This window comes from Pygocentrus nattereri, chromosome 13 (genome assembly GCF_015220715.1).
Source record: "Pygocentrus nattereri isolate fPygNat1 chromosome 13, fPygNat1.pri, whole genome shotgun sequence".
Taxonomy (NCBI): Eukaryota; Metazoa; Chordata; class Actinopteri; order Characiformes; family Serrasalmidae; genus Pygocentrus; species Pygocentrus nattereri.
In genome coordinates, this window is record NC_051223.1 from 25,062,419 (window position 1) to 25,202,988 (window position 140,570).

The 140,570-nt window shown below is 41.4% G+C and overlaps 1 protein-coding gene and 1 non-coding gene across 2 annotated transcripts; both read right to left on the minus strand.

Moving 5' to 3' along the window:
- Positions 1–4,724: 4,724 nt before the first annotated feature.
- Positions 4,725–4,796, minus strand: trnae-cuc. The gene has a single exon. It is a non-coding gene; the product is annotated as a tRNA-Glu (tRNA).
- Positions 4,797–43,657: 38,861 nt separating this feature from the next.
- On the minus strand, positions 43,658–111,833 carry znf438 (zinc finger protein 438). Its single transcript, XM_037544378.1, has 4 exons — positions 111,663–111,833; positions 51,668–51,730; positions 46,602–48,216; positions 43,658–45,347 (listed from the first exon to the last, which is right to left on the minus strand). The coding sequence occupies exons 2-4, from the start codon at positions 51,723–51,725 to the stop codon at positions 44,762–44,764; spliced, it is 2,259 nt and encodes a 752-aa protein (XP_037400275.1). The 5' UTR covers positions 51,726–51,730; positions 111,663–111,833; the 3' UTR covers positions 43,658–44,761.
- Positions 111,834–140,570: the final 28,737 nt, after the last annotated feature.

Here is a 140,570-nt window from a genome sequence, read left to right on the forward strand (position 1 = left end):
TGCTGACCCAGCACCAATCCGCCTGTCAATCTCCCGCTCCCTTGTACCATCACTCGTGAACAAGACCCCGAGATACTTAAACTCCTCCACTTGAGGCAAGAGCTCATCCCCGACCCAGAGAGGGCTCTCCACCCTTTCCCGCGTGAGAACCATGGCCTCGGATTTTGAGGTACTGATCCTCATCAAAGTGAAAACACGTTAATGTATTCTTCACAGAGAATACAATACTGCACATTGTAGTGCACAACTGCTTTTTATTTGTAGAATTTAACATATTGGGGAAAAACATCAAATGAGTTCAATGGAAAAGTTATAGCACATTGTTTTATTATTTGTAAGATGTTAAACACAGTAAGTAAAGAGAAACTGCACCAAAATGTGCACATAAATGGTTGGTTGTTCTCTGTAGAGAATGTGTTAACTTTTTCACTTAGAAAATCAACAAAATGTGTGACCACATATCGAATTTTGCATAAAACTCTATATAACTCTAAATAATATCAAACTCTTGTGTTTCACAAAAACAAAGTGATGCAAATTTCCAAGGGCTTTTAATAAGTTTAAATGAGGTGTGAGTGGAAATCACCTTTGAAAAGTTTAAAGAAGCTCCCAACAAGAGTTGTATACCAATTAAAGAAACACATGATTTGAAGTCTGTCTTTATAGGGACTTGATTAGAATATGCATAAGATTAGATAGATTAGGTTGACTGACTGACTGACTGACTTCCTGCCTTCTCGCCTGCCTTCCTGCCTTCCTTCCTGCCTTCCTGCCTTCTTGCCTGCCTGCCTTTCTTCCTTCCTGCCTTCTTTTTTTCTTTCCTTCCTGCCTTCCAGAGTGAAAGTCTCCTGTTGTCCTATTGCAGCACTACAGAGTACAGCCAAGTGTAAATATATATATAACAGAGTATTCTATATAATATTGCTGATGCCAGAGGAAAACATTGCATCTCCATCTACTTTTAATCTAAGTCAACAGAAACATTTATTTCAAAGTCATTTTGGGCCATTTCCTTTGGTCCATTCTTCATGAAATTCACACACAATGTAAAGAGCAACAGACAGAAACAGAGATCCAGCAGTGATATACTAAAACAACAACAAAAATAGACTGTGCAGTATGAAAATAAGAAGTAAAATCACATAGGGTTAGGGTAGGGTTAGTGTACTATGCAGTTAGGGTTAGGGTTAGGGTTAGGGTTACTATGTGTACTATGCAGTTAACAATGCAGTCGTGCATATCGCCTCCAGTGAATGAACGAGTGACTATGTATTGTAAACGGTAACCTTTGTTAAGTGGTCCAACATGTATAGATGTATAAACAAGCATTGAATAGCCAAGTTATAAAATAAAATTTCAATGTTTGTAAACAGCTTATGTACAGTAATCCAAGATGACACAAGATGTTTTAAGAACTACATAATAGTGTACTGAGCCAAGAGGCCTTAAATTTCATTTCCAACAGTTACACAGGATCTTTCACAAGATTTCAATGTCTTTGAGCTGTAGTTTTCCAACATATTTCCCCATGAATATAAATATGCATATTCACATACAAAGCATCTGCATTTGAGTAAAAGAAGTTCTCCATCTGTATTAGTACATATCAAAGTACTTATTTATTTTTGTTAGTAATTTATATTTATTTATTTATTTATTTGACAAATAATTTCTATGTCCTATGTAGCTGCAGACATGAAAAAGGGAGTTAGTTATTGCGGCCGCTCGGGTACGATGGAAATTATGACTCCCTGTATCAATGTGACGCATGATGCTCATACTAGGCTGCTACTGAGGTTCCGTTACTTAGAAAAGATGCTTCCTACCAGTGTTCTAAACAAAAACAACCGTCGGTACACTGTAGTTGAAGGCTCCTTGTGTGAACACAGTGCCATTTACTTCTTCAAACATCTTTCATCATTGTGCAATTACTGCAGAGTTTATAAATATTTAAGAATTGCTTTATAAACATGCTATTCACTGCTATTCACTAGTCTTATGAAGTTTCTATGTACGTAGCCTTCAAGTAAAGTAAAGCCCAGAACCACTTAGAAACTTTACCTTTAAGACTATGAGTATAAATTTTACCCATTAGAAGTCTAAGTAATTTGAAAGCCATCTGCAGACACTGTAACTTAGTTTTTTAAATTTTTTTATCATTGTTATGGAAGTGTTTAATTGGTGTTAGACTCATATGATCATGCAGTGCCACTGTAAAATCACTAAAGTGTTTTGAACAGTGTCAAACTGTGTGTTGTGTGAGTGCATGTTTCTTTGTGTATTTTCTCCCTACTTCATCTCTCATTTAACCCACCCCTCTGTCTCAGGCCCGCCTGGCATCATTAGCAAGCTCTGATTAACTAATCAACTGCAGTAAACACAGTGCCTGGCTTGCCACTCATTTGTTCTCCCCCCAGGTTCATCTGTCTCTGTTTGTCTTTCACACTTCCACTGATGTTCTCTTTCTCTCTTGACTCACTTATCAATTCTTAACCCCTTAAATGAAGCTCCTTATTGAATCTCTTGCTACCCTTTGACTCATGCACTCACACAGCCATATGCAAATGTTTGAACATTGAAGTGTAAAGAAATGAACACATCCTCTACAGTGATCACTCAAAATTGCATTTTTCTGCCATCGTTGTGCACAATTTCTATTTATTTATTGAGATTAAAGTGGAATTTCACAAATTTAACAAAACATCTGGATAATTAAGTAGTTAAAAAGTAAACAAAGCAGTTCGGAGTACTTTGATGAAAAATCCTTTGTTGTGGCGAAACTTGCCGAGTCACTGTTCACAATAGTGGTCATTGAATCAGATGTCCTTAATGTCTCTAAAAGCTCCCTCATAGAACGCTATTGCATGAAATGGTAATGACGAAGCTGCCTGATGTCTGAAACATTGTTTTATGATAGTTTTAGAGAAAGTTTTGAATGTTTCATTTTTTTAAAAAATCATATAGGGTGCTGTGTGACAAAATATTCCCCCCAAGAATATATAAAATATTCTCCAATTGACCACTATTTAACTATTAACATTACAAACTCAGTAGACATGTGTATGATCACTGGTGGTTTAGGATAAATAAAATGGCTACATTTGCGTAGACATCAGAAGTTTTGGTTCACCACTACTGTAAAGGAGTCAGTAGGTTTTTATACATATTCTATATGAGCCATTTCACATCAAACCACTCGAAATGAGTTTGCTTACATCTCAATGACTCAATTATGTAGAAATTTTTGGGGAAAAAAAAGAATTCCCTTTTGACATAGTGGAAAAAAGCAAAATATAAAATGTGCCATAATGTTTGCATAAGCTGACTTTTTTACCAATATGTTAAATTCAGAAAATTAACAATAATTTAGCATTAGAATGTGCAGACGTGTACTCTCTGTAGAAGTGTTAACTTATTGCCACTTAGAAAATCAACAAACATGACCAGTGTTGCTTTTGACTTTTGCATATGACTGTGGACCTGCAAATCACTAGCTACTCATGTTTCCATGGCCGGTCTGTGTTATTTGAAATTGAGAGGAAAACAAGCCAGCAAGCAATCATTTACTGTTAGAGTGATTTTGACAGTGCCAGCTTTGTGTGTGCGTGCGTGTGTGTGTTTGCATGTGCATGTTTGTGTGTGTGTGTGTGTTTTTTGTGCATGTGCGTGTGTGTGTAAGAGAGAGAGAGAGAGAGAGAGAGAGTGATTGTAGGCCTGCATGGCGGGAAGGGGTCAGGTGAAGCTGTTTAGATGAACGAGCGAAGCGGGAGACAAACAGAACACAATGCTTCCGTAACCAGGCGGAGGCACTGACTCAGATGTGATCAATTCCATATAAGCTCTCCACGGAGTGACCAAAGCCAAGGAAACACAAACAATACTGAAAACTCAGGCTTACAGTTTAGAGACCTGGCTGCTTCATATTCAGCCTCTAAAATCAAGCCTTTCAAAAATGCTCAGAGTAGACTTAAAACAAAAACTCGAATGAGGGTGAAAGAGAAGGACAGAGATTCCCTCCTATTGGCTACATTATTGACTATTTTGATAGATTAGCTACAGATGCTTTAGAGGTACTGTTGCTATCAAACTTTCACTTCAGGCTAAATGGCATCATCTGTAGTGCTTGAGCTAACAGCCAGCAAATGTCTGTAATACGTACATTTTAGAAGCACACAGAGGAGTTTAGACATCTTTAGTCAAAAATAAACTGACTTTACAAGGTGATCAGTGCAGACATACATGCTCAGTTTAAAGCTAAAAAAAAACTGTGGAGATCACCCTTACATTACTCAGACTCATTACAGTCCAGATAACCCTAAAGCTGACCCTTAAGCTAAGAAAACTGATCTTAACATTGTTCTGTAAAGTTACACTGTTTAAAAAAGGTGTTCCTTCAGGGGTTCTTTAATAATAATAATATTATTATTATTAAGAGACCCTTATTAGTCCCACAACGGGGAAATTTCACCTCCGCATTTAACCCACCCGTGAAGTGAAACACCACATACACACTAGTGAGCACACACACACTAGGGGGCAGTGAACACACTTGCCCGGAGCGGTGGGCAGCCCAATCCGCAGCGCCCGGGGAGCAGTTGGGGGTTAGGTGTCTTGCTCAAGGATACCTCAGTCATGTGCTGTCGGCTCTGGGGATCGAACTGGCGACCTTCTGGTCACGAGGCTTTATCCCTAACCTCCAGCCAACGACTGCCCCAACAGATGACTTCCCTGACCGGGAATCGAACCCGGGCCATGGCAGTGAGAGTGCCGAATCCTAGCCACTAGACCACCAGGGAAAAAGTTCTTTAGTAAACACAGTGGTTCTATATAGAACCATGAACACCCACAACATTTGCAGGCATAAATGATTCTGGTGAAATTGTTCTTCAGAGTGATGGAGAATGTGTGGTTTATGAAAAGGGTTCTTCTGTTGTTACAAGCTTGACATCAACACGTTCTCCAACAGTCTGAAGAACCATTTCAGCATGCATCCTACATAGAGCCATTGTCTTTACTAAAGAACTCTTGAACAACCACCTTTTTTAAGCATGTTTTTTGCATTAGACATTACATTACAATGAGTGTTAACAAATAGTTGCTATCAAAACCAAGCATCTCCAAAAATTGTAACTTGCAGGAAAAGGCAAATTGCAATTATTTTTTTGATGTATGTTAATGTAACATGATGTTTACCATTTTGAGGCATTTATGTTTGTCCATTTATCTGGACAATTGGACAGCTAATGAGTGGCTGCTGGAATTTAATTATGTAAGGATAAATAAATTAACAAATAAATAAATGAAAATGATAGTTCTGATGACAGAAAAATACAGTCACAGAGAAAAGGTTTGGGCTACCTAAGAGCTTGATAACAGGTTTGTTATCGAGCTAGGAGTGTGGTCTTTTACATAGATTAATGCAAAACTTTTTTCCTTTATCTGAAGAGAAAAAGTCATAAAAAAAAACTTTAAATAAATTGATTGGCTGAGAGAAGTTGATCATTAGTTTGTCAACAGTCAACTGTTAACAAACTAGGTTTAGGTCTTTATTGACTCGATTACATTTAGCTTGAAGGTCATTTTAATTGAATAGTAGATAAAGACAAGTAGAGCATTCACAGAGCATCTATAATGAACTAATGAAAGTGTTACCGATTTGTCTTTAGTCTAAACTAATACCAAAGTAAAATTTATCAAGTCATCTGTCTGCACCTACATGCCAAATTCAATCTTACCAACAAATTAATAAAGCTTAGGAGACATTCAAAGCTTACAAGAAATGTATAGCAGTGTATATATATATATATATATATATATATATATATATATATATATATATATATATACACATATTATATACACATACACATATTTTATATATATGTGTGTATACATGTGTGTATATATATGTATGTGTATGTATGTATGTATGTATGTATGTATACGTGTGTGCGTGTATATATATGTATGTATACATGTATATATATGTATGTATACATGTGTGTGTATATATATGTATGTATACATACATATATATATATATATATATATATATATATATATGTGTGTGTGTGTGTGTGTGTGTGTGTGTGTGTGTATATGTATATGTATATGTATATATATATATATGTGTGTGTATATACAGTGGGTTGCAAAAGTATTCAGCCCCCTTGAACTTTTCAACCTTTTGCCACATTTCAGGCTTCAAACATAAAGATATGAAATTGTAATTTTTTGTGAAGAATCAACAACAAGTGGGACACAATTGTGAAGTGGAACGAAATTTATTGGATATTTTAAACTTTTTTTAGAAATAAAAAACTGAAAAGTGGGGCGTGCAATATTATTCGGCCCCTTTACTTTCAGTGCAGCAAACTCACTCCAGAAGTTCAGTGAGGATCTCTGAATGATCCAATGTTGACCTAAATGACTGATGATGATAAATAGAATCCACCTGTGTGTAATCAAGTCTCCGTATAAATGCACCTGCTCTGTGATAGTCTCAGAGTTCTGTTTAAAGCGCAGAGAGCATCATGAAGACCAAGGAACACACCAGGCAGGTCCGAGATACTGTTGTGGAGAGGTTTAAAGCCGGATTTGGATAGAAAAAGATTTCCCAAGCTTTAAACATCTCAAGGAGCACTGTGCAAGCGATCATATTGAAATGGAAGGAGCATCAGACCACTGCAAATCTACCAAGACCAGGCCGTCCCTCTAAACTTTCAGCTCAAACAAGGAGAAGACTGATCATAGATGCAGCCAAGAGGCCCATGATCACTCTGGATGAACTGCAGAGATCTACAGCTGAGGTGGGAGACTTTGTCCATAGGACAACGATCAGTGGTACACTGCACAAATCTGGGCTTTATGGAAGAGTGGCAAGAAAAAGCCATTTCTCAAAGATATCCATAAAAAGTCTCATTTAATGTTTGCCACAAGCCACCTGGGAGACACACCAAACATGTGGAAGAAGGTGCTCTGGTCAGATGAAACCAAAATCGAACTTATGTTTGGCGTAAAAGCAATACAGCTCATCACCCTGAACACACCATCCCCACTGTCAAACATGGTGGTGGCAGCATCATGGTTTGGGCCTGCTTTTCTTCAGCAGGGACAGGGAAGATGGTTAATATTGATGGGAAGATGGATGGAGCCAAATACAGGACCATTCTGGAAGAAAACCTGTTGGAGTCTGCAAAAGACCTGAGACTGGGACGGAGATTTATCTTCCAACAAGACAATGATCCAAAACATAAAGCAACATCTACAATGGAATGGTTCACAAATAACGTATCCAGGTGTTAGAATGGCCAAGTCAAAGTCCAGACCTGAATCCAATCGAGAATCTGTGGAAAGAGCTGAAAACTGCTGTTCACAAACGCTCTCCATCCAACTTCACTGAGCTCGAGCTGTTTTGCAAGGAAGAATGGGCAAAAATTTCAGTCTCTCGATGTGCAAGACTGACAGAGACGTACCCCAAGCCACTTGCAGCTGTAATCACAGCAAAAGGTGGCGCTACAAAGTATTAAAGCAAGGGGGCTGAATAATATTGCACGCCCCACTTTTCAGTTTTTTATTTCTAAAAAAAGTTTAAAATATCCAACAAATTTCGTTCCACTTCACGATTGTGTCCCACTTGTTGTTGACTCTTCACAAAAAATGTCAATTTCATATCTTTATGTTTGAAGTCTGAAATGTGGCAAAAGGTTGAAAAGTTCAAGGGGGCTGAATACTTTTGCAACCCACTGTATATGTATGTATATGTGTGTGTATATATGTATATGTATGTATGTATGTATGTATGTATGTATATATATAATTCATCATTAGAAAAATGCTTCCTTTCCCTTTTTCTGAATGCCAGAGAGTGAGGGTAGAATATGCTAACATCTGGCCCTTGTCTGCTGCCCTAATTAGTGTTTAATAAATGAGGCTAATGAGGTCTTATCTTCATCCTAAACTAACGAAGTCAAATTACCTATTAATGAGTGAGGCTGCCAAAGCACTCGACCGCACCCACATGCTTAATGTAGTACTTCTAACAAATTTGTACAGACTGGGAGATGATTTAAAGCTTATGGTGGATTTATAACCGAAATTGTCATATAGGCTAACTTTAGCACAGTCTTTTGTTCTTAATCAGAGTTTATGTTTAACCTCACACTCTCCACTCCCCTCCTCAGCGATTTACCCCTCTACTTGGCCTCTAGTATATAAAAAATACATAAAAAAAAAACTCCCACCATCCATAAAAATGATTAAAGTGCCTATTTTGGTTAAATCAGCGCCTGCCCACAACTGTGTTTGATTTTCCACCTAAACCAGAACCATGTGATGTTCCACATGGGCTTGCAGGTACACACACATACACACACCCTTCTCCTGGGGGCAGGAAATGAAATCCAGAGTGGGAGAAGGAATAAAACTGTATTTTGGATATCACCTAGGGTGGATTTTTTTTTTTTTTTTTTCCTCTCCGCATTCACAGTGATATCTGGCTTACACCCAAGCTCTAAATTTTCACTCGAGTGATTTGCTATTAAATGTTATGTGGCAACAAGTTGGATTTGTGAGGGATATTTTTCTTTCAGCAAAGCCTTTCAGTATATCTTTGTGTTTTCAGTGGATACTGATATGTATGGTACTGTGTATGTGTGAGCTTTTCTGAGAGAATGCTCAGCTGAAACATCTTGTACACTATATTGCCAAAGGTATTCACTTGTCTGCCTTCACATTCATATGAACCTGAATGTCATCCCATTCTTAATCCATATGGTTTAATATGATTTCTGCCCACTCTTTGCAGCTATAACAGCTTCAACTCTTCTGGGCTTTTCACAAGGTTTAGGAGTGTGTTTATGGGAATTTTTGACCATTCTTCCAGAAGGGCATTTGTGAGGTCAGACAATGATGTTGGATGAGAAGGCCTGGCTCGCAGTCTCCACTCTAATTCATCCGAAAGGTGTTCTATCGGGTTGAGGTCTGGACTCTGTGCAGGCCAGTCAAGTTTTTACACACCAAACTCACTCATCCATGTCTTTATGGACCTTACTTTGTGCACTGGTGCACAGTCATGTTGGAACAGGAAGGGGCCGTCCCCAAACTGTTCCCACAAAGTTGGGAGCACAAAATTGTCCAGAATATCTTGGTCTGCTGAATCATTGAGTTTCTTTCTTACAGGAACTTGGGGGCTGAGACCAAGTCCTGAAAAACAACCCCACACCATAACCCCCCTTCCACCAAACTTTACTTGGCACAATGCAGTCAGACAAATACCGTTCTCATGGCAACCACTAAACCCAGACTAGTCCATCATATTGCTGGATGGAGAAGCGTGATTCATCACTCCAGAGAAGACGTCTCCACTGCTTTAGAGTTCAGTGGTGGCACCAGAGAGCGACCCACTCTTTCACAAATGTTTGTGGAAGCAGTCTGCATGCCTAGGTGCTTGGTGTTTTATACACCTGTGGCCATGGAAGTGATTTGTAATACTTGAATTCAATTATTTGGATGGGTGAGCAAATACTTTTGACAATGTAGTGTATCTTTCACAACTTCTGCTATGTGATTTGTGCATTACTCAAATAAGCAAATTAAGAGTAATTATTACCTCAGATTTACATGATGTAGCCCTTCTTCACATTTGGTCTTCTCTGAATCTGCCACTTTATTTCTGCAGAACTGGTAACACAATATTAATATCGCTTACTAGAATCCCTACTACAGTTGGGTCCTACAGTCTGAGACCACACAAAAAATCTGAATTTTTCCCATTTAAATTGGGAAAGTAAAAAATGTAAATCATTGAAAAGTTATGACAAATAACAGTGTTTTTTAAGATACTGACCCATTTCTGGGTCAGATATTCAGTATTCAAATTTAAGAGTGCACACTGTCATTAAAGCAAAGGATGCACGCACCAAATGCTAAGAAATTCTGAAATTTTAAATATTAAAATGTCAAACATTCTACTTTCAAATTGTGCTGATATCATTTGTAATGAAAAACTTTGTAATAAATTAGGAAGGAATCCAAAGTACAAACATTTTCACTACTGCTCTCAGACTTTTGAACCTCATATCATGATGTCTCAAATCTGTAATGATGCAATGTTCATAATTTCATTGAGCTCATGTAAAGTTTATGTTAAGCTTTTATACTCTGAACTATGGTCAGAATATTTTTATAATATTATTTTTTCAATTATTTCAAATAGGTTTCCCAAAGGCCATAGAGGAGAAAGCTACTAAAGCCCTGTTTCTATTCAGTATTAATGCTGTCCTTTCAACCTAATAACACTTTCAGTTCTACAGCCAGAAACTGTGTTGCTCATATTGACACTCACATACAGGGAGTGTGCAAAATAACTGGGACATAAACTGGTCATTGTCCATTTTATGTGGTACATGTACCATATTTTACCATTACTGACTAAAGGTTTACAATTACTGACTGTGCCTTGTTGCACAATTTATGTGCCCCTCTCTACCCCATCAACAGGAAAATGCCACTACAAGACCACTGGCCAGATATTGAGTAGTGGACCACTCTCTATACAGCAGTGTGTGTGGTTCCGGTATGAGTGTATCAGGCACAGTGGTGCAGCTGGGGTTTTCACACACCTCAATGTCAACAGTGGGTTGAGAAAAGTACTCCAATCAAAAATATTCAGCCAACAGTGGTCCTGTGCTCAGAAACCAACCACTGCAGAAGGCCTGAAGGATGACCAACAAATTGTACATGGAAAAATATGAGCTACAGTCTCTCTAAATGTACACCTACAATTGTACAAAGTGACCAGTAAGATCCTGTAGATCATTTTTAGATTTTTTTTTATTTAAAGTTGTCCTAAACCACACTGCTCAAAAAAATAAAGGGAACACTCAAATAACACATCCTAGATCTGAATGAATGAAATATTCTCATTAAATACTTTGTTCTGTACAAAACTGAATGTGCTGACAACAAAATCACACAAAAATCATCAATGGAAATCAAATTTATTAACCAGTGGAGGCCTGGATTTGGAGTCACACACACAATTAAAGTGGAAAAACACACTACAGGCTGATCCAACTTTGATGTGATGTCCTTAAAACAAGTCAAAATGAGGCTCACTATTGTGTGTGGCTTCCATGTGCCTGTATGACCTCCCTACAACGCCTGGGCATGCTCCTGATGAGGTGGCGAATGGTCTCCTGAGGGATCTCCTCCGAGACCTGGACTAAAGCATCCGCCAACTCCTGGACAGTCTGTTGGTGGATGGAGCAAGACATGATGTCCCAGATGTGCTCAAATGGATTCAGGTCTGGGGAACGGGCGGGCCAGTCCATAGCTTCAATGCCTTCATCTTGCAGGAACTGCTGACACACTCCAGCCACATGAGGTCTAGCATTGTCCTGCATTAGGATGAACCCAGGGCCAACCGCACCAGCATATGGTCTCACAAGGGGTCTGAGGATCTCATCTCGGTACCTAATGGCAGTCAGGCTACCTCTGGTGAGCACATGGAGGGCTGTGCGGCCCTCCAAAGAAATGCCACCCCACACCATTACTGACCCACTGCCAAACCGGTCATGCTGAAGGATGTTGCAGGCAGCAGATCGCTCTCCACGGCGTCTCCAGACTCTGTCACGTCTGTCACAACCTGCTTTCATCTGTGAAGAGCACAGGGCACCAGTGGCGAATTTGCCAATCCTGGTGTTCTCTGGCAAATGCCAAGCGTCCTGCACGGTGTTGGGCTGTGAGCACAACCCCCATCTGTGGACGTCGGGCCCTCATACCATCCTCATGGAGTTGGTTTCTAACTGTTTGTGCAGACACATTTGTGCACATTTATGGCCTGCTGGAGGTCATTTTGCAGGGCTCTGGCAGTGCTCCTTCTGTTCCTCCTGTTCCTCCTTGCCCTCCTATGGCCTCCTCCACGTCTCCTGGTGTACTGGCCTGTCTCCTGATTGCGCCTCCAGCCTCTGGACACTACGCTGACAGACACAGCAAACCTTCTTGCCACAGCTCACATTGATGTGCTATCCTGGATGAGCTGCAGTACCTGAGCCACTTGTGTGGGTTGTAGAGTCCGTCTCATGCTACCATGAGTGTGAAAGCACCACCAACACTTAAAAGTGACCAAAACATCAGCCAGAAAGCAGAAAGGTACTGAGAAGTGGTCTGTGGTCCCCACCTGCAGAACCACTCCTTTATTGAGTGTGTCTTGCTAATTGCCAATAATTTCCACCTGTTGTCTATTCCATTTGCACAACAGCTGTGAAATTGATTGTCAGTGTTGCTTCCTAAGTGGACAGTTTGATTTCACAGAAGTTTGATTTACTTGGAGATATAGTGTGTTGTTTAAGTGTTCCCTTTATTTTCTTGAGCAGTGTATAAAACTCAACAGAAATATTTTCATTTCAGTGTGTTTAGCCAGTTTGTGCCCACTTGTGTCTAACTGCACTTTCCAAAAGCAATGTGTCACTGTGATATCTCTTATTTTAAAAAAGACCCTATTCACCTGTAGGGTCTTGCCTTAAAAACCCCAGTAATGCTGCTGAGGGTGGCCCCCCACTCAAATAATGTCTAGTCAGTGGTGGGCCAATGGTGGTCCTGGATTGCGCAGTAACAGATGAGGTACAAAATGCACCTATTTCTGATAAATGTTGTTTCTGATAAAATGGCAATGAGCATGAGTATTACATGTAGTGAGTCTGTCATCTTGCACACCCTGTACATTCATAAGTTTTTTTTCTTTTTAAAGCATCAACACATAATATGCAAACAAGTAAAGGGCAGCAACCACTTAAAAATATTACACACATTCCAGAGGCTTAAAAAAGCACACATGAAGGTATGTTTGTGAAACATCCACTATAATTTTCAGTTCAGTTGCTAAACAAAAAAATGTTCAAATGAATAGGTGACTAATACATTTCTGGTTCAAAAGGTTTCTAATCCAGATTCATGCCACTGAATTATAAGTACAAAGAGCTGTTCTGATTACTTTTCCTTGTAGGTACATTTTTACAGTTTATATAGGAAGATTTAGTCTACGCTGCCGTGTACTTTTACACAGCCCTCACAGCTTAAGAGTGTTGGAAGCGTGCCAGCTGTCAAACTCTATCTGATTCTCTGGCTGTAAAAATGAAAGGGAGGTTGAATGGAGTAGTGCTGAAGACAAACTGTAGGTTCAGTTTTCTCTGGCGGAGAGGAGAGTCCACGGTGAAACAAAGAAAAGAGGAAAAAACACGAATATCTTCTTGTTTTCCTGGAGAGAACTTCAGGTGTAAGAGTGGGGTGGTGGGGGTGGTGGGGTGGTGTGGGGGGTGGGGGGGTGGGGGGGGGGGGGGTCATTACTCACTGCAGAATGTCAGTTCGACTCAGGCTAATGGCAGAGAGCTGGATCTATCCTCCAGTTCTCCTTTCTCTGGCCTCTGCTGGAAATGTCTGTTAAGCCAAAAACCCTCCAAGGTGAGGTGTTTGATTCAGTCCTGCTGTACAATCTGCAGTAGATGGTTATAAAAAACAGAATTAATACAGAATGCTGAAGGCATGGGAGTATGGCAGCCAGCTACACTGCTGTGCAAAAGTCATAAGTCACCAGAGAAGAATATTAGGCTAAATACAGACATTAACACGCAACATTTTAACATTACCATTTCCAAACCTCTCCCTAAGGAATCCCAGTATTTACAGTTAGCATTCAGTAATTGGCTTGGCTAATCAATCCTTCATTAAATTAAATCAGATGTTCTGGTGATGAAATGTAATAAATACATTTACATTTATGGCATTTAGCAGACGCTCTTATCCAGAGCGACTTACAAAAGTGCTTGTCATTACTTCAGAATATCTCATGTTAATAAAGGTCGACATAATTTTAAAGAGCTTTGCTCTAAATTGCTACCTGAAGTTATCTATGCATTGAGACCTAAACAAATACAACAAGTAGAAAAATACCTACAACTCAACACAGAGTCTACACAACACTAAACCTGCTGAAAAAAAGTTTGTAATACAATGAAACAGTGAACAATAAAAGAGGTGAAGATCTTTAATAGACAGTGTTAGTGATTAGATAAGTGTAGTGTAAAGAGATAAATAAGTATAATAGCTTGAGTGCATCAAGGTGCAAGAACCTGGAGATTTCACTGTTTTAGCACAAAGGCTAGTGAAGGAAGGAGAAAGAACATGTATTTTGTATATGTGACAAATGCATATTGTAGTGATAACTTTATGTTAATGACATTGCTTTAAAATATAACACTTTCAAAGCAGTTAGTCCCTGCCTCACGGTGTGAGTGGCTGAGAGACATTCTATGAGCGCAAATACAACAAATCGGCACTGCATCCAAATCTCTAAGTATCACTACAAAGCTTCCCCAGTAACCTAGCAATGACATCCAGCCATTACAAAAATAATTGCTCCTCAAAGTCGAAACGTACGGAGGTAATAATTTTTAAATCGCAGCCAGAAATGAATATATTGAGTATACATGGCTACAAGAAACTGAACTTGTTGCCAAATTTTTTAATTCATGGCATCAATAATACATTAATTTATGGCCACATCATATTAAAAAACAATGACTAAGTCAGTTTAAGGGCTCTGTAGAAAAGAATTGTAATGGATAATGACTTGTCATAACAGTCAATAATGTAAGGGAGTGACAAAGACAAAACCAGAGCTCTGACATTTTAACAGGTGTAGCTGTGCACACGTGAAGACAAAAGAGAAAACAATCACACAAAAGAAAGATGTCTTTACACTGCAGATGCCATTAATCCACACAATGATTAAAATCAAGAAAAAAAACAGTTAGAAGTGTCAAAACATCATAAAGTAGGCCCTATGTTTTTAATTTTTTCTGCAACAAATTCCAATCATTGGCAGCAGCAGACTGGGATGACATAAGACCACAGGATATGTTAACTTTAGGGGTCTTTACTTTGATGTGGTGGGAGGACTGCATATTATACTTGGCCACAGATTCTAGCCACAGTAACAGACTTAAACATGGTAGGGAGTAACCAAAGAGAGTTTTATAAATAAGCATAAACCAGTGGATGTTATGATGAGTATGCAGAGAAGACACTTTGACCAGTGAATAAAAAATGCAGTGCTGCATTTTGAAGGAGGCATTCATAACATATCAAACAGAGGAATGATGAATTGTGTCAGGCTTTTGGAGGGTCTATAAATTGTATTCCCATAATCACACAAGTATTGACATTTGCATTTGCTAACGTTAGCATGCTAATGTCTACTGAACTGTATTGAAAGCTGCAAAATGGAAACAAATTAAAATGGAAACAAAACTTAAATCACAAATATGATGCCATGTGTGTATTTCTATTACCAATACCGCCCCTTCCAAAAAAAAAAACAACAAAACACATAAGAATTTGTAAACCTCTTTATATGAAAAGGACTTATGGAAACATTGAATTGTTATAATTGAAAAGGATTTAATTCTTCTTCTTTTTTTTTTTTAAATAATAATTTGAAAAGAAATTCCCACAGCAGACCTCCTGCAATTATACTAGCTGAAAATTCATTCAACACAATGCTCTCCTTCTTCAGTTAGGAAATGGGACTGGTTCATTGATGGGTTCATAGAGGGGGCTGGTTCCCCTGATTCCTTGGTATAGGTATGGGGGGAGTAGGGAGACAGGGCAGGGTATAGGGATGGGGTAGGGAGCTGGTTCATTGGCCTACAATCACAGAACACCAATGACAATAACTTACAGTCTGTCCCCCCTTTTGAGTCTATCATTGCATCATATAAAAACCTTTGTAATATAATTGTAAACTAAATTATCCTTACATTATCATCGCTGCCTACTTAAAAACTGTAACACTCCCCCACCGTTGAATGTTTGCCTCTCCCTGATTTACTCCTTTTGAAACTGTAAGACCAAGATCAATGTGTTGTCTGGTATAATTTCAAGAGAGCTGAAATTGTGTGGGTTATAAAATCTTGTTAAAACCATTATGAAAACAAATGAGTAAATATATATTTGTTCTTATGTGTTACTGTGTTGCATGAATTTAATAAATGTTTCAAAATGATCATGCAACTGTATTGGAATGCTAATTCATTGTTTATGAATATGCAAAGTAAACTTCGAGAAATTCCACTTATTTTTCAAAATGACCTTTTGTCATTTTGTCATTCAAAATGTACATTTTAGCAACTTAATTGTGCAAAAAATTTTGAAAAATCTGTGGAATTTCCCTTTTAATGTAAATGTAGTTATTGTAAAGATTTACCAGTCATTAAAAAAAATTATATATATATTTAAACATTCCTTCAGCCGGCCTTATGCTTTTTGCAATGTTTCTGTATGTAGTTCACAGATTAATGAACTCGTAAGATGTCATATGAATTTATGTACAGTTGGAGTGCCCACCTCTCTCACCCCCTGTGTGCACAGGTGCCAAGGTGGGTAAGGCCAAAATAACAGGATGGTTAAGCCCAGTCTGGCTGCCCGGCATGCCCAGCAGGAGGTGCTCTAGCCTGGAGTGCACTTCTGTCTCTGCTGGCCTCTCTGCAACAGAAGCACAGATGCAGACTGGCATATCCATCGTTATTGGTGGTTAAGTGTACGTGTGGGAGGTCATGCTTGAGACAAGAAAAGGAAAGCAATTTGTAGATTTGTACATTAAAAAATGAAAAGGCCTCCATCTGTGCATTTGGCTGTCTAAGTGAAATTAGCCTATTGCATGATGTAAGTCACTTTAAATATAAATTACATGAAATATAAAAAACATAACATAATAAATAAAAACATAAACAAAAAAAGACACTAACAGAAGCTTGTTTTAGGGCACCTGCACAAGCTTGTATACCTTGTCAGTCTGAGGAGTGTACATTGCTGGAGCCGGTGCAAATTGGTGAAAACTGAACTTCTTTGCATGACCTTCCATCTTTCTATAGGTAACTGTACTTCTACAGAATCCATTGTGACAAAGTTATGCATTTATGCTGAGCATATTTTTGCAAATGCGAGCAAACCTGTCCTACTTCATTCTCTGGTTCAGTTTTACCCGTCCTCTTTTTTGATTGGTTACCCTGTGAAAAGCAGAACATGGAGAGGACCTTTTCTGCTTAAGTTCAACATTTTTCAACTCTAACTGTATCTGAATAATCTGCGATTCCAATGTAGAATCTGCATTCTGCCACAGGATGTAAAGGCATTTTGGTTGGAATGGTCCACCATCTGAACATAACCTAATTATGTCAAAATAATGTCTTCTAGATCTATGTTGAGAGGTACTTGGCGCGACCCCAGCAGTGATGCAATGGTTAGCATGTATTTCAGATGGTCAGTGAGCCGTTTGTCAGCTGAATGCTGCACTCCAATTGGCTAGAGCAGAGAAATTACTACAGCGGTACTCCAGGATCAGGATGAAGAACCATGGGGCTAGTTGAATGCCTAACATCACACCAATCTACTATAACTATCAATTAGAATTAATTATAAGGACCTACTATAGGTGTTAGCCTTTGACCCTTTACAAAGAGAGAAATGTGAGAGTGTGTAATTCATATCAGTTCTACCTCGATCAGGAACACATGTTGGTGCTGGCTGAAGCTCTAGCATCCCCCTGCCAGATTCACTATCAATGAGCTGTGGTTTACACAGCCAAAGCTCTGCATGCATGTGCAGCAGTGCCAGCCCAGTGATTGATGCATGAGCTGTTCTGTACTGTGATGGACTGAAGGTTAGGGAGTTTCCTGCTGAGTTAGTCAGGGTGAATTAGGAGAGTGCACAAACTTTGCTTAGTTTTATGTCAAGATTTGTTTATACATGTTGTAGAAATGCACAAGCCGGTTTGCATGTAAGTGTGTCTGTGTGTGTGTGAGAGAGTTTTGTTTCATTGTCCCCTGCATGCTGGATTAATGGAACTGTGTTGTATTCTAATACATCAATCTGAAGCCCTAAGTACTGAACGGTATTTCCATGGAAATAAGAACAGATGCTTTTCTTCAAAGAAAACAGTTCCTTCGCTCAAGAAGACCCAGGAATTAACTGAAAAGGCGCATGTCCTATATTTTCTGTATATTTTATTTTCCTTGATGATGGTTATGTGGATCTATGTAGTGATATGTCATAATTAATCGTAGCATAGCTATTTCCCAACCTCTCTTTGTCCACTCAAATTAAACAGGCTGTTTTTTTGTTTTTTTCCAACACATCTGATCCAGCTCATCAGTTAATTAACAAGCCTCGCCCTGCAAGCAGAGAAAACACAAAAATAGACAGGGGATGTTTCTGGACTAGGGCTGGGCTCCTGTCCACTGTATGTCTAAAACTATGTGAACACCTGACCATCACATGTATATGAGCTTGTTGGACTCGCCATTCCAAAAATGTTGGCATGTTAGTATGGAGTTGTCCCCTGCTCTGTGGCTATAACAGCCTCCCCACTTTTTTGCATAGCCTTTGCAAACATTTTGAAGTGTGTCTGTGGGAGTTTGTGCCCAATCAATCAAACAAGCATTTGTGAAGTCAGGCACTGATGAGAAGGCCTGGCTCAACATTCCTATTCATCCTAAAAGTATTCTGGGAGGGTTGGTGTCTAGGCTCTGTGCTGGTCACTGTAGTTCCTCCTCACCAAGCTCACCAAACCATGTTTTTATGGAGCTCACTTTATTCACAGGAGCACAGTCATGGTGGAACAGGAAAGAGTGTTCCCCAGGCTGCTGCCATGGTGTGTGTGTGTGTGTATATGTATATATATATATATATATATATATATATATATATATATATATATATATATATATATATATATATATATATATATAAAATCACTCAAACTGAGCCCAAATCTTGAATCCAAATCTTGACAAACAGACCATTGGGACAAACAGTCCCAGACCATTATGCCTCCTCTACCAAACTTAGCCTACAGGAATTCACAAAAACAGTGTTCTCCTGGCATCCACCAAACTCAGATTTGCCATGTAATAAAGCATGATTCATAGCTTCAGAGAATGCGTTATGACTGCTCCAGCGGTGACACTCCTGTTGACACTTAGCGTTGTGCCTAGTGATCTTATGCTTGTGTACAGCTGCTCAGCCATGGAAACCCATTTCATTAAGCTCCCGATACTTAGTTACTGCTTCCAGAGGCAGTTTGGAGCTCTGTAGGGGATGATGCAACAGAGGATAGGTGATTTTTGTGTGCTATGCACTTCAGTACTTAGCAGCCCTGCCCAGTGAGTTTGCATTGTTTTTTTTTTTTTGTTGTTTTTTTTATATAGAAGATTTAGAACCAGTTTTGCCAACTGTATTTTTCACACTGTAGAATTAGACCTCCACATTTAACTCATCCGTGCAGTGAAACACCAACATGCATGCACACTAGTGAACACACACACTAGGGGCAGTGAGCACACTTGCCCTGAGTGGTGGGCAGCCCTATCCACGGGACCTGGGGAGTACCTGGATGTTGGGTGCCTTGCTCAAGGGTACTTCAGTCATGGACTGTCAGCTGAGGGGATTGATCCGATGACCTTCCGTTCACAGAGCTGGTTCCCTAACCTCCAGCCCACGACTAAACCCCGTGGTTTAGCTGCTGTTGCTTGTAGACACTTCCATTTCACAGTAATAGCATGTACAGTTGACCAGGGTAGATCAAGTAGGGCAAAGTTCATGAACTGACTTGTGGCAAAGGTGGCATCCTATGACAGTATCATGTTTAATGTCACTGAACTCTTCTGCTAGCAGTGTTTGACAGTGGAGATGATGAGTATGACTGTGTTTAGATTTTATACACTTATTAGCAATGAAAAGTGAAATACCTGAACTCAATAATGATTGATCACCTTAGAAACTAGATGTCCAAATATCTTTGACCACATTTAACCATGTTTATGGAACCTTGAAATAGTATCACACATCGTGTGTGTTTGTGTGTGTGTGTGTGTGTGTGTGTGTGTGTGTGTGTGTGTGTGTATATGTATGTGTACTAGGTTTACGCTACACTGTGGGTACCAAAACCACTTACATTGTGGGGATCTTTGCTTGTGGAGAACTGGTTACCACAATGTAAATAATGAAATTTTAATGTGAAGAAATGTTTTATGGTTAGAGTAAGGCTAAGGCTAGGTTTAGGGTAAGGGTAAGGGTCAGGGTCAGGGTTAGGCTAGTAGTATTTATAGCTAAGATTTGGGTCCCTAAGAAATGAATAGAAGTCTATATTATGTCCCCACATTCTACAGAAACAAATTGTGTGTGTGTGTGTGTGTGAGAGAGAGAGAGAGAGAGAGAGAGAGAGAGAGAGAGAGTGTCTGTCTTAAACAATGTGTCGGTTTCACATGGATCAGCTGGAGGTGAATTACAGGAGAAAAAACACTACTTTAAAAGCTGTTTTGTGTAAGACAGGTCTGATTTCATACATAGCAATATCTTACACCTGCTAACAAATTACTTCTGTCATGTTAATGTGGAATATCATGGTCAAGTTTCCGGTGATGCCTTTTAGCGAGACAGATGATGGCTGGAAGAGATTTAAACCTGAATGATAAAAAGATACTTAATCTTAAAGCTTGAAAGCTGCTGTTGTGGCTGCCTCCCTCACAAAGAAAAATCAGACCTGAGGATTATTTCCATTCAAAAGAATGTGGCAAATTACAGAAATGTGCTTTCAATTTCGCTCCTTTGGAACGCTGGAGCAGATGTGTGATTTGGTTTGGGCCAGAAGGTGTGCTCCTGTACAGGAACATGAAGAAAGGCACACACAGTGCCTGCAACCTCACTGCGCTATAGTAGTATCTGTGGTCCTGTAGTGGGACGCCAGTGGGTTTCTTTCTCTCTCTTTCACACTCACTCGCATGATTCGCATCTGAAGTAATACTAATACAAAGCTAATCATGTATGTTTCTCAGACTCTTGCTGTTCTTTGCTTCATGCGTAGTCTGTTCATCTCTCCTCAAGCCTCTGATGTGCTGTGTCATTATTATTAACCAGCCTGACTCTGTCAAACAATTTTATGTCTCTGTGAACATCTGAGCCCAGCAGAAATATTAATGAATGGAAAACAGACACCAGAGCCACACCTGAGCAGCATATGATGAAACAGGAGATTAGTGAAGGAAATAATGAAAGACTTTATTGACCAAGAATGAGTTTCTATTTCTTTCTCTCTTTCTCTATTTCTTTTTTTTTTTTTACCTTTCTTGAGCTACTTCAAACTCTGTTCTCTGCCAGTTTTTTTTGTGGCCACAAATAAAATCACCAACATAATAAAAAGTAACAAAAATGTCTTCTGTTCAAAAAGTTGTAAGTAATTGGCATCTTGTAAGATGATTAGAAAGCACCCTCTTGGTTCCTCTTCTGGTTGATGCACTGCAGTCGTTTCATGGATTTGTTAAATTCTGTCACAAGCATGTTTGATTTAATGTCTCTAAAAGTGGCCTAATAGAAAGCTATCACATGAAGTGGTAACATATAGGCTGCCTGAAGCTTTAGACCTTGCTTTCTGATAGTTTGGAGGTTTTAGTTTTTAGAAATACGTTCAAGTGCGGAGAGCAGAGAAAGCATGCAGGGTACTTTAAGGCAAAATATTACCCAAAGAAAACCTATTTCTCTGAACTACCACCATAAATACAATGGTGGTGATAGAAACCAGGGGCATGATGTCTACAATGCACTGAACCTGCCATGTCAGAGGCTCCTCAGCATTTAAAGGGTTAACTTTATGAAGTCTGAATTCGTCCAGATTCTGGGTCTGCTGAGGTTAGTGTGTGTGTGTGTGTGTGTGTGTGTTGGGGAGGAGGGTTTGGGGTGTAGAGTACTTGGCTCTGTCTGACCTGTGATAGCTGAGCTGTTTTGAGTGTAGTTTTTAGTGGCCGGTTTCAGATAAACTCAGTGCATAAACTTAAATGTTGCCATCGTCATCCACAACTGAAGCCTGCCAAATCCTGCTCCAAAACACAGACATAAAATCACTTTTGAAATGAGCAAGATGGCCGGTTTGATCAGCATGAGGCTGTTTTTGTAAGAGCTAAATGAGAAATAAAGAAAAGAATGAAAAGGAAAGACAGGTGGGTGTAACAGTTGCTGCTGTCCCTTACAGTTCCTTGGCTGAAAGCACAACACCTGTCAGGGGCCCACAGGGTTTTCTTTGGGAGTGTTTGGAGTGTTGAGTAGGGTTTAATTCAATTTGCAAGAAAAAAAAAAAATCAACTGTGGGGTTTTTTTTGTCCCTTCATTACATGGAAATGTGATCGTGGGTTTGATAAACTGTTGGGGGATGATGGAGCTCTATGACTATGTACACATACATGTGAGAAAAAAAAAAAGACCTGTGTGGTGTAAAATCTGCAAAATACAAACTATCCAAATGTCGGAAAGATGGAAAGTGGGGGTTGACTGCTGTTGCAAAGGACCTTGAAATTTATAGAACTCCTCTGTGAATTTGTACACTGAAACTGTCAGTTTATATTTGTATCTTTTTATGTTTAAAGGTCTTCAAATAGGATGGGGACAAAATAAAAAAAATTGCAAGTTCTTTTGGAAAAAGCCCTTCACCATCTCTATGATTGCTAGTTCATATCTTAAAAGGTGTTTTTATTTTTTCCTTCAAATAATGGTGAAATAACACAACAGAACAGTCTTAATAATCCAAATTCTATAGTGGCTGAAAAAACCCAATAAACTGCGAGCACAGAAAAAACTACATAAAATACCCTGAACTTTTGTTTTAAAAAATGCTTAAAACACACAAGGCCTTCCTGTCAGGTGTTTTTCTGGAATCTTCAGAGTTTTGGTGATGAACACTTGAATCAGTTGTAAAAAGTCTCTGCAGGGGCCATAATATAAAATGAGTTACGAGGTCATCTTGAAAATACTTTCATAAAAAAAGTCAAACATTTGTTTGAAAAAATTTTTGAATTTTAAATTATTTTAATATGCATATTTAACTGTAACTACCTACAGTTATTTCTGCTTTACTGGGCTTCAAAACTGCATATTTTTTCACAAAAATTGCCAAAATATATAAGACTATAGTCTTACCTTCCTGTGTATTTTTGGACCAATTTTTAGTTGCGTTAATTTGTAAGAAAATGCATACATCAGTGGGGATAAGTGTCCACATTGTGTAAGAAATAAATAATCTTATTTATGTATTTATTTATTTTTAAGATTTTAATATATATGGTAAACTGTCACTACTGATTATTGGTTCATATTTTTGAACCATAAACATCTCCATGCATTTTTCACAAAATTTGCCAAAAAGACTATGAGCTTAGCTTCACATGTTTTTGAATGATTTCTGCTGAGATGAAAAACACAAATCTATAGTAACAAATAAACCATGAATTTCTCTTAGAAAAAGGCTTAAATACATCAAGCAAAACCGCGATCGATTCATATTTCATAAAATACAGCCTCAAAGTATGGGAAAATGTCATAGACATAAAACACCATAAAAATTGTCATTCATTTGTGCACAAAAATACATTCTGCTTTACTGTTGATTTGTCCAAATTTTGATAAACACAAATCTGTTGCAAAAAATCTCCACATGACATATAAAATCAACTACACAATGAATTATTTTAGGAAACTTTAGCAAACTTTAATAGGTGTAAAAACATGTTCACTACTTATGCTGGTCATGCGTTTTTGATAGTCTTTCTTTCATGTGCATTTTTTGACAGCGTGTGAATGATTTCTATTGGGACAAATCAAAAAACACATCAGCTGCAAAATGACATTTATAATATCAAATAAATGAATTTTTCTTTGTAAAGGACTAATACGTACAATACAACTGTCACTGTTTACCTTTATTTGTTCATAGCTCATAAAATACAACTTCAATTTATGGGAAAATGTCACAAAACAGTCAGCATAAGCATTATTCATCAAAATAGAGCAAAAAAAATGTCACAGTATTTTTTCTCAAACATTGACAAAATACGTAAGAGTATAGTCTGACTTTCCTGTGTATTTTTGAGTCAACTTTGAATTGTTTCAATATTGATGAAAAACACATCATAAAAGTAAAATGTCTTCTTCAAAATGGAGCATAAAAATCACTATTCTTTTCACAAAAATTTCCAAAATATGTGAGACTAAAGTCTTACCTTCACATGTATTTTTGGACCAATTTAAAACACTAATTAGTTGGGAAAGTGTCCACATGGTATATAATATGATTTGAGAAAGATTGTAAAGTTTACAATAACACTGCCATTACTTGTGGTTATATTCATATTTCTGAAAATACAGCTTTGTTGGGCTTCAAATCATGAAAACAGCCAAAGAACAGTCGCCTGAAGCCTTTTTCGTGAAACAGATGTACACATTTCCGTTTATGCACTTTGTGAGTCTGAGGTAGATAAATGACATATAAGACTGATATAGAATCTGGAATATATATAAAAGATAGATGTATGAGGTGTGCAGGTATAGATTTGTACAGTAAGATCAGAGTAAGTCTGTTAGAGGTGTAGCTACAGTGTGGATTGTCAATGGAGATCATCATGATGATGACTCAGTAATGTAGGGACGTGCCCATAGACTGATACACCAGCAACACTGGCTGTTCAGCAGAAACTGTCTCGGAACCGGCTGGTTCTGGACTTTATGCTTCTGTACCTCCTCCTGCTTGGCAGCTGTGAGAACAAACAGTAGGCTTGGGTGGATGGAGTCCTTTAGAATCCTCCTGGTCTTCCTCAGGTAATGGGTATGAAGCCAGGCGATGTGGGAGCTGGACCCCACCCTGAACCAGAATATTTTTTAGAATTTGCACAAAACTGTCCAAATACATAAAACTGTAGTCTTCCCTTCATGTGTATTTTTAGATTAATTTTGAATTGCTATCATTTCCAAGAAAAATACAGATCAGTTGGAGAAATTGTTTACATATTTATAATATCAAATAAATCATAATTGTTTGTCTGAAAAAGACTTTTGGTAACTCATCACTTATGCATACTGGTTCAAATGATAAAAATACAACTTTATTTGGCTTCAAATCATGGAAAATACATGAGAAGACAGCCCACTGAAGTCTTTTTAATCAGAATTTAAGGAATTTATTGTTTTGAATTGTGCTATATCTGTGTTATATATTCTGTATTGTGTGTGCCTGTGCTGTGACTGTACTGAGAACATTCTGCTGTCTATTCTTGTTTATCCCTATATGGTTGTGTTTGTCACACCTGCTACTTGTCCTGTATGAGCTGGGTCTAATCTTGGCATCAGTCCAGCTATATAACTGTGTCAGCCCTATGTCTTACGGGCTGGCTAGGTGTCTGGTACCTGCGCGCAAACGAATAAAGATCTCTGTACAGAACAACAGGCTGGTCCCCTGGATTTCCGAGGGTTTAAAATTCTACAGAATAGAATTTTTTCACAAATTTGCCAAAATATGTAAGGCTGTAGTTTCAACTTCACATGTTTTTAAAATGGTCAGTGTTTACCCTTATTGGTTCATGTTTCATAAAATACAACTTTGTTACTTCAAATTATGGGAAAACATAAGACATATGTAATTTTGGACCAATTTTGAATTATTTTAATTGTAATAAACACAAATCAGTTGAAAAAAGTGTCCACATGATGCACAATATTTTTGTTTTGTGAAATAGTTTAATAGGTCACGGTATAACTATCAATACTAAAGTTTGCTGGTTCATATTTTTGAAAATAACCTTTATTTGGCCTCATATCATTGGAAATGGTACAGTACACTCTACTGAAACCTTTTCAACCATAACAGACCATAAAAATCACTCAATTTCACAAGATTTGTGAAAATACATAAGACTATAGTCTTACCTACATGTGCATTGTTGGACCATTTTTTATTTATTCAAATTGTGATAAACAATTCAAATCAGTTGCATAATGACTCCACATAAGTTTAATATCAAACAAATTGTGAATTCCTCTTTGAAAAAGACTTGCATATGTATAATATAGCTTTCAGTAGCTAAATGTTATTGATCTATGTTTTACAAGATGCAACTTATTTTACTAAAATTATGGAAAAATGTCAATATAAGCATGAGCATTATTCACCAAAATAAAGCATAAAATTCACTTTTTGCATTTTTGGAAGACTACAGTTTTACTTTATGTGAATCTTTGTGTGATCATTGCTCAGTTTTCTTATCTTGTAAGAAAAAACACATTGTACAACATAGTGTACAATGTCAAATAAATCAGAAATCAAATTTAAACCAGTCAAAACAAATGACGATGTATTTTATGGAATATATGATTGATAAATTCTTCTTGGAACTGAATTTGTATTACTACACCAACACACTAAATTAGGGTCTTAAGCTTATATATCTGAAATAAAGCGTTTTTGATTTCTACGTGTTGAAATGTATTTTATTATGCTTTATTATTTAATTTTTGCAAATTCTTCTTGGAAACAACATTGTATTGCTGCACTGAAACCCTCATTACCTAAAGTTACCAACTCTTTCATGACTGCACAGCTTTATTTTCCGTAAATGCTTGGGAAAAAATATCACAAGTGTTTGCTTCAAAAAAATCATTTAAAATTTTCTGTTAAGAGAAAAAAATTACTCGCTTAACTCTGGCCTTAACTCTCCTTGGCCTTGTCTATGTGTATCTGAGTTCATATGGAGCTTCTGTTATGGGCCACAGCTGCACATGGCTGGACATACGGCTATGTGATGTCATCTTTAATGGACAGCCTTGTCCGCTGGGATATGGGAGACTGGAAGAGGGCAGTAATGTGATCTTCCTCATAGATCATAATGCCACTTGCTCTGTGCACACCTGTCTGTTAAAAGTGCTGAATGTTTCTGTTCTCTTAGTCTGTAACTCCAATTCCTCAGTTCTTCCCAGCAATCAGTGCAGAATTGACATCGCTGTTTATTGCCTTCAGCAATGAATACAAAAAAAAAAGAACCCACAAAAATCAGAACACAGCCCCTACACCCCCTCACCCAGAGTCAAAGAAATCTCCATCAGGGATGTAAGGTGAGACCGAGAGGCAGATGGAGGGGTGACAGGGTCAAGGTATGCGTATGTGTGTGTATGTGTATGTGTGTGTATGTGGGTGGGTGGGTGCGTATGTGTGCGTATGTGTGTGTATGTGGGTGGGTGGGTGCGTGCATGTGTTTTTGTGTTTGCATGCTGTGCATGTTTTTCACTTTCTTAGGACATCAACCTTTTTATCAATGACCTATTTTTTCTGATGTTGCTCTGACATCTTGAAATATTTAGAGCAGACCTGAGCCTTTATCTAAACAGAGGTGCAAGATCAAAGCTGAGCCTGTAACAGCTACAGCCTATTTATAGTGGAAATAACTGAGAGATGCTTCTTTTCCATACGATAGCACACTTTCACACTGTGAGTTACAACTGTGTAAAACCACAGCACAATGCAGCAAATTGCTCCACCTGAGATTAATACTCAATTTTGTATTGCCTTGTACAGTATTAGTTCACACTATACTTACTGTTCTGTCGCCTCTGATCTCAGAGGGCATCTTTAAAAGGATTTACAAGGAATATGGAGCCCACTGAAGTGACAGCATGTTGTATTTGAACTTAGTGTTGATGAATGTGGTATGAAGGGTCAAGGACACTATCAGGACTGAAGGCCTCCTCTCTTTCACTGGCTCTACTCCAGTTGGACTGATAGCCTCAGAGCAGGCAGGGGGAATAAAATGAAAGAATAAGAGATGCACTGCTGGTGTTTTAATTATTAACATCTACAAAGTGCTGAGGGTGTGGGCTAAAGCTGTGCTGTCAAATATAAGATCAGCTGCCTTTACTTCTCCCCTCATTTTTTTTTTTAAACACTCATCACCCTTTACTCAGGGTCCAGCTGCAAAATGCTGACATGCTGATCACTTCCTTGCTTCAAAATAGACTGCACAAAATTCTACACTCAGCAAAAAGTGTTCTATATAGTACCACAAAAATGGCCTAGGGGTTTTAACACTAGTTGAACCCTTTTTGGTGATATATAGAGAACCATAGAAGAACCATATACAACAGGCTTTCCATTATAGAGAAGAATCATTTAAAATGCAAAGAACTATTTTTATTTATAGAACTTTTTTCTTTATGTGATTGAAGTCAACATGAATAAGAAATCATAATGCAGTTTTCCATGAAATACTCCTGAGTGGAACACAGTATCAGGGAGGGTCCCTGAGCCAGTTGAGCATTTCTCCTTGATCATAGGAGGGTGTGGTGGGAGGAGGAGGTGAAACATGGCACTATTGCTTAATATTTTGTTTCTGTCTGATGGAAAAACAAGAATTCTGTGTTGATGTATGATGAATTGTGCTTAATATGGACAGGGATAAGTAAAAATTTTGATTGCATGTTGACTTTAAATATTGTGGGTGCAGCTTTTCTGAAGGAAACATGAATCTTGGGCCTTGATAAAAGCTTGTAGTTCCCATCAACAGAAATGCACACACCACGACCTGCAGCATCTCTGGGTGCCAGCATTATGACAGCAATAATACAGCCACCAAAAATCGACATTTTGTGAGAGTGGTTTTTGTAACCACATCCCATTTTCATGGCTTTTCTTAGTGATCTCATTATGCAGTTGTTTCCAAAGCTGTTAAAATATAGACCAAAACTGTTAAGAAGAGGCATTTGCTTGGCTTGCATGTGATACAGGCAGTCTTCAACTGCAATATCACAGAGTTAGATTGTCTAGTGGCTTCATGGCCTTATTACAGCTCACAGGAAATTTCACATGCCTAAATAAGTCATCGCCTAAACTTTCCAGCATTCGTAGAGATGGGTCATTACCAAACCTAAGTAGGCTCTAGAGTATGAATGAAGTTATGGCATGATGGTTTCCCCAGAGATCAAGATGGTTATCTGCAGCCTATTTACCCTATATGTATAATAAATGATAAATCATACCGTGCCTACACTGTCAGAAATAGGTCCGTTGCAGTTCCATTTTTTGTTCATCAAGTTACAAACAATGCAAATGTGACCTCAAAAGGGACAATAGTGGTTTGAAGGTCCAACTGTGCACCTTAAATAAGTTTTTCCCAGTGGAAAATGCATACATATTTGTACCTTTTCATAACCTAATGTTGCAAAACAGAACAATAAAATAAAAAGCCTAGAGACGAGATGGGGTGTGTGAAATCAATACAATTTAGAAAATATAACTTGAACAGATTAGGGTACAGTTATGTTCTCTGACTAAAACGTATTGAAATGTACCCCAGTGACAGTTCCATACAGTTTTTCTGAGAGTGTATTGATTCTCCCCATCAGTTCATTTGGGCTGAGCTACATTACAAATTTTTGATTTTTATCTTAGTCTACTGAGTTAATTATACAATTTAATGGACTGTACAAACAAACAGTTGCTCAAATATTGTTCACCACCTTGCTACTTTCTTTACTTATTATTCCATTTTCTGGCACTTCTGGTATCTCATCATTGTTCCTCTTAGCAAAGACTCTGAGAAAAGCAAAAACCTGCATGTGATGATCTCCACTACAGATAATCCACCATGCAGATGAAAGACTGTGTGCACGGTGTGTCTAAGTGTATCACAAGACTCCTGGAAGGGTGTTTGCCTCATTTAATTTCCTTCCTTTAGATGCATTTTGAAGATAATGTAACTACAGTGCTTATAGTGCTGTAATAAACTAACCTAAAATCATGATTTTGAAACCATACAAAATGTGCGTTTAGTATACATCAGAGTTGCCATGGTAACACAGAATTATTAATTATCATTGCTATTATTATTATAATAACAGCCCACCAAATCACTAGTTGTGAACCCCTCCTACATTTCCTATGTACATTTAAATGCATATTCCTGCTTCAAGCCTTACTTTATTAAAACACTGCACACTCAAAAAGACATTTCTTTATAAATAAATGCACATTTCTACTGTAAATGAGCAATGTATTTAAGGGATAAGCAGAGGCTGGATTCTTATGGTTTGTGCTCCACTTGGTGTATCTGTGGTAATCATCATGCGAGTATACTGTGTAACTGGGCCTTAACACTAACCATAGTAATGTCACTAATATTTTGCTGAAATGGTCAAATATTGTTAAGAGATTACATAATATGATGACACAAAGTATAATGAAATTACATGACAATGTGTGACATAACATGTCTTTAACATCTTAAAGGATCAATGTTGTGGCGGCACTGTGCTGTGTTTAAACTCTACGACATCATCAATTTTCAAATTCCATGTTTAATGACAAAAGCTGAGCTTTCCATATATTTACCTATGAAATCCCACAACAGGTTTACACCGAATTTGCATTGTAATCTGTTCTGACTGTCTATTAGACCAAGCGAAGTTCAGTGACCAATTGGTAGCCAATCAGAAAATAAAATACATCCAACACATTCAGTCAACACAAGAGATTTAGCTTTAGAGACCTTCCACATTTCAAAACATGAATACTGACAGAGTTAGCATGTTGCAACATGCTAGTGGATCCAGCGCAACTTCTGAAAGGTGTCTAAACATTTGACTTCAGACTTTAAAAACTACTGAAGTGCAAAAAAACTACAAATGCTGTTTGAGGGCAGAAGATGACAGAGACAATTGAAAAATGTCAGGAAAGTGATGTGGCTCTGGACAGCAGTACACATCACCAGTAAAAGCATGAACTAAGAACGCCCACTGACAGTGCTGAGGAAAATGACCACAGAACTGTACATATAGTGATTTTTAGAAGTTCATAACTCCATTTCCAGGTTTTTTTTTTTTGCCTTTGCATTTTAGTTTGTATTTAACATTTAATATTTACAGGCAAAATACCACAGATGCAATTTTTGTAGTTTTTTTTGCATTTTTTTGAGTGTTGGTAGAGAAGTACAGAGAAGGTCAGAAGGAGCTACATTGTGTCTTTGTGGATCTAGAGAAGGCATATGATAGGGTGCCAAGAGAGGAACTGTGGTACTGTATGAGGAAGTCAGGTGTAGCTGAAAAGTATGTTAGGGTGGTGCAGGACATGTATGAGGATAGTGAGACAGTGGTGAGGTGTGCAGTTGGAGTGACAAATGGTTTCAAGGTGAAGGTAGGGTTACATCAGGGATCAGCTTTGAGCCCCTTCTTGTTTGCAATGGTGATGGACAGTTTGACAGATGAGGTCAGGCAGGAGGCTCCATGGACCATGATGTTTGCAGATGACATTGTAATCTGTGGTGAGAGTATGTGGAAGAGAATCTGGAGAGGTGGAGGTTTGCACTGGAGAGGAGAAGACGGAACTTGTAGAGACAAGACGGAATACATGTGTGTGAATGAGAGGGAGGCAGGTGGAAAGGTGAAGATGCAAGGAGTAGAGGTTGTAAAGGTGGATGACTTCAAATATCTTGGGTCAACCACCCAGAGCAATGGAAAGTGTAGAAAAGAGGTGAAGAAGAGGGTGCAGGCAGGATGGAGTGGGTGGAGACAGGTGTCAGGGCTGATGTATGACAGAAGGATAGCAGCAAGAGTGAAAGGGAAGGTTTACAAGACAGTAGTGCGTCCTGCTATGGTGTATGGTTTGGAGACTGTGGCTCTGTCTAAAAGACAGGAGGCTGTGCTGGAGGTGGCGGAGATGAAGATGCTGAGATTTTCGTTGGGAGTGACAAGGATGGACAAGATTAGAAGATGAGCAAATCAGAGGGACAGTGAAGGTGGAGCAGTTTGGAGATAAAGCCAGAGAGGCCAGGGTGAGATGGTTTGGACATGTGTTGAGGAGGAATAGTGGATATATTGGTCAAAGAATGTTGGAGATGGAGCTGCCGGGTAGGAGAAGAGGTAGACCTCAGAGAAGGTTCATGGATGTAGTGGAGATGGTTGATGTAAAAGTAGAGGAGGCAGTGGATAGGGCAAGAGGGAGGCAGATGATCTGCTGTGGCGACCCCTAAAGCGGAAAGCGGAGTTTGTGCTGAATCAGATGATTTAAAACATGTAGATGCTGTACTGTACCTATTTCTAGGTTTTATCCTTAAAAGGTTAAAAAGGCACATCCAGCATTGCATTAGCTTCTTAGTTGCTGTGTACCTTACAGTTTCTTGCTGTCACTAGCAGTACTTTGTTCTCAATACATTTTCAACAGACTGATTGAACACTGAATATGCGTAGGTATGTTTTAGGAAAGCAGACGTATTTCAAATGTGCATTTCCGTCTCTCTCTGCCTCATTAGGTTCATTCTACAGGGTTTGATTAAATATTTAAAGTGTGTAGCACTTTCTCTGGCATCAGGTGTAAGCCGCTCCTGTAATCTCAGATAACACACCATAATTACACTGCAGTTGCTGGGTGTGTGCGTACACTGGCTCAGAAATATGAGCATACTAAACCCTGTAATTCATGTGAATTCTACCGTCCCACTCTCTCTTACTGCGAGACACACACACACAGGAAGAAGCTTTCTCTTTCCTAATCTTTTGCACCACTCTTCTCTCGGAGATATACTAAAATGTACTCAAGTCAAATGCTAAATAAACACTGTTGATGTCTGTTGATATTATTGATATGAGGATACTGGCTGCACTTTTAAAAAATAGTTCATTATGTTGTTTTTGACCTTTTAATTTTCCATTTAAACTCCGTATTATACTTTTTTTTTAACTTATCATTTTAAAATGGACCCCATCTTCTCATACACTCACCCCATATACTACCTACACACTATAAACGGTTTCAAAATGAAAGCAGAGAATTATTTTTCCTCCGAGGCATCAGCGGACTGCAGATTAGAAAGCCTTTGTCAATGATATACCCACAAACAAAACAAAATTAATATCATTTTGACCTATCATTTTAGTAACTAGTCTAGGACTAAACTATTCATTGTGCTCTTGGTTATTATCATGCGTTTTGGCTTTCTCTGTCAATTAAACCTGTGCCTCACTTTCCTAAAGGAGGTGTCCCATTCATGACCATGTGAAACACGGTCATGGCAAGTTTATGGTATTTTAGATCTAATTTTGCCTGTATTCTCTTTCTCAGTAAATTAACAACATGCATACTTCCCTTCAGACTTGCTAAAATATTGTGTCAAAACAAAATAGTCTTAATTTAATTCACAGATTTAGGTATCTAAGTTGTGTATAGTCTTAAATAAAACATTCCTAATTTAGGAATCCTATTTACATGGGGGTGCTTTTTTCCTTACCCAGGACCGCTTGCTCTGTGAGTTTGGTACAAGTGTGAAAGCTGTTTTTGAGCTATTTTTGGAAGAGGTTCAGAGAACTGATCTCAGGTCCTCCTGAAACCGGTGGTCTATGGTTTGTTTTTAACAAACTCTGGTATGGTCCTCTTTGCATGTGGAAACTCTCTGCTCCTGGTGCGGAAGGTGGGACTGTGTGATTGGTTCATTTTGTGACATGACAGCTTTGACTTATGTTACTTCCCGTTTCAAATTTTATGACAGAAGTGAAATGCTATATATCTACAAAGTGCTGTTTCTCATTGCTTGAGTGTATCCAAGGAAAACAATACAAAGCAACAAACAGATAAAGCTAAAAAAATAAATGACATATGGAACTGCACAATGGATCCACAGGTCAGATGGAATTTTTCCTAGGTTGGATTTTTACCCTATTTTACCCAAATTAGTCACGGCCAACTTCTACCCTCTAGCTCAGGCTGTAAAATGCTACAAAACTGGAAAGACCCTCAATTTGAATTGCACTGAATGATAGAATAAAAATAAACAAGGCCATTCTTCCCAACCAGAGAGCAGCACCTTGAACAGAGGCAGAAGACAGCATGGCCAGTTACGTTCTCTGGGACTCCTAACCGTGGACAGCTACATGACATCATCGAGATTAGAACTAGCGATCTCCTGATAATAGAGCAATACTTCCAACAGATGCATCACTCTGGGGCCTGGAGACAGAGTTTTGTCCTGACAGTGATATGTTACAGAATAGATGATTCCATAACCAGGCTGTGGTTTAATTTGCTAGCTGTTAAACTGAGGCTGCCCAGCTGAGTTTCTATTACACTGCAGAGTTCCCATCTAAACACAGGCTTCCAGGAGAGGCTCCTTATTATTAGAGCCATTGTGTTATACTGGAGCTGGAAATGAGCTCTGTAGGGCACTAGATCTCTAGCTGTGTGTCTGCGCACTCCTGAGCAACATCTGATCACTCTGCTAATAAAGACTAAAACCACTAAAAGTTGGTCAATCATGTTATGGTTCTGCATGGTCTTCAAGACTGGAAAATAAGATCATCATAATATTCATGTCCCAATAAGAGACAAACTCATGATGGAAGAAAGAAAGAGTCATGGGGGAAAAAGAGAGATGCTAGAGTTCCTAGTTAAACAGCTATGAGAATTTTTGCCCAATCCTTCAGAGCTAAATTACTGAATCCAGATCTGCCTCTAGCACATCTGCTCTTCTCTTGCGTAATTTCATATTTTCATTTTGCTTTGAAAGCAATGGAAGTACCTGAAAATGAGGAGAATAACTGAAAATGTGCTGCAAGAAGCATTCAAGTCATTGTTCAGTGATGGTGCCTGTGCTTTTAACTGGAGAACAAGAAAGAAAAAAGCTTGTTCTCCTCAGAGGCATATAGATTCTCTCTTTCCCTCTCTCTCTCTCTCTCTCTGACACACACCTGCAGTAAAACTCAATATGGCTCTTGAGATGGACGGCTGTCTTTGGCAGGCGCAGTTACTTGGCGTACCTTGTTGCCCGCAGTGATGGACCTTTTTCACCACCATGCTCAGTCCAACAAAGCTGGAGAACATTACACTGCACATTAGCTCAGTGCAATAGGTCAAATTCTCTGAGCTCTTTTCCCTCAAACACTCATACACACTTTCAGTGTGCTAAGTTCCAAGACATTAGACTTGGAGATACCACTGCTGTGTCAGGTAAAAAGAATATTTATCATTTCAATTGTTTCCTTTGGGCATTTTCAGCTCTCTCACTCAAGGTGAGTTAGAGTACAAAGGTAATCACAACTCAAGATATGCTGTACTGACTGCACAAAATAAAATTAAAATATGCCCAAGCCTCCTAATACATCTTTATGGTTATGCCTTAATATTTTAAAGTATTTAAAAACTTTATGAACTACTTGATTATTTAGAGTTACACTATATTTCCAAAAGTATTCACTCACCCATCCAAAACACTGAATTCAGGTGTTTCAATCAATTCCATGGCCACAGGTGCATAAAACCAAGCACCTAGGCCTGCACACTGCTTCTACAAACATTTATGAAAGAATGGGTCGCTCTCAGGAGCTCAGTGAATTCCAGTGTGGTACCATACACTAAACTAAACTTTACATGCACAGACAATGTGATATCATAACTGTTGTAATGCTGAGTTAGCAGCTGTAAGGTTTAATTTTACACTTATATAAACTGAAACATGTTATAATAAAAATGGGGGAAGTTGGCTTTTCAAATGCTTTCATCGCTGTTTTAAGCAAGGTCAAATGAGCAAGCAAGTGCAAAATATAGTTTTTTTCAGCTACTGCTTTGCATATTTAACCTTTAGACATTTTATTTTGCGCTGACTATCAAACAGGATTGCTTAGTGTGAGTCATCAGAAGATGGAGTTTTTGCTTGCCCTGGTTTATTGCGTGTAGGTTTTTCAGTCAGAGGACACACCAGTGGTACAAGCTTGTTGTATGTCTTTTGGTTAGTTTCGGGTGTTTAAAAATCAGTTCATATTCGTTCACTGTGACCTCCATGCTAGCCCTGCATTCATATTCACCACTGCTGAATCACATTACAGTTGACCGTATAATGCGCTATTTAGGAGTATCAAAATGAGTTAAGATAAATCTGAGGGTTGCAATTCACCTGCATCAATTATGGAATATGATAAGCAATTATTTTATATTTTAATATAAATTATACTAAATCATACTACATTAAAACATACTACACATACACAGTTTTGGAACTTGTGTAGAAGCATGTACAAAACAGTGGGGCATGCTGATTGGTAAGTGGGGCTTTCCCTCTATATCACACTCCAATGCAAGGCCTGCTAGTGCCTCATATCTAACCTCAGGATCTAGAACCTGTGACAGCTACAGTAATGCTCAACAAATAAATCTCTTATAGCCCCCATATACAACTATTACCCCCATTCTACACCTTTAACCACTCTCCATTTATTTCCTCTCCATCTGTGTAGATTTGTCAGCTTCACTGCTCACCCTCTAAAAGCAGTGCAAAGGAAGAGCATCTCTCCTAGGCTGTGACAGGAGGACTAGGGGAGCTGCCAAGCCTGAAAAAATGTGACTCATCGAAACGACAGAGAGAGAGAGAGAGAGAGAGAGAGAGAGAGAGAGAGAGAGAGAGAGAGAGAGAGAGAGAGAGAGAGAGAGAGAGAGAGGGAGAGAGAGAGAGAGAGAGAGGGAGGGAGAGAGAGAGAGAGGGAGAGAGAGAGAGAGAGAGAGAGAGAGAGAGAGAAACAAAATAGATGAATGTAATTGATTGTGACCACTGAGGTAGGATCCAGGTCTTCCCCAGGGGGGACAGTCACAGCAGGACGCCCATCCAGAGCCGGCCTGTCTGGGGGAAGGGCTCTCAGGAGAGATGTAGGGGAGGGGGAGATGTACATGAAGGTGATAACGATGGAATGGCTTTCTTAATTGCTAATTGTGAACCTTCATTCGTCTTTGAGATTGGAGGGAACAGGAAAGAATGAATGAATATTAATTGGTGCTGTGTTACTTATGTTGAAGAAGAGCAATGGAAGAAAGACTAGTAGATGAAATGAGTGGAGAAAGTGGAATCAGGAAATAAAGCATCATGCACCCATAATTTAATGCAACACAGGCCTACACTCAGTTAGGTTTAGAGAATTGACATTATATATATATATATATATATATATATATATATATACATACATATGCTTTGCCCACAAATTAATTCCCTTTCCTGGCAACGGTCACTACGCTAGATAAACTTTACAGAATGTTAGCAAAAGATCCCATTTTTAAAATTTTTGTTTGTTTATTTATTTATATTTTTACAATATGTACGGTATTAGCAATGGACTGCTAAAATGTTTGCTACCACACTGAATTATGTTGCAGCTAATTGAAAATTAGAAAGTTGTAAATGAAAATGAATTAAAGGGGATTGTGCTGCTGATTTGAAAAGCTTGACCAACCTCACAGCAGTTCCTAAAAAGGAACACATTTGTGGGTGGAGCATGGATAGGTCAGTCTCTAAGGTGTCTTTGGTGATTACCATGCTGTATGTGCAAGAGCTTGGCTGCACTTGCATTGACTAAAGTAAATATCCTGCTTCTAGGCCCCATGACAAAGGAGTTAAAATAGCTATTTGGTATATTAAAAATTAACAGATTATATAGAAAGTGAAATCTTTTCAATACCTCCTTCCTCTCTGAGATATAAAAATGTAAATTAGGGATTCAAAATGAACCTTTGCTATGCCTCAGTGAACACCATGTAAGAATGCAGTGCATATACTCTGAAGTGGAAATGCGTTATTGTGTCCTGATGTTTGCGTATGCAGGCATATAGGACTGTTGAGAATGCATAGAGCATAGACATAAAAACAGAATAGTGAAGTCTCCTAGAAGGCCTGTAGTATGTCATTAGCCTTATTTGTGAGATGAGAGAGGAGGAGGTGGGCTGGCTGAATGTAGGTTACCACTCAGGCAGACCTAATTCTCCAGGGACATGCGTTATCATGCTGCTATCCAGAACTTCCCCAGAGAGGAGGACCCTGGAGGCTCAAGGTAGAAAAGATGTGCCACATCCTTGTCCAGCTCAGTGCAAAACCACATCAGCTACTATACCTGGGGAGCAATGGAAAAGTCCTCCTCTCCAGAGTTGTACAGTAAATACAGATTACAAATAGTACAAACTGTAGTGGTTTCTTTTCATAAGATTGATTTAGTCTGCAGGACAAGCATAAGTGAAGGACTTAAAGGGGAACAGTTTATCTGAGGTGTTAGAAAGTAACCTTGGGAAAATGAACAGGGTCAGTCAGTCAGCAAGCTATGACTCCTCAATTGGATTTAGAGAAGGACGAGGCAGAGTTTGGGGTGGCCTGAGAAACTACCGAAGCACTTGCAGAGCACATTCACTCAAGAGAGCACTTTCAACTGATGATCACGTTTTTCTTGGTGACAATTATTTGCCATAATTTGCGCCCTTGCTCAAGTGTCAGGAAACTTCCTAGTTCGCCTGTATGGACACACCAGCCCAGGACAGCTTTTACAGATTGGTGAGAGGAGACCCTGTCAAGAGCTTTCCTCTGTGTTACTTTATGAACTGAAGACACAGCTACTCCACCACTATATCATACCACAAAGAAACAAGGGAAACTTGAATACATCATCAGTAGCTGAGCTATTAAACTAGATAAGAGAAGCAACAAACATATCAGGATAAGCTTTCCTAAACAACCTAGCCTAAAAGATTTTAAACGGTGACAGTAAATGATGCACCAATTTAAACATGTAAATTCATCTTATTAGAGAATTAGAGTTTTCACTTCTGTTAATAGTTTTTGAAGCTATAAATTTGAGAATAGTAGAGAGATGCTCTACAACCAACCGTTTCCGTCTGTGGTGTGTTTTAGGTCAGAGGTTGTGTGCGTGTGCGTATGTGGACGGAGGCGTACTGGGCAGATGGTTGCTGTCCCTCTGGGCGGTCTACAGAAGACCCAGTGGAGCACAGTGAGTCTATGCCATCTGGACCACCAAGCTCACGGGAAAGAGCACAGGGGGAGCAAAGGAAATGACATTGAAGGCTACAGCTACATACACGCATACGTACATACATACAGGTAAAATTATAATCATTTGCACATGTAGTGTCTATGTAGCCCTTCCTTTTTATCTGGTCACTGTTGGACATGATTAAGCATGTCCTCAAACTTCTGCCACACTAGGCAGAGATGCGTTTTCCCACTGAGAGAAATAAAAAGGTAGAACAAGGTAAAAACCTCACTAAAAATCAACTCTTGACATGCAGAAATTCTGTGAAAATGACAAAAAAGTAATTAACGGACCTTTTACAATCCATGGGGGACTTTGAATGCTTAACATTTTGAGAGAGTAATTGGTTTTTAACAGGTACTATGACAAATTGTGAAAGCTACTTAAATTGTCAAAATAAGGTTGTGTGTTGGAGTAGATCTTCCTAATCTTTACAAATGCCACAATAACTTCCCTGAATATATTTTAAAAAATGGTCATTTTTCTCTATTATCAGTGCTATTTCTCTAGTTGCAGGATTGCTGGCTATTTTAACATTTACCATGTGGCTTAATCTGTAATATCTGATCTGATTCTTACATTATTTTGTTACATACCCGTCTATGGTCTTAGTTGTTGTATTGTTTTTAATCATGCTAATAGGGACATGGATTGAGACAACTTGGCAGAAGTGGCACCAAACATCAGCTCTCATTTCGCAGTTATTGCAATGTGTTCAAAGGATGAGTTGGAACATAAATTACACATAGTTGGCCTAAATCACACTGACAATGTAAGTAGGTATTTTAAGACATTTTGTTATCAGAATCATCTCCAGGAACCTGTGGTCACCTGCATTTAAGTTAATATGGGCCACAGGTTTTCCCCTGAAAGTGAACTTTAAGTGAGCTGCATCAAAAAGTCTTTAAAGCAAAAAGAAAAAAAAAAGATTTCCATACATATAAAAGTGACATCAATAACTGTAAATTAAATTTTAGACCCTAGGTTTAAAGCTACACTACGCAATTTCAGGGGATCTGGAGACCTCTCTGGTGGAAATGTGTAATTGCATGCAACATGCAAAAGAATATTTTGTACTGTTGTTTAAGCTTTGGACCCCTTCCCCAAGTGGATGAATCTTCCAATTGTGAGTGCACTGAAAGAGAATTATAAAAAATTTGTTGGACATGTCTTCCGAACATTTAAGTGAATTATCATAGGCATGAGCAGGATGTTGTTTTCTGTATTTGAGACCTAAACACCAAGGCATTATTTTTTTAATCTTGTGTGTGATATTAACATATATAACATGAAATATACAAAGTTGTTTGAAAAGCTTCCACAAGTAACAACTTCATGCCTCTGACTTCCAAAAATGTTAGCTGAAATTACAGATTTAAATATATGCCTTAAACGTTTAGCTTAAGATAAATACCTAAGATACTTCACACAAGTGGCCACTGACTCTCCAAATTAAACGCTGCATTAAAATCCTCATACAGCGGCTCTCACCTGCATGGCAGAAGCAGGAGGATTTGTGTGGAGGAGCTCATTATCAGACGTACTCACTGGTGAACAGTCTTTCATTAGTCACCATTCATCAGTGTTCATGAAGAATTCATCAACACCATCATCATTCCTTCTTTCTTTTTCTGGGTCGTTCTGAAAAAAGATAGCTGGAGGGTGAGCAAGGCCTTTTGTGTGTATTTGTGCTGAGAGTTCCACACTTTAAAATGTTCATCTCGATCAGAACAAGTTGAGAAGTGCAGTCTTTTCTTGTCTTAGTCCACTTTCTCTCTCTCTCTCTCTCTCTGTTCATTTTTACCTGTTTGTCTCCTTATATTATTTTCAACATTACTCCGTCTCTGACCTCCCACTTGTCTCTTTGCTCCTCTGCCCCATCTCTTCTGCTCTCCTCTAAAACAGGCACTCTCCTCCTCCTTTCCCTCCATCCTCTAATCCTGTTAGAGGGGTGGGCTTTGATCTCCCACGAGTGATCATGTTTCTGGTGTGAAGAGAAAGAGCGAGCGAGAGAATGAAAGAACAAGTGTCTCCATGATTAAAGAGAAATATGCATCGGCCCTCGTGTTGGTTCCCGCATTACCTTCATCCGCTCTCTTGGGTGACTGCACTATGTGAGCAGAAAGGCTAGGAACATGCACATAGCCTTTAAAACAGAAGTTTACCTGACTCAGAGGCACTGAGAAATCCAATAAAGAATGCAGCAGGGGAGCGGCTGAATATTACAACGGTGCGGGGATAGAACAATGAGTAGTTCCATAACATTATTATGATATTATCTCCATAAAATGAAACAATATTTAAAATGAATGTTTCCATTTTTACAGCATTATTTGCTCCTTATTTTCTGCTCAAGGCAGGACTGGAACAGTCTCTCCTGACCACTGTAGAGAAATCAGAACTTTCTTTCATTGCTCTTCTCTGACATGCGGAAATGCATGCAGCATATTATGAGGTAATAAATGTATATTTAGAGAGGCACATACTTGGGTGACCTATCTTGTGATCCCACCATTCTGTGTATGTGTAACCTACATATCTGGTCTTGTGAATTTCTTCTTCCAATAATAATAATAATTCCAATAATGATTCTAGAACAAGGCTAACCTCAGAATGTGACTGTATGGTCTGCATGTGAGACTTTTACTGAAGCTAAACGGAAGATTCTCGCTTCTCATTTTTGTACTCCTCTCCAACTCCTCTCACTTAAAATGTTCATAGTTTGGTAGTGCTCCTTCATTTTCAACCTTCATCTTCAGTGCATATGCAGCTTGACACAATCCCTCTGGATGACATTTGCTTCATGGGATTTTAATTTTGATTTTTGCCGTCTTGGTCATCACATATCTTAGCAGCCATTCATATCCTTAATAAGTGATGCGTTAAATGCCAAACCCTAATAGGGTTCTTTTACATCTTTCTTGGCACTAAATACAACACTAGATTGACCACACAGATTCCAATGTAATTTTTTTTCCATTTTCAAATTTGAAACTTCGACCTTGGCACCTGATTGAGTCCTTTCCAACATCAACTTATTTAGAAATGATCTTCAATGCAACCCTTTGCTCTATTGAACAGCTCATTGAACAGGCCCTGTTCCATACTTTCAGCATTCCTTTTCCTTCACAGAATGCTACTACTGCTTCTGCTATTATTACCCAAGCCAATTTAAAATCATCTTTAAGAATGTGTAGTAGACTAAATTCTACACTAAACTCATCATGTCTGTCAGTCATTCTCAGGTGACTACTTCCAAAAGGAATACACTTCACTGACTTTCCATAACCTCAGATAAACCTGTTCAATTGCCTACAATCTCCTAAGACATCTAAATCTTGAGGCCACCTATTTCCTTAGACTCTGTAGATGTTCAGTGTACACATCATGCACATACACATCATCAAGAAGTCAAAGTTCAGTTTTTTTCCCACTTAATACAGTCTCATAATCACTCATATCAAAAGCAACTGAAGGCATTATCAGCACTGCCAATTTGAGTTGTACAATAAGAGAAATTTGAAAGAAACACCGTACCTGAACCCCTTGCTCCCTAACTGCTTTCCTATATATTCAATTGATGTCTGATCTTACATAAAACTGGAAGAATTAAAGACTACAGCAAAGAAACCATCTTAGTCACTGCTTTTTTATTTTGGCACCAATCAGCTATGTGGGTTTCTCTTCACTAGTTCAGAACAAATGCAAAGCCCAGTCAGAGCTGTGTTAGGCTAAAGCCACATACAACAGGCTTAAGCAACTTTCACAGTGGACAATAGGACATGATCTTCAGTACCAAGTAAATGATCACATGTGTTTTAAGACACATTCTTGTCACTTTTAGACACAATGAACAGCTTTTGTGTACATTCTCACAATTCTGTTAAAACATGCCTTTTAGACTCTAGAAAAAGCATGTAATTCTAATCATAATGGACTATTTATTTCATTAAACAGGTAAAACTAAGATTTCAGTTTAGCTTTTTTGGGGGTGGGGGGTGGGGGTGGGGTGTACCACAGGCAAGATCCATTATTAAATTTAAAAAAAAAAAAAAAAAAAAAAAGTGGATGAGCTCTTTAAGACATTAAAAAAAATGTATGCAGCATTACATAAGCTCAAAAATCTCAATCTAAATTCCAGATTGTCAGTCAATAAACGGTAACACTTTATTTTAAGGCTACCTACATAGGGACTTCATGACACTTAGGTAAGCAATGAATTATGCATTTAAAAGGCAATATTTCATTATTTCAATATGCCATGTGTGCGCATAAGCACCGATTTCACATAAATTGTTACTCAAACAGTCTGAAAACTGCCTGAAGGGTACCTTTGAGATCTTTGTATATTTGTAGTGTCCCTTCAAGAACAATTTCTGGTGAAAAACTGATGACCCAGACAGTTTTCTATAGTACAAAAAGCCTAGTCATGGACAACAATACACTATCAACGGGCTTTTTCAACTCACTGAAAAGCCTTTAAAGTGAAGGGCTTGACATGATCTGTGTCCAGAAAATGTGGCCCACAAGTTTAGTCAGAAGCAAAGAGGGGCTTACATTACACAAAACGGGCTGCAAGTACACTGATGACATTTCTAATGTTACACCTTTTTAAATATTTAAAATGATTCTCTATTTGAAATATAACAGCAGCATGGTGACCGTCATCTTCTATGCAAAGATATATATTCTCATTTTATCTATGTGTATATATGTAAAGAGAGAAATATAATCTATCTATTTTATATATAACATTTGGTAGGATTCTGAAACATTCAAGGTACATTCAGTTACCCTGTTAGACTTTCTTATGAATTGAAACACAAGACTATTTCAATAAATTTAAGCATTTCACTAGGAAAAATGTTTTCCAAGCCAAAACACAACAAATGTACACTTATAACACTTTTGTCTACACGTGCACACACAAAACCATGTGTTTGTGTTGCCTTAGAACTGAAATTGTACATAATTTTTTTTTTTTTTTTTTTTTTTTAATATCTCTTAGTGTGTCATCCTTAACTGAAATAAGCACCTCTGAGAATTTCACTAACCAAGTCCTCTTTACTGCAGAGGTGGCAGCACTGAATGAGTCTGGATGACGGTCAGAGAGTCTCCCTATAAACATGCATTGATCTGTGAAGTGGCAAACCAGCATTATATCAGCACCTTTTTGCAATCACTGCAATTTAGTGTGCAGAGTATTTTGAAGATACTTGATTTAAGCAGATATTTAATTTATGGATAAATTACTAGCAAATCCTGATCAAAATGGTTAAACGAATAGTCATATGCAAAAGTTTGGGCACCCCTGGTCATATTACATTTTGCTAAGGTCCTAAGAGAAAAGAAGTTACAGAACAAACTTCTGCACATTTAAATGCACAATTACTGTTTGAAAACAAAATGTGGGCTACGCAAAAGTTAGGACACTGTATATTTTGTTTTGTTTTTCTCCAACATGTTAAACTCAGCAAAAAAAGCAAAAATTGCAGAACATTGTATACTTAAAGATTGCAAATATGTTTCTGTGTCAAAATCTGAGTACACTTGCTCAAATTAGAGGTTTTGATTTTCTAAGCAAAATCATCAAAACAATTAATTTGACCAGGGGTATTCAAATCTTTTTACACAACTGTATATGGATTACAGGTATTCACTCCTCATCAGCCCTGTTAACAGTTTTGGTTATACTACTCATTTAGTGGTGAGTCTTCACTGAAAACTCAACATAGTCCAGAAAATTGGCAGGCTAAGCAATCAGTACAATGCAAAGGTTCAAAACAGCTATCCTCATATACTCATTCTGAATCCAATGTCCAATCCTATGTTCAATACAATGAGGCAAAGAAAAAAAAAAGTCCAAAATTGAGAAGTCTTAACTTATACTTTAAAAAACAGGAAACATAAATTAAAGGGAGTATATAAAAAACATCAATATCAAAATAGAACAGCGCAAAAAGCAAAAATAATATGAAAATCTATATCACTGATGATTTTTTGTTTATTTTTCTGTGCTGCCACTTAAACTCCTGGAGAACTTGCTTAAATACCTTACTTAGGATGTTACTTTGGGCTGTGAGTAGGTATCATCTCCCCTTGAGTCCAGTACTTCCCACAGCATGACTGGGTTTTCACAGTTGTGACGTCCCCTCCAGTGCTCCAGAATGTCCTGCTTCCTGTCCAAAACCTCAGTGCACAGGATGCAATTAAACCGTGATCCCGCTCTAAGGGTCACATTCTTAGCTGAGCCCCCAGAACTGTGTTCTTTACCTTCTTTCTCCTGTTCCTGCTCTTCCTTTTTGCTCTCTCTAGCCCCCTGGTGGTGGGAGTGCAGGTGACGCTTGAGCTTAGAGAACGAAAAAAACTCTTCATCACAGTTTCCACAGCGCACCAGGTTGCGCCGCTCGTTTAGCTGCCTCCAGTAGTGGGCCGCATGCTTGACCAGCTCGTCTTCAGCCTCGCGACCCCCGTGCATGGCACCCTCCTTCAGACGTACCTGCACTTCCTCGCCGTGCACATACAGAAGGTGTAACTTCATGTCGGCAAAGGTGGGAGTGATGGCCTGGCAGCGGCCACATTTGATCTGCAGTTCCACTGGGTCCACATGCTGCTCTGAAGCCTGGTCATCAGAATCTGTACACCTGAAGTCCATCAGAACAAGAAAATATCTCTGTGTAATATAAGCTGATCACTTTACCTTGTACCTACACTCACTGGTCATTTTACCAGATACACCTACCACATAGGTGCAATGTGTAAATGTTGACTAACTGAAACCCATTTGTTGGTACAGTTGTAGTCTGTTAGTGTGCTAGTTACACACTACTTCTCAGTGAGAAGAAGCTGCCTTGTTGTGGTTGTTTTTTTTAAAACATGTGAATATACAGTACTGTGCAAAAGCAGAGGGCATTCAATTTAATTTTCAGTCAAAATAGCCCTTAAAACAGGTTATTAATTTTTCATCACTCTGAAAAAAGTAGGTAACATGGACTTAATATAAAGCCGGCCGTGTGTGTGTGTGTGTGTGTGCGTATAAATTTTCCTCTTTTTTTTTATCCTTTTCTCATTAACACCTTCTTGGTAGCTACACAATCTTTCAGACCTTGTTTTCTTGTTGAGTCTTCTTGAAGTGGAAGAATGAACAGAAAAATTCTTGCTTTTTTTCATATCTAAAGTAAGAGTAGAGCTTGATTTTCTCCTATCGATCAAAAAGAACATTTTTAAGTACTGTTTATCTGATTATAGTATTGGTGGTTTGCCAGGTTTTGCATGGCTAAGAGTTCCATTTTTTTTTTTGTATCTTTAAATAATTTTTTGAAAATTTCAAAGATTTTGAAAACTCCTGTTTTTTTCCCACCAACTTTTTTTTTTTACTTTACCTTTTCTTATGCAAATGGATCATGATACACAATTATTATATAATAATCTCCTAAAAATACTTTAAGAAACTGAATTATTGAAGGATAATCTCTGAACATGAGCTTTCATCCAATCACTCAGTGATGGACTAGAATGTATATGATCTCAGAAATCTTGTAGTGTGAATAGTCATGACCCTGTGAGACTGACATAATAATTATGCATGGCAGATGGGTTAAAGTCAGTAATCATACACCTACAAAGTCTACTTACATGGTAGGTGTTCTTGAATGAGTGTGGATACAAGATAGTTATACCTAATGAACTTCAGAGCATAGGAAGCTACATATGAAACCACATTTCGGCATTAGAAAAGTAATTTACATTGTGAGGTATCTTGGCGTTTGCAGTATCATCATGTGTCTCTGAGGAATTTTGTAATATTATTATATTATGCAAAGTATCTGTCCTAAGAAAGAGGCCAGATATTTAACTTTTCTTTGGCTTGAATATATTTCTGCATATTTGTTACTTACCCCTCTATGGGCGTGTTCTCCTCATGCTGACTGATGGATGGTTCCACAGTGAGTATAACCTTGTGCACTTCTCTAAGGTGGCTGAAGTAGACACCAACATAGCCAAATGCCTTCTCACAGAATTCACAGCAGAGGCTCTTCCTAGGCCTCCCCTCAGCATGGTGCAGCTTCATGTGTGTGCTGAGGCTACCTGAGTGAGCATAGGCCTTCCTGCACACGGGACAACCATACGGTCTCAGGTTATTGTGGCTGTTTAAATGACTCTGTAGGTGATGCTTAAACTGGAAACACCTACTGCAAGTCGGACATCGGTGGAGTGCATGTGGGCGGCTGTTCATAGATCTGGTGCCACTTCCAGCTTTGGCCACAGACTGCTGGCCAGGGGTTTGAATGGACACCAAGCTTGGTCGGGCAGCAATCAAGGGTTTTCCTGACATCTGCTGCCTCAGGATGAGCTCCTGGTCTACGCTCTCAGAGGTTGAGAGAGACGGTAGAGGTACAAGTTGAGGAACAGTGGTTTCCATCACTAAAATAGGCTTTGGACGAATGCTGCGATACTTTTTTGAAATGTCCACCACCCTGGCCTGGGGGGAAGCAGACTGGGTTCCAGGTGGTGGTTTTTCTGGAACTCTCCTGCAAAAAAATGACAGAGATCTTTTCTTCCTTGCCTCAAAGGCCACAACATCCTCCGTGGTTTTCCTCTTCCTCCCCCGCCTTTTGTCTGGAGTTTTCTTGCAAAGGGAGGCATCTGAACCTTGGCTGAGACAGTTACTTCTGCTGCCATTGTCCATGGTCTTGCCTTTGATGTCTGGGGGGCATTTCAGGCTGTTTTTAAGCTGAATTGAGGAGCTCTTCTTTGGGGACTGGCTATTGGCAAGGCCAGTAGATGGCAAGAGGGAGTTCTTCACCTTAGCATAAGGCAGGATTGGGAGCTTACCCTTGGGGGGAGAGGGAATGATCTGTACAGCTTTGCTGAAGATGGTGGGGGAGAGGACCGTAATAGCACTCGCAGCAGAGACTGCACGTTCTGCCTGGGCTTTTACTGGTGAGCTCTTACTGACAGGAGCAATAAGTGTAGCTGTGGAAGCTCTAGTGGGATAGCTGAGGTTGCTGAGAGAATCCACATTTCTTTCAACAGGTTTCTCTGTCTGTGGTCCTTGGTAGAGGATGGCATTGTCTGGGAACAAGACTTTAGACTGAGCAGCAGAGTCTGTCTTAACCTGTTCAGATGACTGTTCTGGACTCTCAACTTTCACTTTCACTGTAGATGACTTTGCAGTCTGAGTCGTTCTACTGGATTTTTCTGGGGTTCTCTTACTTCTAATCGGCTGGTATCTAGGAATAGGAAGTTTTAGGTTCTTCTGGATTTGATGTTGTGGTGGTGTCTGAGGTAAGGCCACCAATGAGAAAGTACCCCCTTGTCCAGCCACCTGCATCAGGGCATATTTCTGAGCAGGTACTAGGATGGATTTAGGGCTTATGGCTGTCGAAGGCTCTGGAAGGGTAGTAGGTGGTTGACAAGACAGCACTGCAGAAGATGAACCCACTGTTGGGGCTTTAGGTGCAATGCAACGAAACTGAAGAGTCTTCATCTGTGCCATGGGACGGGGATCACCTGTCAAAAGATCATCAAATTTACTGTCACTGTCATGTAACAGGTCATATGATGACCTAAAAATGAAACAAATCAAGGAAAGAGACAAAAAGGGATGTACTGAAATTTTGGTTATCGAAAACTTTTAGCCAAAACTAGCAAAGATTTATGTGGCCAACAATAAAGTGACAAAAATTTATTTGTATAGTCATTAGGCAAGTGATTTAATAGATTCCATTCATTTCGAGTATCAAGAGAGGGTACAACACCAAAACATTTCCACTACAAGTTTGATTCCACTTGAAAATACAGCACCCTGCACTATACACAGACTGCAGCAAAACAATGGAAGCACAAAGGAAAGTCCTCGTGAGCACCATCACCACCTAAAGCATCAGTTTTTGAAATGTCAAAAATCAGTAACGACAGCCAAAGTGTAAATGACCTAATAAATGACGAGGCTGATGTTCCTATTTGGCAGCTTCTTATTCAAGTTTTCTGTTACACCTTAAACGGTGCAGCACATACATTCAAACAAGACACTTACTCTTGAACTTCATGAAAAACAAACAAATAAATAAATTAGCAATTAATAAATAAATTGAAATTAGCAAGTTTCCTTTTGTATTTTGTAACTTTATTATCAGCTTTTAGCAGTTATGGGTTTTTGGTTTTTTTTTTTGGCCAGGGTGTCTGGAATCTTTGTTTCGGTTTTGGCCAAGAATTCACATTTCATTGCACCAAAACTGTCTGCTAAACATATTTCACACTTCTGTGCCACACATACACCTACACTACCTGGGACGACACACTGGGAGCCTTTGATTTGGACTCAGTGTGCATTTCTCATTCATGCTGTTGCTCAGTAAGGGGTAAACTCTCGGTGTTCATACAAACACACTGTCATACACTTCCTCTGGGGATGAATGTCCATCAGAGCATGAAAGCTGCCCAAAGGCAGTACCTTTATAATAGGAAATGTAGTCAGTCCTATGCACCCACACAAACATATTAGAAGGCTGCCTACAGATTCTGCTATAATGGGTGACAGGGAGCAGAAACGTCTCATCCTAATTGTCTGAATACAGTAACAGATCTCATTTTCAGCACAGAAGCATGAGGCATGCAGACTCTGATACTCATTATGGATGTCAGGTTGTTTGAGCTGGAGAGGTCATGATGAAAGGCCACTTAAGATCCTTTGGATTATCTTTGTATGTGGATTCTCAATCAGTTGCCCCACGTGTCAAAGCTAGAAAATTTCTGTAAAATTAAACAATCTTGTCACTGTCAGAGAAGCAAACTGAGGAACACATTTATATAATCTGTTCAGCTTTCTTGGTTAACACCTGGAGTTAGGTTAGGCAGGCTTATTTTGACAGTGCATGCCCTTGGCGCTTTCACTCTCTTGCGCTATGGAATACTTGAAATCTATTTGGGCAGTTGATTCCAGCTCAGCTGTGACTTGGACAAACAGAGAGAAGAGGAGGTGGGGCAGTGAGCACTACCACTGAGAGGTAACCAAGAAGTTTACCTTTTGTTTAACCCCTTGAACCTTAGGCTTATTATCTAGAAATTAATCTTAACACTTGGAATACATTCAAAGTGCAAGCAAAACTAGTCAAAATCCAATAAGCAGATTTATTTTTATGTATTCAATATGTATTCAAAATGTGGCAATGTGGCCTCATCCTATGGTCTTCATCTTAATTATGTGCATGGGAATAGAAGCCTTATAGCAATGCCTGTTATTATGGTTAAGCTTTACATATTTCATTTTGGAGGCTGAGCAAGATGCATACAGTACAAATAAGCTGAGCGCTTTTTAATGAGAGAAATCTTACAGCCATTTAAAATCTGTTTTACTGAAATACTGATTTAAAAACAGAAACCAAACACAAATCAAGTGCCTTTATTCAGTATGTATCACTGCTTCGGCAGTGATTTTTTCCATAAGAGCCTGTATAGCTTCCACAATTAAAACAAGCACAGAAATTCACAACTTTTTATTTTTTAAACTTTGTTCAAAATGGTCATTTTAGTGTCTTTGTTCTTTCAATTGATCGCTCATTTTAATGTTACATAAAAGGAGTCTGTTAATCTTAAGAAAAGGTAGAAAATAGTTTTGTTTGTTGTATGGGAGTGCAAGATGGATTGTGGGTCGTTCAGGAGCATAATCTGTTCAGACTGATGTCAGTACAGGTCTGTTTGGTCATTTACATTACAAGTTTATTTGGTCATTTGCATTCGTTATTTTAATGTGAACAACCAACCAGCCGACCAATAAAATAAAAATAAAATAAATAAACAAACAGATCTGGGTAATACAATGACCTTGGCCCACGTTTAGTCAATGCTCAGACTGCAGGTAATGTTTCAGTAGCTACTATTAAGTATTTGGTAGTTATAAGTTGAAGAAGTGATTGAAGTACATGCTAATATACAGACCCTTGGGGTGTACGGAGTTAATGGCAAGTTATACCATGTGCAGAGAGGGGACGAGAGAGAGTGAGTGAGTACAAGTGAGTAAGAGAGCTGGCCTTTGGTGGGAAGATGATACAGCTTAAGTAAAAAGAAGAAACAGAATATAAAATGTACTGGTAGATTTACTCTATGATGTGCAATAATGATATGGGCAGAAGCTCAAAACAGTTCTCTGTATGTTGCACGTCAGGAAAAAGCCTTCCTAAAGTGGCATGACTTTAAAGGGGAGCATGAAAGCAGATCAGGAATACATGCAGAGAAAGACATAAGGATTTATTTTTAGCCACAGTCAGCTATGCAATGAGACAAGGCAGTTAGATGGATTAGTAGGTGAGAGATGAGGAGTTCAAAGGTGAGTGTCTGGTGTTTATGTCACTGGAGGAGTTATGGTCAGGCTGCGTGTGCGCGTAGGTGTTGGTTTTACAAAGCTGCGTGTGCGCGTCTCACCCAAGCGTAAAGAATGTGCTGAGATGGCCAGTTGTGGGTCACTGGGTCAGGAGAACTTTACCAATAAAAATAAAAAAAACCTCTAGATTTTAAAAGTAAAGGAGGTAAAACTTAAGCTCTGCTGTATATACCTGTGAAAGTCAAGTAATATCCAAAAATAACCTGCACACAACTGCAAAACTGGTTGTTTTAAGGTCACTAGAAACTTTTTAAACAATAAAACAGGCAGTCTGGGGCATCAGCAGTACATCGAACCATAATAATTTTGCTTCTTTAAGCCCACTATTCTTCTTCTACCGTGTCCCATATTTCAAGCATATTTGTGTGTTAGACTTCAGAGAAAGTAACTAACAGTTCAAAGCTATTATACTATTCATTTTATGGTGATAGCTTTGTGTTTGAAAGGGAACTCTAAACAAAAGGACAAGAATTAGCAGTCAACTCAATAAAGCTTTGAAATTGTTCAATTCAACTATTGTGAGCTATAATTTACTGCTTCAGCAGAGAGTGTATAGATGAAGGACATAATCTTCGTACTCACTTTGTATGTGTGATTTTAGGGGACTGGATCGCTGCTCCTGGGTTTTCATGGCTGCCATTCTCACTGCAATTCAAAACATAAAAAGAATTCAGTGTCTAGTATATAATTAAGGCAACACATAGCTTGAATGACAACAGTTAATAGTGTCTGTTTTTGTTCAGTGGAGTTGGTCAGTCTCTCTGTTGCTATCACTCTCTGTCACTCACTCACTCAAGACAGAAAACCAGAGGACATTCCAGATGTCATGGGGCTGAAGATTAGCATGGAGGTAGAAAAACAACAACAGGGAGAGGAAAACGAGAGGGAGGTGGCAGGGTAATTGGGAACAGTGAAACAGACACACAATGAGATGAGTGAGTAACCCTGTCTCTGGTCTGTAGGTGAGGGTCTGTATCTGTGGATGTGTGATAGCAGCTTTGGAGTGTGTGGGTATGTTTTTGCAGGACAGCATTTGGAGGTTCCAGCGGCTTCTGGGTCTGGGGAGGGAGATGAAAGGAGTGGATCTGAAGTAGATAAAGAGAGACGGACACACACAGGGAGTCTGCCCAGAGAGTCTGGATCCAGAGGTTAAGTGACCACCCCCAACCTTCTCAAGGTACTTCCAAACCCTTTAACATCCTTTATCTGACATCCTTGAAGTCAATAAAGACAGTTCACAAAAAAAAAACCCTTAATTTTATGCCACAGCTTTGACAAACCACATTTTATGATTTTTTTTGTGAAATTCTGTAAATAAACAGTAATTTTCCATTTAAATGTGTGAAAAGTGTATTCTTTGTTGAGGATGTTTCCTTATTTACACATAAAACGTGAATTTATGAGGAGGATACAACTGTATAAAACCTTATTACATGGAATGATGTTAGCAAAGAGTAACAAATGGAACAGCGGTTATGTGGTTACAGTCAATAAGTTCAATTTGTAAACCTGATTTGATGCAATTATTTTCATGTCTGATCAAACAGATTTATTAAAAGAGAAAAAGAACACAAAAAATCCTCAAGGCTCTGCATTTTTGGTGGCCAAAATGTGACATGTGGCCAGATGCACTACGCAACAGGCATTGTCTACCCTTGGCTGTAGCACTGTCGCAAAGTAAAGCAGATGCCAGGTCTTTTTCCAGTTATATACCATCTGCACAAAATACATTAATAGACAGTTGAACAATACCTAAACTCTGCATGAGTGGCAGTTCTCACTCACACACTTACATGTATGCACACATGCACACACGCAAGAACTCTGAGTCATTAGCTGTCACCTGAGCCAATCAATGTAAAAGGAAAAATCTATTCCAATTTCAACACCACAGGCTTGCCTGGGCATGCAGGATGTGAAAGCAATCAATAAGCAAATCTCCGAGCATCTGAATGGAGAGAGAAATGGAGCAAAAATATCACCACTGACTGAGCAGATTCAACCCGATTCAGTGTATTTCAGCACCAATTCAAAATATATTTGAATATTACACGTATAATGATTAGCACCACATGCTATTTTATCCATTAATATTTTTTTCCCCTCTCCATATTTCAAAATCACCAAGCTCAAGTTTGTGTAATACTGCTATTCACTACAATGTGGAAATAGAGTAAAAGAAAAAATGCAAAGTTGTGACTACAGAATAGTGGAATATTTATGGGATGCTGAAGCAGAATCTTAGAGATAAAAATGTGCAATAACTCCTCTAGGCAGTTTTTTTTTGGAAGATTCTGCAGTGAGCAGCCTCATTTCCGCAGTCCAACCCCAACAGGATGCTATAAATCTCAGCATTAAACTTTGACCTCTGGAATGCAGTTGCCAAGAGCAATGTAGCGTGTGCCACTTATGTCACGCAGCACAGGACAGGACGTGAATGCAGCAGCCCTAAGGTAATGGTCTGTTGGCGCACTATAGGGAGGCCACAAGCACTTCTGAGTCAGCAGGATGCTGAACGCTGGATGCTCCCAGACTGCTTATGGTGCAGTGCAGCCAAATCAGGAGTACTGTCATGTAAAAATAAATAAACAAATAAACAAAAATAACATCCATCTTCTTTCTCTGAACTATCACCAACATGTACCAATGCAAAATAGAAGCATTTTCACAAGTGGTCTTAGAGTTTCTGATCTTGTATGTGTATGTGTATGTGACTTGCAAAAAAAAAAAAAAAAAAAAAAAGTGCTTGAAGGTAAAGCATGCTATCTTGAAGGATGAAGATATCTGAAAACTAGGCAAAAAATTCTGTTAATTACACAAAAACATAAGTGATGGCAGTGAACTGGAGATGTGCTGCATTACAAACACTAGATTGACTCTTGAAAATAAAAAGTCTCTTTGAAGCCAGAGAAGAATCTAATTAAGTTCTCTAAAGAAGTTTTTCAATTGATCATTCTTTAAAGTACCATATTATAAAAAAGATGTGTGGCACTGAAGATAAACTTTGACAATGTGAGCCTGTGGCATTGAAGTAGAGAAAAAAAAAATTAAGAACCTTCACATAACATCAATATTGTTTAACTGTTGTCTCTAGAACAGACTGAAAGACTAATGTTCTTTATATAGAAATCGCATTTTGGGAGAACACAATCTGCAAACTTCAAGAGCTAATTTTTTTTATTTAGCCTTCATCATCCACAAGGTTGTCTTATCAACTTTAAGGTGGGGACATTTAACCTAATAAACAGGGCTTCTGAACCACCTGCAGATGAGTTAGACCACGAAAAAGCAACCAAACATCCATATTCTGTGTACAACACAACCACAACTAACTCCCAGCCTGGTACACTACATTCAGTGTTCAAACATCAAGCCAGAAAAAAGAGGCTATGCTGGTCTTTTTCAAAAAACCCAAGCCTGGACCTTGATTTACAGAAAATAATCACAACTAAAATCACAATTCCAATATTCATCAGAAATTTTTTTATTAGATATTTTCCCTTAATCACTCAGCCCTACTCCACAATAAGTTCAGCAATCCATTAGAGGCCTTTATTTTAAAGTTTTATCTCCTCTTTTGTGCTAACCTGAATGAAATATGACTAAATTTAATTTACAACTTAATAATTAAAAATTTAGAAAAACAGTTCTTGTGTTACCAGCTTGCAGATTCTGAATGTCTTTGTAAAGAGTCTCACAAGAAAGTCTCTTTGTTGCCCCTCTTACAAAATTTTAACTCCGTAAAACTCACCAAGTTCTGTTTTATGCCCTCAATCTTTTCAGTGGAAGTAAGGTTCATACTTTAGTGGTCTTAATGTAGTATCCACTTTAGTGAACATCTAACTAGAGATGTACTTATTGAAATGTATTCTCTAAAGCTAGTTAGGTTAGACTGGATCCAGTACTTCATTAATTCTTCAAAACAAATGATCACACAAAACAATTGGCAAGAACAAAAGAAAGAGGTAAAGCATGTAGGTTAAATACACATGGCCAGGGGTGAGGTGTGTGTGTGAGTCACCTTCCTGAACCTTTAAGTGACCTTTCACGGTGCTGCGTGACATTTGTATTTATTAAGTGGGTCACTCCACAGTGAGCACCAGTATGGTGCGACACCCACTCTCCTCTATCTCTAACCCTCTCTCAATCTCAAACTTTCCTCCTGAGCCTGTGTTTTCCACTGTAGCCTCACTCATGTGCCCAGGCCTAAAGCCATCTACCCCTCATTTCACCTGATTTCACTATGGACTGAGGGGAAGAAGAAAAACAAATACTAAATAAGTAACTGACCTATCCATGCTCCACTCTTAATGCATCAGGAGTATCTGTTGCAAGCTGAGACAACCATAACAGAACAAAAATGCATTGGCAAAAATTCTGTTATACTTACTATGAAAATACACACTAATGATTGCCAAAATATCATTGCCACTTTAGACTATATTTGTTCTATAAAAATAAAAAACAATCATCCCATTAATAAACACACATCCATGCCTATCGTTAAACACTGGAATCTTGCTACTTACATATTTTGACTTCTCCAATAAACCCCTTAATAAAATAAGGATAGTCTTATGTGGTACCAAAATATATCAATTTCTAAAGTATTAGCAAGTTCAAACGGTATTTACATTGCATACATGACTTATACATTGATACATTGTTGTGATGCATCAGGTGTATTTCTTTTTTCTGTAATCATGCCATTTTAGCGTCGTGTTAAATTCTGTGTTACTGCATAGTTTCAATTTGCCATAACATGGTCCAGCTGGGTAGCATATGATCTTAAACTTAATGCTATGTAACGGTCCCAAATAAATACTGTAGAAGTCCAATATGAATGTGCGCTACAATTTCTCATTGTGTTGAATGGAGTTTTGTTCTGAAACCTTGGATATGGAGTTCCATAAACCCAAAGGACTTGGGGCAAAAAAGACAGCAATACACAGGGAAAATGACAAACATACAGGCAATCCACCCATCCAAAATGCAGACACAGCAACAAAAGCCAAAAGTCCCATCACGTTTTCCTACAAAGAGGGATGAAGATGTAGTTTAAAGGACACACTGTGAAAAAGAACATTTTGAGATCTGATTTCACTTTGTTAAAACTCTGTGCCTGTATCCCTCATATAACATCAGAACAGTGAAGCATAGGAAAACAGCCTGTTCTCATATGCACATTTTTAATGCTAGAGAGAATATTAGATCCAACATCAAAGCGATGTAGATACCTCTGCCTCTGTCCTTACTTCTCAAGGTTGGGGACTTCAGGGATTTAGTGGCGAACTTCGTTTGCTTTAAAAGAAGCACTAGTGGAATTAGTATCTAGGAGTACAGTGTCTGTGCTTACATAAACTCTGAACAGTACAGTACGGCTGCAACCAGCAATTACTTCTTAAACTAGCAATTATTATTCAAGGACGCAAACATCTAACAGTTAGGTTTCTGTTTCAGTAAGAAATAAATTTAAATAAAAGGCACAAGATGCCCGAATTCTTAAAAAAAAATTGTAAAAGAAAAATCCCAAATCTGTAAAATTTTGTTTACAATATTGTTACATTTAATTCACATTCAAATTCTTCTATTATCATTATAATATGAAATCTCAAAAATGACAAACGTTGCACAGCAGTAGGTTATCTGCCGAAACAAAAGTATGATTAAACACAAGAAATCAGTGTTAAAGAGAAACTTTTCAATTAAACACACTCCAAAATTAAACAAAGGTAAATACTTCTCATCTTATTTCATCCTTTACAAGCTAATCCTTTTCAACTTTCACCTTTCCGATTTTTTTTCAAAGCTGCCCAGATGACATCCAACGGCGAAAAGTGGGTCATTCAAAGAGGTCTTTATGACGGAAATGAAAAAATTGAACATTTGTGATTTAGGGACTCTATATTTTCAGATTAGTTACTGAAGAAAAACACCATCTCAAAAGCATCCTGAAACAGATTTAAAAACATCGGTGTGCTATACATACAGGACAAATGTACAGGGATTGTTTGGAGCCTTATCATTTCATTTTGCTATAATGTACTTAACATAATATCATGGCATAATTAACCTCTATGATGCATCTTATTTTCTAGCAGATAGGCTAATGTTACATCATCTGGGTTGATATTAAGCTAGACAGTCGAAAGGGCTTTTTCCACCATCAGTATGAGCACAAAACCTGTTGGAACTCACTTTTGTTTTGTTTGTACATCAATGTTTTGTGACTGTAAATTGCTACTTTGTGCACTGGATTGATTTCTGACAGTGTCAATTTCTTGAGCTCATCCCCGTTAGCTGTCGCCATCATTTAAAGATCTGTCTGTTCCTATGAACAGAAAGTGTAACGAACATACATGTATAAAACCAATTTTCTGTAGGCAACAATTGCAGCCCTCCAGTACAGTTAGGTATCTGCTGTGTACCACATGACCTCAGCAATCTCACAGAAACAGAGCAGTAACACTGCTTCTTCTTCAATGCACAGGTCCAAAACCAACGCGTCATATGAAATCATACGTCATGGACAACTAACTATAACTGTTGGATGAGTGTTTGCTTCTAACACTCACAACTGTGCAAATTAATGAGCAAATTGAGCTGGGTGTTATTAAACTGATGGGAAGAAGGTGGGGACCTCAGTAAAATAATCCAACATCAATAGTCTCTAACCAAACACCCATTTCCCTAGTAATCTCTCAACATTTCCCCAAAGCCTTGCCTTTGAAGAGAGAGCGTCAGAGAGAGTGCGCTAGTGAGAGAGACACAGGGAGAGAGTTCTGTCTAATTTGGCAGCTGTTCTTCCATCTCTGAGGAGCTGGAGAATCTGGGAAACATTGTCTGGTGAGATCAAAGTGAAGTCACGCTTTAATTACTACAGTAACCAAGAGTATAGCTGTTAAATTAAGCAGGCTCAACCTTGGGGCTTTAATGAGGAATATCTCCCATCTTTTTCTTTTGAAGAGCTATTTACGGGACCAGTATGATCCACAGCCCAAGCTTTCAGACATAATGTATTGATTGAGAGCACTCATCATTCTCCAATGCCATCTTCATCATTCTCAAATTATCACTAAATGAACAGGCTGAGACTTTAATGTTGCCTTGTATGCTTGGTCCAACCTGCTTTACAGAAGAATACTTTATGCAAATTTTTATATTACTTATAAATGATCATTTTACAGTGGCTGTCATTTTTTTCTAATATTTTGTTAATCTTTACCTTTTAGTTAACAGGTTCCTGTACAAATGTATAAATTGACTGCCAAGTAATGTTGGTCATCTTCAACTGAGAAATTTTTGTGTTTCCTCAGTTGGGACTATATTGGGAGAGGCCGACATCAAGTGATCCCTTGAACCAATTAGACTTATAGCTGATCTTCCATCATCAACTCTCTACCACAGCTCCGCCCTCAAAAACCAATGTGTCTTTAGTTGGGCCTACTGATTACTAGTGAGCCAACATTAAAAATATGTCTGCCCTGCCAACAAAAGATCAGTTCCACAATTTTACACAAGCGATAATGTGAAACCAGGCTTTGGAGAGCAGCTTTTTGAAGAACTGTGCATATTCTCCCTCTGCTATGTCACAGTATCAACAAAGTCCAACCTCTGCCAGAAAAGAAATGGGAAAAAACAAAACAAAATCACACAGTCCTTTTCTAGCTTGTAACTCCATTTGAATTTTTTTCCCGAAGCTGTCTTAGGCTAACAATGATAAATTCACAAATCATTAGAAAAACTGATAGTTTTAATATTTGAAAATGAGTCGCAAGCAGTTTAAACGTCACCACACGAAAACTCCATGTCTAATGTAGTGTAATGACTAATGTAGCTAGCAAGTATTGGACCACACTAGTTTAGCATCACTCAGATTATGACGGTGAGTATCTTACAAGATAGTACCTGTTTAAACTCTTTTCTTTCCCCTTGTCCTTGATCTTGGTGAATCCTAGTCCATTCACACCAGGTCTTTTTTGTTGAACTGAGTGTGTATTGTCCTTTGAGACTGAAGTGCTTAAAAGAAAATCTCATTCAATTTATACATCATTTTAGACACCAAACCCACCTTGAATGACTACTGATGTAAGGAGCACATCTGGTAACTTTGATCATATGATCATGATAAATATGTTATGAAATAACTAAGAAGAGCACAACTGTACTTTGCTAGACCCAAGGCTGGGATAGCTACTGAAAAATTAGTAGTCAGCTACTTTGTAACTACTTTCTCAAAAATTGTAGCTAGCTACAATTTAGCTACTTTTCCAGAAAGAGTAGTGGCTACTTTTTGAAAAGTAGTGTATTACTTTTAGTTACTCTCAAAGCACGATTGTCAGAATGTTTGTTTGTGACCTGTCAGAATGTTTGTTTGCACCTGACACCAAACAAGCCCAACTGATGGTGTGAACAAGATACTGCATTTAATCCTGTGCCAGAAAGAAACACACAATTATAAAGCTGCAAATATACAAAAAGATCACCAAAAAGTGTAACCAACAATCAAACTTACACACCCAAAGGTGTGAGATCCAAAAAATTAAGACTAAAGGCAAAGTCAATCATTCCAGGTTTTTACTAACAAAAATCAACAAAAATAACTGAATACAAACCAGAGAATTTTGTGTTTTCTACTGTTGAAATAAAACTGGTCACAGCAGTACTGCTGTACAGTACAGACACAGAAGTACTGCTGGAGTTTTTAAACACCTCAGTGTCACTGCTGGACTGAGAGTAGCCCACCAACCAAAAATATCCAGTCAGCAGTGTCCTGTGATCACTGATGAAGGACTAGAGGATGATTAGCTCATACTGTACTGTAAGAGAGGTCATCTCTCTCTTTACATCTACAGGGTGAACTGACAACGCAGGTGCATCTAATAGAGTTGGCAGTGAGTGGACACTGTTTAAAAATGAGTGAAACGAGGTGTTCATAATGTTATGTCTGATTGGTGTATGGACAGACATGCACATTCAGAGTCTTTCTTAAACTTTAGCAAAACTTTTCCCTCAAAATTCTCATCAGTGGCTGTGGCTCTATTTGGGGTGAGAATCAGGCCTGAATAATCTCTGCAGTGCTGCAGAGCCGCTGCGGCTCCACAGCAGAACTAGATTTTTGCAGTTAACGCATAACTGCTGATTCACCAACCTTTAACGCTGAAGACTGACGTTCAGACTGTTGATCACACAGCAACACAGAGAATGAAATTAAATGATAATTTGGAGGTGAATGGACTTTACATGAATTTATATTTATAAATCACTGGTTTCCTGATATGTTTAATCTGCAGCAACTCGTGAAAATGAAGTCAGCATCTCATTCTCCGGCTTCTCGTTCGAATTCTCCCATTCCACTTTAAATGGCGCAGCAGTACAATCTGGTGCCTCAGGCACCATTTAAGGTGGAACGGACCAATTCTAATGAGAAGCTGGAGGATGAGAAACGACTTCAACCTCGTAAAAAGTCGAACATTGAGAGACATTTTACAAGAAACTCGCGGAGAAGTTTCCCAAGCAAGAAAAGCAGCTATAGCTGAACTAAGCTTAAAGCAGAGCAAAGTCTGAGTCTGCGTTTATATTTTCAGCTCATACTGAGACATACTTACAGCCAAGATGGTAAAAGGGACATAAGATGTCGTGCCTCCCAAGGTGGTTTCATTTTTGTTGAAAGGACAAAACGGCTGCTCTTAAATTTTCGGTTAGCTACACAAACAATTGTACATGCTACAGCTACTTTTCATAAAACTGTAGCGGCTACAGCTGCTAGCTACTAATATTAGCAGCTGACTACAAAAAGTAGCACGCTAATTAGCTACTCCCCCATCCCTGCCTAGACCCCACAGTTTAGCCAGAATCAGTTTAAAATTAATTACCAATTCCTAATAAAAGATGTTTATTTAAATATGGAGCTTTCTATTAGTATTTGCAGAGATTCCCATGGATGTTTGGAATATAACGTGACAGTGAGGCTAAAGTGTGGTGTGATATGAGAGAGGACAAAACAGTAACTGAAACAGCTGTCTATTTTTATAATGAGGTCAATGGCAGGAGAGGGAGTTCACATTTCTCCTGAGAGCCTGATGCTGCGGAGGGATGTATCACTCTCTCAGTCTCCCAGCGACAGTAAACAGAGGAAAAATACAGCTGGATCCTGCACTCACTGCTCCACAATACATATTGAACACACAGTAACCAGTATTCAATCAACCTCAAGATTACTAATGACGCACTCTCCTTTCACTGGTCAATGCCATTTCAATGGCACACAACAGGTGGTTTAATACAGTCTTCCTTATTCCACCAGGTTTCATTTATGTGGTCAGTTTAATGTGACACAGAGCTGATCATTTCCACGAAGTCTAAACAGCAATGACTACATGTTTTCAGATCTACTATAGACCATATTCAAGCACAAATGCAAGCATTTCAGCAAGCTGTGATACTGATACCATACTTATATGATTATGATAAGCTTATGAAACCATATCATCGGTAATACTGAATCAAAGATTCAAAGGTTTTCATTAGTCTTGTGGGACCTTACACAATGTAGTAACAATACAGATACGGAGATAACTTCTTAAGGCTTTTGGTACTGGATCACAATGAAATCTGTCACTAACAGCACTAACCAATGACATGCCCCCTGCACTCACCTCAAATTTCTCTATTTTATCTAGAAGAAAACTTTTTTCTTCTTCTTTTCTTCAGAGGTGTGCTTGGTGCACACAATTGCTTTCAAGAAAATACTTTTAAACACTCCAGTATCTGATATCTCATAAAAGTCAAGTCTGGTTTAATAGAACTGTTGCTGTATGTAAGGTGTTCTCGACAGAGGCAAAACAGATTGACATGCTTAATTGGAGTTTTTCAGCCATATTAACTTGTATTACATATAAGGGTCATATCCATTAGGCAATGGTGACACATGCACCATCACATCCTACTTTACACTCTGCCTTCAGAAGATGCCACATTTAGAAATTTCACACTGTTTGTTCAAACCCTTATATATCTACATATATATCTACATTCCCATCAACATTTAGCCTAAATATTCTCATGGTTGTACAAAGACATTTTTAGTAAGAGATCACATGAGGCCTTGCAAGACTAGACTTTCATAAGCGGTCATGATCACTTGATTAAAAACATGATTATGTGATGAAAAGAAAATCATATCAAAACCATTTTAATGTATCTGCAGTGATTAGTTGGTGATCTGCATAATGGCAATTCATTATGTAAAGTCTTCTACTGGTCTCAGTCACAGTAAGAAACAGTTTGATGGAGTTGTACAGTATTTTACAATCTTTAAAAACTACATGTGGCTCAGTTAAATGTACTTCTATTCTTTAGCTTTTTTATTTATATAAAAACTCTTTATTCTTCAAAAATTATCTGTAGATAACTCAACTACGAATACAATCGATAGTGACCGCTGTCTATTTGATGGAACATGATTTACAACAGTCTCACCCTGACCACATGACAGTGAGGATGTCCTCTGTTTAGCAGAGTTTAGTCTGTTAAGCACATCTGACATTCAGATAAGTGAAGCATTATGTGGAGTTTATATAAAGGCCAAAGCCAAGGGCTAGGCCTACTTCATGTGTCTTTGGGTGAATTATTCATTTGACATGGCTGATCCACACACCACACAGACCACCTCTGTTAGAGCTTTCAGAGAGAGAGAGAGAGAGAGAGAGAGAGAGAGAGAGAGAGAGAGAGAGAGAGAGAGAGAGAGAGAGAGAGAGAGGAGAGAGAGAGAGGGAGAGAGAGGGAGGGAGAGGAGGAGAGAGAGAGAGAGAGAGAGGGAGAGAGAGGGAGAGAGAGGGAGAGAGAGGGAGAGAGAGGGAGAGGCGTTTGCGTTTGTTCTCCAGCTCACTCAGCAGAACTAAAGCTACATCTTCAGCCCCTGTGAGCATCAACTCAGACAGCAGGGATAATGCAGTCAGACACCTCTATTCATTCACTCAGAACAAGGCAGAACACCACACATGCACACACACATATAGTAACACTCTGACATTTGTTCACAAACACCTACAGGGACATCTGAGCACTCTGCATGCAAAGCCATGCTGCCTCTGGAAGCGCACACATGCACTCTGGACAAGCTTCCATTGTCCAAATACAGTATTATCTCTGTTGGTCTCCAATGAATGATGCTTTGGTAAAAAAAAATGGTTTAAAGAAGGCTTTCTGTATTTACCTGCTGTGGTGCACACTTGGGCCCTATCGCCGTGTGTGTGTTGGTGGCTACACAAAAAGCAGATTCTCTTAGAATTTATTGCTTAAAGCCAATACACACTGACAGAACATTCCCCAAGAAACTCCACATGACCCACACTTGGGTGCTGCTCACACCGTTGGCTTGATATTTTTGGTTGGTGGACTATTCTCAGTCCAGCAGTGACACTGAGGTGTTTAAAAACTCCAGCAGCACTGCTGTGTCTGATCCACTCAGACCAGTGAAACACACACTAACACAGCACCACTACATCAGTGCTGAGAATGACTACCCAAACAGTACCTGCTCTGAGAGGGTCCATGGTGGTCCTGACCACTGATGAACAAGGTAAAAGGGTGGCTAATGATGTATGCAGAGAAACAGATGGACTACAGTCTGTAATTGTAGAACTACAACAAGCACCTATATAGTAAGTGGAGCTGATAAAATGGACAATGCGTGTAGAAACAAGCAGTTGGTCATAATATTATGTGTATATCACTGATCAGGCATAATATATATTAGTGCCCTAAAACACAAATAGGCATCAACTGCTCTCACCTCCTACATTCTTACACTGGCAGCTGGTTTTACAGAATAAGATCTGACAACCCAAATGAACCAAATGAATGGGGAGAACATTCACAAACAGTGCAAATGGGGAAAGAACAGGGTAGAACATCCAGGACAGAATGATTTAGATGATTCTAAAACAGTACGAATGAAAGAAAACATTCTGGAACATGAATGGGGACATTATAGAACAGTATGAATGGAGAGTATATTTTTCAGTACTTGCCAATGCAGAGTAACCTAATTAAGTACAATTAAGTAGTTGTTAGTGTAAATGATTGCAACGTACCTTAAAAGCACAGTGACAGGAGGAATCATATCCCGAGGGTAATGCACCTGAGGAGCTCACTTGGAGTTTTATGTCGTGTTGGAGTCTTGTTTGGCTGGTTGAGCCATAGTTAGATGTCCTCTAAAGCCAAGCATACATTGTGCTATTTTAGAAGCTATTTTTAGAAGGTGTTTAGTGATTCACACGTTTGAACAGACCATTGATGGTGTAGGATGACGCAGTACAATGGCAGGTATTTTGTGGGGAAAAATATACTAACAAGAGCCCCTTACCTGAATCGCTAAGTAATGCTTCTTTCATCTGCTTACAGTCTGACTTAATGTTGGACCAAGGAAAAACATTCAAAAACAGGGTGAATGAGGTGGATCGTTCTAGAACAGTGCAAACAAAACATTCTAGAACAGTGTGAATATGAGAACATTCTAGGACAGTGGAAATGGGGATAGTACATACAGGAGAAAATGCTACAAGAGCATGAAGGGGAGAACATTCTAGAACAACGTTAAAGGGACAGAACATTCTAGAGTCTCTAATCAATCACACAAGTATGAATGCTGGGTCCATGTTCTCTGGCCTTTAGACAGCTAACCTAATCAGTAGTTAGTATGAACTACAGCAGTAGTCCTCACAGAGCCAGAGACCCAGAGAGAACCAGAGGAGGAATTAGCCCTTTCAAAAAATATATGCCTATTACCAAGACCTGCTTATAGATTATTCATAAAGCATTGCTGAGTGGTTCTCCGTCTATGAATAATGTATAAGAAACTCAAACACACCATATTAAAATGAATAAACATTTAGCTTTTGAATCAGTGCTTTTACTGGGCATGTTTTAGAATCTTACCAGCAATTTAACTAATTGCCCTTGTAATGCATGTGAACTGAACTATTTAGTAAACAACATGGTGACTAACTGTAACTAATTAGTTAATGGTTTAGCTATTGTAATGATGACTTGTAGATACTACTGAAATTGACCATATGCCAAAACCTGCTTTATCAGGTTTAACTGCAATAACTGCAATATTGCAGACTAACTAAGGAAAAAAAAGTGTTAGTGAACATGATGGGCTTGGATTATCCCTGCATGCCACATCTTTTCACCCAGAACATGCAACCTGCAAATCAGCACTACATTTCCCAGTCATTCAAGTTCTCTCTCAAGACACATGGAATTATTACATTTATTTTCACACCTCAACTGTGCTAAGCTGTACATCCTGAAGGCCTCTTTCAATCAAACCATAGTCAAGAGCAGGACGAAAACCTGTCTCTGTAAATGCTGATCAAGTTCATCTTCTCTTTGTCACACAGACCGATCAATAGTCAACACAACTGCCTTAAATGGGGTTTTCATAACTTCTAAAATCATGGGTTCAGTTGACCTTAAAGAAACAGCACTGAGACTGTGAAAACAGTTATTTGATTCATGCCTGATGTTTGTCAAACAACCGCTCACATACCAGTGCAGAGACACTAAGGAAATGTAGCCCTGTTGAAATCTTGACAAAAATAACCACCAGGTGTCTTTGTTGTCTTTTTCAAAAGCTCGTTTAGTGACAGACGCAAACAAAGCTGATGGGGCTTGGTTAAAATCACACACAGCTGTGCCTTGGCTTAAATTAGCCCCAAGCAGCTCGGCGTCAGGGGAGGAGAGCGAAATTACACCCTTCAGCTTTACACTCTGGCATTAAACCTCAATTAGAGAGCCACACTGATGTCATCATTATGAGACACATGACCCAGAAGAACCTAAAGGCCCAATATTCTGAGGCAAGTTTCTCTCACAAAACAGCCTGATCCCACAAACTGCTGCCAAATTACACCTAAAAACCAATGCCTAATCTACCAGAAATGAGGACAACCAACTGAACTGACTGATGTATTGTGTCTAATATGTAATGCAGGGGTTGCAAGGCAGGTGAAAGTTTACAGCTGAAATAACGAATGCTTTACGGCATTAGCAAGCCAAACACAAAGAAGAGACAGCTATGCACATGTAAACAGGTGACTGTCTGAGCTTTGTACAGGTGAGATTCAAAATTATTAGCATTCCTTTTAAGGATCAGCTGTTTTCACTAAACAATGAGAAGATGCATTTCACTCTTACCTACAGTGCAAAGCTACATTTAGTGAGGTGTGTTTGGGACATGCTGTTAACTACAATTTTATACTGAACTGCCAACTTTAGCAAATGCCTCTCTCCTGGCTGCACAGGCCTAGCATTCTGATCTAAATTTACACAGTTTCACTTATTTTCAGCTCTATAATTTCCAAAAAAACTCTGCCAAAACTAGCTGAGCTAGACCTTTTTGGTAGTTTACAAGACAGCCCGGTCTGAACCATTACTGAAGTACTACGCTGACGTCTTAGGCCACCAGAAAATTGCGATGAGAAGGACCAATATCATGCAAAAAAGAAAAAAAAGGTCACTGTAGGCCTATTGACCAAGTATGTCATTGACCAAGTACTAGTGGTAGCCTCACCAATGCATTTCATTCAGTTGTTAGAGATGGTAAACAGAGGCTGCTCTATTTGAGAACTCTTTACTGAACGTCTGTAGAGTAAAATATACATTGATGTATCTGTTACAAGCTTTACATAAAAACATGCACGTGTTTTATAAACTTCAAATGTTTAATCGAGAATGGCCGAAAAAAAATAAAAATAAAAATAAATGAAATTACATGAATCGCTGTTAGCTCAGTGCTAATACACTCCTAGAATCCAACAGAGATGCTAGTACAAATTAGCATCATCATAGAGGCATGTTGCACTTATTTGTACATTTTTGGCTTGAACTGAATACCTAGCTCTAATTGTCTGTAATAGAACACAAATCATGTAACAAAATACTAATAACTCTTTTTTTGAAAACAAACACTTATGTTTCATTGCATTAATGTTTATTTGACATTATTTTAACAATTATGATACCATATGATGCCAAATTCCCATCTGATCTTGTATTGCATCTTTATCTACTCTGTGACTCACTCAGTCAGATGCTTTTGGCCTGCAGAGTCCAATAGAAATTCTCTGGGGAGGGGAAAAAAAACTTCTTCTAAATTTATCCTTAAGTCTGTTTCTTCTGGCTCTTATTTTTATTTCCACGGTCAGCATTGACCTTAATAAGGTCTGGTTCTGTAAAAGTGAGATAACAGAAGCTTCGCTTAAAGTGTGTACATTTTCAGTATTATTTGAAATACTGTGAAAGGCTAGAGGTAGCTGAGCAACTGCAGTAGCTTGTGCCAAAGACGCCATATCTGTCGTTGGGACACATTTTGGCTTCAGTGAAGAAAATATTGAACAAAAAGAAGAAGTCAAATGTTAACACTGTGGAAAAACAGTTTCAGCAACCAAAGTTAATACCGCCAATCTTGATCCACTGAGAAACACTTGTATGCGTTTTGTACACGTGTAACAAAAAACGAGAAAGACTGACAAGCACACAGCAGCAAGTGCCTCCACAGAGCAGCTGTCAATCAAGAAGATGGAAAGAAATAACCGATGCAATTTCCTACTACATCTCAAAGGATATGGCTCCCATAGCTGCAGTGGGTTCAAACACCTTGTTAAAACCCTTGACAGAAGATGCACTGTCCCATCGGCTAAATGTTTTCCCCAAACTGCGGTGACCAACATGTACAAATCATGTAAATAATGCACTTTGCAGCCATCTCTGATCAAGTAGGACAATGGACCGAAAGTAGAGCCTTACATTGCACTACACTTCTACTTTTCACAAGGCATTATTTAAAATATTTATTTACAAGACATTTAAGTTATTTTCTACTTTTTGCAACATTTAAGACAATTTAAGAAATTAAACTTCCTATTTATTTCCTACTTTTTTTTTTGGAACTTGCTTTTCACATTAAAACTAAACTTTGATCCTTTTCATAAGATGTCATTTCAGGCAACATGTGCTTTGATTTCAATTATTTGAAATATTCAATAAATAACCATAAATACACTCTTAAAAACAGATGATTAATTCTTTAATTAAGAAAATGGTGCAATATAGCATATTATGGTACCATATAATGTTCAATTTATCATGATATTGGTTTCACCCCTGCAACATGGTGTCATAGCAGTTGATAAATAATTAATAGCATTTACTGCATAAGTGCGAAGACTAATAACAAAATAATATTACTGTAGCTAGAAAGGTTAAACAGTCACCACCTCGCATTGATTCTGCTCACCTCTATATACAGATACAGTAACCAGGCTTGTTTCTGCATTGAATGTGTCTGCTAGTAGCTCTTTGTTGGGTGGCTGGTGATTCATGTCTTAACAAAAGGGCTGTGCTCTGTCCATTTGCTCTTGGATTGCTAACAGCAGACAGCTTTCATTTCTACACCTCTGATCGTGTGTGTATGAGAGAGAAAGAAAGAGGATCTACAGCACTCTGTGTGAATAATACATTCGAGCCTGAGGGTTCCCTTTAGCATGGCACCGCCTGTCAAAAAGAACAACCTTAGGAGATATCTATTCTGCCCTCCCTGCCCATTCTTCCATCCTCCCTCTCCCTCTTCCTCATATACAGACATCTTTTGCTACCATATTACCATTTGCACCTATATATCATGTTCTCATCCAGGGGTAGACATTGACTACTGCTCGTAGCCCCTGGCCACAGCATCTTTCATTTTGTCACCTAAAAATCCAAAGCCTGTGGTCCCTTTTAACAAATCTGTTTGGTCAGACATTGAAATAAATTAGATAATACAAATTTTGTCAGAATCCCTTGGCTGAAGTTTGCTAATATCACTCCATGAAATAAGGTCTTAAACAAAAAAGGCATTAAATAAGCTGGCGCTGCACTGACAGAGGCAGTCATGACAGGGTAAGATAAACCACCACAGCAGCAAAGTTCTTATTAATGAAATTTTAATACATTTCCTTTTTCAAAGCAATTAAAAAAATTAAAAAGAATTTTTTTTTTTTAAATACATACTTGATGCTGTGTTGCTCCTCCTTAATAACCCAAAACTTAAATAAAAAGTACATGGAAACCCACACTAAACAAATGACTAGACAAGGGGTTATACCTGCCTAAACTGTTTCCTTTATAATTTAAGGTGAACATGTTTTGGGCTTCCCCGCGACCCTGACATAGAAGCGGTTTGGAAAATGAATGGATGGATGGATGGATGGATGGATGGATGGATGTTCTGGGCTTGTGTTGTCCTCAACTGTGCTTCAGCCGACTGATGATATGGTTTATAACTATCTACAATAGTTCCAAATCTATCACAACTGTCAGTTGTGAATGATTTGAATGTCTGAAAATACTGCCCAGATTTAAAGTTAACAAACGTAATTATATTTGTCTCATTTTTTTTCCCTTAAATGAGTTCTTTTAAATGTGCAACATTAGTCCATGTCCTGAACCAGCCCTCATATGTTGTCTGGTTTCTGAACATTTTGTAGCAGCGCAAGGTAAATGATTTCTTTTCTTACCCATTGTTGTGCTTGTTAAACTGATAAAGCCGTCCAGCAGCTTTCTACACACACAGAATGGCTTCCCTCACAAAACATTAAACCAAAAAGACAGCGCACGGCCACAGTAGCAGCAGCCTTTAGGCTGAAAATAGGTAAATGGGTTACTGGAGAAAAGTGTCACGCATCAAGAGGATCCTGTCTCTTTTGGCCACAAGACTCAGTGGTTCAGTGGCCTTAGTGGCCAGTGTAAAATTATGTACGTGTCCACCCATGTCCTCATCACTGGATTACTTTCTATAACTTCTGGAGAACAAATGGCAAGTCTAAAAGCTCCAATGTCAATTAGAATACTTATTCAATGTTAAAAATGTAGGTGTTAAAAAGTTTCTTTGGAATGATGTCACAGAAGAACCACTTTTGGTTTCATAAAGAACCCACCCCAGGCTAAAACACAGCAACAGCTTTTCAGAGTGAACAGCAAGTCCTAAGCACTTCTATCCATGAAACAACATGCTAATTTAACTAACTGACTCACCTGAGGGGACACAACCTAATTAGTCAAATTAGATCTTGAAGCAAACTACCCCGTGAACTCCCTTAAGGATTATATTTGAACAGGGCTGGTCAAAAACATCAACTTTGCTTGATTAATTCATCTTAAAATTATGCATTCTTCGCCTCATTTTAATGTTTGTTCCCTCCCAGGCGGCTGTAAGAGGTAGAGTGGGCCAATAAATGAAGAGACGCTCTGCAGAACAACCAACCTGAGCCAGAAAGTTTCAGCCAACCAGCAGAGAGAGGGCCAGCCATGGATCGAACCAGTGCAAGATTGGCTGGCTCTGAGCACACCACGTTCAGCCAAGAGGCCAAAGAAGACAAGAGAGGACTGCGAGAGAAGGCTGGATGAGAGCAGAGCAGAGTAGGGAGGAGAACGTCTTTTTAAATTGATCCCATAGAGACCCTCAAGGTTTCATGTAGGAATCTGGATTAAGCTCCCCAACAAATCACAGGATGTGAGGTAAGATGAGAGAGATACAGAAACAAGGAGGGGGAGAGAGAAAGAAGAAAGGAAGAAATGAAAAAAGAAAGGAAGAAAGAAAGAAACATGCCCTCAGGCCAGGGAACTGGCTTACTGAGGAAAACTAGGTTATAACTTCATCAATGTTGAAAATCATCCAAGACTTTGAAAAGTTTAAAGAAGACATTTTTCTTCAGTATAACGGCTAAACATTGGCACAAAGTCAATCCCAAGCAAAAAGCCTTATCAGAACTAGGCAGGGGACTGGATTTGTGGTTTAAAGACTGATGAATTTTCACCCAACATTCAGAGATGAGCTACGATGTGAATATGAGGATGTGAGGAAACCAGAATAAATCTATGCAAATGCCTCTAACTTTGTTAACTTAATTCCATTCTTCTTGGTCGTGTCTTCTTCTTCTTTCGGCTGCTCCCTTTAGGGGTCGCCACAGCGGATCATCTGCCTGCATCTTGCCCTATCCATTGCCTCCTCTACTTTCACACCAACTTCTTGGTCATGTCAATGCCACAAAAGTCAGAGACCTCCATTTATTCAATTTCTGGGCAAAACTGCCATTAAGTGAGTTTCTGAGGAGATGAGATACAAGATAACCCACTTTCATAAGGAAGGAGGAAGTCAGAAGACGCTCAAAAAATATATTACAATGAGCTAGAGAAAATGTGACTCCTAACAAACATGCATGATATGGAAGACCAGCAAAACTGTCCCTATTGACTTCAATCTTTGAGAGAGTGGAGAAACTCAAGCTCCACTCTTGCTCTGAAAAAATCCACAGGTGTTTCTGTCCATCCTTCCACTGTGAGATGACAAGTCTACTATAGGTTTGAAATGATGTGTAGCTGTCATGAAGCTGTTACTGATAAAAGGAAATTGAGAAAATTAGAAATTTTGCAAATCAAAAGATGCTGCTGATTTTCTAGAACAGTCGACTGATCACCTCAGCGTTCAACTGAATCAATGAATGTGTTTGGGATCAGTTTGGGAACAGGAGAAGCAGAAAATGCCACCAACGTATAAGACTGAACTTCAGTGCTGTTGAAAAATATCTCTAAAGATTTATCAGCAAAACTGAAAGCAAGTGTTCCGAAAAGAACTGAAGGTGAAAGAAAGGCAAATAACTGAAAATTAATAACACTAAATAAGGCGGTGAAAAACATTTCGTTGCTGAGGCTTCTGTGCATTCTTTCCTTCCTCAACACTGAAAAAAAGAAAAATTTATACATAACAACTGCTTTTATTGGAAACTAAATAAATCAACATCTCTAACTTTTGTACTGTGTATAGACACATTTATACCATTAGATACACCACAGCATTTGATATTTCTCTAACCACATCCACTATTTACAAGAATAGCAATACTGATAGGAGACTGCAGCATGTATTCCGTGGAAGATAAAATCCAACAGGGGAGCTCAAATGTTGAAGAAAGGAAAGACTGTGTGTGTGTGCGCCGTGTATGGGTGCAATTCCCCTTGTGTTGTAACTCACAATCAGAGGTCCTGTAGGTGGAGCACTGCCTCCTACTGAGAAACATGCTCCATCTCTACAGGAGGTGTGGGTGTGTGCGTGTGTGAGTGTGCGCGTGCGAACGTGTCAGTCAGAGATACAGGAATGATTAGCAGTTCTGAAATCCATCACCTACAGCCTGCTCGCCTCCTCAGGTTCTGTTACACCGCAGAATTACCAAACTGCACTGCAAAATGCCAAGCCACCTTGTCTTCTTACTCAGCAGCGGGTGACTGCAGTTTCCGGAGGCTGGCACAGGACTCCACAGTTAGCAGCAGAATTGCCTCAAAGCTGACACTGAACTGTTGCCACACACCTGTGATGGATGACCTAAGCTGGACATGAAAAATCAAAGGAATCTCAAATTATCCAATCGCTGCTAATGTCATTAAAATACAAACCCAGCCCGCTGCTTTTCAATAACACACCCACTTACCCCATGAGCCAAGGTTTTTCTGCTGACGCTTCACTTGACCCTAAAAGGAGCTGCATAAATTCACATCAGAGTTTTAACTATTCAATGCTTGACACTTCTTTCAGCTTAGACCTCTCCTGATTCCACTTATTAAATTAGCTGCAGGGAAATATGGTGGAGGAAAGACGTCAGGGGCATGTTTCCTGTTAGCGAATAGCCTCAGGTGACCTTACTGCGCAGCTGAGGGACTTGGCGTACTTAGCGTATGTAGCACTGATTGCTGCCAAAGCATTCTCATCATAATGACCAATTATCAACTCCAGAAAATGATGAAGGAGGAAGTGAAGGAGAGGAGGGCCACTAGAGTACAGATCCAGCAAGTGAACAGAGGCAGACAGAGGACCAGAGAAAGTGATACACAGAGAGAAATGTGTTTATCATTGCTCCCTTTAGTCAGTCTGTTTCCCTGTTCTTCTGAAAGATAAAGGGGGTACCGCAAAAACGACAAATGCCCAGGTAGGATGTGGAGGGCTCCTGAACAAATGCTGACTCATCACTTCCTGTTTCATATTTATTTTCTTGTTTTGACACTATGAGGTGAATTACAGCGATTTCCTGATTGAGGTGAGCTACACAAATGCACATATTCACAGTCGGTGCACTGTTCGGTGATTGGTTGAGGCATTAGTCACTCTCTAGTGATTATCTGTGGCTTACTGAAATTGCATTTGCAGTTAATTGCAGTATGCTTCTATAAATTTGATCCAGTGTCTCCGTCTCTCCTCTAAGCTGCAATACGCTCTCTCTTGGCATATTTACACTGAACAGTACTTTAAGAAAAGTAAACATATGTTTAGATTTACTTTGTACTTTTAAGAAAACAGTCAAGATTATATTCCCCAAACCAGGTGTCAGCAAATGTTAAGAAGAGCCACCTTGGGATCATACCACCTTGGGAGCCACAACATTTTTGTATCCATTTTACCATCCTAACTGGAAATATGTCAATGTACTAAAAAATATAAATTTAGGCTAAAAAATATAAATTTAAACAAAAACACAGACTGTGTTCTGCTTTCAGCTTTAGATCAGCTATAGCCATTTTTTCCTCACATCTCCAGCAGGAAACTTTTCCAAGAAAGTAGAACAGTTAAATATCTCTCAACATTCTTTTTTTACGAGACTTAAGTCATCTGCTCAGTTGCCAGTTTCTTGTTAAATGGTGCCTAAGGTGCCAGACCATAACTGCTGCACCTTTAAGGTGGAACTTGTTTCAGATTAGATGCATCAGGAAACTAAGTGAGTGATTACATAAATGAAAATAAGCCCCCAAATTACTGATGTTTGTCTTAAATCAAAACACCCACAACAGGGCAGTAAAAGGGACGCACGTTGCCGACTCCTGCCCTGCCCTTTAGGTGAATGATCAATGTTGTTAAGAGAAAACAAATTAATAGATTTTATTGCTGTTGCTGAAAACAAAATCTTACTGGAAGTTTAAAATGGAAATATAATGCAAACATTTGTTATTTATTAAGACTAGAGTGAAATTAAATGACAAACAATATTACTCACTCTAATAGTGTCACTGAGAGAAATACCAAGAAATGAGTACTCGTGTTTTAAATGTAAAGTTATATGGTTTATTCTGCCTACAAATATAACCAAAACCAAAGCTTCACAGCCATTCAACCCCTGTGACGGCATGTCCGCTGGTGAGTGAGGGGACAGGAACCACACAGGAAACACCAAAATCGCACAAGCACAGAGTTCAGATTTTGCCAATTAAAAGTACACAGCTGTAGTGGAGAGACAGAGTGAGTCAAAGAGGAACATGAAAAGAGGCACCGTTTCCACAACAGCTTTGAAACAACCTGCCTGATCGTTCACACAGCGGAACACGAAGCTCTTGCTTTCTCTCTCTCTCTCCTCTGCCTGTCCTCCTATGAGACTTTATTTAGTCGTGGGAGCTTTGAGGATATCCGTTGGGTGGCGGCCGCTTCCTGTGTGAGACCACAGGTTTGGTCACGGGTTTGTGTTGCTGTGTTCAGAGACAGGTAGCATGCAGTGCAATCCACTGCAGAATCTATTGTGCTGGGAGGGAGCCCACTATTGGATTTCAATTACTTTTCATCATGTTGCTGCTCCAAATAACATTTCTGGAAGTACTACATACAATGCAGATTGCTTTCTCATCACTCTCATCATATTGCTTGATGAGAAGAATCAGACTGTGTGCTCAGTCCTGGAAATGACATCTTTTTGCTCTGATGTACTTAACATAAAAAACAATAAAGCCAGAGGCAGGTTATATGATTTCACGTTATCAATATTATGATAACGTCACCATGCACGTCTTCAAATTTCATTTGCATGTAGACAAAATACAGATTTAGCACATTCAAAGTCTCAAGATTTAAAGTGTGTGTGACAGCCGTAAACAACTAATGCAGGGTAACTGCAAAAAATGCATAACAAGTCGATCTCTAGGGTGTTGTCTAATATGTCATATTCTATTGCTATTGATCATGATATGCTATAATGCGCTTTTCTGAGCATATTGTGGATGTCAGTACTTAAAGACTGACCAACTTCATGTTTCATTACAAACAGAGCATAAAAAGACATGTTTAATAGGATTTGACTCCATTCAATTTATGGAACATTGAATAAAAATCATATTCTTTGATTCTGCTATTTAAATATAAAAATCACTGCTGGAGCATTCAGCAAATGATCAAATCTAATTAAATCAAATTAAATCTAATTAAATCTATCATGTACTGTGAAAATATCTTCAAATAGTGTGATAATAAGATTGGTGGGATGTCAAAAATACAATGTCAGCCCACAATATTGATCTTTTGTTTGCAAATGTTGAATTTAAAATAAATAAATAAATAAATTACTGTACGTTCATTTTTAATCCTTACTACTGTTTTAATGGTGGATTTTGTCCGTTCCAACTTGCAAACATCAGCAAAACTGATACATCATGCATCATGAAAATGTCAAGCATCATTACATTTTTCACCTATATCACCCAAGTGGGATTAAAGCGGAGCATTTAACACCTAGTTGCATCTGTGGAGGGCAAGCAGACAGCTGACTGTACAGCAAAGCCTCTGATAGATCTCTCTGCACCATGTGGATGTGTTTAGTGTGCAAGGCACTGATATTTGGCTCTGGCACAGCATGAGGGCAGCACTGTCTTGGCTCTCTCTCAGCTGTTTGAGAAGCTTCAGGGGCTGGAAATGATTAGTGCTCGCAGGGCAATTAGTCAGTGCATCACCGGCCTAAATTTAGACAGCCTCAGCAGGTCCGTTTCTGGGTCAGGTCCAAACAACATCAGCTCTGTTTGTTCCGCTTCGTCCTGGCTTTCCATGTACAAAGAGGCTGTGCATTCGGGTTAAAGCGAGTGATTGCCTGAGCCGCTTTCCCTCTCTGACAGGTGCTTGCCTCTAAGCCTGAGACAGAAAGCAAAAGCGTGGGAAATAAACAGCGAATGAAAAGAGGGAGGGATGAAAACCAGGATTATGGATAACAAGTGATCATCCTAAATTAAGCTCATACTGTAAATATAATCGGTTATGCTGATGAAGCAGTTTCTTGATGCAGAGGATATTTCTCCCTGTATGGTTTAGGCTTGAAAAAGCTAAATATAAAGCACACTTTTAAAGACTTTCATTCGTCAGTAGTGGAAAGAATGCTAATGCAGTAGTGAGTAGTGACTACACAGTTATTTATGTGAACAGAATGTATCAGGTATCAGGTGACGATATGACAATGTGACATCACTCAAATTGATCACAGACTTCCTGCTCTGCTTCATAGTCTTGTGAGGTAGTCACTTAGTGATTGTTTCAAGAGAAACTGAGCAGCTTTAAAATGCACCATCCTTTTACGGGATTTTGCTTTGCAAGTGGGAAGTGCCATTTTTACAATCCCATTGGTCAAATACAAAGCGTGAACCCCTTCTTGTGACCATTCCTGTGAAGGTCTCAGCATCTGAACATTGAGTTTTTGGCTTACAACCAGGGCTCCAAGCCCTGGAAGAGATCTTAAGCTCATTTTCATGGCTACTAAAACTCAAGCTTCACCCATCACATCATTTTTAGCCGTCTTCTGGCCCAAATCTCTGGCATCATTTTCACAAAAAAATATTTTCCCATCGCAGCGATCAAGGGGTTTGCTTAAAAAAAAAAAAGAAAAGAAATGAAACCATGTTTCGCCACTACCATGGTTAGGAGAAGGGGGGAGTGGAGAGAAATGGAGAGATTTTTATCCTTAAAAACAGGAGGTTCGCCCACATGCTCACCTGGGACCGCTCTTGGCCAGTATGAGGAAGCCAGGAGGTTATGGGAGCCTGGGAATGTTTAGTATGAAGAAAGCGATCCGAAAGGAGCTGAAGCTGTGGGAATTGGACAGGAAACATGGAAAGTAACCCTTTCCTGCCTTGACAGAGTGAAAGAGAGAAAAAAAAAAGATAGCAGGAAAACTAATCCATTAGTATCACACTTATTTCCTCATTGATGCCAAGTTAGAGAACTGTAACAGTACAAATAACCACCCAAGAGAAAGAAATAAAATGCCTCTCCTCATGCACAGTCCACAGGACTGGAGATCATAAGGTCATAAGATCTGGATCAGGGTTACATTTAACCTAAAAGCAGCTTTAAACACAGCTGTATAGAACCTTTGGATGTGCCATGGACGCTATGTTGACAAGGAGCTCTCAAAATGCAAGTGAAACATTTGATAGACAGAAAAGTGAGTATCAAGCTCAAAGTATCAATGTCACCAAGATCTATGGGTTATTTAAGTCAATTAACAACATAACTGCTTTCTACAGATGCACCTAATTAAATGAGTCACATTCATTTCAAGTGAGACATTAATGCCCCCTCTTTTATCACTGGCCCAATCTAACTGGGTTTCCTCCAGGACGACTGCCTTCTGCTTTGTGAGGAGGGGTACTTTCAGTCACCTAGCCCAAACAGACACAGACGCAGTTTGAATGAGAGATAAGAGAAAAGTTAAGCTCTGCAGTTTGTTCCAGTGAATCTTTATAAATATTTCAACTCATTTTTGTCTGAACAACACCACAACACACACACACACACACACACACACACACACACACACACACACACACACACACACACACACACACACACACACCTTAGAATGCTCTAGCACTCTAACACAGCACAGACTAGTCATAAGAAAGGAAAAGGCCAAAAATGAAAATTCTTTTTGAGAAAAATAATAAATAAATAAAATGTAAAAATCAGGTCCCAAAAATGGAGGGCCAGAACTTAAAAAAAATTAATAGTAAATTAGGATTATTGACATGCATATTAACATCTATGACGTTATTTGTTTTCATATTTGTGTACAATGGCATGGCTTAACTCATCCCAGAGGACAGTATAGAGTTGTGATATAAAAAATTGTGAATACAAAAACCCTTTTACAGTTTACAGCATCATGCAAACAAAGTGCATTGCATTCTCCTGGTAACAACAATTTATTTGCCAATTTGGAGACAAAAGACCCTGTATTCACCAGAACACAAAACTGACAAGCAGCAAGAAGTTCCTTTCACTGGAAAATCCCTATAAAATGCATAGATAATAAAAGAAGCTGGGGCAAGGGGAAGTGACTGAGAGTGATGAAAGAAAATGTAAAAAGAGGTTACTTTGGCAATCTGACTAGGTGATAAAATGCTGAACATGCTCGATGGCCAGCATGTAAAAATGTTTGTAAATCTGTCAGTCACTGGGGCAGATGAAGGAGCAGTCAACCCTGGTTTAGGCTTCACGTAAGCAGAATGGATTCCAGCATGTCCTTGGAGTGACATAATTTGCTGAAATAAAACTTGGATGACTTCAAATATGTATAGCCAATGCATTATGAGTGGAACTGGAGAGAGTACATCGGGGATTATATGTAGCGTGACGTTGGCGCACACTTTTCAGCAGATGTCCCTTGTGATGGCAGAAAAAAGGTGGGGTGAATCAAAGAACCCATTTCTTAGGCTTTTATGTAGTTTATGTAGGCAAACATAACCTCTTCCCAAATTGAACATGAAAGAAGAAGTTGAGAATTTCAGCTGTCCAAGCAAAAGTGTCAATATTTATAACGTTTTGTATTCACATTAAAGTAACTTCAAAAGTGAATGCTGATTTGGGATCAGATGTTCTTTCAAACCATTTTCAAAGGGGGAAAAAACAAAACAAATCTAGGCAGAAAAAGCATTCTGATAGGTAAAGATTTGTAAATCTGGCCCAATGAATGTAAACAGGTTGCTTGTCCTTCACGGTGAGGTGTTGTTGCCTTTGTGGCAAGGAGAACTCCAAGAGATCCAGATGTGGCTCTGGATCCTTTAAAGTCTCTTGAAAAAGATGGACACACCTCAGCAGGGTTCTTTAAAAACGTTTGCATGGCGCACATACATTACTGAAAACTTCATACATTCAGTCTCTTCTCTGCCTGTGACACAAGGAGATATTTTATCGTTTTTCAGTGTTTAGTCAGGGTATGCACAGGCCTATAGAATAAGCCGCCCAGCCAGGCCAGGGTTTACATCATTATTCTAAACGCTATTTACTACATATGTTTTCCTTCAAGCATAGAGGCAGGGGAAGGCTTCAGAAGGATATGGAATGGCAGAGGTGACTAGCTGATATACTGCATACATAATTGGTTTAGCTGGCCAGGAGCCACTGCAATAGAAGTGACCATTCGATTGGCTGTGCTACAGCAGCCCTGCCAGTGGAATGTTTACCACAGCTGGTCATTGTTGAAAGTTCCATTCGAGGTCATGTGACCTGGTTTGGATTCAGAATGGAATCTGGAACTGAACCCTCCCTAAACTAATCCCACTCCGAGACACACACACACACACACACACACACACACACACACACACACACACACACACACACACACACACACACACACACACACACATCAATACAAGTACAAACAAAAACAAAACGCACACATGCAATTCAAGATCCCTTAAAGGAGAATTCTCAATGTGTGAGATGTAAACAAAGACAAAAGCCATTTGGAGTAGTTTAATGTGAAATTTAGAAACTTACAAAATAGATTTCCTTCACAATAGTGGTGATAAGTGAAGGGTATTAACGTCTGTAATGCAAATAAAGCCAATTTATTCACTATCAAAAATGATAAGTGAATCTACATGCATCTTCTGAGGTTTATATGTAATACTGGATAATAGGGAAAACAGTAGTAATGGAAAAATACGTTTGCTTTGGGTACTATTTTGCAGGGCTAGCAGGAATAATTTGACTGCTCGAGTATTCATTTGTTACACTGGCATTTGGTTCTGTATTGAGTATTGGAAGCTTGGTCTTTTTTTTTTTTTCACAATTATTATAACCCTAAAATATTTGATCAGCAAAAGCTTTTAAATAGACCAGAAATTGCTAATATGTTAATGAAAGTGTTAAAGATAAATAAATCATTGCTGGTTTACCTGAATACATCACAAATTCATAAAGTTCTGTTTTCCACACTGTCACTGAATCAAAAAGAACAGAGATGCCTAAGGAATCACTTCTTGGATTATATTTATTAATGCTTAGAAAACATTTTTATTTGCTGAATATATTTTGTATTTACTATTATATAAAACTCACAATAGGAACCATGTTTAACCACTGAAGCAAATATAAAATCTTTACTGTGCAAAACAGTCAAAACACAACTAAACAGCACACTGACAAACCAGTGTTTACACATCAGCACACAGCAGCTTCTCTGGCTAAAAAAATGGAGCAGAATGTTGTTTCATATCCAAAGTCATTTGTCTCATGCATGCTTTTCGTTCACTTGTGCTGCATCTGAGCATCAGTCAGTAAATATTACCGTCATTCACACTGTCAATATCATTGACTGTGTGTTTTGGGCTTTGTTGAAGCAACATGCCACGCTGCTGAGTGACACAGCTGACTGACGCAGGCGAGGCTAATGGACGTAAAGGCCAGGCTTGCAGGTCTCTAGGCTAAAGGCTAAATTGTGACTACAGTGTTACGCCGAGAGTCCGGTGGTTCCTTCTGCTCTCTCAATTACATTAACTCATACTGTAAGTGACCACACAGTGGCAGATGAGAGATTACTGAAATAGGCAGTTCAGACATTCAGGTAAGCGGCATTCTTAACAACAAAATCTTCCAGTAGAGATTCTGCAATGAGTATTTTCACTGCTTGCTTGTCGCCCCACATACCGACACGTTGTTAAGTTCTGTCTAGTGGCATGGATGCATGCTTCACAAAATGCTCCATGGTATTGGTCATAGGTATCGGTATCCCCATAACCATTACTGATACCGCATTTACGCGTCAGTATCGGCATAAATACTGTGCAACACTACATAAGATGCACGTCTAGCAAAGCCAGTGTAAACTGAAACTGATTAGAACACTGTGAACAAATCTGGCTCTCGAAGTTTCACTAAAACGGCATTTTTCACATCACACCACTGACTGTTTGCAACTATTTAATTACACAGTTTGAAATAGCAGTGCAAATCCCTTTTAAGAAAAATAAGAAAATGCAGATAGCCAAGTTGTAGAAACTACACTGAGACAATCCGTCTCTGTGTGTATTTCCTCTTTACTAACCTGGACGATATTTTAAAACAGAAATCTGGACATCTTTTAACAGAGGTCTGCTGTTACAGACTAAAAAAATGAAAGCGAGAAAAGAGAGCGAAATAAACCAGCTGCACATGGGGAGCAGGCCAGAGAATACGAGTAGTGGTGAGAGGTCAAGGAAAGAGCAAAGGAAAGCACGAGACTCAGAGCCTGAACAGCTCCAAAACAGGCAGGTGAGACCACTCTAAGGTAGTGAGAACATTTTGTGTGTGCATAAGAAGAAGCTGAGAGAGAGACAGAGAGACAGAGAGAGAGAGAGAGAGAGAGAGAGAGAGAGAGAGAGAGAGAGAGAGAGAGAGAGAGAGAGAGAGAGAGAGAGAAAGAAATGGAAGAAAGAGTGAGGGAGTGAGAGCAAAGGTAAGGTCCAGATGAGGCAGCTGGGCTCTATTACTCCACACTGGCCCTCCTCCTCCATGCAGGAAATGAGCAATCATTTAGCAGTGACAGGTACATGCTGGACCTCACTATCTCTCCCCTAAAACCCAGCAGATACTGAACCACAGCCGGCCAGCATTAACCTCCCAGCCCACCACCCTGCTCTTCACCTGGGTCTTGCTGTGAGGAGTGTGAGAGGAGGAATATATATGAATATAGGAAAGAAAGATATATGTGAATATGAGAGAGAGAAACAGAAAGAAAGAGAGAGAATGTAATAACACAGTAATGTTAATCTGCAGCTGTATAAAAGATGAGGTGTGAGAGAGAAATGGGTATCTGTAGTAGGGGGAGAGTTAAAGCGTGCGTGGTGGATGGTTTCTGTTAGGGAGGAGTCCTGGCGAAGTCTCCTGTGTGCAATGAAAGGTTGAGCTCGGCTGATTTTAACTGGGTGTGACTGTGAAGCCTGGCAAAAAGTACTATCCTATCCAGAGAGAGCACACCTTACCACACTGACAAAACCCCAGTGCACTATGGAAGTTCCGCTCCCTGCTCTTATCTAATTTGTACACTGGCCACATTCTGGAATGCTATCCTGGAGGGCAGCTGATTTAACAGGACTACAATGCAAGTATAATGAATAAATGATTCAAAATATCTACTTTGCGTACTGTGACTGATGCAGTGCATCCCAATGGTCTATAATGTCCTAAAAGGGTTGAACAATTTGATCAAGCTTAATTGAAAATTCACTCAATTTTGTACTATATTTTTCAATTTGTTCATTTAAGTAACAAAGCCAATATGAATTCATCAGACAGCCGAATAACCGGGATGTTTAATATAATTTATTATACTGTAATATACTAATAGAGAAGGTGCAGGGTTCATTCCAAACTGGCCAGCAGACAACACATAAATCTTACAAGCCACAAAGAGAGAGACCACATAAATGCACTTTAATAATGTAGTTAGAAGTAGAATGCATTCAGATGCAGTAGCAACCTGCTTATTCATGCATGCATCTGATTCACAGTGACGTAAATGTCCTGATTACAAGACTCAGAATTCACCTAAACAGTCAGAGCTTATCCAGCCTCTGCATGAAAAGAGAAAGCTGTGTTCTGGAAATCCTACTGTAAAGAGAAGCCATCAAAATGATTCACACTGCACAGTCACAATAACAAAATCCTTTATTTTTCCTAGTTTAATCAAAATAATAGCTCTGTTAAATAATATTCTGTTCAATCCAGTTCAATTTCACATTAAAGCACATTTAAAATATATTTTCACACTGCAGCTTTACAGAATGAGCTGGCAGTGATGAGGAAAACTCCCTAGAAGCCTTAAGAAGAACAGAGACTCAGGAGCGGTCCCAATCCTGGGCCAGCCCTAGAGTCTATCAAGGTCATCGGTCCTGACTTTACATATCCATACAGAATAGATTCCTGACAATTCCTGAAGAATATATTGTTTGTGAGTCATCATCACTATGAAGAGTCTGGGAGACTACACAGCTTCGCTTAGCATCCAGTGTGTATTTTAAAACGGACTGAATATTATTATGGTTTTAGGTGAAATCAGCATCAATACCCACACAAAGAAGATTTACTGCACCAGCTTCCAGAACATTCTGCTGATATTATCAGGCTAGAAATAACAAATATGAAGAGAATAAAATATGCCATTTTCATCCAGTTCAACTCTGATCTTAAATCACTGCAAATCAGTTCTAAATGAATCAGGTCTGTTTATGACCCTATTCTAGTTAACCATGGTGAGATGTGAGGCCGGATAAAGCTGTAAACTGTATTTCGGCAAGCATCACTACATCCCTCTCTCACAGAAATAAAACAGTAAAACGTCCAATGAGCCAATTTGCTTTTTCTCTAACCAGGTTCTCTCAGAAATTCCTCTTACCAGACATTTAGTCCAGCTCCTCAGTCTAGATATGCCATTACAGAAAAACACACAGCCATACTGCAGCCAGACACCCTCATACTTCAGTCAATATAGCCTGCGTCAATAAAAGTTACCACCTACCTTTCCAACCCAAGACAGCACAACTACTTTGTACTGATACTGTTATGTACGGAGAAAGCTTTTAAACAGGGTGCAAAGTAGAAAACACAGCAAAATTATACTTCAGTGAAAGTATAAGTATTCTGTCAACATCTTTGTCAAGTGTAAGTACAGAGACTAAAATATATTCAGGAGAAAAAGTTTAAATATTTAAAAACACTCAAGTATACATATAAATAAAAAGCAAGAAAGTTTTAACAAATATATGAAAAGCTTCTGTTTGGCAACATTAATCAGTGTGCAAAGTCAAGTGAAGTCCAATTTTACTGATATGAAATCGGTTGGATTTTTTAATAATACTAAAAATAATTAATTAGAATGCACGGGAAATATAACTGATAAGCAGGAGAAAATTAGAAAAATAACCAGATCTTTGAGATTTGTAATGAAATTTTAAAAATCTAAATGAAAATGTAAAGAGTAGAAAGTATGTTTTCTATTAAACGTGAGAGAAAGGACCAGTTTGCATTTCAATAATAAAGTACATAACAAAACTTCCAAAACAACATAAGTATAGTCAACTCAAGAATTTTCCACACCTGCTAATAAAATCTATCTGTAGTTAGAACTGTTATGAGTGGAGTGCCCCTTAAGTGGAAAGCAGGCCCACTGTCACTTGCATCTGAGCAAAATAGACAGCAAGCTGCTGAAGATGCAAGTTATGGAGACGTGTCTCAATATAGTTAGTTAATGCACAGGCATCACAGACTATTCCATAGGGTTTGGATGCATCTCCAGATGTGCATCCAAAAAAAGCTACATTCTTTGGTTACTGCAGTATATCAGTGGGTTACTGAGTATTTCAACTCATTCATCATTATATTATATTTATATATATAATCATTATATGATTACACGCACGCTGTTCTTGATCAAACATCGTCTTTACGAGCAGCTCCTTAAAGCATTTCTGCTGTCTCATACTTTGCCTGACTGAAGCCTATGGAGGTCATTTCATCTTTAGAAGCACACATTTCAGAAAAAAAGAGGCTAAAAAAAAAAAGAAAAAAAAAAAAAGACTAAAATACTGTTAAAGCAATGAATAAGTTCCAACAACTCATTAGGTTTGATGAAGTAATGCTTTACCTCAGCTGACCTAGAAATGACCTCATAATGAGGAACCTGAGTACTTGAGTACCTGATTACAAATACAGAGGTTCATGAGGGATTATTGCTTTTAAATAGTCCTCTGTAACGTTTCATCTTTCTCTGTTGCTTTGGTACAGGTGTCCACACACACATTGTTCTCAGTATCATTATAGCCAGAATATGGCAACATGCAGACACAGAGCACTCTCAGGAGGCTATAACATCATATGCTTATCAATAAGGATCATCTTTGAGAAACACAATCCTAATGTACAATTCCTTCAATCATGCTATAGTTACTATAGTTATCTATAGATTCTCTCTCTCTCTCTTGTGTGTCTGTCTCTCTCTCTCAATCTCTCTCTTCCTCCTCTGTGTGTCTGTCTCTCTCTCTCTCCCGTGTGTGTCTGTCTCTCTCTCACACACACATACATTTTACACACACATATATATATATATATATATATATATATATATATCTCCCTTCTCTCCCTCACCCTCCGCCGTCTCTCTCTCTCCCTTCTCTCCCTCACCCTCCGCCGTCTCTCTCTCTCTCCCTTCTCTCCCTCATCCTCCGCCGTCTCTCTCTCTCTCCCTTCTCTCCCTCACCCTCCGCCGTCTCTCTCTCTTGCTTCTCTCCCTCACCCTCCGCCGTCTCCCTCTCTCTCTCTCTCTCACCCTCCGCCGTCTCTCTCTCTCCCTTCTCTCCCTCACCCTCCACCGTCTCTCTCTCTCGCTTCTCTCCCTCACCCTCCGCCGTCTCCCTCTCTCTCTCTCACCCTCCGCCGTCTCTCTCTCTCCCTTCTCTCCCTCACCCTCCGCCGTCTCTCTCTCTCTCCCTCACCCTCCGCCGTCTCTCTCTCTCTCTCTCTCTCTCTCTCTCTCTCTCTCTCCGCCGTCTCTCTCTCTCTCTCTCTCTCACCCTCCGCCGTCTCTCTCTCTCTCACCCTCCGCCGTCTCTCTCTCTCCCTCTCTCTCTCACCCTCCGCCGTCTCTCTCTCTCCCTCTCTCTCTCACCCTCCGCCGTCTCTCTCCCTCCCTCTCTTTCCCTTCTGTCCCTCACCCTCCGCCGTCTCTCTCTCTCCCTCTCTCTTTCCCTTCTCTCCCTCACCCTCCGCCGTCTCTCTCTCTCTCCCCCTCACCCTCCGCCGTCTCTCTCTCTCTCCCTCACCCTCCGCCGTCTCTCTCTCTCTCTCTCTCTCACCCTCCGCCGTCTCTCTCTCTCTCTCTCTCTCTCTCTCCCCCTCACCCTCCGCCGTCTCTCTCTCTCTCTCTCTCCCCCTCACCCTCCGCCGTCTCTCTCTCTCTCTCTCTCCCCCTCACCCTCCGCCGTCTCTCTCTCTCTCTCTCTCCCCCTCACCCTCCGCCGTCTCTCACTCTCTCTCTCTCCCCCTCACCCTCCGCCGTCTCTCTCTCTCTCCCTCACCCCCCACCCTCCGCCGTCTCTCTCTCTCTCCCTCACCCTCCGCCGTCTCTCTCTCTCTCTCTCCCTCACCCTCCGCCGTCTCTCTCTCTCTCCCTCACCCTCCGCCGTCTCTCTCTCTCTCCCTCACCCTCCGCCGTCTCTCTCTCTCCCCCTCACCCTCCGCCGTCTCTCTCTCTCTCCCTCACCCTCCGCCGTCTCTCTCTCTCTCCCTCACCCTCCGCCGTCTCTCTCTCTCTCCCTCACCCTCCGCCGTCTCTCTCTCTCTCCCTCACCCTCCGCCGTCTCTCTCTCTCTCTCTCCCTCACCCTCCGCCGTCTCTCTCTCTCTCTCTCCCTCACCCTCCGCCGTCTCTCTCTCTCTCTCCCTCACCCTCCGCCGTCTCTCTCTCTCTCCCTCACCCTCCGCCGTCTCTCTATCTCTCCCTCACCCTCCGCCGTCTCTCTCTCTCTCCCTCACCCTCCGCCGTCTCTCTCTCTCTCTCTCTCTCTCCCTCACCCTCCGCCGTCTCTCTCTCTCTCTCCCCCTCACCCTCCGCCGTCTCTCTCTCTCTCCCTCACCCTCCGCCGGAAACATGCAGCAACATGCAGACACAGAGCACTCTCAGGAGGCTATAACATCATATGCTTATCAATAAGGATCATCTTTGAGAAACACAATCCTAATGTACAATTCCTTCAATCATGCTATAGTTACTATAGTTATCTATAGATTCTCTCTCTCTCTCTTGTGTGTCTGTCTCTCTCTCTCAATCTCTCTCTTCCTCCTCTGTGTGTCTGTCTCTCTCTCTCTCCCGTGTGTGTCTGTCTCTCTCTCACACACACATACATTTTACACACACATATATATATATATATATATATATATATATATATATCTCCCTTCTCTCCCTCACCCTCCGCCGTCTCTCTCTCTCCCTTCTCTCCCTCACCCTCCGCCGTCTCTCTCTCTCCCTTCTCTCCCTCACCCTCCGCCGTCTCTCTCTCTCTCCCTTCTCTCCCTCATCCTCCGCCGTCTCTCTCTCTCTCCCTTCTCTCCCTCACCCTCCGCCGTCTCTCTCTCTTGCTTCTCTCCCTCACCCTCCGCCGTCTCCCTCTCTCTCTCTCTCTCACCCTCCGCCGTCTCTCTCTCTCCCTTCTCTCCCTCACCCTCCACCGTCTCTCTCTCTCGCTTCTCTCCCTCACCCTCCGCCGTCTCCCTCTCTCTCTCTCACCCTCCGCCGTCTCTCTCTCTCCCTTCTCTCCCTCACCCTCCGCCGTCTCCCTCTCTCTCTCTCTCTCACCCTCCGCCGTCTCTCTCTCTCTCTCTCTCTCTCTCTCTCTCTCTCTCTCCGCCGTCTCTCTCTCTCTCTCTCTCTCACCCTCCGCCGTCTCTCTCTCTCTCACCCTCCGCCGTCTCTCTCTCTCCCTCTCTCTCTCACCCTCCGCCGTCTCTCTCTCTCCCTCTCTCTCTCACCCTCCGCCGTCTCTCTCCCTCCCTCTCTTTCCCTTCTGTCCCTCACCCTCCGCCGTCTCTCTCTCTCCCTCTCTCTTTCCCTTCTCTCCCTCACCCTCCGCCGTCTCTCTCTCTCTCCCCCTCACCCTCCGCCGTCTCTCTCTCTCTCCCTCACCCTCCGCCGTCTCTCTCTCTCTCTCTCTCTCACCCTCCGCCGTCTCTCTCTCTCTCTCTCTCTCTCTCTCCCCCTCACCCTCCGCCGTCTCTCTCTCTCTCTCTCTCCCCCTCACCCTCCGCCGTCTCTCTCTCTCTCTCTCTCCCCCTCACCCTCCGCCGTCTCTCTCTCTCTCTCTCTCCCCCTCACCCTCCGCCGTCTCTCACTCTCTCTCTCTCCCCCTCACCCTCCGCCGTCTCTCTCTCTCTCCCTCACCCCCCACCCTCCGCCGTCTCTCTCTCTCTCCCTCACCCTCCGCCGTCTCTCTCTCTCTCTCTCCCTCACCCTCCGCCGTCTCTCTCTCTCTCCCTCACCCTCCGCCGTCTCTCTCTCTCTCCCTCACCCTCCGCCGTCTCTCTCTCTCCCCCTCACCCTCCGCCGTCTCTCTCTCTCTCCCTCACCCTCCGCCGTCTCTCTCTCTCTCCCTCACCCTCCGCCGTCTCTCTCTCTCTCCCTCACCCTCCGCCGTCTCTCTCTCTCTCCCTCACCCTCCGCCGTCTCTCTCTCTCTCCCTCCCTCACCCTCCGCCGTCTCTCTCTCTCTCTCTCTCCCTCACCCTCCGCCGTCTCTCTCTCTCTCTCCCTCACCCTCCGCCGTCTCTCTCTCTCTCCCTCACCCTCCGCCGTCTCTCTCTCTCTCCCTCACCCTCCGCCGTCTCTCTCTCTCTCCCTCACCCTCCGCCGTCTCTCTCTCTCTCTCTCTCTCTCCCTCACCCTCCGCCGTCTCTCTCTCTCTCTCCCCCTCACCCTCCGCCGTCTCTCTCTCTCTCCCTCACCCTCCGCCGGAAACATGCAGCAACATGCAGACACAGAGCACTCTCAGGAGGCTATAACATCATATGCTTATCAATAAGGATCATCTTTGAGAAACACAATCCTAATGTACAATTCCTTCAATCATGCTATAGTTACTATAGTTATCTATAGATTCTCTCTCTCTCTCTTGTGTGTCTGTCTCTCTCTCTCAATCTCTCTCTTCCTCCTCTGTGTGTCTGTCTCTCTCTCTCTCCCGTGTGTGTCTGTCTCTCTCTCACACACACATACATTTTACACACACATATATATATATATATATATATCTCCCTTCTCTCCCTCACCCTCCGCCGTCTCTCTCTCTCCCTTCTCTCCCTCACCCTCCGCCGTCTCTCTCTCTCTCCCTTCTCTCCCTCATCCTCCGCCGTCTCTCTCTCTCTCCCTTCTCTCCCTCACCCTCCGCCGTCTCTCTCTCTTGCTTCTCTCCCTCACCCTCCGCCGTCTCTCTCTCTCTCCCTTCTCTCCCTCATCCTCCGCCGTCTCTCTCTCTCTCCCTCACCCTCCGCCGTCTCTCTCTCTCTCCCTCACCCTCCGCCGTCTCTCTCTCTCCCCCTCACCCTCCGCCGTCTCTCTCTCTCCCCCTCACCCTCCGCCGTCTCTCTCTCTCTCCCTCACCCTCCGCCGTCTCTCTCTCTCTCCCTCACCCTCCGCCGTCTCTCTCTCTCTCCCTCCCTCACCCTCCGCCGTCTCTCTCTCTCTCTCTCCCTCACCCTCCGCCGTCTCTCTCTCTCTCTCCCTCACCCTCCGCCGTCTCTCTCTCTCTCCCTCACCCTCCGCCGTCTCTCTATCTCTCCCTCACCCTCCGCCGTCTCTCTCTCTCTCTCTCTCTCTCCCTCACCCTCCGCCGTCTCTCTCTCTCTCTCCCCCTCACCCTCCGCCGTCTCTCTCTCTCTCCCTCACCCTCCGCCGTCTCTCTCTCTCTCTCCCCCTCACCCTCCGCCGTCTCTCTCTCTCTCCCTCACCCTCCGCCGTCTCTCTCTCTCTCTCCCTCACCCTCCGCCGTCTCTCTCTCTCTCCCTCACCCTCCGCCGTCTCTCTCTCTCTCCCTCCCTCACCCTCCGCCGTCTCTCTCTCTCTCTCCCTCACCCTCCGCCGTCTCTCTCTCTCTCCCTCACCCTCCGCCGTCTCTCTCTCTCTCCCTCACCCTCCGCCGTCTCTCTCTCTCTCCCTCACCCTCCGCCGTCTCTCTCTCTCTCTCTCTCCCCCTCACCCTCCGCCGTCTCTCTCTCTCTCTCTCCCCCTCACCCTCCGCCGTCTCTCTCTCTCTCTCTCTCCCCCTCACCCTCCGCCGTCTCTCTCTCTCTCTCTCTCCCCCTCACCCTCCGCCGTCTCTCTCTCTCTCTCTCTCCCCCTCACCCTCCGCCGTCTCTCTCTCTCTCCCTCACCCTCCGCCGTCTCTCTCTCTCTCCCTCACCCTCCGCCGTCTCTCTCTCTCTCTCTCTCTCTCTTCCCCTCACCCCCCGCCGTCTCTCTCTCTCTCTCTCTCCCTCCCTCACCCTCCGCCGTCTCTCTCTCTCTCCCTCACCCTCCGCCGTCTCTCTCTCTCTCCTCACCCTCCGCCGTCTCTCTCTCTCTCCCTCACCCTCCGCCGTCTCTCTCTCTCTCCCTCACCCTCCGCCGTCTCTCTCTCTCCCCCTCACCCTCCGCCGTCTCTCTCTCTCTCCCTCACCCTCCGCCGTCTCTCTCTCTCTCCCTCACCCTCCGCCGTCTCTCTCTCTCTCCCTCACCCTCCGCCGTCTCTCTCTCTCTCCCTCCCTCACCCTCCGCCGTCTCTCTCTCTCTCCCTCACCCTCCGCCGTCTCTCTCTCTCTCCCTCACCCTCCGCCGTCTCTCTCTCTCTCCCTCACCCTCCGCCGTCTCTCTCTCTCTCTCCCTCACCCTCCGCCATCTCTCTCTCTCTCTCTCTCTCTCCCTCACCCTCCGCCGTCTCTCTCTCTCTCTCCCCCTCACCCTCCGCCGTCTCTCTCTCTCTCCCTCACCCTCCGCCGTCTCTCTCTCTCTCTCCCCCTCACCCTCCGCCGTCTCTCTCTCTCTCTCCCTCACCCTCCGCCGTCTCTCTCTCTCTCTCTCACCCTCCGCCGTCTCTCTCTCTCTCTCCCTCACCCTCCGCCGTCTCTCTCTCTCTCCCTCACCCTCCGCCGTCTCTCTCTCTCTCCCTCCCTCACCCTCCGCCGTCTCTCTCTCTCTCTCCTCACCCTCCGCCGTCTCTCTCTCTCTCCCTCACCCTCCGCCGTCTCTCTCTCTCTCCCTCACCCTCCGCCGTCTCTCTCTCTCTCTCTCTCTCTCCCTCACCCTCCGCCGTCTCTCTCTCTCTCTCCCCCTCACCCTCCGCCGTCTCTCTCTCTCTCCCTCACCCTCCGCCGTCTCTCTCTCTCTCCCTCACCCTCCGCCGTCTCTCTCTCTCTCTCCCCCTCACCCTCCGCCGTCTCTCTCTCTCTCCCTCACCCTCCGCCGTCTCTCTCTCTCTCCCTCACCCTCCGCCATCTCTCTCTCTCTCCCTCACCCTCCGCCGTCTCTCTCTCTCTCTCCCTCACCCTCCGCCGTCTCTCTCTCTCTCTCTCTCTCTCTCTCTCTCCCTCACCCTCCGCCGTCTCTCTCTCTCTCTCTCCCCCTCACCCTCCGCCGTCTCTCTCTCTCTCTCTCTCCCCCTCACCCTCCGCCGTCTCTCTCTCTCTCTCTCTCTCCCCCTCACCCTCCGCCGTCTCTCTCTCTCTCTCTCTCCCCCTCACCCTCCGCCGTCTCTCTCTCTCTCCCCCTCACCCTCCGCCGTCTCTCTCTCTCTCTCCCTCACCCTCCACCGTCTCTCTCTCTCTCTCCCTCACCCTCCGCCGTCTCTCTCTCTCCCTCACCCTCCGCCGTCTCTCTCTCTCCCCCTCACCCTCCGCCGTCTCTCTCTCTCTCCCTCACCCTCCGCCGTCTCTCTCTCTCTCCCTCACCCTCCGCCGTCTCTCTCTCTCTCTCTCTCTCTCTCTCTCTCCCTCCCTCACCCTCCGCCGTCTCTCTCTCTCTCTCTCTCCCCCTCACCCTCCGCCGTCTCTCTCTCTCTCTCTCTCCCCCTCACCCTCCGCCGTCTCTCTCTCTCTCTCTCCCTCACCCTCCGCCGTCTCTCTCTCTCTCTCTCTCTCTCCCCCTCACCCTCCGCCGTCTCTCTCTCTCTCCCTCACCCTCCGCCGTCTCTCTCTCCCTCACCCTCCGCCGTCTCTCTCTCTCTCCCTCACCCTCCGCCGTCTCTCTCTCTCTCCCTCACCCTCCGCCGTCTCTCTCTCCTCTCCCTCACCCTCCGCCGTCTCTCTCTCTCTCCCTCACCCTCCGCCGTCTCTCTCTCTCTCCCTCACCCTCCGCCGTCTCTCTCTCTCTCCCTCACCCTCCGCCGTCTCTCTCTCTCTCCCTCACCCTCCGCCGTCTCTCTCTCCCTCCCTCACCCTCCGCCGTCTCTCTCTCTCTCTCCCTCACCCTCCGCCGTCTCTCTCTCCCTCACCCTCCGCCGTCTCTCTCTCTCTCTCCCTCACCCTCCGCCGTCTCTCTCTCCCTCACCCTCCGCCGTCTCTCTCTCTCTCTCCCTCACCCTCCGCCGTCTCTCTCTCTCTCCCCCTCACCCTCCGCCGTCTCTCTCTCTCTCTCTCTCTCTCCCCCTCACCCTCCGCCGTCTCTCTCTCTCCCCCTCACCCTCCGCCGTCTCTCTCTCTCTCCCTCACCCTCCGCCGTCTCTCTCTCTCTCCCTCACCCTCCGCCGTCTCTCTCTCTCTCCCTCACCCTCCGCCGTCTCTCTCTCTCTCCCTCACCCTCCGCCGTCTCTCTCTCTCCCTCACCCTCCGCCGTCTCTCTCTCTCTCTCTCTCTCTCCCTCACCCTCCGCCGTCTCTCTCTCTCTCTCTCTCTCCCTCACCCTCCGCCGTCTCTCTCTCTCTCTCTCTCTCCCTCACCCTCCGCCGTCTCTCTCTCTCTCTCCCTCACCCTCCGCCGTCTCTCTCTCCTCCCTCACCCTCCGCCGTCTCTCTCTCTCTCTCCCTCACCCTCCGCCGTCTCTCTCTCTCTCCCTCACCCTCCGCCGTCTCTCTCTCTCTCCCCCTCACCCTCCGCCGTGTCTCTCTCTCTCTCTCTCTCTCTCTCCCCCTCACCCTCCGCCGTCTCTCTCTCTCTCTCTCTCTCCCCCTCACCCTCCGCCGTCTCTCTCTCTCTCCCTCACCCTCCGCCGTCTCTCTCTCTCTCTCTCTTTCTCGCTCACCCTCCGCCGTCTCTCTCTCTCTCTCTCTCCCCCTCACCCTCCGCCGTCTCTCTCTCTCTCTCTCTCTCTCTCCCTCACCCTCCGCCGTCTCTCTCTCTCTCTCCCTCACCCTCCGCCGTCTCTCTCTCTCTCCCTCACCCTCCGCCGTCTCTCTCTCTCTCCCTCACCCTCCGCCGTCTCTCTCTCTCCCCCTCACCCTCCGCCGTCTCTCTCTCTCTCCCTCACCCTCCGCCGTCTCTCTCTCTCTCCCTCACCCTCCGCCGTCTCTCTCTCTCTCTCTCTCTCCCTCACCCTCCGCCGTCTCTCTCTCTCTCTCTCTCCCTCACCCTCCGCCGTCTCTCTCTCTCTCTCTCTCTCTCTCTCACCCTCCGCCGTCTCTCTCTCTCTCACCCTCCGCCGTCTCTCTCTCTCTCCCCCCCCTCACCCTCCGCCGTCTCTCTCTCTCTCTCTCTCTCTCCCCCTCACCCTCCGCCGTCTCTCTCTCTCCCTCACCCTCCGCCGTCTCTCTCTCTCTCCCTCACCCTCCGCCGTCTCTCTCTCCCTCCCTCACCCTCCGCCGTCTCTCTCTCCCTCCCTCACCCTCCGCCGTCTCTCTCTCTCTCTCCCTCACCCTGCGCCGTCTCTCTCTCTCTCCCTCACCCTCCGCCGTCTCTCTCTCTCTCCCCCTCACCCTCCGCCGTCTCTCTCTCTCTCCCTCACCCTCCGCCGTCTCTCTCTCTCTCTCTCCCCCTCACCCTCCGCCGTCTCTCTCTCTCTCTCTCTCTCCCCCTCACCCTCCGCCGTCTCTCTCTCTCTCTCTCTCTCTCCCCCTCACCCTCCGCCGTCTCTCTCTCTCTCCCTCACCCTCCGCCGTCTCTCTCTCTCTCCCTCACCCTCCGCCGTCTCTCTCTCTCTCTCTCCCTCACCCTCCGCCGTCTCTCTCTCTCTTCCCCTCACCCCCCGCCGTCTCTCTCTCTCTCTCTCTCCCTCACCCTCCGCCGTCTCTCTCTCTCTCCCTCACCCGCCGTCTCTCTCTCTCCCTCACCCTCCGCCATCTCTCTCTCTCTCTCTCCTTCACCCTCCGCCGTCTCTCTCTCTCTCTCTCTCCTTCACCCTCCGCCGTCTCTCTCTCTCCCTCTCCCTCACCCTCCGCCGTCTCTCTCTCTCTCCCTCACCCTCCGCCGTCTCTCTCTCTCTCCCTCACCCTCCGCCGTCTCTCTCTCTCCCTCACCCTCCGCCGTCTCTCTCTCTCTCTCCCTCACCCTCCGCCGTCTCTCTCTCTCTCCCTCACCCTCCGCCGTCTCTCTCTCTCTCTCTCTCCCTCCGCCGTCTCTCTCTCTCTCTCTCCCTCACCCTCCGCCGTCTCTCTCTCTCTCTCCCTCACCCTCCGCCGTCTCTCTCTCTCTCTCCCTCACCCTCCGCCGTCTCTCTCTCTCTCTCCCTCACCCTCCGCCGTCTCTCTCTCTCCCTCACCCTCCGCCGTCTCTCTCTCTCTCTCTCTCCGCCGTCTCTCTCTCTCTCTCTCTCTCCGCCGTCTCTCTCTCTCTCTCTCTCCGCCGTCTCTCTCTCTCTCCCTCAACCTCCGCCGTCTCTCTCTCTCCCTCACTCTCCGCCGTCTCTCTCTCTCTCTCCCTCACCCTCCGCCGTCTCTCTCTCTCTCTCTCCGCCGTCTCTCTCTCTCTCTCCCTCACCCTCCGCCGTCTCTCTCTCTCTCTCCCTCACCCTCCGCCGTCTCTCTCTCTCTCTCTCTCACCCTCCGCCGTCTCTCTCTCTCCCTCACCCTCCGCCGTCTCTCTCTCTCTCTCTCCGCCGTCTCTCTCTCTCTCCCTCACCCTCCGCCGTCTCTCTCTCTCCCTCACCCTCCGCCGTCTCTCTCTCTCTCCCTCACCCTCCGCCGTCTCTCTCTCTCTCCCTCACCCTCCGCCGTCTCTCTCTCTCTCCCTCACCCTCCGCCGTCTCTCTCTCTCTCTCTCCCTCCGCCGTCTCTCTCTCTCTCTCTCTCTCCCTCACCCTCCGCCGTCTCTCTCTCTCCCTCACTCTCCGCCGTCTCTCTCTCTCTCTCCCTCCGCCGTCTCTCTCTCTCTCTCTCCCTCACCCTCCGCCGTCTCTCTCTCTCTCACTCACCCTCCGCCGTCTCTCTCTCTCTCCCTCACCCTCCGCCGTCTCTCTCTCTCCCTCACCCTCCGCCGTCTCTCTCTCTCTCTCCTCACCCTCCGCCGTCTCTCTCTCTCTCTCACCCTCCGCCGTCTCTCTCTCTCTCTCCCTCACCCTCCGCCGTCTCTCTCTCTCTCCCTCACCCTCCGCCGTCTCTCTCTCTCTCCCTCACTCTCCGCCGTCTCTCTCTCTCTCTCTCTCCGCCGTCTCTCTCTCTCTCTCTCTCCGCCGTCTCTCTCTCTCTCTCTCCCTCACCCTCCGCCGTCTCTCTCTCTCTCTCTCCCTCACCCTCCGCCGTCTCTCTCTCTCTCCCACCTCCGCCGTCTCTCTCTCTCTCCCTCACCCTCCGCCGTCTCTCTCTCTCTCTCCCTCACCCTCCGCCGTCTCTCTCTCTCTCCCTCACCCTCCGCCGTCTCTCTCTCTCTCTCCCCCCGCCGTCTCTCTCTCTCTCTCCCCCCGCCGTCTCTCTCTCTCTCTCCCTCACCCTCCGCCGTCTCTCTCTCTCTCTCCCTCACCCTCCGCCGTCTCTCTCTCTCTCTCCCTCACCCTCCGTGTCTCTCTCTCTCTCCCTCACCCTCCGCCGTCTCTCTCTCTCTCCCTCACCCTCCGCCGTCTCTCTCTCTCTCCCTCACCCTCCGCCGTCTCTCTCTCTCTCCCTCACCCTCCGCCGTCTCTCTCTCTCTCCCTCACCCTCCGCCGTCTCTCTCTCTCTCCCTCACCCTCCGCCGTCTCTCTCTCTCTCTCTCCGCCGTCTTTCTCTCTCTCTCTCCGCCATCTCTCTCTCTCCCTCACCCTCCGCCGTCTCTCTCTCTCCCTCACTCTCCGCCGTCTCTCTCTCTCTCTCCCTCCGCCGTCTCTCTCTCTCCCTCACCCTCCGCCGTCTCTCTCTCTCTCTCTCACTCACCCTCCGCCGTCTCTCTCTCTCTCTCTCCCTCACCCTCCGCCGTCTCTCTCTCTCTCCCTCCCCTCCGCCGTCTCTCTCTCTCTCTCCCTCACCCTCCGCCGTCTCTCTCTCTCTCCCTCACCCTCCGCCGTCTCTCTCTCTCTCTCCCTCACCCTCCGCCGTCTCTCTCTCTCTCCCTCACCCTCCGCCGTCTCTCTCTCTCTCCCTCACCCTCCGCCGTCTCTCTCTCTCTCCCTCACCCTCCGCCGTCTCTCTCTCTCTCCTCCCTCTCCTGCCGTCTCTCTCTCTCTCTCCCTCACCCTCCGCCGTCTCTCTCTCTCTCTCCCTCACCCTCCGCCGTCTCTCTCTCTCTCCCTCACCCTCCGCCGTCTCTCTCTCTCTCCCTCACCCTCCGCCGTCTCTCTCTCTCTCCCTCACCCTCCGCCGTCTCTCTCTCTCTCCTCCCCTCCGCCGTCTCTCTCTCTCTCTCCCTCACCCTCCGCCGTCTCTCTCTCTCTCTCCCTCACCCTCCGCCGTCTCTCTCTCTCTCTCCCTCACCCTCCGCCGTCTCTCTCTCTCTCCCTCACCCTCCGCCGTCTCTCTCTCTCTCCCTCACCCTCCGCCGTCTCTCTCTCTCTCTCCCTCCGCCGTCTCTCTCTCTCTCTCCCTCACCCTCCGCCGTCTCTCTCTCTCTCTCCCTCACCCTCCGCCGTCTCTCTCTCTCTCTCCCTCACCCTCCGCCGTCTCTCTCTCTCTCTCTCCCTCACCCTCCGCCGTCTCTCTCTCTCTCTCTCCCTCACCCTCCGCCGTCTCTCTCTCTCCCTCACCCTCCGCCGTCTCTCTCTCTCTCACCCTCCGCCGTCTCTCTCTCTCCCTCTCTCTCTCACCCTCCGCCGTCTCTCTCTCTCTCCCTCACCCTCCGCCGTCTCTCTCTCTCTCTCTCCCTCACCCTCCGCCGTCTCTCTCTCTCTCTCCCTCACCCTCCGCCGTCTCTCTCTCTCCCTCACCCTCCGCCGTCTCTCTCTCTCTCCCTCACCCTCCGCCGTCTCTCTCTCTCTCTCCCCCTCCGCCGTCTCTCTCTCTCTCCCTCACCCTCCGCCGTCTCTCTCTCTCTCCCTCACCCTCCGCCGTCTCTCTCTCTCTCCCTCACTCTCCGCCGTCTCTCTCTCTCTCTCTCTCTCTCCGCCGTCTCTCTCTCTCTCTCTCTCCGCCGTCTCTCTCTCTCTCTCTCCCTCACCCTCCGCCGTCTCTCTCTCTCTCTCCCTCACCCTCCGCCGTCTCTCTCTCTCTCTCCCTCACCCTCCGCCGTCTCTCTCTCTCTCTCCCTCACCCTCCGCCGTCTCTCTCTCCCTCCCCCTCCGCCGTCTCTCTCTCCCTCACCCTCCGCCGTCTCTCTCTCCCTCACCCTCCGCCGTCTCTCTCTCTCTCTCCCTCCGCCGTCTCTCTCTCTCTCTCTCCCTCACCCTCCGCCGTCTCTCTCTCTCTCTCCCCCCCTCACCCTCCGCCGTCTCTCTCTCTCTCTCTCCCCCCGTCACCCTCCGCCGTCTCTCTCTCTCTCTCTCCCCCCGTCACCCTCCGCCGTCTCTCTCTCTCTCTCCCCCCCTCACCCTCCGCCGTCTCTCTCTCTCTCTCCCCCCCTCACCCTCCGCCGTCTCTCTCTCTCTCTCCCTCACCCTCCGCCGTCTCTCTCTCTCTCTCCCTCACCCTCCGCCGTCTCTCTCTCTCTCTCCCTCCGCCGTCTCTCTCTCTCTCTCTCCCTCACCCTCCGCCGTCTCTCTCTCTCTCTCCCCCCCTCACCCTCCGCCGTCTCTCTCTCTCTCTCTCCCCCCGTCACCCTCCGCCGTCTCTCTCTCTCTCTCCCCCCCTCACCCTCCGCCGTCTCTCTCTCTCTCTCCCCCCCTCACCCTCCGCCGTCTCTCTCTCTCTCTCCCTCACCCTCCGCCGTCTCTCTCTCTCTCTCCCTCACCCTCCGCCGTCTCTCTCTCTCTCTCCCTCACCCTCCGCCGTCTCTCTCTCCCTCACCCTCCGCCGTCTCTCTCTCCCTCACCCTCCGCCGTCTCTCTCTCCCTCACCCTCCGCCGTCTCTCTCTCCCTCACCCTCCGCCGTCTCTCTCTCCCTCACCCTCCGCCGTCTCTCTCTCCCTCACCCTCCGCCGTCTCTCTCTCCCTCACCCTCCGCCGTCTCTCTCTCCCTCACCCTCCGCCGTCTCTCTCTCCCTCACCCTCCGCCGTCTCTCTCTCCCTCACCCTCCGCCGTCTCTCTCTCCCTCACCCTCCGCCGTCTCTCCCCCCCACCCTCCGCCGTCTCTCTCTCTCTCTCTCCCTCACCCTCCGCCGTCTCTCTCTCTCTCTCCCTCACCCTCCGCCGTCTCTCTCTCTCTCTCCTTCACCCTCCGCCGTCTCTCTCTCTCTCTCCCTCACCCTCCGCCGTCTCTCTCTCTCTCTCTCCCTCACCCTCCGCCGTCTCTCTCTCTCTCTCACCCTCCGCCGTCTCTCTCTCTCTCTCACCCTCCGCCGTCTCTCTCTCTCTCTCCCTCACCCTCCGCCGTCTCTCTCTCTCTCTCCCTCACCCTCCGCCGTCTCTCTCTCTCTCTCCCTCACCCTCCGCCGTCTCTCTCTCTCTCTCCCTCACCCTCCGCCGTCTCTCTCTCTCTCTCCCTCACCCTCCGCCGTCTCTCTCTCTCTCTCCCTCACCCTCCGCCGTCTCTCTCTCTCTCTCCCTCACCCTCCGCCGTCTCTCTCTCCCCCCCTCACCCTCCGCCGTCTCTCTCTCCCCCCCTCACCCTCCGCCGTCTCTCTCTCCCCCCCTCACCCTCCGCCGTCTCTCTCTCCCCCCCTCACCCTCCGCCGTCTCTCTCTCTCTCCCTCCGCACTCTCTCTCTCTCTCCCTCCGCCCTATCATTGTCTCTCTCTCCCTCCCTCCGCCATCTGCATCTCTGTCTCTCTCTCTCCACCATCTGCATCTGTGTCTCTCTCTCTCTCTCCGCCATGTCTTTCTGTCTCTCTCTCTCTCTCTCCCTCCGCCATCTGCATCTCTGTGTCTCTCTCTCTCTCTCTCTCACTCTCATGCACACACATGCCAGGGGGTCTCAGAACATGTCGATAACTCTCATCACTCACTTTAATGGGTAGAAGGTGGTGTGTGGTACAAATGGACCTTTCAGCTATCAGGAGGGGGGACAACATTCCATAACTGCTAAACGATGAAGGCTACAAATCTCAGAGCCAGCTGACTTGCTATGGAAACAGAGCTCACCACAAAGCTGCCATGGTCAGAGATTATGCAGAGGGTGGATGGCTGGGTTGCTGTAGACATATTGGAGCCACCTTCTCCAAAGTTTAAACACTAAACTGCTACCACGAGTCTTTTTTATTGCATAAAATTTAAGAGGCTTAAAGCTCAGAGCTGAGAAACTATCTAGTAGGGGCATTTTGTTTGTAAAAACTCATGTTTACCCATACTTTTGTTTACTCATACGTTTACCCAGCACTGCTGAATACTATTCAATGGAAAAGAGTCAAACCAAAGTATAACAGAGAGACAGAGAGAGAGAAAGAAAGAGCACAAGTGTGTGTGTGTGTGTGTGTGTGTGTGTGTGTGTGTGTGTGTGTGTGTGTGTGAGAGAGAGAGAGAGAGAGAGATCTTTTTATCTCATCATAGATTTTTCCTAATAATGTACCGATTGTTTTCTGTAAAAGATTTGCCTTGTGAGAATAAGACCTACAAACATCTTAGATAGGGACTGGACCCAAAAAAACTGATTTCTTCATGAGGGAATGAAGGGTTGTTTTTTTTTTTTTAACTCGCTCTGTCTCATACTCCAGCACTGCCTTGTGCTTCAGAGAACTAGCAAACAATCGGCTAAGTTTAAAAAGAGAAGGAAAGCAATATCAGGTACACTGTTCACCAAATCAGTTGTCCCTGAAAACCAAACGGGCAAGTCAGTTTTCAATGCTGCGGTCCCATTTTTGATTTTACCTTTACCCTGGCCATCCTTAATGCTGAACCCTGCTTGTAGGGGATCAACAATACAACAAGTTATTGAATATTATGTCGTACTGTGCCACATTGCACTGCATCACTGTACTGTGGTTGGCGCGTTAGTTTACACAAGCATATTAGCCTAGTCTTAACACACTGGCTGGTGTGTTATATGGAGGCATTTATGTAATAAAATGTAAATGTCCCTATATTGCTAACAAACCAAACAGAATGCCCATGGAAAAACTAGCAGAGATTAGCATAGCTGGTCACCAGCAAAATCAGAATATCATTGCTGTTGGAATGAAACCTTCTCCAAAAAGTGACTTTACAGAAGAAAAAAAAACTTCCTTAGCTTATAATGCATGTTAATAGAAACGGTGCAAAATTCTTTTACATCATGAGGGGAAAAAAGTTTTTAAAAAAATGAACACATGATTTTATGTAACTTTGATGTTGTGTTTTTAAATGCTGATATGCAAAACCAGCACCAGACCAGCATAAAACTGCATCTAACCAGCATCTAAAACATTAGATTAGCATGAAATTCACCCCGCTTTTATGGCTTTTTTTAGCAGAGGGTACCAGACAAAACCTCGCCACTCAAAAGCCTCAAGTACTATGCTTTTATAATAGTTACTGAATAATAGGCCCAGAGTTTAAGGGCTTACACATTTCCCCCTGTCTGTCTCTGCACCTCTACCTTTCCTGTCCATCAAACGGTAATACCGGAAAGTCCACACCATACTGTGTGTATTTCCATAAACTTGCTCCTTTAGTGTGTATGAGCAAGTTTACAGATGTGTGTGACGCAAGCCTGGAGCCGTCTATGGGCTTGAAACAAGACATCCTGAGGTGGGCAGAAGACTAAGATCAGGCTCACCCTGCCTAAACTCCCTGTACCACACAACCACACAGAGAACAACTGACTCATACAGGAGTCACCTCATCAAGTGGGGACAGACTGAAGGAAGGAGAGACAGAGAATGGAGAAAGACAAAGTTAGAACAATGAAAGGAAAAAAGATTGGGGGATAAAAGAAAAGAGGAGAAGGAAGTTAACCAAAGTTAAATAAATGAAAGGACAGAAACTTGGGATGGGCATGATTATTTGAACACATATCCAAACTACATGTGAGGCAGAATAGCAAAGAGCTATATATTTGAACAGTGTAAAACAAAAACAAACCACTAAATCAACTAAACAATCTTTTATGTTTTCTTTTTTATTCAATTAGCAATGTAAGCCATTTTCTTGTGATGATACAAGAGACAGAAAGAAGCAAATATAATTAAAAATTCCTATCCCTAATACACACCTTTCTGGAGATACAAGCGAAAGGTACCACCACTGGCCTTGCATTCCATTCCATACATCTATTATCCTGTTAAAAATGACTTGTGAGCCCTGCTAAGGCATTTTGCTCCCAATAGTTTTGAGGTTATACAAGTTCTGATCCTGATTCAAGGGAAGAGGATAGCAGATGGAGCAGTCACTAGCATGGTATTTAGCAGTTTCCTGTCTCAGTCACTCGGTATTTAGCTCCTTCCTGTCTGATACAACTTCACTCTGCACCACCAGGTGAACTATTTACAGGAAGAAATGTCAAAGTGCAAACAGCAAGCTAATTTCAACTTTGGCATTTGGTTGTACCCCTCTGAACTACACCTTTCTGTGGAAGCAAGAAACAAGATGGCTTTATCGGAATGAAGTCACATCTGTAACTAATCGCTCACTTTGAAGTGAGAAAGCTCATGTGACCAACAGAAAGGAACAGTGTTCGGTGGGAACCATGTTTGAGCTGCTATTTTTATCCCCGCACATAAACATCAGTGCTGGTACAAAAGCCATTTCTGCATCTCTGCTCTGTTTTAATTTTGCCGCATTTCCTGTAGTCTTGTTCCACTCTGTGCTTTGTGTTAAATGCCTGCTTTGCAGTCTCGGGATAAAAATTTCCTGTCTCTACTTTTCAAGACCACTATTTCATTAGGTCTCTCAACCAACCTGGCCTGGCCTGTAGAGAAGTTTCTTACATGCTCCTAGGACATGCAATTTAGCATTCACCAGACCATTACAACATCCACTCTGTTTCCTGCCCCGTGTCTCCACCAGCATTCATAATTTACACCTTTATGCATTTTCCTTGTTCAAGGTGGGGTTTTTTTGACTATGTATATCAAGGTACGCTTTTGCTGAACAAAGAGATGCCAGGTCTCGTCTTTCTGATGCAAAAGGTGGATTACTCAGTCCATTTTTAAAAGGGCTACTTTGTCTAGGAGTGGCCTAAACAAGAACAAACCCTCATATTTCATCACAGGGTTTCATAGATTTTGCAGGTTCTAAATACATGATATAATGACAGGACATGAGATTTAAAGACTTAACATTAACTAAATAGGCAGATTATTTTGGCTGTTTTTGTTAGTTTCTTTTTTTTTTTAACCAAAATGCAGCTCTTGTATGACATGAGCCTGCCAACAGGGAGACACCTATAGATATGATGCTTGTTTCTCCTGGACCTGAGGGCACAGTGGATGGTGTAGACTCCAAAATGCATGCTCTTTAAGTAGCATCATGTAAGATTTAAGCTTCTGTGGTCATACAAGTACTGCTTGTGTGGACTATCCATGGTGATCACAAACAATGGTTTTCTTTTCTGCATATTCTGCATGTGACTGAAACATTGCTGTTCACATTTGTGGAGACGCCTCTTGGTAGAAATGTTATAGGTCTATTTACCGTACAGCAGACACCTTCTCTACAGCTGTACCTAATAAAATATTTACATAACTTGCATTCATTTGTAGCTACTGATGTAAAGTTGGACACACTTTTCAGAACGTTTGCAAAAATTTCTTTCAACTTAATGAGAAACATTAGTGGCAGACTAAAATAAATAAGACTAAAATCACATTTTTTTGAGAAAACTTTGCACTAGTGCCAACATCATATAAAGCTTATATAACCTGATTGATAGCAGAGAAGGTATCTGTAAGTAAAGCATGGATAAGTCAACTGACCAATCAATCCAATGACCAATCCAATGACTGATGCACCCCATCGCCACCCACAACCGATATTCCTGGTTTGATTAAGGTAAAGATGGCTTCCAGAAGGCTTTTTTGCTTGGCCTACATTCATTTTAATATTCACATACATGTCTGCAGGAAGTCAGTTTATTTTTGAATGTTTGCTTCTCAATTTGCACCCTGTGCTACTTTTTACTGCTACGGATGCCATGTAGCCTCAGCTGAAAGTCAGCAACAGTAACCAAGTCATTATTTTGCCAGATTTTTCAAGCAGTCAGTTGTGCTGTGTTTGCATCAACCTCTCAAGAATTATGTTTTCTTCAGATCATCCAATAAACAGTAGGAATGTGCACAGCTATTGGAGTACCCTGGAACTGTTACAGGTACCAGTACCTGAAGACTGAAATCACCATTAAAGTACTCAGAGAAAATACAGAGGTAATTAATGCTGAGTTTATGTATTAACAGGACTGTAAAATGTGGCGAGTTCACTTTTACTTGCAAGTAAAAAAAACACTTCATGACTACGAAATACGAGTGCCTGAACGTGATTGTATTGCCAAAAAACATGATTAAGGGGGTGACTAAGAAGGCAAAGACAGCACAGTAGCTAAGGAGCAGCTTTTCTGATAGGCTAAGTGAGTCCTCATCAGGATCCAAAGCAATGAAAATGAATGTAAGAAGATTCCCCCCGCTGGCTGAAGGAATGGGGCCACTCACATTTAGGACATCACTTACTTAGCTGCAAAATCTCCTTGCATCCTTGCTTGTATAAATATAAGGGCCATTGCAACAGTTTAGATCCAATGGATTGCTAATACAACAAGGCTCTAGACTAACTTTTTGCACTGGTTGCATTAGTGCGCCTAACTTTTTTTCTTATGTAAACCATCACAAAAGTTAGGTGCACCCAAATTTTTCAACCTCATCACATTTAACACCGCAGTTTTACGGGTTCATTTTTTTTTAATAAATCGCTGTTCATATAGGCAATATTGACTTGTAAATGATTAACTAACAATCTGGTCAACATAAAGTTCTTTATTTGAAGCACAATTCTACAAGAAAGGTAATTTACTGAAAAAGTGTTGGTGCTTAAAGTGCTTCACTGAGCTGAAATTTAAACTTAAAACATCTCAAGATAAATGAAATAAAAAGAAAATCTTAATTAAAAGTGCAAGTGTTTTAAGCGCTTCAAACCAAACATCTCATGGCTCAACGTCTCAATATCCTCCATTGCAGTCACACGCCCCTCGGATGCCATCAACGTTTTTCATTTTATTATATTTATTTTTTTAATTTACAGTGATAATATTATATATGGTTAATGCAGTAATGAGACAGTAGGCACATTATTGACATAGGCTACACGCCATGCCATGGCTTACCTTGGGCATGGGCATGCTCAAACTCAATGTGTCCAATCAGTATATTCACCGCTCTTCCTCTGTGCAAGATAAGACCGTACACAGTGATGAATTCCTCTGTGGCGATATCTGCGTCTCCATCGATCAGGAATGCCATGTTCGCAATTTGCACAGACGTCTTTTTTTTCAATGTATCTGCAATGACTCCTATAAACTGGGCGCACGCGACATCATTGCTGTACGTCGGGTTTACATTCAAGCCATTTTTCTTCTAAAGAATTATTTCGGACTTGAACTTAGTGAAGGCAAGTTCTTCTTTTGCAATATTGTAAGCAACAAACTTGATTTTCGTCTCGGCCTCGTCTGATGATCTGTTTGCTGCTGCCTGCCGCTGAAAGGCAGTGGGGAGAGGGGACACTTGGGCAGTGCATTTATCGTGGCATGTAATGTGTTTTATAGATGCATCGTGCTTTTTCAGCGTCTCAATTTGAAATGTATTGGAACCAGTTACAAAGGACTTGACATAACCTGGGAGGTTGGTGGCTCCGCGTCAGAGCACTGGTTATGATTTTTGGATGGATCATTTCATTCGTAATGAAAAAGTTGTCAATCGTTCTTTTCATCTTCTCTCATCATCCGCGGCTACCTCCACTCTGTTTTTCTGACGGGCCTAGGCTACTCACATCTCTCTGTCTGATTGCAGCACACTCATTTTCAAACTTACACACGTACAGGAATATCTGGACCACAGCCAATCAGGGGCCTTCACTATCTCTTATTGGTTTAGACCACGATATGGGCCTAATGTGTGTCTGTTGAACCACAGGGAGACTTTCAGAGTCGCGGAGACTTCCACCCCCACCCCCACCCCCACCCCCACCCCCTCACCCTGAACGGCGAGATTTTCTTTAGTCGCACCGTTGAGAAATTAGGTTGCACTCTAGAGCCCTGTACAACTTACAAATGAGTGGGACTCGCGCAAAAAAAATATACCACACAGGTGCTTTCATTTCTGCTGTGATGACGTAGTTGATAAAGGTGGTCCTTAATTGAAGACAAATCGAGACGCTTTAGCTACACAGGTTATGCGATCATATAAGTTTCTAATCTCTTCCAAAGGTGATCTGGGTGACTGCACAACACAACATGCCTCGAAGATGCGTTATACTTCATTCATGCTTGTATTTAGTGCTGTCCACTTATGATCAGGTCACCCAGAATGCATGTTAATGCCAGGTGTAAATGGGGCCAAACAGACTGTGCCAGCGTTGGTCAGCTGTTTTCTGAGTACGACAATGGAGCCAAAACAGTATGGCCTATGAAGGTTAGTTATGGCTCCATTTTAGGAACAGTTATATAGTCTCTGTTTCTAATAAAGTAGCCAGGGTATGTGAAGGCTGTATGAATGCCATGACCACAGGTGAAGATACACACCTATCTTGCTGAGCAGCCAAATTTCTCTGTAAGATAAACAAGGCTGATGCCACTGCAAGATGACCTCCATTAACTCTGCATGTGCAAGATGAGAGTGGGAATTCTAAAGTTTGACAGCAATTCTAGAGCAAACTAAGCTCCAATGAACAAAGGAGGTGAATTTTTCATAAAATATGCAAGGCTACATGTTCACGTATTTATTTTGGCCAGTTGTACCTTGCAGCAGAGCGCTGTGATCTTAAAATGAAGACATTTGTTCTGCATATGTGCAGGAACTCTCTCAGTAATTAAAGCACAATTTCCTGCACGGTTTTGCTCTCTACTTGCGACACAGGCACTCACTGTATCATTGACCTCCAACAAACAAGCTGGCAGAACCAACACTCCAGAAAAAAGTAAGGATGCATTGGCAAGTAATCACTACAAACTGACTTACTGAAGAGCAGGAAGAAGGGCTAAGAAGTAATGTATTTTCCCTCTTTCAGTCCCGGGTTCGGTTTGTATGCATGCAAAATGTGTGTGTATGTGTGTGTAGTAATGTTGACATGGTTCTGATTGACCGGAAATGTTAAATAAAGAATCTGTGCAATGAAGAAAGAGCCCTCCCTCCCCTTCTCCCTCACCACATGTGAAACCACACAACGTCTTTTCACCTGCCAAAACAAACCTCAACATCCTCCAAAACGACCGTGTGTATATTTCCCCACATTGCAACAGAGCCCTACAGCACTACATTTAATGATCTTTTAGACAGACACTACAGAAACGGGGTTTAACTGCCAATAAGCACAAAAGAACCACCCTTAGCCAGTGACTGACTACTTAGCATAAATTCTTCTCAATGAGTTTTTAGATTAAGATGAAGAAAAATAATGCTGAGACACATTTTCTTCAAACACGTTTAAATACAAGCCTAATCTAAACCAAATTAATAAATTAATCCACCTCTGTTGTGCAATTATATGCTATGTACACTGCATTACACTAAAAAGGCAGAGCTGAAGTCCTTGACTTCCGTAGTAAAGGAGCCTTCTGTTGGACCACTTCCTAATCTTTGAGTGATCCTGAAATACTGTAACTCAGAAAATATGTGGCAAAATATATACAGACCACCTTATATTCATTTTTTCCATATTTAATGTGTCTGTCCTTTTTTGTGCTATATAGAACACTTTTCAAAAAGGTTCTATACAGAACCGTCTACAGCACATTCTCCCTCAATCTGACAAATACTTTGGCAATGCAAAAGAACCCTTTAATCATGCAAAGGGTTCTTTAAGTGTTCATGTTTGTATGAAGAATAATTTTCTCTACTAAGGAACCCTTGAAAGAAAGAAAAAAAAAAAAAAAAAGTAAGGCAGCCACAATCAGCTACAAAACCGAAAAGTAAAAAAACAAATAGAATTAAAAAAATAGAACCTGTGCATTAGGAGGAGTGTTTCAATTTGTTCTGCTTAAACTTTGTTTAAACATTCCTAATGAAGACACAGAGGAAAATATCTTGGCTAATGGGAGGAACAGCATGTACAGCCTGGTAGCATTTCACCATTTAGCACTCGCTCTCCATTGCTGTCGTAGTTCACTGGGAACCCAAAATTTTCCCATACAGTTGATTAAAATAAAAAAAATTAATAAAACACAGAAGGGTTTCAACTTTCGCCATAGTGCAACTGACTCATCAGATGGCAATCAGCTTGAACTAAGCTTAGCATGGCATGTTGCTAACAGCTTAAAGCTTAAGGTTTCCAGGTGGTGCTTGTGAAACTTGGTTCAATCAACATGTACAAAGTTTTTCATCTTTTCTGGAAAAAAGAATTTAAGAATTTAAAATGAATTTAACTAGGATTCAGACTGAATCTGAAGGAAAACTAAAAATTCAGACTTAATAGCATTAAAAAGCATGTCAGGGTCAGATGAGACAAAAAGCAGCTTTTGGCCAAACTTCAAAATGTCTTGTACAGCACAGACCTAACTGCCCGTTCCTCAATACTATCCCAACAGTGAAGTATGGGGTGGCAGCACCACGTTGTGGTGATGCTTTTTCTTTGGGACAGGTGGATGGTGCAAAATACAGACATACAGGTGCTACTACATAATAATATAGACAAAACTAAAGCTTGAGAGAGAAAAAAAAAATTTGCAGGACAATGATCAAATGCACACTGGCAAAGCCACTAAGAAGTACTTGAACAACCAAAAGATGAATGTTCAATGTCCAAGTCTAAGTCTAATGAAGATTCTGTGGCATTAGGTCAAATAAAATGCAATGCTGGTAGAAACATAATTCAACAGATGTAGAGCTGTTATTGCAACAAAAGGTGGCTCTACCAAGTACTAATCTGAAGGGGATGGATACTTTTTCTTTTTTATTTATGTAAGAGAAGATTTGCTCACAATGAATTCACTTTGAAAACAGCATATCGGGTTTTAACAAAAATACTGTCTAATAAAATCTAAAATAAATTCAGACAATTCTGATGACCTAAGGGGGTTAAATGCTTATGCAAAGCACTACACATATGGACAGGTAAATAGCTATCAAGTTAGCTAGACAAACAGACTGACAGACAAATAAAAATCGTGCCTTATAGGAAAACCACCATCTCTTCCCCTTGTCAGCTAAAAACTCGTGACCACAACACCAAAACCATCAACGATATCAGAGCTGAACAGTGGTGTTCTCATTATTTCTTATATTTTACATAATTTGACCGACGTATTTTAGAATTATGCTTGCCAGGTACATTCTAACATCTGGTTTTGGCTTCTTGGTCTTGATCTAACCCTGGAATTCACTAGTGTCAAGATTCACGAAACAGCCTGTGGAATGCTGTTACTTCCATTTATCCATAAATTACAGTAGAATGGAAGTATGTGTAAATGTGGGGTTTCACAAATGCATGCATTTACATTACAGTTCTCTGACATTTATGATGCGACCACCTCTTCAGCTGCCATTACAAATAGGTTTATTACGCTCTGGGCAGATTTCCTGCATAATAGCTGGAAAATTCTATAACCTCACAGAGAATAATGAGCTTTAGAGCTTCTGTCTATGTAGCAAACCTTCGTCATCAGAAACTTTGCTTGACAGGTTTTAAAGTCAATATAGTATTGCAGACCCAATCTACTGGGAGAGGTTGGTTTACATTGGTTAAGAACCTAATGTTTCAGTCTGATAAAGATTAAAACAGACAGTTCAGGAGCAGCTTTCTGGATACAGATTGAAGACTTCTCAGAAACAGATCACAGCCTAGCCCAAGTCTAGACTTAATCCATGTTTGGGAAACTGACTCCATGTCTTTTTTTCTCTCCCACTAACAGCACATCCTTTACCAAAAAATACTTGCTGGTATACAGCCTACTTTACCAAAAAAGCTAATTCGGCCTATGTACCATCTTCACATGCAACTGCAAGTTGTAAACAACAGGTTTTTTTATGGTCATATCCTGTTTTTTAGTATAAGTTTTTCAAAACGTGGCAAAATCCAATAATCATTGTTTTGGTAAGTAATTTTCTGTTATGTGTCCAGAGAAATCTATTACTACATTGGGAGGGTTGCCAATTACAAATTGTTGGCAGCTCAAAGCATAAGGAGATTATTAATTTCCACTGTCACCTCCTGTAGTCTTAACAACACAAAACTGAACGAATGAAGAGTCTTAAATGAAGGACAACACGCCACCAATACGAAGAACAGGCAGCAGAGTGAAAAATACAGGCTGTGTCCTGTACACTAAACTTTAGAACTAAAGTACAATGCAGGGTAAGGTGTCGGTACTAAACATTATGAAATTAAATACAAATAAGCTGGGTTACTTTATCATTGATGAACAATTGATTAAAAAACATGACTACTCCTGTGCAGCAGTGCTGACACCTGATTTGAGTATGTACATAAAAACACTGTGTGTGTGATATACATACACATACATATACACACACACACACACACACACACATATACACGTTTGTATATAGGTAATTCCCATATCTGACCATCCCTAGATACATATCACCATGTTCACTAAAAGGCTTCTTTTTTTGATTGGAAGAGCCATAATAACTAAACAAAGCATTTATTAAATGCACTGAGACATGTCAGTAACAGCTGCCAAGTAGATTCAAAATATTAATTAAATAGGAATGTTAAGATGTGCAACAGGAAACCTACTGCACTGGACATTAAAAATGATGTCACCTCAAAATTACAGCTCTAAAATAGATTTTAACTGGAGTTCGCAATCAATACTTCTGAGCAGTAACAAGAGTCTTGTGGATTTTGTCACTTTAATGTGGCAAAGAACCATCTCGCTGAAGAGGACATGCCAAGCGACCAACTACAAACCTTCATTTTTGTGTGAAAAGCTTATTGTTGTCATAGTGTGCTGCGCTGCTTGCTACTGGTAAAGCTACCATTTGGCCTGGTAAACAAAAGCATTCTTTCAGACTTGGGGGGGGGGGGAACCAACAGCGCACAAGTGTGTGGTTTCATAACCAATTCAGCAGCGCTTGTTGAATTTCACATGCCTAGTTTGCTACCACAACATAGCACACACATCCTCAACATTACAGCTGTAAAAGCATAAAATATTTGAATGACTTCACAGCTTTTGTATATTTTAATTACCAATTACGACAAGCAAAAAGGAAAAAGAGGCAAAAAAGAACATTAAGATCCCCACATCACCACAACGGCTAATTTCACAGTATTCCAAGAAACAACACAATCAGCCATCATTAATAAATCATGAATATTTAATACTTCAGCCTGAGCACATGTTCAGGCAGAGAATTTATTTGGTAAACAAAAATGCTGCGTTTACACAAGTGTGTTTTTATGCCGTTATTAGGCCAAACTGCAATGGTGGATAGCAGATAAGAGATTCCTTCACTAGATATTATTTTTATCATTTCTCTTTAGTATAACTGTTAAAATCAGATCCTATAATGTGCACTCATTGCACATATACAGCTTGTATAATCTCCATAGAAAAGCACTGTCAACAGAATGGGACGTTCTGGAACAGCTGCACATGCACCTAAGGCATCCATGCCCAATGCCACACCAGCTAGAGGAGGATAAAGCCTCCAAGTCCTAAGCTGTGGAGCCACCACACTGTTCTCTGGAGCGATGGAGCTCCATCCAACACGTCTGGGAGTAGTAGTAGTAGTGACGTTTGTGAGCCATAATTAACCATACAACATCACAATCTGACCTCACTAATGCTTTTGTGCCTGAACATAATCAAATCCTCACAGCAATGATCCAGCACCCAGTGTAAAGCCGTCCCAAAAGAGCTGAGGCTGCAGCAAAGAGGGGCAAAAAACTCCCCATCAACAGCCTTGATTTCAGTACAAACGCTGCATGTACAGGTGCCTCCAGACTTTGGACGTATTATTTATGTTCAATGGGAGGTCCAGAAAGATGCAAACGGTCGACAGCAAACTTATAAGCTCTTTTTTTGGTAATTCTGCAGCGGCTGGTGAAATTCATGCGCCTTGTACCACATTACCACTTGTTTGAGTCACGCTTCACAAACAGCAACTTACACAAGCTGCCCTCAACGCTAGCTAGCTGGCGGGCTACATGGCCAGCTTGACGAGCAAGAAGACGGTTTGTAAGCGGATTGCGGGACTGATATGGAGAAATAAACACCGCAGTTGTGTAAAACACAATGTCTAAGCTGTGCCCAGCGTTCAGCAGCTTGTGTTTGAAGTATAACACAGTTTGCAGCGGTGTGTTGTTGTGGCCTGTGTTTCCACTGAACGCTCCCATTGGTCCACAACACCGCGGTAAGGCGACGACACGGGAACCCCATTGGGTTTGATTTTCTGCAGGAAAAGCGGACGCTTGCCACGAAACAAGCTAGACATATTTTGCCTCACCTTCCAATGCATGTCCTCCGGCTCTCTCAGAGCTGTCTTCTTAAGTTTAGAACACGCAACATGGCCATTTCTCATGAACAACGACAGATCTTCAAAACTGTTTCTGTACAGCCATTTTGAGCCAGACCTTGACTCGCAGGCTGTGGGGGAGAAGTTTAATGAGGCCGCGCCGTGTGAATCCACTCAAATACACTACACAGCAAAATCACACTTCAGACAGACAGAACACTAACTTCTAACTATGAGTATATAACTGAAATTAAATGAATAAGACCTGTAACTGAATACACGCTTCACAATATGTTTGCTGGTCACCCCCCTGGAAAGGAAATGGTACGGCTCACGCAACACCGGTTCAACTCTATGAATGTGCCCAATCAGTAAACGATAAAATTCAGCTGTCCAATCAGATACTTCGGGAAATGTCCCCCCGTACCCGCCCCTCGCCTCGTCCAGACCACATGAAGCACCTTGTAAATAGACCATAAACAGAAGAGTGACGGAAGGAGGAGGGAGGAGGACCGCTGCAGACGCTGCAGACCTTGCAGACCTTGCTTTACTCATGGAGGAGGTTTAAATTTGTGTGTGTTGGAGTTTTTTCTCTTTTTCTTTCAACCTTTTGTTTGTCAAATTAGACTAATGATTAAATCCACGAGAAACTAATATACAGCCATATCATGCAAGCTCAGACATATGTTTAAAATATAGGCACATATATGTTGTTTATGGGCATGCAATGACCAAATATTGGGCATATATGCATAATACATGGATCATACATGTATGTCTGATAGGCAGGTGAATGCATATATGCATAAAGTATTATACATACTTGTCTGATACATGGTTGAACACACCCCAATACAGTTTTTGAATATATTCAAAACTATTTGAATAATGTTGTATTGTTAATAATGTTGTATTGTAAAATATATGTATTACACATATATGTTTATATATCTTTATATATGGCTGACTTATATGTTCCATATTTGAAAATGGTCAATTTCAAATAAGGTGGCATATATGTCATATGGCATATATATCCATATGTGACAAAAATAAGTTGGATATAAGGCAAAATCCTAAATGCTAATATATGTCATATGTGAAATCCACATATCGCCATATATCAGTTTTCCGCATGGGAAGCCTGATGGTTTTGCTTTCTAATGGAAATTGGCTTAGTGTTTGCCATTAAACACCACTAGTTTCCTGTAGGGCACCTTTAGAACCCATTAACAAATCATCAAATGCATCTGGAATCAGACACAGAACACCTGTTAAACCTTTAGAGTCCTTTATACAGTGATATGAACCCATCAGAAAAATACATTTGTGAATATTAGACACCACCAGAAACCCCCAGAAACCTTTAATGGTTTCTATGACATTTTTTGGATAACTGTTTTACTATTTGAGCCGCAATTTTCGGTATCTGTATTACAATATACTAGTTAAACATGGAATTGCAAAAAAAAAGTGAAAACCAAATTGGGCTAATATGTAATGTTTCAGAATCTCAACAACTGTGAATAAATGAATAAAACATTTAATATAAACTCACAAGAATTGAATTTTTCCTCCCATTAAAATTGAATTGGAAAAAAGCCCTGAATTCTTATTGGTCAGAATTGATATCTTACACACTAACAGATCATTCCTCCAGGTAATAGCTGAATTTGACACGTAGTTAAATTTTGGATTATAATAATAAAATGGTTTGTCCTACACATCACACAGATACACAAATATGATCACTGAGAGAGAGAGAGACAGAGACTCTAAGAACTCTGTATAAAAGTGTGCTGTGAGGAGCAGATCAATACACACAGCACCCATGGCCCGAGACAGTCCACTGAATAGAAGAGGTGTCTGGATAATGACTATATTGATCGGTTAAACACCTTTTCACCAGTCATTCTCAATCACAGAAGTGGTGGTCATGGTTACTGGAGTGTGTGTGTGTGTGTGTGTGTGTGTGTGTGTGTGTGTGTGTGTGTGTGTGTGTGTGTGTGTGTGTGTGTGTGTGTGTGTGTGATTTTGTCCATATATGAGTTTTTGAAGTAATATATGCTTATGAAAGACATCAGGCATTATGAGAAAATGTTTCACTGCTCCAAAATCTGTATTATAATGCAACCCCACTTCCAATGAAGTTGGGATGTTGTGTAAAACATAAATAAAAACAGAATACAATGATTTGCAAACCCCTTTCAACCTATATTCAATTGAAAACACTGCAAAGACAAGATATTTAATGTTCAAACGGATAAACTTGTTTTTTGCAAATATTCACTAATTTTGAATTTGATGCCTGCAACACATTCCAAAGAAGTTTGGTCAGGGCAACAAAAGACTGGGAAAGTTGAGGAATGCTCAAAAAACACCTGTTTGGAACATTCCACAGGTGAACCGGTTAATTGGAAACAGGTGAGTGTCACGATTTGGTATAAAGGGAGCATCCCTGAAAGGCTCAGTCGTTCACAAGCAAGGATGGGGCGAGGTTCACCACTTCGTGAACAACTGCGTGAGCAAATAGTCCAACAGTTTAAGAACAATGTTTCTCAATGTGCAATTGCAAAGATTCAGAGAATTTGGAGAAATCTCTGCAAGTAAGCGGCAAGGCAGAAAACCAACATTAAATGCCCGTGACCTTCGATCCCTCAGGTGGCACTGCATTAAAAACCGACATCATTCTATAACGGATATTACCACATGGGCTCAGGAACACTTCAGAAAACCATTGTCAGTGAACACAGTTCGTCGCTCCATCTACAAGTGCAAGTTAAAACTCTGCCATGCAAAGCGAAAGCCATATATCAACAACACCCAGAAACGCCGCCGGCTTCTCTGGGCCCGAGCTCATCTGAGATGGACTGACGCAAAGTGGAAAAGTGTCCTGTGGTCTGACGAGTCCACATTTCAAATTGTTTGTGGAAATCATGGACGTCGTGTCCTCCAGGCCAAAGAGGAAAAGGACTGTCCGGATTGTTATCAGCACAAAGTTCAAAAGCCAGCATCTCTTATGGTATGGGGGTGTGTTAGTGCCCATGGCATGGGTAACTTGCACATCTGTGAAGGTAGCATTAATGCTGAAAGGTACATACAGGTTTTGGAGCAACATATGCTGCCATCCAAGCAACGTCTTTTTCAGGGACGCCCTGCTTATTTCAGCAAGACAATGCCAAGCCACATTCTGCACGTGTTACAACAGCGTGGCTTCGTAGTAAAAGAGTGTGGGTACTAGACTGGCCTGCCTGCAGTCCAGACCTGTCTCCCATTAAAAACGTGTGGCACATTATGAAGCACAAAATATGACAACTGAGACCCCGGACTGTTTATCCCTACCTTCACAGATGTGCAAGTTTATCCGTCTGAACATTAAACATCTTGTCTTTGTAGTGTATTCAATTGAATATAGGTTGAATAGGATTTGCAAATCAATGTATTCTGTTTTTATTTGTTTTACACAACGTCCCAACTTCATTGGAATTGGGATTGTACTATGACTAGTATTATCTAGTAGTAATAGTAGTAATAGTATTAATAATAATGTTGCAGTCGGTGGTGACGTTTCACTGGTATCAATATACACAACTTACTATGAATGAAAATAATAATAATTACAATTATTTAGATTTAAATGTGTATACTACTCTTACAACAACTACTATAACTACTACTAATAATGATGAGAATAATAGTCAGTGGTATAGATCTGTGTCTCATTTTCTCTCTGAAAGGCTTCTAACAGTAGATCTCAGTCATCATTGGTAAATTTTAAATAATTCAGTACAAAGACAGGCTCATTTATTTTTTTCACATATTGAATATTGTAAATTCTTTATTCTTTACTCACATTGCTCCTGTTGAGTTGTTGTTTTGCTATCTGCTGATGACCAGGGGCCTCTCTCGCAAAGATTTTTCAAAGATACGTATATACAGCCATACGTGCACATACATCATAAAGGGTCAGGCATATATTTAAAAAATTATATGTACATAATTGTGGTTAACTCATTTTAAAAAGATGGTTATTAAGTTTCTTTCTTAACCATCTTTATTAAACGATTTAACCAAAGCTTAGATACTCAACCTGTGATTCGTTCTTATGCACATACCCATGAAAGCCTGACATTTATGTGAGCCAGTCATGTGAAACTGCCAGTAGTGCTGGTGTATCGATCTATAGGCCTGTCACTGCACCTCTGAGTCATCATCTCCATGGACAATCTAAACCTCATCCACACCAGCAGACTCACTCTGATCCTCTGCACCTTCAGTCTAGCAAATCTGTACTTACACATATAGATTGACATCTTGTAAATCTTCTATCTATATATTGTATAATCTGGAAGATTCTATATCAGTATTCTATCCCTGTGTACCTGCATCTCATTTATTATCTACCTCAAACTATCTGCACATATGGAAAGTGTACAACAGCACATTTCATAGTTTTATTTCATAACTTATTACTGTACAACTGTACATTGGAATAGTGCAATATTAGTGTATATTGTGTATATGTGTATACTTAGGGTCAGTGTATATATATAAATATATATATATATATATATAAATATATTTCTTTTTCTTCTTAGATATTTATATATTTTTTGTATTTAAATTCTACAAGGGGGCTACGAGTTTTTCACTCACTTTCCACCTGTGTAAATGTGATGTGACAATAAACACGATTTGATTTGATTTGACATGAAGAGGAGTCCCACATATAGCATTTACAGCATACATTTGTGCTTACTGGAGTATAATTTCTTTATATTCTTGACATCTATGTATAACCCCATTTCCAAAAAAGTTGGGATGCTGTGCAAAATGTAAATAAAAACAAAATGCAATGATGTGCAAATCATTAAAACCCTGTGTTTAATTGAAAATAGTACAAAGACAACATATCAATGTTGAAATTGAGAAATTGTATTGCTTATTGAAAAATATTTGCCCATTTTGAATTTTGATGCCAACAACATGCTAAACACCTAGTGGTTGATTGGCAAGAGGTCAGTAACACGAGATATAAAAAAGCATCCCACAGAGGCTGAGTCTTTCAGAAGTGAAGATGGGGAGGGGTTCATCACTCCGTGAAAGACTGCATGATCAAATGATATAAATAACAATTTCAATAACATTCCTGACATAATATAGGAAAGAACTTTTGCTTTTCATCATCTATGGTGCATAATAACATTAAACGATTCAGAGAATCTGGATGAATCTCTGTATGCAAGGGACAAACACTTACAGAGTGTAGTTAAAAGAAGACATGATGCAACACAGTGGTAAACATGCCCCCTGTCCCAACTTTTTTGGAACACGTTGTTGGCATAAAATTTATTATCTTTGTATATTTTTAGTTTAAAAATATGGTTTACATGATTTGTACATCATTGCATTCTATTTTTATTTACATTTAATTTCTTCACATAATTGATGCTGCAAACATCACAAAGAAAAAAGTCACTGGAGGGTTTACCTTTGTCAGTCCCTGATTGGTCCAATGCTCAGCCCTGATTGGTCTAAGAGCTGTTTATTATCCAAAATCCTGAAAACAACCAGCCCTGGAGTAGGCTAGGCGTGCAGCATAAGTTGTTATACCTGTGTATCCTAGTAAAAAGTGATTCACTGTCATGAGACAGAAATCCCAGGTATTAGATAGAACTTAGCTAGCTGGTTAAGCAAGAAATCCTGCTTTGTGAGACAGGCCCCAGAGGAGGATGGGTTCTTGGCTTTTGTATCTTGGTTCCTCTTAAGGTTTCTTAGGAAGTGTTTTCTTGCCACTGTTGCCTCTGGCTTGCTCTGTAAAGCTGCTTTGTGAAAACGTCCATGGTAAAACGCACTATATGTAAGAGGTTTAAATTCAATGGAATTGTGTTATTACTGTTGTTGGTGGTGGTGATGGATTCTGTGCTGGTCTAAGCTGGTTTATGCTGGTCTGGTGGTGGTTTAACTGGTCACCTAGCTTGGTCATGGTGGTTGACTAACAATGCAGTGTCCAAAACACAACACACGCTGGTTTTGCTGGTGACTAGCTGTGCTGGTCTTTGCTGTTTTTTCTTCTTCTAGCAGGGATGTCAGCGCAATGTCAGGTCTGAAATGAACTGATGTATTTTGAATATCATAACAAAACAGTATTTCTTAAACGATTGGCACCAGATAGCAGTGTAATGCTATCTGCACAAACATTTCCCTTTGCATAACTATGTTCTTTTAAAGCAAAATGAAATCAATCTCTGTCATTTGGTTCCAAGACTGTAAAATCTCAAAATGAAACACTCGTCTTTCACTTAGGTCACACTCATCCAGATGCAAGGTGAGCTCAGAGAGAATTAAAAGAAGAGGAGAGAGAAAAAAGGCCAATAAAGAGACAGCAGGCTCAGCCAAATAGACCCTCATGTAAAGCCTGACTGCAGGTATCGTTCTCTCTCTCTCTCTCTCTCTCTCTCGCTCTCTCTCTTTCTGTCGGTCTCTCTCTCTCTCTCTCTCTAGCTCTCTCTCTGGCAGTGGGCTGTAGAACTTTACGACTGCCTGTTCAGCAAGAGAAGCCATTTGGACGTGTTTGTCTCTGAAATCTGTCGTCGTCAGCACTGACTGTCAGAGAAAGAGTGAGTCAGTGTGGTGTGTGGTGTTCCACAGGCCCAGTAGCTGGAACAACATAGACGTTTATCAGCTGCTTTACATCAAAACCAAAACACTTTTGTTGAAGGTTTTTCCTATCATGTAGCAAGACCACTAATCTGGAAGCAATATATGCGAAACTATTCACCACAGCTTTTCAACTTAAGCATCGTAGCTCAACAAGCTTGGACGAAGTCTCTTCTTGGCACCCTGTTTGCATGTTGCTAGTGTCATTCTCATTTGTGCTCAGTATGAAGCTGCTTCCAGGCTCTTACAGAAGTCGTAGGCACATTAAACATCGGCTGGCCCTCTGTGTGTGTCACTCACTGCGGCATCGCATCCAAATCCACAGCCATACTCTCGGTGTCCTCTGAATGATGCCCAGGTGTGAACAAGTATTAGTAAACTAGTGGCAACAGCTTCAGATGTGAAGGTTGATCAACAAGTCATGCAGCTGCCCATTTGCACTGGAGAAGGAGAATCTACTAAAAATGTGTAAATGTACAAATGTCTAAAAATGTATTGTGTAAGAAACTGGCCAACAATCAATCAGACTAGAAGTAGAAGAAGCACAAGGTAGTCTTGCTGAGCCCCAATGTTACCATTTAAATTCTCAAAATTTTATTTATCATTAACTCACCATTATTGGTTTAAACTTTGTTGTGTCTTGCTTATTCAGAACCATTAGCAAACTGTGTTTTGCACACAGAGGAATTAGACCTCTGCATTTAATCCCTCCATGCAGTGAAGCACCCACATACACTAGTGAACACACACTTTAGGGGCAGTGAGCACACTTGCCCAGAGCAGTGGGTAGCCCTATACATGGTGCCTGGGGAGCAGTTGGAGGTTAGGTGCCTTGCTCAAGGGCACCTCAGTCATGTACTGTTGGCTCATGGGAGCAAACTGGTGACCTTCTGGTCACAATGCTGGTTCCCTAACCGCCCACAACTGCCCCAAAGTGTTGTAGTGTTCTAAAATGCACTGTAGCTTTTTCAGTGAATGGTATTTCACAGATTTAACTTTGAAGGTGAACTATGTAAAATTTGGTGGATTTGGAGGTGGAAATGTGCAATTGCAAGCAATGTACAGATAAACATTTTGTAACATCAGCAAATGTGAGTGAATTATCTACTTCCGTACTCATATCTTCATCAGTATAATATTGGTTTTGCACATGAGACCTTACCATCAATCCAGACCTTATTGAGCATGTGCTAAGATGTTAAGGGTGTATGACGTTGTCCAAAAAACTCCCTCAAAATCCGCCTCAGAGTTTTAAACTAATTCAAGCTTACAGGGTGACTCACAGCAGTGCAGATGCGCCATAGTTCAGCATGTTTTTTTCCCTCCTGCTTTAAAAGTGCTACATCTTTCAATTGTAACAAAAAAATTCTACGTTATTTTTCAGTTATTAAGCGAGTCACAGTTATTTTCAAAATAGTTATTTAACAAAATCCTGCAGTAACTTAATATTCGATACAATTAGTGAAGCAGAGAAATTCTAAATTCTGACTCAAAACTTTCAATTATTGATCAATTAATGAATTAATTCACTCAATTCAATTAACATTTGTGTTCATAAGTAGAAATAGAGATTTTTTATTATGATTTGAATTTGATGAAAAGTTATTGTTGTGAGTGCAGTCTCAACATCCTTTACATTTTGCCACATGTTGTCTATTTATTGTCTTTGAAAGAAATGGAAAAAGTGCAGACTCAAACAGAACTTAAACAGCACTTACGTAAGATAAGATAGTTTAAGTACACATTCAGGCAGTTTAAAGGGAAAGTCCACTGATTTTTCAAAATTTCTGCATAAATAAATGGTTAAGATATAAGCAAATTCATACAGAGGGGTTGATGTGAAATGCTGTGGTGATGATAGGAACCAGATCTCCCTCACAGAAAGTTATTATACGAAGTGCTTACATGACCTGATGCCATTCATGTTGGAGAGGTATGTGCAGGGAGTTGAATAGCCCCCGGAGACTTTTTTTTACATTTACCACTTAACGTTATAAACTTTACACATAAAGAATAGGAAGACACATGTAGATAAATTGATGGTTTTGGATAGTAAATAAATTGGCTATATTTGTGTTAATGTGGCCTCTGGTTCCTCTCACCACTGTAGGAAATCTGAGTTGGTAAGTTTCTCTACCGTGAACAGTTTCACATCAAACCTCTTTGAGTGACTTAGATGACAACTCAGTAGAAGTGCCCTTTAAGTCCTTAAATTCAATTCTGAATGTGTTAAAAGGCTTATGTACTAAACAGGGCCTCTGTATGTCCACTTTCCACTTTCCTCTGGACTCTCTGCTATCATTATCCTTTCCACCTCCTCATCCTCCTTCACCACAGAGGTGCCATGCGGTTCATGATGCAGTGTGGCTCTGTGGATGTGGTGAAAAGTGCAGTAAAAGTGATTTTACTCGTTTAACATGTTTCCCTTCATTCCGTGTCTCTTTTACCGCACATCATGAGTTATGGGGTGAGAGGCTGGACCTGCAGATAGTTATTGCTTTCATGCACTACTGACCCTTGAGTCCTCCCTGTTGTGTCAGTGTGTGTGTGTGTGTGTGTGTGTGTGTGTGTGTGTGTGTGTGTGTGTGTGTGTGTGTGTGTGTGTGCGTGTGTATCCACACATCTGTGTGTGGGTAGTTAGATGCATGAATTCTCAGCTGAAGTAACAAATTCAGTGGCCCCTCACCTATCACAGATTAGAAATGTTGTTCTTACCACCTAAATCTGTCTCACACATGCCCACACTACTGTCCATTCAATTACACTCTTGAAAATAGAGGTCCCTAAATGGTCTTTGGCCTGGACTTACAGTTTCAGGAGAAATTCTTAAATAGTATTGAACTTTTACATAATGTGGAGGTTCTTTAATGTGTGATCTTCACACTCATACATGTTTTTCTCAAAAATGATTCTTTAAACAACCATGCATTGAAAGTTTCTTTAGGAAACCGAACATGGTTTCTCTATGGCCTTCAGATCTGGACCTTGAATCCAATTTCTGGTCCTGGACACTGGTAGGTATGAAAATAGATGTGTCCCAATTCAGGGCTGCATCCTTCCAAGGACACGGCTTCATAGACTGTCACACCACTCCTGACAAGTTGTTTTAAGGTTCTTTAAAGATGGACCCAGAAATTTAGATTTTAAGTTTTTTTTTTTTCATTTATTAGAGCTAAAGATGCTTCTGTCTGTTCCTTGCTCCCTAAAACATAACGAAACATTAGCATAAGTGTTGCTTTAAACCACATTGACTTTATTTAACATTGGTATGGTTAGCTATTCAATTCAGTTTAAATATTTAGATTAAAAGTGTCTCCTCAGCCGCTGTTCACTCCTGTGCTGACGCCACCATGTTCTTGATTCTTCGTCAGCATGCATTGAACCTCGGGATATGTTGGTTGGCGAAGGATCCACTCGTTGGATCCTTGGTTGCCATGGAAAAGAAGGAGACATTTCTTGACCCAGATCAGATTCAGATTTGAAGATGTCTGCTCTTTGTCATTGTTTTAAAGAGCGCTTTTTGGCACTTTTGCGTTTTTAAGAGTGTAGCGTAGTTCTGCTCCTCAGTTGTCCTTAATGACCCTGCACTCTGCTAACACATCAACTAATGAAGAACTTGATGACTAGGCTTGATAATTAGCTGATGAGATAAACTCAAATGCAGCAGGGTATATGGATCCCAGAGCCCAGCCTGAGAATCATCTCATGGACAGTCTATTTACACAGTAAAGCAGTCTGATTATGAAACTACACAGGGAAATATTAGGTAAAAGTTGTTTGAAAATGATGCCATCTTAACTACACATCAACAAAAATTAACCATGAACTGTTTAAAAGAAGGAATTAAGAGTAAATTTAGAGTAAATGCTAATTAAGGAAATCTTTAAGTGCTAAGTAACGGGAACAGACTGAACCATCGGAAACAGAAATCAGACGAAAGCAGTGAAGGAACAATTGATTTCCAGTACATTCTCTGGAAAAATGCACTGAAACCTCTGGATCTCTCTCTCCCTGTGTCTCTCTCTGTCTCTCTCTCTATCCTCCTTTCTTTCTTTCTCTCTCTCTCTGTCTCTCTCTTCTCCTCCTTTCTTTTTCTCTTTCTATGTCTCTCTCTCTAACTCTCTCTCTTTCTGTCTCTCTCTCTTTCTCTCTCTCTCTCTCTCTCTCTCTCCCCTTTTCTTTCTTGTACTCTTTCTCTCCTACTTTCATTCTCTCTCCCTCCTTCTGTCGCTCTCTTTTACCTCTCTGTCTCTCTCTTTATCCTCTCTCATTCTCTTAATCTCTCTCCTATTAACCTCTCTCTCCTACTTAATCTCCTCCTCTCCCTCTCTCTCATACTTTCTTTTCCTTCTTTGTCCCCCCCTCCTTTCCTTCTGCCTCTTTCTCTTTCACAGCCTTGCTTTCTTTCTCATTCTTTCTCCTACTCTTTTTCTTTCTGTTCCTCTCTTTTTCCTCTATCTATTTCTCTCTCCTACTTTCCTACCTTCTCTCTCTTTCTCTCTCTCACACTTTCTCTTTCTCTCTTTCTTTCTCTCTCTCTTTCTCTCTCTTGCATTCTCTTTCTTTCTCTGTCTCTTTATCTTTCTCTCTCTCTCTCGCTTTTTTTTCTCTCTCTCTCTCTCTCTGTCTCTCTTTTTTAGATGTTTTTTCATATGCCTCACCTCAAACATGGGGGGGGTCCAAAAACAGCCATGATATACAGAGCTTTCCATGTGCGCATGTACAGGAAAGACAGAGAGACAGAAGGAGAGAAAGGCAGAGGGAGAGAGAATCTCATGATTCTTCCAGGTAGTCACGCCAGCAAATGAGCAGTAGAAAAAGCCTGCAGTTCCAACATACACAGAATAAATTTTAGCTGCGGTTGTGAGGTGATTTTTTGATGGAACATTTGGAATCTGTGCTGAACTGTATGACAGACTTAGCTTACCCACTGTCTTTGGATGGTCCAACACAGTCTCTCTTACTCTGCCTTTCTCACACACACACACACACACACACACACAGACACACAAGTCACTGATCAGTTTAACTTAAATAGTGTTGCCTATTCATCAGTGATTTGAGTATACCAAGCATACACAGGCATGAGTAAATTTATACTGTTAGTAGGCTGCGGATATGAGGATTACTCTCATTTACATTTGCATTTATGGCAATTGTCAGATGTTCTTATCCAGAGTATCATACAGTTTGATCAATTTAGTAGTGATGGCAGCATTAGGAGTCTTGCCCAAGGTGTAGAGAAGGGTGCCAGCCCATGTATGGGATCAAATCCCGGTGGTGTGTGGGTGACAGAGGTGCACAAATTATAGACAGCATCTGACTGACTTTTGTAGCATCAATGAATTCTGTAATTTTGATTTTAGAGTGTTGATAATTGTTTTTGTGACTGACAATCAACAATGACTGATGATTGTCATTTGCAGTCTATTTATGTCTAGTGCTCTTTTGCTTTAGCTGGACAATAAATACAGTGAGCACCAGAATGTCGGCAAGGCTCACGTAACCTAATCTAGGATCACTCTAATTCTGATTAACCCCATGAAACAGATCAATGCAGCTAATGATCACTTTTGGAATTATGACATCATTTGATGACGTAGTTGATGTTAAAGAGAGAATATAACTGCTTTCCACAGATGACATAATTATATGATTCTATTGATTTGTATGCTTTTATCTCCTATATTTATTATATTACACTATTATATAATATGTTATATAATATGTACTATATGTAATATATAGACAATAATGTAGTAATTGCAGGTGTATAGACATGTTCTTGCAGGTTAATAATGCATAAAAAGGACACAAAGGTAATGTGTTGATTTGGTGTGGATTTTTTCTTGACATCTTGATTTCGAAGCCATAATTGATATTGACTGTTCATTATGATGACGGACTGATGACTGTTCACATGGCTGCCGGATACTTTCTCAGGTTTTGCTAATACTATTGAAATAGGTAGTTGACTGGGCATTTGGTGAGATCTATTAGCAAAAATGGAATATAGTTTATAAAAAACACATTTTCCTAAGTCTGCAATCACCTTTTACTACAAATCATTGTCTTTTGGTTGGCATAGAATGAGCAGGTCCTTTTTCAGCAGAAGCCATCATGTTTCTACAGTAGCCAAGAATGGACAAACCAAGCACTGGCTCTACAGAGTGTCTTTTGCATTTTTACTCTGAAGTGGCAACTTGAATTTAGTGGTGCAGCAGCACCGGTTGAAAGATGTAGAAAGAAGCAGAATTGGTGTTTGCTGCCAGTGCTGCCTAACCATTTGTGTTGTGAGATGTCAGAGAACAAAATACAGGGTCATACTTATTATTTAGTACAAGAAAAAAGCAAGAGGGGTGAGTCCTTGTTGTCAAAGAGTTGAAAACATGATGCTACCAGAACTATTACTACACGCTTAGAAAGGGAGCTGTGAGGGAGGGGTATTCAGCAGGTTGCAATCCTGCAACCTCACTGCTATGCCATTAAATCTTACACACTGCAGCTTTGAGTGTCTTAGCAACCTGCAGCTTGAGAAGCAGGAATAGAAAAGAGTTGAAGTACAGTATTAGACATACTTTCATGTGGTGTCATTTCAGGAGTGTTAGCTTGCTTGTATCATGGATGTAGTAATATTTGTAATTTGACTCTTAAGCTGCTCCATGATTCAAAAGATTCAGTGGCGTTTAGAGGAGAAATTAACACAGGGCAAATTTTTTGTTTAGTAATAAAGGTAATTTTGAGAGCATGATTCATTTCACCACTGAGAAAAAAAACACTTAGAGAGACGTGACTACAGAGTAACTTCAGAGGTCTGTGGTACGTTTCAGTTTGCATAGCTCCTAAAACTTTTTTCTTTTCTTTTCTTTTTTTTTTACCAAAATAGCAAGGACAACACAGCATTCAACCTCTTTAATACCTTATGGCCGATTTAATAATTAGACAGATTGGCAGGTTTACGTTTAGTGACACATACTTGGTTATACAACAAGCAAATAGAAAACAGTGTTTACTTCAAATGCTTGTGTTAGAGATGTTCAAGCCCAGCACAGTGGTTCTACTGATGTTCTGCTGTGGGTGCGGCTGGATCTTGTTGGGCGTCAGTAGTATGGCTGCATCCAGGGACACTCCACAGAGCAGGAAGTGAGCTCATAGCTTGTTCATTTTGGGGAGGGGGAGCGGTGAGAGATTGACATCTTGATCTTGCCTTCAAAACATTCCTTTGTTGGCCTGTGAGGGCTGTATGGCTCTGGAATAGTTTCAGCATTATGACATTCAGAGTTGGCTTTTCCCAGGCTTGCTGTGACTTCACGCTCAAACACATGAGCTTGTGAAACACATAAACACCATCCCAGCTAAATGATTTTGGCTTTCATGTAAGCTTATAATTCTGTTGTTCATTACAGGAGAGCTTTGCCTGTGCAACTTGCACTTGATCACGCATTATTTACGCAGAAAAACAATGTCCTTTAACATGCTTTGCATTCATTTAATACATTTAGATTTGTGCATGTGGTGTTTAAGGAGACCACATACACTGTCCATCAAAAGTTTAGGGACACTTTGGGGATGCTTTTTTTTTCTCCAAACAATGCTTGATTTTTACCCATACTTTTCAGGTTGCGATAAGAAATAACTACAGAAGAACCAATTTTGGTTCCCTAAAGGTCCTTTAAATGGAAGGTTCTTTAAAAAAAAGCTGAAATCATTCCGTTCAAAAATGTTTTTAAAAATTGAAATCAAATTCTTTAGGGAACCGCAAGTGGTTCTTCTGCAGCATACTTTGACAGATTTAAACAGCTGAAAGGTTTAGGTGTTGACAAGAGCTGACATCACAACTAGGAGATGTGTTGAGTATGGCATTATTGCTGAAGTAGTAGAATCTAGTTTTGCAGTTCTTGCAAATAAAAACATCTTTCTAATTAATAAGCTATTGCAAAATTAAAGAAAACATGCTAATTTATTGAATTCCTTAACAATCCAGGCTTATTACACACAAAGGCTTATTATTCAGTAGCTACAGGCACTTCAATGCAAACTAATGGAGTGCCCTAAACTTTTTAAAAGCCAGTGTATAATGAATGTTTTAAGGTGTGTTGCACAGTTAACCCCTGAAACCCCAGGCTTATGATTTAAAAAGTGTCATGATCCCCAAAGGGCTGGTGTGGCTGCAGGTCTTTACTCTAACGAAGCAAGATCACACCTGATTAACTCTTTAAAGGCTGAGACCACCTGATTAAAGAAGTAGAATTCCATGTGTTCCAGCTTGTTTGAAGGGAAAACCTGCAGCCATACCAGCCTTTTGTGTGTTTGACTGTACACTCCTGTACAGTTCAGGAACTATGAAACTAATCAGTAGGTTCTGTATTCATGAGAATGAGGACTGAAGTGTGAATAAAACACAGGCTCTTAGAGTTTAAGGCATTATAATTTGTTAAAAGTGCTGTATCCTTTAAATAAGTTTGTATTTTTTTTAACTGTTAGTTTAAGGCTAATATACATTTTGCATATTCTCTCTCTCTCTCTCTCTCTCTCTCTCTCTCTCTCTCACTCTCTCTCTCTCTCTCACACATACTCTCTCTCTGGGTGTAATTGTGTAATGGGCTTTCCTCAGGCTTGGTGCTGGGTTCGTTCCCCAGGGTCACTTTAGCCACTCCTCTCACTCGTTCTTTTTTCCTGCCTTTCATCCATCATGGCTGATTTCCTCCTTTCTGTTCTCCGTCTTTCTCTCATCACCTCTAATGTTTTGCTCGATCCCTCTCCCACCTGTCTCTTTCTTTCATTTTCTCTCTCTCTTTCACTCGCACACTCTTTCATTCTTTCCATCCAACTCTCACGCTCTTTCGCTCTGACTTGTTTTTTTACTTCCCACATTTCCTCTGTTAATCAAATGTTTTCATTTAGTTTTCTTTCATTTCTGTAAATTCTCTCTCTTTTCTGTCTCTCTTTCTCTCTCTCTCTGCCTGGTATTTCTGTTTCTGCACTCATCTCTACCACCTGCAATTCTCCTTTACTCTCCTTCATGTCCCCGTCTTTCTCTTCCTCTCCTCTGACGCCTGCTTCTCTCTCTTTCACAGTCTGTTACTTCCTTTTCTGGAGTTTCACCTGGTTTCTTTCTGCATCTTTCTTCTTCTGTTCCCCTTCACCTGTAACACTCCTTTTCATCCGTTTCATCTTTTTCTCCTGTTCTTTCCTTCCTTTTTCAGTCTGTTACTGTGTTTCTCTCTGCCTCTGTCTCTCTCTCTCTCTCTCTCTCTCTCTCTCTCTCTCTCTCTCTCTCTCTCTCTCTCTCGCTCGCTCGCTCTTGCTCTCTCCCCCTCCCCCCATGCAGCTGGTGCTCTGAGCTGTTGGTCCAGATGGTGTGGAGAGTAGTGAGGGGTGGGTGCTCCCCGTTGCCCCACAGCAGGCTGCCCTGTCCTGGGCAGCTCAGCATCAGCTTCCCTACTTCTGTTGGAGAAGCCCCCCCCCCCACCACCATCACCAACCCACCCTCACCCTCAACCCCACCACCAGCATTAATCTCCTAAACGATCCCGCCAGGAGGAGGATCAATACTCATTTACAGAGACGCAGCCTGATCCCTTAATGTAGAGCACAAAGTATGGCTTTCTGCCTCCAAACCCAACCCCACCCCCTCAAGCCCACCAGTCCCTGTCTGCCTCTTCCTGTATACTACAAACAAGAAGGTAAATAGGAAGACAAGGGGAGAGAAACTGACATGTTTGCTATTTCCAGAATGGTTCACTGGCTAAATCATTCACTATTCACTACATAGCATATTCTCTAATATAAAAGTCCCTGAATGCTTTTTGGCTTGGTATGTCCAGTCATGGAACATGCTTTTGTTAGGGAAGCTTTACATTATATGGAAGTTATATGGAATGGAAATTAATAGAATCAAATCAAATATTTTTCAGATTAACTATTACACTTTCACATGTGTGTGAAATATTTGTGACTCTGTGTGTGCGTTGAAGGGTGAAAGAGGAGAGGTGAGAACAAAATAAACAAAATAGTTCTCCACAAAGACAGCAACACTGAGATAAAATGGGCAGCACAACTACAGCTTTCTTGACATCAAAAAATAGCAAATAGCATTTGAACACAACAAAATTATATGCATGTCTGTCAAAATTGATCACATTAATGTTATTAAAGGCATATATATATATATATATATATATATATATATATATATATATATATATATATATATACATGTTCCAAAAGAGGGAGAAATTGTATTAAAGTTTAAACACATTTAAAAAGTTCTTCTCCTGGTGTTTATAAAGTATGTTTTTTTTATACAGAACCGTCCATTAAGGTTCTATAGGGAAAGCACCAAAAGTGTCTCCTCTAAGCCATTTTTGCACCTTTATTTTTACAAGTGTATAATGAACTAACTAGGGAACAACCTCAGAAAGATCACTGGCAGTTCAAAAAGTCTCTATTTCTGTAATAGGGAGTGAATGCGAATAGACTGAGATGAAAATAAAAATGGGAGGACAAGGGAAAAGGAGAAAATGACAGACAAGGATTCAAGGCCAGTTATCCTGCATTTTTACTTAACACTGGTCAAAAAATAAGACTTTGGTCAATAACGTCACTGAGCTGCATCAACCTGCTGCTTTCTGTATGCCCAGCAAAGTGGGCTCAGGAACTCTTGGAGTGCAGGTCTAGTTATATTTCCGTCTATTTGGGTGGTCCCATCATCAGCAACTGAAAATAAAGGCTTCTGACATCTTGACTACCGCTTTAATAACACACGGGATGTCTATATGCAGTTTCATATTTGTGGAGGCATTATTTTTACTCTTTGTTTTCCATCGGCACAAGAAAATATGACTTCATGCTAAAACAGCTCCATCCAAGGAAAATGGGAAAAGACCGGACTTTCCATTGAATAATGGCTGTGTCTTTTTCCAGTCGCTCGGCTCTGTTCTAGCACGAAAGCAAGAAAGAGACTGCGTGTGTGGTTTCTGAAACACCTCCTCATTGATCTCTGATGATGCCCACTCTTTACCAAAGTACCTTTCCACTCTTTTCTCTCATAGCCAGGGAGTCTGTTTTTCCCCTCCTGTGTGATCCAGGGCCTGTTAATCGTCAGGCTCCAGGCTTGCTGTGCTGGCCTCCACTCTAGCTGCTGTTCTGCCCATGGCTGAGCTTGCTGGACCTTAGTAGAAGCCAGAGGCTGCTCAGCAGGGCAGCTGCTGCAGTCCGCTTCATTACAGCTTCATCCATTGTCCAACAAAATTTTATATTGTTTGTGTGGTATTAAGTCGTAAAAGTAAAAATCACATAAACAACCTTATTGGTGAGTAGTTAGACACTTAATTTCATCTTTTTTATGCACATTTGGTGTTAGATTTGTGTTAGTCATCCTCTAGGCCAGGGGTCAGCAACATGTGGCTTTTTACTGCCCTGTTGTGGCTCCACAGCAGAATTAGATTTTTAGGTAAACATCAAATAATCCTCCTTTGCAGTAAAATAAAGCTCTGCTGATCATTCTAACACAGCTCTAATAACAAATGCTCTTAAATGCTGGAGTTAATGTAGCCTGTATATGTAAATTCACCCTTTAACACTAAAAACTGGTGTGAAGACTCAATCAATGCAGACAACAATTTTGCCCAGATAGCAGCTAAAAAAAGCAAAGAGAAAGATTTAAGATTTAAGACAATTTAAGAAACTGATAATTTGGAGATGAATGGACTTATTTGCATTCATAAGCACTCAGCTTGTTTCCTGATATGTTTAATCTGCAACGAGAAACTGTCAAACACTGAAAAGTCGTGAAGCTGAAGCCAGCTTGTCGTTTGCCAGCTTCCTTTTTTAATTTTCTAATTCCACCTTAAATGGTGCCTGAGTGGCCAGAATGCAACTGCTGCACCATTTAACATGGAACGAGAACATTCGAACAAGAAGCTAGCGAATAACAAGCTGACTTTAGCCTTGTAAAAAGTCACATATTGAGAGACATTTTACAAGAAACACTTAAAGCAGAGCACAATAAGTCTGCGATTTTGCTTATATTTTTAGACTATGCTAGTACATTAGCGCAGATCGAGACATATTTACAGCCAAGATGGTAAAATGGACATAAAATATTGCGGCTCCCAAGGTGGTTTGATTTTTGTTGAAAGGACAAAATGGCTTTTCTTAACATTTGGGTTGCTGACCCCTGCTCTAGGTCTTCATAGGCCTTGTTTGTGACAACAGGACCAATGATGGCTGGATATTTTTGGTTGGTGTTCTGTTCTCAACCCAGCAGCGACATTAAGCTATGTGAATACCTCACCAACACCACTGAGCCTGATACACTCATACCAGCACAACACACACTGACACTCACCACTGCCACATCAATATCAGTGCTGTGCTGCTATGTGGTAAGCAGTGGTCTTTTTAATTGATGGATCAGGTACAGTGGTGATGGCAGGTGTGCCTAAAAAACTCACTATATGCATCAAATTTGGTCAACATTGAATGAAGCTGCTGGTGAGCTCAGAGCACTAACAGACTTTATTAGATGCTACGAATGTTAATGTTCCCGTTATCTGTTCTTTCAGGCCGCAGCCCAGCCACAGAGCACTTTGTTCTGCTGAATAATTCACTGTGCACAGCCACAGGCAGGGGGAAGCAGTGAAGTGACGAGGGGACAGGCACCTTCTTCAGCCCTGTCTGACCTCCACACAGTGAAAGAGCTCATAGGCAGAGAGGCTGGGCAGATAGCCGAAGATACAGCTGCAAATCTAATACGGATCTGAATTTTATTGCATAGAAACTGTATAACATATTATTAACCATCTACAGTTTATCCTTAAACATAAATAGCTTCATGCATTTGCTGCCCAGACCTTATAATTTTCTAATTTTGCAGTTGACACATTTTTTCATGTTCCTCTTTTTTTCAGTGTTAATAAATATCTGTGCTTGAAAGAGAAATATGAGTCAAACTCATGACCAGCTGTCACTATAATTAATTTAATGATGATCATATTTAAGTTTCTTTGTGCAAATATACATTATGCTTGGAAATTTAGTGTATATACCAATTCACTTTAAGGGCCAATGGTCACAATGAAATAAAATCTTGACTGACAAATAAATCTGCATTGGCTTATATTGGTAATACCTGTTTATTCTAAGTGTTTTTCTATAGACTGCATACTACTACGTGGACATTCAACAGTATACAATGTTATAATGTACAACTATCACTTAGGTGTTCTTTCTACATATACAATTACTGACTGTAACCCATCTACCGTTCAATTGCACTTTGTAGGTTTAAAATAGCTGACTGTAGCTCAGCCGTTGCCATGCGATTTCTCCACCCTATTCATCAGTGGAAAAGGACAACCACAGGGCCACCACTGACCAGATATTAAACAGGGGGTGGACCATTTTCAGTATGTAAGTTACACTGACTAGTACAAGTGTTATTAGGCACAACAGTGTTGCCTGAAGTTTTAACAGTGTGTACATTTACTGTTTTTGTTATTGTTGTTTTTATTGTTTATTGTTGTTTTAGTTAGTGCTACAGTTCAATGACTTTCATGCACAGTTTGCTTTAGTCATCGTCTAGCCCCTTATCAGCGGTCAGTTTCTGACCACAGGACATTGTTGGTTGGATATAAGCAACATTCACATTCAGGTGGTAAAAACCCCAGCAATGCTGCTGTGCTAAGGACTGCATAAATGGGGATGCCATTGGAGGGCCAAGGCACAAAGTCCATAAAAACAAAATAAAATGTAGAAAGGCCAAACATGACAGAGAAAACAAGATGAAGGCCTATAATGGAAAACTCAACATATATGTAAAAAATATATATCCAAAAAAGTAACTGTAATGGTCTTAACTTGCAAGATAAGTTAATGTAACAAGATTGTATTCAAAGTTATTTTTCTATTGTTCCATTCATCATGAAATTTTGACAAGAATGGAGATATTAGATATTGTTTCAACTGGCTATATTTTTACACATATAGTACAAAGATAGAGAAGAGCAAATACTGAAGGGCATTAATATCAATATAAAATAACACTAATGCACAGGGGCATGTTTACCACTGTGTTACATCACCTTTCCTTTAAGCAACACTCAATAAGCGTTTGGGAACTGAGGACACTAACTGTTGAAGCTTTGTAGGTGGAATTCTTTCCCATTCTTGCTTGATGTACAACTTCAGTCGCTCAACAGTCCGGGGTCTCTGTTGTCGTATTTTGCGCTTCATAATGCGCCACACATTTTCAATGGGAGACAGGTCTGGACTGCAGGCAGGCCAGTCTAGTACCCACACTCTTTTACTACGAAGCCACGCTGTTGTAACACGTGCAGAATGTGGCTTGGCATTGTCTTGCTGAAATAAGCAGGATGTCCCTGAAAAAGACGTTGCTTGGATGGCAGCATATGTTGCTCCAAAACCTGTATGTACCTTTCAGCATTAATGGTGCCTTCACAGATGTGCAAGTTACCCATGCCATGGGTATAACACACCCCCATACCATCAGAGATGCTGGCTTTGGAACTTTGCACTGATAACAATCCGGACAGTCCTTTTCCTCTCTGGAAAATGAACCTGTTCACCTGTGGAATGTTCCAAACAGGTGTTTTTTGAGCATTCCTTAACTTTCCAGTTGCAGGCATCAAATTCAAAATTAGTGAATATTTGCAAAAAACAATAAAGTTTATTAGTTTGAACATCAAATATCTTGTCTTTGTAATGAATTCATTTGAATATAGGTTCAAAAGGATTTGCAAATCATCGTATTCTGTTTTTATTTATGTTTTACACAACGTCCCAACTTCACTGGAATTGGGGTTGTACATCTATATCTATACATGTGAAGTCTCATAAGACTTTGGTTGTGTTTTTGGTTTGCATATTTTTTGTCCTCAATCAGTGAAGACTGTCCACTCAAGCCTCTTGGAGTGTACCACACCCAGCTGAGGTCCGGCAGAAACCTGATAGTCATCAGCAGGTACAAGAATAGCCCAGCACTGCCCTGGCCAGCACCCACACTGCTGCAGCATACGCTTTTGTGACCTGTAAGAGGAAATGACTGCAGACCTAAACAAGTTATAGCTTCACACAGATCTTCTGTTCTGCTATTCTTCATACAAATTTGCCCTTTCAGATTTTGCCTTGAAGCTTTTCATGTTTATGCAGAAACCCTCTGCATGTGAACAGAGGTTAGGAAACTTTTATCCAGGACTGTATGTGATAAGACGTAAGAAATCCAGGGTGTGCTATTGGATGTGCAGCTAAGCGTTTCTGGCATTGCTTCTTTCTTATCCACACCGCCCTCCACTCTCTCTCTCTCTGTCTCTCTCTCTTTCTCTCTCGCTGGCTCTGTTATGGCTCTGTTCTCTGTTTTTCAGTCTCTCTTTTCATTTCTGCATCTCTCTCTCCCTCTGCTTGGGTGCAACAGTATAAACAGTCCCTGAGGAACAGCGAGCCCTTTCTTTGGGTGGAGGATTGAATCATCGCAGAAAGGGTCCCATGATCCTCCTTGTGCCTTGGGATACATCTCGCATTCCTCTTCCTACAGACGCACTCACACACAGCTTGACCCACAAAATGCTTGCGTTGCCTGTAAAACACTTAAACCAGTAAATGTTTTTAATAATGTACTATATAAAAATAATTTGATGCTGTAAGCAGCCCAGATCCTAAATTCTTGCTGTTTTTTTATTAATTCTGCATAACAAAGACTGTCAATTTAAAAAAACTTCACATACCCAGCTTCCAACCTCTCTTTATCCCCTAGACAAAATAGGCTCATCTCCCATTTGTGTGGATTTACATATAACATTTTCATTTTCCAACCTATCTTTATACTTTAGAATCAAACTTACTGTTTTCTTTTTCTTCTGTTTCTGTGCAATCTGTAAAGATCATGTAAATGATCATGTTAATGATCTCTGTTCTGATTGGCTGCCTTCTATCGTGCCTCATTCAAAGAACAGCCACAGAAACAATAACAGAAATGCTCTCTGTAACGTCACTGTGAATGGCTGTGGCTAAACTGTTGTAAGCTGAATGCGGATATATGAGAATGAGTTCTCATGACATCGCAATTCAAAACAAGCTGGTTTTGCAGCTCGCTTTCCACATTTGGGTACTGACTTGGGACTAAACAATGTTTACATACTACACCAAACACGTTTATTTCAAAAAAGCAAGGAAGATTCAGTTTTCCAGCATATGAGCTCTTTAACTCAAGGAAGTAGGTACACAAACAAGTTTGATGTCCTATGAAGTTAAATGAATCTTTTTGCAGTTTGGTCTTGACTTTATACTACACTGCTCAAAAAAAAGGGAACACTCAAATAACACATCCTAGATCTGAATGAATGAAATATTCTCATTGAATACTTTGTTCTGTACAAAGTTGAATGTGCTGACAACAAAATCACACAAAAAAAATCAATGGAAATCAAATTTATTAACCAATGGAGGCCTGGATTTGGAGTCACACACAAAATTAAAGTGGAAACACACACTACAGGCTGATCCAACTTTGATGTAATGTCCTTAAAACAAGTCAAAATGAGGCTCAGTATTGTTTGTGGCCTCCACGTGCCTGTATGACCTCCCTACAACACCTGGGCATGCTCCTGAGGGATCTCCTCCCAGACCTGGACTAAAGCATCCGCCAACTCCTGGACAGTCTGTGGTGCAACGTGACGTTGGTGGATGGAGCGAGACATGATGTCCCAGATGTGCTTAATCGGATTCAGGTCTGGGGAACGGGCGGGCCAGTCCATAGCTTCAATGCCTTCATCTTGCAGGAACTGCTGACACACTCCAGCCACATGAGGTCTAGCATTGTCCTGCATTAGGAGGAACCCAGGGCCAACCGCACCAGCATATGGTCTCACAAGAGGTCTGAGGATCTCATCTCGGTACCTAATGGCAGTCAGGCTACCTCTGGCGAGCACATGGAGGGCTGTGTGGCCCTCCAAAGAAATGCCACCCCACACCATTACTGACCCACTGCCAAACCGGTCATGCTGAAGGATGTTGCAGAGAGCAAATCACTCTCCACGGCATCTCCAGACTCTCATGTCGGTCACATGTGCTCAGTGTGAACCTGCTTTCATCTGTGAAGAGCACAGGGCCATGCCAAATGCCAAGCGTCCTGCACGGTGTTGGGCTGTGAGCACAACCCCCATCTGTGGACGTCGGGCCCTCATACCATCCTCATGGAGTTGGTTTCTAACCGTTTGTGCAGACACATGCACATTTGTGGCCTGCTGGAGGTCATTTTGCGGGGCTCTGGCAGTGCTCCTCCTGTTCCTCCTTGCACAAAGGCGGAGGTAGCGGTCCTGCTGCTGGGTTGTTGCCCTCCTACGGCCTCCTCCACGTCTCCTGGTGTACTGGCCTGGTAGCTCCTGGTAGCACCTCCAGCCTCTGGACACTACGCTGACAGACACAGCAAACCTTGTTGCCACAGCTTGCACTGATGTGCCATCCTGGATGAGCTGCACTACCTGAGCCACTTGTGTGGGTTGTAGAGTCCGTCTCATGCTACCACGAGTGTGAAAGCACCACCAACACTTAAAAGTGACCAAAACATCAGCCAGAAAGCAGAAAGGTACTGAGAAGTGGTCTGTGGTCCCCACCTGCAGAACCACTCCTTTATTGAGTGTGTCTTGCTAATTGCCAATAATTTCCACCTGTTGTCTATTCCATTTGCACAACAGCTGTGAAATTGATTCTCAATCAGTGTTGCTTCCTAAGTGAACAGTTCGATTTCACAGAAGTTTGATTTACTTGGAGTTATATTGTGTTGTTTAAGTGTTCCCTTTATTTTTTTGAGCAGTGTATGTCATGAACCTCGTTTGGATTTTTCAGTCTGTGTAGAGTTACTTTGCCAACTGGGTCTAGAAAGTTATTTTTTTAATCCACTTTAGATCGAACTTAGCAGCAGCAGGTTATGTGTAGTTTGACTCTTCAGATACCAGAAATTGCCAAACTTTTATTGTGTGTTTAAAAACACAAGCCACAGATATCATCAATGAGGTGAGATCAAAGTAAATAATTGATAAATGAATGGCAGCACTTTGAAGTTCTGCCCACGTTCCTTTGCATTTGAATATGGTCTAAATAAAAAAGTTATGTATAATTTACAACTTCTGGGAAAATCAAAGCGTCCAATAAAAGATTTAAACAGTCTGTATCATCCTGTCAGGTTCAGACATATACTGTCACATGGTTTCTGAAACCATGCCTAAGCTCTTGGTTTTGTTGTTTTCACAAAGCGTTCCACAGCAGGACTGAGTTTGGCCTGAGCTCCACCATCTTGTTGTGTTTTGTCTGGTTCCACAACACTCACCACTGCAGGCTGAGTAGACAGTCCCTTCTTGCCCATGCAGTGGACAGTGCCCATACTTGTCAAATGAAATCGTCTTAATTCTGTAGTGAAGATATTCAATATAACACTTTTAAGATAAGATAAGACAAGATAAGGCTTTATTGTCATTCGCATCACATGTGGTACATGAGGTGGAACGAAATGGTGTAGTTGAGGTCCCAGTGAACTCCCAAGAACAAAAGTAACAATAAACAATAAATAATAAGGTGCAAATAACAGCAGCATGAAACACAGCAGCATGAGTACGAGGTAGAAAGTGTACATCTTAATACTGATAATGTATAAAGTGACACTTATAAAGTGAATGTATAGGGGTGATATAGTAGAGGCAATGATTTAGTACAACAGCAGAGATAAATAAATGGACATTGGAATTTAAGAGTCTTACTGCTTTAGGGAAGAAGCTATTTCTCAGTCTGGTTGTTTTACTCTTAATGCTCCGCAACCTCCTACCGGAGGAGACTGCTGTGAGCCGGGGGCAAATGTTTGTGGACCAAAAAGATATGAAAATAAAGAAAGTAGGCAGGTTTCAGAGTTTTTCATCTCTATAACTCTTTATTTTGTTACCAAAATACTTAAAATACACATAACGAATAAGAATTTGAGGAGTTATATATTGTCTAAAAGTGTGTTCTCTCACTGGGTGAAGGGGTGGAGGTTAGCATCATTTTCTGGTGGACCTATGAAGTGTATTCACAGGCATACAATGTCGGGCATACTTCAGGCAGCCCTGGCCTTAAACCACACTCAAATATAAGTGTTGTTACTGAAATAATGACTCAGGAAGAAAAGAGTGACCTGATTGGAGGTGCACATAGCAGCTCAAAAACATTTAAAAATCCATAAAAAGTTAAAGAACTGCACTGTCAGAAATGTTCATTCATAAGCTGTTCTTTTATTTTAAGTGCACTCTTCACTCCCAGAAAAAAAGGTGCTAATTTTTACCATTCAGGGTACAGATGCTGCCCACAACTGACCGCTATTTCCTGTCTTGACTCTGATCTTTTCAGTTTTTAATTTTTCTACTTTGTGTAACGGGGAGCGAGGAGGCGTCTGCAAATGCAGAGATAAGCGAGAAGGGCAAATCCAAAAACAGGATCGAGACAGTCCAGGGTCATGGAGCCAACACGGATCGATCGGGGAACAGACATGACATAAATCAGAATCAAACACACAAACAAAGACCAATAAACCAACACCAGAACAACCAACACAGCAACAACAAAGACCAGCAAACATAAGGGGCAAACACAGGGCTTAAATACACTGGGAAAACGAGGGCCAGGTGGAAAACAGGTGGAGACAATCAGGGGCGGAGTCATGAAATGAGGGGGCTAAACCAAAACAAACACACATGGGCTAAACCAAAACATGAACACATTGACAGGACTGGGAGGGGCCAATCGTGACACTTTGAAAGGTAGAAAAGGTACAAACATGCCCCATTCCCCTGGGAAAGAGAATGTAGGTCATCTTTAACCCTCATTTAATGTAGAAAACTGCACCTTAATGACCATGTTGTACCTTTGAGGGGATCAGGGGACCTGTAGTGTACACTTTTTTCTCACAGTGTTGATCTGCAATAATAAAATCAGGGGCGCCCAAACTTTGTGTCTTGGTGGGCTGAAATACAATGTTAGTGGTGGACCAAGAAGCAAAAAGACAAAACAACATACAAATAAAAATGGTAGGTAGGCTTCCAATTGAGTGTTTAGTTTTGATTTTATGACATTACACAATATTTTTGTCACTAAGACACCCCAAAATTAACTTTCTGGTGGAACAAATTGAATATCCTCATTGGTCAGCTTTGGCCTGCAGGCCACACATTGGGCATCCCTGGGCTAAATCCAAAACATAATTTCTTCTAAAAGTAAAAGCAGACTTTTAAAAATTATGACTCTGTGCTGCAGATGGTGCCATATATAAAATCTCTTTGAAAAGGGTTCTATATAGCACCAAAAGGGTTGTTTTTCAATGCTGTTGGGTGCTATATAGAACCCTTTTAAAATAGGTCTTATATATGGAAACATCTATAACATATTCTCCATCAATCTGAAGAATCATTCAATAATCTAAAGAGCTCCTTAATCATACAAAGGGTTCTAACTACAGGGACCATAATATGAAGAGTTATAGTTAAGTTACAGAACTGTGTAATAACATTTCCTGGCCATTTAAGAGTACAGATTAGCTTACAGAACTACAGAGAAACTTTCACAACCCCCAGCATCTATCAGCAGAGGAACTAAAGTTTGGTGCTATTCTTCTCCTTTTAAGGTCTTTATTGGTCCATCAAAATAAAGCTCAAAGCTCAAAGGTGGGCAGTGTAATCAATATTAAAGCTGTCCAGGAGCGTCACCAACAGAATACAATGAAATTAAACACACAACAAAAAAAAAAGAAAAAGAAAAAATGTAACTCAAAAAGTTAGACCACATTTTTCACAAATGAAAAAAATTTTTTCATAAAATGTGCACCTCCGTCATAATTTCACACTGACGTGAGTGCATGGACATCCACTGCGAAAAAAAAGATATCTGGACAAGTCAAAACACCTTAAATCTAATATTAAAGATATTATGATCTTATATTATGAGACCACTGTCAGAACTGCTTAGAATAATTCCATCTAGAGACTTTTTTGTTTGTTTCAAGAAAAAAGAAACAATGAATAAAACATTTTCAAGATCAAAGTACTTAAAACAAATAAGAAATATCTAGAACTTAGTTAAACAGCTTTCTTCTCTATTCTAGTTTGGCCTGTTGATGATTTGACCCTCTACTCAGTAACCTTAACCCTACTCCTCACCCAGTGAGACAAAAAAAATGATTTTTAAATTCTATATAACTTACTAAATTCTTTCTTTTCTGTGCTTTTAAGTATTTTAAAAACAAAATACAGTCATAAAAACCCTTTTTGCAGCCAATCTTCCTCATCTGTTTGCACATTGTTTCATCTTTTAGGCCCTCAGCTCACCACACACATTACACTTTGACCACAAAAGTCTGGGAATTTCTGTTCACAACAGTCTCAAAATGAGTCATATTACATATCGACTACATTTAAAGTGATTCACTTGCTAACATATCAATTTTTTCAGTGCAGGTACCGTCCACTGCCTGCCACCTACCCTGCAGAGGTGCTGTGGTCAGGGGAACCACACAAACACAGCAACAACAAGACAACAAGATGAAGAGCTGAAGTCAGAGTCAATCCAGCACCAAGTTGACAGATTTTTAATTTTTTTATTTAAAAATGGTTCATCAAGTGTTCTTTAGCAAAGGGGATGGTTCTTTTTAGAACCATGAGTTCTATGTAGAACCTTTTCATACTTACATCATACTTTACATGGTGAAACTGTTATTCAGATTGAAAGAAAATGTGTATTTAAGGTTCTATATAGAACCTCGTTGAAAATGGTTCTAGATAGCATCAAACATGTTCCTCTGTTGTTACATGCTCGTAACAAGGGAACCCTTTTTAGTGCTATATAGAACCATTTTAAAAAAGACTCTGTATGGGACCACACAAAACAAATTCTCCATCAGGATTATGAAGAACCATTTCACCGTGCAGCAGAACCCTGTCTTTCCTAAACAGCCCTTGAAGAACCATCATTTTTAAGAGTGTACCTACCTCCTGTTTTTTGCCCGCTGTCTTTTTGGCCCTTGGCACAACATAAACATTACCCTTTGCCCCCACTCCCCCAAAAAAGTTTGGGCACCCTTGGTTTAGGCTTTTCAGCCCACCTTCACTATTTAACCCTTCACTGACTAGAACAGAGAGAAATGACATTTACTGTGATCTCACTGAATGATCCATCTCTCAGTGTGTGTGTGTGTGTGTGTGT

What these genes read in the sequence shown, in the direction of transcription:
- znf438 (XM_037544378.1), bottom strand. Translation starts at nt 51,725, where the DNA reads ATGGCAGCCATGAAAACCCAGGAGCAGCGATCCAGTCCCCTAAAATCA. An exon ending in CCTAAAATCACACATACAAA is followed by an intron (nt 48,217 to 51,667) that starts GTGAGTACGAAG and finishes ATCTTTTGACAG; the next exon opens with GTGATCCCCGTCCCATGGCA. An exon ending in GAGAACACGCCCATAGAGGG is followed by an intron (nt 45,348 to 46,601) that starts GTAAGTAACAAA and finishes GATGGACTTCAG; the next exon opens with GTGTACAGATTCTGATGACC.